The sequence below is a fragment of the Dendrobates tinctorius genome, unplaced genomic scaffold (assembly GCF_039654945.1).
Source record: "Dendrobates tinctorius isolate UK_male_01 unplaced genomic scaffold, ASM3965494v1 ptg000162l, whole genome shotgun sequence".
NCBI classification, from domain to species: Eukaryota; Metazoa; Chordata; class Amphibia; order Anura; family Dendrobatidae; genus Dendrobates; species Dendrobates tinctorius.
Window position 1 is genome coordinate 53,127,382 of NW_027361829.1, and position 144,179 is coordinate 53,271,560.

Here is a 144,179-nt window from a genome sequence, read left to right on the forward strand (position 1 = left end):
AGTATTAGATCAGAGAGACAGATGGATAGCCAACTGAGTGACCTTTTACCTCAGCATCCCTGGTATTATTAGAACAGAAATTCAGCAGAATGAGCAGCCTCTTGTTACTTCAGCACTACTGGTACATTCAATTTTAGATTACACTCATGATATCTCCAGTATGAAATCAGAAAGACTGGGTGGACAGCAGTGAGCCTAAACTCATTTGACCTCAGCAACCCTTTTATTTCCAGTGTTGGATCAGAAAGACATGGTGAACAACCAGGCTTCTCTTATGTTTGCACTACGTTTATCAACTGTATTAAATCAGAAAAAGATAGTGGATAGAAATATGTGCATCTTCTTCTTACCTCAGAACCACTGAGGTATTCTAATCAGTGAAATTGTGCGGATCTCATCACGAAATTTAATTTGCAACAAAGTTATTCGCTGTAAATTGAAGGTTTCAAATTAACCTCTGGTGTCTCTTCAGATCCCTTAGCATACTAAACATAACATGTTAAAAAAGCTAATACCTCATTCTCATCTGCTTTGGCAACCCCGTTAACTCTGGTGCCCGCTGCTCGCCGACTGGTCCTGAGGGACACTTTTTTTCATCTTCACTCTAGAACAGGACTTCTGGTTGCGACAAGGCCTCAAAGTTCACGGCAGCAAAGTTGGCAAAGCAGGTGAGTGGACAGGCGATTATTAGGGTTTATGTTTTTTTTTTAACTTTTGTCAGGTGTAAGCAGTGTGACTACAATGTTCTTACCTTAGCACTTATACCTCCAGTGTTGTTACAATTTCACAGCACAAATGACTTTAATCGATATTTGTATAACATACACATAATGAACAGGACTCTCCTCATGTCCTTATTATAAACCGTCATAATCAGCAATGAATGAATGTGCATCAAACTCCGCTTTGCAATTATCAAGTTGCAAGATAGGCGAGCAAGGATATGAATGCAATTTTTTTTATTTTGTAACCCCTATGTATATTATTCATATGGGGCAAGGACAGACCCCAGAGCATTATGAGGCACATTTGATTTGCATCAAATATGAATCAAATTTCCTTGCCAAATTTGAGTGACCTGCTGAATTTGAATACTGTCATGTTCATTGATCACAAGTTGTCACCCCAATCATTTAACAAGCCTTGCAACAAGACGGAGTATACTAGCCAAATCAAACACCCCTACAGTTACCCATGTATGAGTGCCACCCATACACCCATACCCTTTACGTACAGTTTTGTTCGGGGTACAAGTAGGGAAGGTGACCTGACGAACGGACGGACCTGTCAGTATAGAGAAGGAAAGGTTTGCACAGTTCAGATAGTTGTCAGTTACTACAGTGGGGAAACGGCTAGGAAAGTGTAGTGGACGTGCAGTACCTGGGTTGACCATTAGAGGGCAGGGAAGAGTGTGATCAAAGGACTTGACATCAGCTTAGGGCTTAGGAAACCGTTGGTCATGGGAGGCGGAGTTACAGGGAACCAGGAAAGGTATAAATACTGAGGGAGGGTTCCAGAAAGTTCCAGTCCCCAGGGGGAGCTCAGGTGACAGGAGGACTATGACAGTCTGTGCGCTCTGAGGAGAACCAAACCAGGGGGACTGAGGAGAGAGAATGTCAGGGGGGTGGTCCTGACAGGAAGAACCGCAGTGGAGACGAGACACCGGGTGTGGGACACCGTATTTGACATGACGCCTGATCAGTAAAATTGCTGTTGGTTTACGGGCCTAAGGCGGCCACAGTGACGGACCTGTCAGGAGCGTCAATCAGTGAAGAAGGGATGGTACGTGTATGTATGTCCCTAGTGTAATGTACGGTGTGTGAAGTGGCCCTGGAAACGGTGTGCCGTGAGGTGAAGAGGCGTGCGGTGTACTGCAGAGGCCGTCAGGTGGACGGCGAGTGGAATAAACTTGGACCTGTTGCACCCAGGACCTGCCTCCATCTTGTTTCTGTTTTGCCTCTGCGCAGTCTATTGAGGGACCACCCCCCAGCCCGGTCACCGACCCTACATTTGGCGTAGTCGGCAGGATAAACGCCGCTAATACGTCATCTTCTGCGGCAGACCTGCCTCAAAGAATGGAAAAAGACTTTGTCTACTCTGCTTGGATTACAATCACCTGTGGATTACAAATTACCTACCTGTGGAATACAAATGGGGAGCGCTGTGGCGGATCTGTGTGGCCAGCAGAGGATCCGGGGCGGTACCAGGTACTGTGCAGTATGGCGGTATTGCTTCAGCGTAGAGGAGAGGTCCGGGTGTTCGCAGTTGTTCAGAATGGACTGGGACCCCCTCCAACATACCCCAAAGGAAAGCGATATGTGCCCAGAGACCGACGCTTCCATATATTGGACCCTGACAGGTGGGTGGAGAGGCCTGCCGACGCCCCACCCCACAGAGGGAGTGACACCTAAGAAAAGCTTAGGTGCGGCTGCTTGGCGCCATTCGATTGCTGCCCACCGGACGGTATGAGACGCTGCGGGCGTCGGGGCATCGGCCGCCTGGAGTGGCATTGGCAGTGGGAGACTGAGCTGCGCCAGAAGACGTCATCTTCAGATCCACGGGCAGGAAGCGGAGCCTGTGCGGAGACTGTGCGGAGCCAGAAGGAGCGGCCGCCATTGATACCGGAGGAGAACTTCCCTGCGGAGTCCCAGAGCCTGGAAGCTAGGCCCGCGGGACAACGAGTTGAGGAGCGGAGAATGCGGGAAGAGCCGCGTGGTGACTGAACGGAGGCCATGGCGCCGGGGAAGGTGAGAGTTCCACCAGCCCTGCCGGCGGCTTCACAAGTGGCCCCCACCATTTTGCCGTGGCACACAGCCTCCAGCATATTGGAAGGTCTGGCCTCGGAGGGCCCTATGGTGTATGTGGAGCTGAGCGAGGCCCCTGCCCCGTCCCTGAGTCATCCCGCCCGGAGTCATCAGCGCGGAGCTCGGTTACAGAAGACGCGGCTGTGCTCCCCCGACCGGTAACAGCTTCATTACCAGAACCGGCTGCCACCCCGGCTCTGCTGGAGGTTTTGGATGCGGCCTACCCTGTGGCCGCGGCTATGCTGACGCTAGAACTGGTTGCGGCATGCTTGACAGGCCCTGTGACTCAGTCCTCCGGAAACACGGCTGCTCCCGTCCGCCACCCGGCCCCAGCGGATGCTGGGCCGCAGATATCATTGGCCGCCTCTGCCCCACTCACTTTTTTTGCAAAGTCCCGCTCACCGGACTCTAGAGCCTGCGCTGTACCCTCTGTTTGGGTTGCGGAGGTTATTAAGGGGAAGAAGGCATGGGAGCAAGTGATTTGGAAACAGCTACATGAAAAGGGAGAGGCAGGTATGGCGGCTAAGAGATCGAAGGGGTGGCTGGTGTACACCAACGTTGACAGGGGGTACGGTTTCATCCATGATAAGACTGGCCAGAAGGTGTATGTGAATGTGGCCTCCATACGGCATGGCCAGGCTCTGCAGGAAGGGGACTTAGTTTCCTATTATAAAGAATACTGCCCCCGCGGATATTATGCGGTGGCAGTACTGGCGGAGCCCGAAGATGGCGAACCCATGTAAAGAGGACTGTTGTTGACACTCCCTGCATCCCAGGAGCTCCACAGCGGTGGGGCCCCTTGCTACCGGCCATCAGGAGATGGTCTGGACTGTCAGGATTTCGTTGTACCGTAGTGCAGACCACGAGGACAGTTTTCCGCCCAAGTTACAGAAAATGTTTTTTTAATTTGCAGTTAGTTTGCCTGACGTGGCAGGGATGCGGAAAAAAAAGGGAAGTGTCAATGTCAAAGGAGGGGGGGAAGGAGAACATGTAATGTTGTATTGTTATATGTTGGTTTTAGAAGCAAAAGAAAATGAAAAAAAATATAAAAATGGGTACTTGTGCTATTATAAAGTTGTTTAATGTATAATATGCCAAAGTAAAATGCAACAGGTCCGGGTAAGGGAAGGTCTGAGGGACCAACGGGAAGTGTGAGATCCGAAGAGGGGTCTATGTGTGAAGAGGGTCTGGGTGACCGAGACGCCGACCATGACATGTTATTGAAAGAAAGGTACAAGAGGTGAAAGATGTGAAAAGACAGCCATCCTAGGTCAGGTCCCCGACACCACGGACACCCCTGAAGGAGAGAGATGGACGCCGGCAATGATCTGGTAGGTGTGAGACCTCGATCATGGCGTACCAGACTGGGGAAGGTAACAGAAGGGGAGAGTAGGGGAAGGTACACGCCATAGAGAGAATATGCGTGTACCTAGCCCAGTGTGAAAGACGTTGTCATGTGGCGTGCGCGCTGGTGAGTAGCAGTAGGCTACTCAGAGCATGGTGCTCCCAGTATGGTTCGGCCCCCGCAGGTAGTGGGTTTGGCCCAACAGCTGGTCCGACAACAGAGTGTAGGTGAAGCTTCAGAACGATGAAGGCAGGGATGACGATTGTCGAGGACGACAATGGGCAAAGGAAGGAGGAGTGTAGGTAAGGTGACCTGACGGATGGACGGACCTGTCAGTATAGAGAAGGAAAGGAAGGAACAAAGGAAACAGTTCAGATAGTTGTCAGTTACTACAGTGGGGAAACTGTTGTGAGTTCATTTTCCCCTTTACTACTGAGGCCCGAGGAACTCCCTCTTCTGGTGAAGAAAGGTAGTGAGCCTGATTGTCAAACACCTGGGGCTGATGATGATGACTGGCTGAGTGGAGTTAATGACTGGATATAAGGCTGCCGACGCCCTTCTGGCCTGTGGGTGATTTCTCTGTGGACTTCTAGGAAACCAGTCTGATTCCTGCTCATCTAAAGCTAAGATTTCTGCTTTGCCTTTTTGCATTAGTGTTTTGTTTTCCTTGCTTTTCTGGATTCTGCCATTCCCTGCTGGGGTGAGCTGAATCTCCTTTTGCCTGTTGCTCTGTCTTCAGAATATTCCTGAGTACTGACATAGCTTTTTGAAGCCTAGCATCTTCAGGGCCTTTTTTACTGTCAGTTGGTTGGCTCTTATTTTCATAGGGTTTTTCACGGATTGCAGGCAGCAGCCTTCCTGTCCTTTCCTATCTAAGCTAGCGTGGGCCCCATCTTTGCTCAGTCTATCTTTCTGTCTGTGTTTTGTTCTTTCTTCTTGCTTCACCGTCATTATATGTGGGGGGCTGCCTTTTGCTTTGGGGTCTGCTCTGGGGCAGTTTAGATTTCCCTTTCTGTCTTTAGGCTTTGTAGTCCTTCGGCTGTGATCGAGGGGCCTAGGGCATCGTAGGAGCCCCCCACGGCTACTGCTAGTTGTGTTGATAGGTTCAGGGGTCTGCAATCCGATAGCTGCTAACTTCTCTGGTTTTCTGGACGAAGCTAGCATTTCTATTTTTGCCTCCTACGGTGACTCAATCATAACAGAATCACCTGCCATACCGCAGATTCTAGGGTACTCAATAGCAGGAAAGAATTGCATAAAAAAAAAAAAAAAAAAAGTGTATATTTTTTCCTCTATATCTCTGAGGCCGTAGGGGGAATTTTTTTTTTCTCTCAATGGAGATAAAGCAATTGTCTGATCGTGTGGAGCAGCTCGCTGAGGAAGTGCGGGGAATTTCCTCCTACCTTGCTCATTCACATGCTGCTGAACCAGAGATTCCTACACCTGATGTATTTTTTGGGGATCGGTCTAAATTTTTGAATTTCAAAAATAATTGTAAATTATTTTTTGCCTTGAAGCCTAACTCATCAGGGAGCTCCGCGCAGCAGGTTAAAATTGTCATCTCTTTGATGCGTGGCGCTCCCCAGGATTGGGCGTTTTCTTTGAAACCAGATGATCCTATTCTGACTAATGTGAACGCATTTTTTCAGGCCTTGGGGTTGTTGTATGACGAACCTAATGCCATTGATCAGGCTGAAAAGACCCTGCTGGCATTGAACCAGGGTCGTGATTCTGCAGAATTGTACTGTCAAAAATTCCGAAAGTGGGCAGTACTTACTACCTGGAATGATAATGCCTTGGCTGCTCTCTTTCGGAAGGGGTTGTCAGAAGCCATAAAAGATACTATGGTGGGATTTCCTGTTCCCTCTGGTCTTGATGATTCTATGTCTTTAGCCATTCAGGTTGATCGGCGTTTACGCGAACGCAGAGCTGCACGAGAGGTGTTGCCACCTGTTGAACAGATGTCTGAACCTATGCAATGTGATAGAGTTTTTTCCAGAGAGCAGCATCAGGAGTTCAGAAGGCGTAATAAGTTGTGTTTTTTCTGTGGAGATGCCTCGCATATTATTTCTGTCTGTCCTAAACGCGAGAAACGCTTTGCACACACGTTTTCTGTTGGTGGTGTTCAACCTAAGTTTCTTCTGGCTATTACTCTGATCTGCTCCCTGTCCACATTTTCCGCCAAGGCTTTTGTGGATTCGGGAGCAGCTCTAAACCTAATGGACTTGGATTTTGCTTAACGTTGTGGATTTCCGATGACACCTCTGCAGACGCCTATCCCTTTGAGGGGGATTGATGCTACTCCTTTGGCTAAAAATAAACCTCAGTTTTGGACCCAGGTGGTAATGCGGGTCGCCCCAGAACATCAAGAAAATTGCAGGTTTTTGGTGTTAAATAATCTGCATGATACTATTGTTCTGGGGTTTCCCTGGTTACAAATTCATAATCCAGTTTTGGATTGGAAATCTGTGTCTGTGGTGAGTTGGGGTTGTCGGTGTGCCTTTAGTGAGGCTCCGGTGTTTTCCACCTCTCCTCAGTCGCATGATGTTCCTGATTATTTGGCGGACTTTTATGATGTATTTAGTGAGAATGAGTCTGCGTCTCTGCCTCCTCATAGGAGTTATGACTGTGCTATTGAACTGAGCCCGGGGTGTAAATTTCCCAAGGGTCGGCTCTTCAATTTATCTGTACCCGAGCACGAGGCTATGCGATCCTATATTAAGGAGGCATTGGAGAAGGGTCATATTAGACCATCCTCGTCACCCTTAGGTGCCGGGGTTTTTTTTGTAGCCAAAAAGGATGGATCATTAAGACCTTGTATTGATTATCGTGCTCTCAACAAAATTACTGTTAAATATCAGTATCCGTTACCCCTGATTTCTGATCTATTCTCCAGAGTTAAAGGTGCTTGCTGGTTTACCAAGCTTGACCTTAGGGGGGCGTATAATCTTATTCGCATTAAGCATGGGGATGAATGGAAGACGGCGTTTAATACTCTGGAGGGACATTTTGAGTACCTGGTGATGCCTTTTGGGCTCACTAATGCCCCTTCTGTCTTCCAGTGCTTCATGAACGATATTTTCCGAGATTTTGTCGATAAATTTTTGATTATCTATCTGGATGATATTTTGATCTTCTCCAAGGATTGGGATTCTCATGTGGAACATATTCGGACTGTGTTCCGGATCTTGAGGGAGAATTCCCTGTATGTCAAAGGATCTTAATGCCTTTTTGGAGTACAGAGGATTTCTTTTTTGGGATTTATTTTGTCCCCGTCAAACTATTGAAATGGACCCGGCCAAGGTACAGGCCATTTACGATTGGGTTCAGCCCACTTCTTTGAAGGCCCTCCAGAAGTTTTTGGGTTTTGCTAATTTTTATTGGAAATTTATAGCAAAATTTTCTAGTATTGCCAAGCCATTGACTGATTTGACTAAGAAGGGTGCTGATGTGTTAAATTGGTCTCCGGAGGCTGTTTCTTCCTTTCAGGAGCTGAAGCGAAGATTCACCTCCGCCCCGGTTTTGCGGCAACCTGATGTCTCACTTCCGTTCCAGGTAGAGGTGGATGCTTCTGAGATTGGTGCAGGAGCTGTTTTGTCCCAAAAGGATCCTGTAACATCTAAAATGAATCCCTGTGCTTTCTTTTCCCGAAAGTTCTCTCCATCTGAACGTAACTATGATGTGGGGAATCGGGAACTGTTAGCCATGAAATGGGCATTTGAGGAGTGGAGACATTGGTTGGAGGGAGCTAAGCATCAAGTCGTGGTCCTCACTGACCACAAGAATTTGATTTACCTTGAGTCGGCTAAGCGCTTGAACCCTAGACAGGCTAGGTGGGCCTTGTTTTTTACACGTTTTGATTTTGTGGTTTCTTTTCTTCCTGGAACTAAGAATGTCAAGGCTGACGCCCTCTCTAGGAGCTTCTTTGCCGATTCTCCTGTGGTGACCAAGCCTGCTACCATCTTAGGCGAAGGGGTAGTTCTTTCTGCCATCTCGCCCGATTTGAGACGTGCTCTGGAAGAGTTCCAGGAGGACAAACCTGAGCGTTGTCCCAGTGGAAAGTTGTATGTTTCTGACCAGTGGAAGAAGAGAGTGATGTCTGAAGTTCATTGCTCAGCTTTGGCTGGTCATCCAGGTATTTTTGGTACTAGAGATCTGGTGAGTCGGTCTTTTTAGTGGACCTCCTTGTCTCGTGATGTCATGAACTTAGTGCAGTCCTGTGGGACGTGCTCCCGGTCTAAATCGTATTCTCGCTCTAGTGGGTTGTTGATGACTTTGCCTGTCCCCAAGAGGCCATGGACCCATATTTCAATGGATTTCATCTCTGATATGCCTGTCTCTCAAAGGATGACTGTTATTTGGGTGATTTGTGATAGGTTCTCTAAGATGGTTCATCTTGTACCACTCCCTACGTTGCCGTCTTCTTCTGAATTGGTGCCCCTGTTTTTACAACAGGTGGTTCGCTTGCACGGGATTCCTGAGAACATTGTATCTGACAGAGGAGTCCAGTTTGTGTCTAGATTTTGGAGAACTTTCTGTTCCAAGCTGGGAATTCAGTTGTCCTTCTCCTCTGCTTTTCACCCTCAGACCAATAGGCAGACAGAGAGAACAAACCAGACCTTGGAGTCATATTTGAGATGTTTTTTTTCTGCTGATCAGGATGATTGGGTTTCATTTTTGCCCTTGGCCGAATTTGCTTTAAATAATAGAGCTAGTTCTGCCACTTTGATGTCTCCTTTTTTTTGTAACTTTGGGTTTCATCCTCGATTTTATTAAGTGCAGGTGGAGTCCTCTGCCTGCCCAGGGGTTGAAACTGTGGTGGAGAGAATGCACCAGATCTGGGACCAAGTGGTGGATAAGTTATCTCTCTCCCAGGAAAAGGCCCAGCGGTTTTCCAACCGATATAGGACCATTGGTCCCCAATTTAAGGTTGGTGATATGGTGTGGTTATCATCAAAAAATATTGCTATGAAGGTGGCCTCTCCTAAGTTTAAGCCTAGATTTATTGGACCTTACAAGATTTTGGAGATTATTAATCCGGTCTCTTTTCGTTTGGCTCTTCCTGTCACATTTAAAATCCATAATGTGTTCCATAAATCTTTGTTGAAGAGGTTTGTTGAACCTGTTGTTCCGGGGGTTGCACCTCCAGACCCTGTATTGGTTGAAGGTAACATGGAATATGAGGTAGAAAAAGTACTGGATTCCCGTCTGGCTAGACGGAGACTCCAGTATTTGGTTAAGTGGAAGGGTTATGGTCAGGAGGATAATTCCTGGGTCTCTGCCTCTGATATTCATGCCAAAAGATTGGTGCGTGCCTTTCATCAGGCTCACCCTGATCGCCCTGGTGGCGTGGTTGAGGGTTCGGTGACCCCTCCTCAAGGGGGAGGTACTGTTGTGAGTTCATTTTCCCCTTCACTACTGAGGCCCGAGGAACTCCCTCTTCTGGTGAAGAAAGGTAGTGAGCCTGATTGTCAAACACCTGGGGCTGATGATGATGACTGGCTGAGTGGAGTTAATGACTGGATATAAGGCTGCCGACGCCTTTCTGGCCTGCGGGTGATTTCTCTGTGGACTTCTAGGAAACCAGTCTGATTCCTGCTCATCTAAAGCTAAGATTTCTGCTTTGCTTTTTTGCATTAGTGTTTTGTTTTCCTTGCTTTTCTGGATTCTGCCATTCCCTGCTGGGGTGAGCTGAATCTCCTTTTGCCTGTTGCTCTGTCTTCAGAATATTCCTGAGTACTGGCATAGCTTTTTGAAGCCTAGCATCTTCAGGGCCTTTTTTACTGTCAGTTGGTTGGCTCTTATTTTCATAGGGTTTTTCACGGATTGCAGACAGCAGCCTTCCTGTCCTTTCCTATCTAAGCTAGCGTGGGCCCCATCTTTGCTCAGTCTATCTTTCTGTCTGTGTTTTGTTCTTTCTTCTTGCTTCACCGTCATTATATGTGGGGGGCTGCCTTTTGCTTTTTGGTCTGCTCTGGGGCAGTTTAGATTTCCCTTTCTGTCTTTAGGCTATGTAGTTCTCCGGCTGTGATCGAGGGGCCTAGGGCATCGTAGGAGCCCCCCACAGCTACTGCTAGTTGTGTTGATAGGTTCAGGGGTCTGCAATCCGATAGCTGCCAACTTCTCTGGTTTTCTGGACTTAGCTAGCATTTCTATTTTTGCCTCCTACGGTGACTCAATCATAACACTGATGGTTAAAACAGACACAAGGACTGTACACTGATGGTTAAAACAGACACACGGACCACACACTGATGGTAAAAACAGACACAAGAACGGTACACTGATGGCTAAAACAGACACACGGACCGTACACTGATGGTTAAAACAGACACAAGGACCGTACACTGATGGTAAAAACAGACACAAGGACGGTACACTGATGGTTAAAACAGACACACGGACTGTACACTGATGGTTAAAACAGACACACGGACCGTACACTGATGGTTAAAACAGACACACAGACCACACACTGATCGTAAAAACAAACATACGGCCCGTAAACTGATGGTAAAAACAGACACAAGGACGGTACACTGATGGTTAAAACAGACACACGGACTGTACACTGATGGTTAAAACAGACACACGGACCGTACACTGATGGTTAAAACAGACACACGGACCACACACTGATGGTAAAAACAAACATACGGCCCATAAACTGATGGTAAAAACAGACACAAGGACGGTACACTGATGGTTAAAACAGACACACGGACCGTACACTGATGGTTAAAACAGACACAAGGACCGTACACTGATGGTAAAAACAGACACAAGGACGGTACACTGAAGTGTTGTGAGTTCATTTTCCCCTTCACTACTGAGGCCCGAGGAACTCCCTCTTCTGGTGAAGAAAGGTAGTGAGCCTGATTGTCAAACACCTGGGGCTGATGATGATGACTGGCTGAGTGGAGTTAATGACTGGATATAAGGCTGCCGATGCCCTTCTGGCCTGCGGGTGATTTCTCTGTGGACTTCTAGGAAACCAGTCTGATTCCTGCTCATCTAAAGCTAAGATTTCTGCTTTGCCTTTTTGCATTAGTGTTTTGTTTTCCTTGCTTTTCTGGATTCTGCCATTCCCTGCTGGGGTGAGCTGAATCTCCTTTTGCCTGTTGCTCTGTCTTCAGAATATTCCTGAGTACTGACATAGCTTTTTGAAGCCTAGCGTCTTCAGGGCCTTTTTACTGTCAGTTGGTTGGCTCTTATTTTCATAGGGTTTTTCACAGATTGCAGACAGCAGCCTTCCTGTCCTTTCCTATCTAAGCTAGCGTGGGCCCCATCTTTGCTCAGTCTATCTTTCTGTCTGTGTTTTGTTCTTTCTTCTTGCTTCACCGTCATTATATGTGGGGGGCTGCCTTTTGCTTTGGGGTCTGCTCTGGGGCAGTTTAGATTTCCCTTTCTGTCTTTAGGCTATGTAGTTCTCCGGCTGTGATCGAGGGGCCTAGGGCATCGTAGGATCCCCCCACGGCTACTGCTAGTTGTGTTGATAGGTTCAGGGGTCAGCAATCCGATAGCTGCCAACTTCTCTGGTTTTCTGGACTTAGCTAGCATTTCTATTTTTGCCTCCTATGGTGACTCAATCATAACAGGAAACAGCTAGGAAAGTGTAGTGGACGTGCAGTACCTGGGTTGACCATTAGAGGGCAGGGAGGAGTGTGAGCAAAGGACTTGACATCAGCTTAGGGCTCAGGAAACCGTTGGTCATGGGGGGCAGAGTTACAGGGAACCAGGAAAGGTATAAATACTGAGGGAGGGTTCCAGAAAGTTCCAGTCCCCAGGGGGAGCTCAGGTGGCAGGAGGACAACGACAGTCTGTGCGCTCTGAGGAGAACCGAACCAGGGGGACTGAGGAGAGAGAACGTCAGGGGGGTGGTCCTGACAGGAAGAACCACAGTGGAGACGAGACACCGGGTGTGGGACACCGTATTTGACACGACGCCTGATCAGTAAAATTGCTGTTGGTTTACGGGCCTAAGGCGGCCACAGTGACGGACCTGTCAGGAGCGTCAAACAGTGAAGAACGGACGGTAAGTGTATGTACGTCCCTAGTGTAACTTACGGTGTGTGAAGCAGCCCTGGAAACAGTGTGCCGTGAGGTGAAGAGAAGTGCGGTGTACTGCAGAGGCCGTCAGGTGGACGGCGAGTGGAATAAACTTGGACCTGTTGCACCCAGTACCTGCCTCCATCTTGTCTCTGTTTTGTCTCTGCGCGGTCTATCGAGGGACCAGCCCCCAGCCCAGCCACCGACCCTACATACACATCCCACATTAGTTCAAAGCGGGGTTTGAATGACTGGGTGAGAGACCTTGGTGTAGCTTTGGGGCTTCTGGTGCTCCCTAATAAGACTAGCTGTATATTGAGTCTAATTGTTATTTCTTTACCAAATAAGAGATAACATTTAGAAATAGGTCTTTCTCCATAAATTATTATTTATTATCCAATGTTTTATCTCACATAGTGTATTCTTAAAGTATTCAGTATCAGTTACAGCAAGCATTTATCTATTCTTGAACTGATGGACAGCCCTGACGATGAAGGTCCGATACCTTTTAAACGCGTCAGCGAGTTGGCCTCTCCGAGCTCCCGTCCTTAGATTCCGGTGACGTCACCTAGGCCACGCCCCCTCCAAACTCCGCCACTGCTCGGAGGTGCCTTACACTCGAAGCGCACCCCCAGTTCTGGTATTGTGTTCTGCGGAGGTTGTGAAGGTAACCTCTCCTAGGGGGACGCTTCCCGGGTTTTCTCTTATCCTCATCCTCTGCATCAATCCCGGCCATTAGACCAAACGGGATATTTGAATCTGCATGCCCAACTGCATTTCTGCGGCACCTGTCATACTATACTCCAGACGTGTTCTGCCATGGCCAACTACAAGTAAATCCCTTATTTTATTTACAGCAGTATATGCAATCATTATTTTAGAAGGGGTAGACCCCACAGCCTATGGTTACTATTGCACACTATATACAATTTTTTTTCTTTTTTTTCCGAAGTGCACTTAACATATTATATTACATGTGTTTGGTTCATCTAGGCACTCTGTGTCATTCACTACTTGTTACTTGGTATCTTGGCCTGACTATTGGGACACTTCAATACAGCTACAGCTTTAGCGTGGTGTCTTCTCTCCATTTCTTCCAATTTTACTGTGACACACTCAGCACACAAGCTTAAGCTCATACTGTTTGTTTTTGGAGCGCCAGTGTACGTACAGTGTATTTCATTTATTTATTCTTCCCATTGGTTTAGACCAGATTTTTGAAAGCCAATGATAATGGGGGCAGGGAGGATAATGGTCAAAGTGATCTGATGGCTGTATTGTGCGTGCTTATCACGTACAAGCTGTCCAGACTCCAACATGTGCAAGAGTTAACTAGATAGAAAGAGTCCAAAGTATCTGACCTTTTACCAGTCAAACTCAGATTCATGTTCAGGGCTGCACAATGTAAGTGCTGTTAAACACGGAGCAAGAAAATATCTTCAGAATAAACCGGTAGAACTTTCAACACAGTGCATTTCAGTTCAGTTGGTAAATATTTCCAGGTGCCCAGCTCTAATTTTAGGAAGGTCAGGTTTGTAAAGGTTAAATTGCAGTCAGGATTTCCATAAGTCTCTATCAGTTTGATAAAGGGAATGTAATTAAACTCAACATTCTTCCAGAGATTAACTCAAAGGCCGTGCATTCTCCACTCCATGGTCAGTTTTTCCTTTTTTTTTTTTTTTTTTTTAACATTTTCATAATTGCTGTTGTAATCCACAGCACACGTGGAGGATAAATGTAGTTTTACTCAAAATAGAGCTGCCAGGAAGTTTTAGGCCAAACGTGGAAAATGGAGATGACAAATATTTAAGCTGAGTCAATACAATTTTTTGACCTTTACTATATGTATAATGCATGATAAAAAAAGCTCAATGGTACAAAGAGAACAACCTTTAAAAAGTTATAAATAGAGATGATTTTTTTTAGCGTGGACCATCATAGTATTTGTACTTGTAAGGAATCTTTGTTTCAGCAGATCATGTAAGACTCGTCTTAGTCATCAAAAATGACTTTGACAAGTAAGTTTGTTCAGCTGCCTATAATGCTGCTCTTTTCTACCAATGAAGTTACAATAATCATCTCCCCCCTAATATTAATCATGGTATTTTTGGTTCTGAGTATACAGAATTGCCTCTATTCAAAAATTCTGAGCTCATAATAATGCTTAACACATGTCACATGAAAATTATTACCGATCTATTACAGATATATGACAAATTCTCCTTAGTTTACTGCATGTGAGTAACATTTTCTGATTTTTTTTTTGGCATTGCAGTTCTTGCTATTTACTATGGAAAAAAAAAAATCGAAAAATAAATTATTGTATTGCAGTGTTTTATCATATCATTTATTACATTCATCGTCTTATCTAATAATTATTTTACATTGAGCAGAGAATTTAACCTTAAATATTTGGCGGTTTCCCCATTTATATTTGTTTCTTTCCTGTGTATTTTTTAAATGAACATGTCAACCATTAAAGCTCCTATAGGGGTTGACCTGACTTGCATTGACACTCTGTCTCTCCCTATATCACTACATACTTCAGCAGATTTACCATTCAGGAGTAAGGGAAATAAGAGTCTCAGTGTCAATCCTAATGGGAGCTGTAATGGCAACCATTTCCTGTTGTCACTTTTGGAAAACACAGAGGAAAAAACAGCTACAAGTATGAAACAGCTGAATAGAATATTAAAATACTTTGCACAAGAGAACAATATTGGGATTTATATTGAATCCTTTTTTTTTTTGCTGATTTTCTGCACGTGTTATGGCTATTTTTTTATTTTCTAGAGTATTAATATTATTTTTGCATTTCTTTCAGGGCTTAATTTTATTACAATTTTTACACGCAGTATATGTCTTGTTTGAAAAAAATGGAAAAAAGTTTTTTGAGAATTATATATAATAATATAGTTGTTATTTGTGTTTTATATTTTATAAAGACTATTCTGCTATATTACGTAACTTACTGTACATTTCCTACGTAGCATAGTATTGAAGCTTAGCTCACTGGAAATTTGGAGGTTTTTTTATTTTTGTATATTCTTAATATTATTTATTTGATATTTTCTTTACAATCAAGGTGTTTGGGTCTTGTGTCCATATATTGATATTTATTTTATACTCAATTGTTATCTTTCTCCTTTTATTCTCTTATGTCATAGAACCTACTTAGACCCAATAGGTCTGCTCTTTAAAATCCATGATTTAAGAGTTGTAAAAACACAGCAGGTGTTCATTAATAGCTTAATAATTTGTCTCTATGCTCTTGCTCTCCTGTCTGTCAAAGTTGAGAGTCAGTGGCTTAATCAATGCTGACAAGTGAGGGTAAGCTTGATCCAGCACTTGTAGTGCTTACAGCCTACTGATTATGAAGGAATACCAGACAAAAGTGTTGAAGGAGACCTACAGAGAATGAGAATTCAGAAAGTTCTGGATGACGGCAGATTGTCTTGTGAAAGGACAAGTATGCTTTCAGCCTCCTTACCACTAAATTACAGTATCATTCTCAATATGTCTGAATGAATTGGTCTTTTAAGAGGATCTACAAATTTATTTAAGCTTTTACAAATATGATTGGCCACTATAGTGATATCCAAGTGTGTGACCTCTCATCACTATGCAGTGGATACAAGTGGCAAGGAATCATTGAGACTTGCAGTGCACAATTCATACAGTTATTGGTTAGTTAAAGTTTCTTTTTAGGTCTTCTTAAATTGAGTTATGGGAATGCTGTCTGCTTTATGCTCAATGGTGTTGCAATATAAGTAATGGGCATGACCGTCCATGAAAAGCTCAAATGCCAGTGCACCTCAAAGTCTGGGCTACAGCTTATACATTCAAAAAAGGTAAATTATGCCATAATCTTAAGTTTTTATTTTATCAAAATGAGCTTTATAATAGTAAACTAGAGGCTATTGATCATGGGGAAAAGGCTAAGATTCCTCAGGAACGCTGCCAGAAGTTGATATCTGGCTACTCTTCACATTTGTAGCAGGTCGTAAAAGCCAAAGATGCTTGTCATGAAGGGGTTGAATAATCCTGAGACTACAATAATCAATAAAAGTGGGATTTTGTGCTCAATGTGGAGAAGCCACTTGTTATTTTAGTTGTGTTGAGGTATTTAAATAGTTCTTGTTTGACTGGTTTATTGAAAACTGCTGAAAATTTGTAAATTTTTGCTAATAAACCTAATTTACAATGAAGATTGAATAATTTTAATTGCAACTGGAAACTGTTACATGTAACTGTTTGCTTTGCCAGAAAACAGCAGAAACTGCTTGCTTTGCCAGAAAACAGGTCCGTCACCCGGCACCCACGCCACTTAGTAGTTCTTGGTGTCGGCGGTGGTTGCCAGCTGGAACGGCTTGATTGAAAAGCTGCTCCGTTGTCTGATAGTGGCCGTGGCAAAGTGCTACACATCCACCACCTATTGATTTGAATAGGAGGTGGATGTGTAGTACCCTGCCATGGCTACTATCCGAAGATGAAGCAGCTGCGTAATTGAGCAGTTGCGGCTGGCAGCCACTGACACTGAGATCGGCTGTTTGGTGGGGATGCTGGGTGTTAGGCCCCTACCGATCAGATATTGATGACCTGTCCTGTAAATAGGTCATCAATCAAAAAGCAGTGGGCAGCCTCTTTAAATCCCTGGCCTTCACAGATTGACCTTGCTTAGCTCTTGAAGAGAAATCAAGCCATACACTGACGAGCAAAAGGGTAACAATGTTTTGAACTTTAGACTTTTAGGATCCATATCTCAACATCCACTACTGCTTCGAGTGTGAGACTACCATCATGTTATAGACAATCAACTTGGCTATCTCATACATAAGTATGCTTACTTATGGAGATTCTTGTCATGGTAGTCTTACGTTCGAAACAGTAGTGGATGGAAATCAAAAGTTCAAAACATTGTTACCCTTTTGCTCATCTAATATATAAAGCTCAAAGTGTGCATGTATGTGTGTATGTATGTATGTATGTATGTGTGTTTGTGTGTGTATGTCCGGGATAGGCATCCGCACCGTCGCAGCTACAGCCACAAAATTTGGCACAGTCACACGTCTGGACCCCGAGAGCGTCCTAAGCTATGTTGTGAGGCGAAATTTTAACCCCGCGCGTTCCAATTCACCACACAATTTTGCCCCTGTCTACATAATGGGGAAAAAGTGTGTGCACGTCAAGCCCCTCCCCTCATTATGATGTCATAATGCCCCTATCTACATAATGGGGAAACAGTGTGTGCATATCAAGCCCCGCCGCTCATTATGATGTCATAATGGTTGACTATGGGATGGAGGATGTGTGATGGGTATATGGGCACTGGACTATGGGATGGAGGATATGTATGACGGGTATATGGGCACGGGACTATGGGATGGAGAATATGTATGATGGGTATATGGGCACGGGACTATGGGATGGAGGATGTGTGATGGGTATATGGGCACTGGACTATGGGATGGAGGATATGTATGATGGGTATATGGGCACGGGACTATGGGATGGAGGATATGTATGATGGGTATATGGACATGGGACTATGAGATGAAGGATGTGTGATAGGTATATGGGCACTCGACTATGGGATGGCGAATATGTATGATGGGTATATGGGCATGGGACTATGGGATGGAGGATATGTATGATGGGTATATGGGCACGGGCCTATGGGATGGTGGATATGTATGATGGCTATATGGGCACGGGACTATGGAATGGAGGATAATTATAATTTGTTATAACTAACCACAGTTAGTTACTATGCCCGGGCAGCGCCAGGCTCTTCAGCTAGTAAGTGTATATTATGATGAAAAATAAGAAAATTTGGAATATTTTTTCAGATTTTCTACAATTGAAAAATCACTGGGTTTTGCTTCTTTAATTGATAGAAAAAATAAGCCTATGATTTCCCTTTTAATAAGATATGTGTTTATTATCCATTGTTGTGATGTTGATACAGAAAGAATGTTATTATAGCAATAAAAATAAGAGACCAAAAGAAGCATAGGTTCATTACATTTGGCTCAATAAGGGGCAAAGGAGCTGCAAGAATGAGAGTTGTGACCACCAAGTAGAGGGCTTTTCTACAACAATGATATTGATGACTTACACTTAAAATAACCCGGCACCCCCACAAAGTAGCTCTTTGCAGTTCCAGCAGCTGGTGGATGTGAACAGTGGTGAAGTGAAATGCCAGAACTCATTGATGTAGTGGCAGCTCCCAAGCACTGCAGATCAGGAGGTTAAACTTTTATTGAAGTCACAACAAAGAGTAATATCTATTTTTATATTAGCCACACAGATATACACACAGTAATTTTAGGTTGTGTGAGAATGCAGGAGTAGCCAAACAGAGCCCAAGCAAACATGGAGGGAAAATATAAACTCCATACAGATGTTGTCCTTAATTATTTTGCAAGCGTAATTAGCTTGCAGAATGCTAGCGCTTTCCAAGCAATCTGTAGCATTGTTTGGAGAACTGATTGACAGGTTGGTCACACTCGTCAAACAAAGGCTACTTTCACACTTCAGGTTTTCGGCGTCAGGCGCGATCCGGCGTCGTGCCGGAACGCCGGATCCGGCAAATGTTTAGTAAAACCGGATGTGACGGATCCGGTTTTCTGCCGGATCCGTCTTTTTCTTGACAGACAAAACCGGATCCGTCTCATCCGGTTCATCCGTTTTTCTATCCGTTTTTCGACGGATTACGCCGGATCCGGTTTTTAAAATTGACCCTTGTGGCCTTCCGAACGGGATTGGCTACTGGAAAACTATATATAGCATGTTCCTACAGCCCTTCTTTGACAGGTTGTAGAGGAGAAAGTGCAGGTTGGAGAGAAGAGCAAGTTACTGGCGAAGATGGATGTTGTCATTGGAAATATTTTGAAGAATTTGGCGGATTTTATAGCGGAGGCGAATCGTTTGAGGGTGATTGTTCTGGAGAAGGAGAGAGCGAGACAGCAGCGCATCAGGCATCGTAGACGACGTTTGTGGATCCACCCCATCACAGCCAAGAGAATGACGCGTGGGGTCTATTCTACACTCTGCATGGACCTTCGACGAAACCCGGATAAATTTTTTGGATATGTTAGGATGAAAATGGAGAATTTTGATTACTTGGTGGAGCGCATTGCACACCTCATAAGAAAAGCGGACACCTATTGCCGCTTCTCTGTTTCACCCGCAGAGCGTCTGATGGTGACTTTAAGGTAAGCCACATTTATTGGATGTGATCGCATCAGAGCACACTTTCACTGCAATCTTGTTGGTGGTAGTTTGTATCTCCAAGTGTTATAGCTCAGTTTTGGTATGTAATGCTGTGATTTAAAACTAATTTATTGTTTTTTAATTCCCCACAGATTTCTTGCAACTGGAGAATCCCTTTCGTCACTGCATTTCCAGTACAGACTCGGGATTTCCACCATATCTGGAATAGTGAAGTACACATGCCGTGCACTGTGGGACTCCTTAGCTGAAGAGTTTTTACCAGAGCCCACAACAGAGAGGTGGATTGAAATTGCTGACAAGTTTCAACAGATATGTCAGTTTCCCAACTGCTTGGGCGCTGTGGACGGGAAACATATCCGCATTGTAAAGCCAGCTGGATCCGGATCAGAATATTTCAATTACAAGAAATATTTTTCAATTGTCCTCATGGCCATCGCTGACGCGGAATACAAATTTATTGCGGTTGATATTGGGGCCTATGGCCACTCCAATGACTCAAGTTTTCAAACTGTCTGCCATGGGGCGTAAACTGTATGGAAACACCTTCCAGTTCCCACCACCTAGACCGCTGCCGCAAACATCTGGTCCACCTATGCCATTTGTCTGTGTAGGGGATGAAGCCTTCCAGCTGTCAGAACACCTTTTGAAACCGTACTCTAGCAGAGGATTGACAAGACCAAAACGCATTTTTAATTACCGCCTCACAAGAGCAAGAAGAATGGTTGAATGTACCTTTGGTATTCTGACAGCCAAATGGCGGGTCCTATTGACTGCGATCAACCTCAAGACAGAAACTGTGGACGAGGTGATCAAAGCGTGCGTGGTACTCCACAATTTTGTTATCTGCAAGGAACCCATTTCCATTGAGGACACCTCTGAAGAAACCACCTCGCAAGATTACCATGACATTACCACTAGAAGTTCTGTGACGGTTTCAGTAATGAGGGACAATTTTGCACTATACTTTATGTCACCTCAAGGCAGAGTACACTGGCAGGATGACAGAGTGTGAAAGATTTGTGCCCAACCAAACTTGTGTACCTTCTGTACCAACAGTATATACCTTTGCCAACCAAAGTTGGCTATCTTGTCATGGTCTCTATTTTTAGCTTTAGGCCACAGGTGTGTACCTGGTTGTGTTTTATGCAAAGTATTTCACCTTTTAACAAAAGTTGTGTACATTGTTATGAAATCACCAACAATAAACACAACTTTTTAGGTGAAATACTTTGCTTCAAACACAACCAGGAACACAACTGTGGCAAAAAGGTAAAATTTACCCACAGTTATATACCTAGTTTTGAATACCATTTCACCTTTTAAATACCCTGTATTTAACCTTTTTCGCCGCAAAAAGAAATGACAGACAACCAGTGTAAAATAATTTAACTTTTATTGAAAAATGTTTTTTTAGTAAACTTTTTTAAAATTTTAATAAACTTGTTTAATAAAGCTTTGAAACCATAAAACTGGTCATTTTTATTTAAATACACACATTATAAATCTGTGTAGTGTGTGGTGGAAATACTGCTGGAGGGGCTGCGGGACACTTCGACACTGGGAGTGTGGAGAGAGGACTGGGATTGTGGTGGGGAAGGAACAGTTAGAGGTGAAGGTGTGGAAAAAACTACAGAATGGGTGGACATGTGGGAAGCAGAAGAGGTGGTGGGTGGTGGAGTGGAGGGTTGGGCAGGGACTGTAGGAGCAGATGATGTTGATGGCAAGTTGTATGGAGAAGGAGTTTGGTACGGGGCAGGTTGCTGGAAGTGGGGAGATGTCTGGTACGGGGCAGGTTGCTGGAAGTGGGGAGATGTCTGGTACGGGGCAGGTTGCTGGAAGTGGGGAGATGTCTGGTACGGGGCAGGTTGCTGGAAGTGGGGAGATGTCTGGTACTGGGGAGGTTGCTGGTACTGGGGAGTTTGCAGGTACTGGGGAGGTTGCTGGTACTGGGGAGGTTGCTGGTACTGGGGAGGTTGCTGGTACTGGGGAGGTTGCTGGTGCTGGGGAGGTTGCTGGTGCTGGGGAGGTTGCTGGTGCTGGGGAGGTGGATGGTGCTGGGGAGGTGGATGGTGCTGGGGAGGTGGATGGTGCTGGGGAGGTGGATGGTGCTGGGGAAGTGGATGGTATGTAATAGGAGGGGGAGGATGGAAAGTGGCTGGAGGGGGTGTAGATGTAATAGGAGGGGGAGGATGGAAATTGGCTGGAGGGGGTGCAGGTGGAGGAACTACTGTGGTGGGAGGAGGAGGTTGGGAGGTAACTTGCTGGAGAGCAGCGTGGCAGGAGAGAGCGTTTCCATGCGCTCCACAACAGACCTGAAAAAGGTGTGGTTTGGCGAAGATCTTGCTTCTGAATGCATGGTTTGCAGAAGTGTCTTCACCTCCAGAATGCTGGAGTTGATCTGCTGATAGCCTGCGGAGATTTGCTCTGACAAGACTTTTAGACAGTTCTGGAAAGATGCATTCAGATGCAAGAACTCTGGCGCATAAGTCTTTTCCTGACCCCTCTGCCGCTGCTGCCCAGTACCCGCAGGTGTACTAGAGGTGGCAGGGGCAGAAGGGTGGGGTAAAGGGAAATCGATCTCCTCACCAGCAGCTTCATGTAATGTAGGCGGCCACGATGCTCCTGTGCTGGTGGATGGGACAGATGGGTCGAATGTGTGGGAAGGCTGGGAAGGTGCAGATGTACCGGGGCGGTCGAAGTGTCCCTCGGTGCCGGTCTCCTCAGGGATCGCCTCAGAAGGGTCCAATCGTGCAGGCTCCCGAGTGCTGCTCACCGTGCTGTGGAATAAAGAGAAAAAAAAAACAATTAAAATAGTGACATGGTATGGCCCTGGCTGAAAAAAAAAAGTTACATCGAAACATTTTTTTGTCACATGTGGTGTGTAATATTTACCTTCTGGTGAGCATTGTCTCCCGGAGGAACAACAGGGCTCGTGCGTACTTGTACTTGCTCCTGCGTCCTCCAGATCCACTCGGGGCCCGCATCTCTTTATTGAACTCCTTCTTGAAACGATCCCTCACAGACCGCCACCGCTTCACAATTCTCTCCCCTGAAACGAGAAAGGACAAAGTGGTTAGTATACAACATCAGTGTTTCCCAAACTCCAGTCCTCATGGTCCCCAGGGGTCATGTTTTCAGGATTTCCAAAGTAAATAGAAATCCTGAACACATGATCCGTGGGGACCACGAGGACTGGAGTTCGGGAAACACTGGTTTAAATCAAGCAACCGGTACTGTATATACTTACGCTCTTTAATCTGGGCCCGAGCTTCGAGGTCCTCCCAGCGGTCCACAAGGAGCGAACAGATTTCCTCCCAGAGTGGTCGGGTAACGATCAGGTCAGCGTGGCGTCGGTCAGCCATATTCCAGAGCGGCTCCCTTTCTCTGACGAGATCGATGAGGCGGTCCACATCAATCCCTCCATCCTCACCGTCAGAGTCGGGAGCACGCTGTGAAGGCTGTTAAAGAAAAAGACAAAAATAACATAATTAGCCTCCACAAAAGAAATGAAATAAAAAGTGCAAAAAAAAAAAGCAAAAATATTTATACTTACACGCTGGTGACCGCCGCGTTGCTGTCGCCGACGACCCTGGGAGGCACTGCGAGGACCTCTTGGCCGAGCACCAGATTGGGAAGACTAGAGAAGAAAACAAAAAATGTTATGTCTTTGGATGTAGGCATTTGTTTGCTGTGTGTGGTCTGCAGAACATTGTTTTCTATGTGTTGTGTGTAGTGTGATGTTGTGTTTCTGCGTTTGATGCAAAAAACTTACCAATTGTGAGCCCACTCCAAGTGTCTGTCCACCCCTTCCTTCTTCTTCTGGGAGCTCCTCTTCATCTTGTGATTCCTGTTTTGAAATAAAAGGCAATGAATAGACATATATTACAGAGATGATGGATTTTGGAAATAAAAACTTACCGTCAAACGCTGACGATGCGAGGGAGGGCTCCCAGAAGATGTGCTGTCTTCCTCATGGCCAGACTCCATGGCTGTGGGTGGTGTTTCAGCTGCTGCCATTGCTGCTGCTGCTGCTGCATCTATTGGGCGGCTGTTGAATAAAGAGAAACAAAGGGCCAATGAATATCTTGATATTCCATAGCCCTAGTTTGGAGGAATGGGGGATTTGATAATTACCGTCTCTCATCTGCTGCTGGACTCCCCTCCCGTTGTTCAGCATGCTGCTCCATTTGGGGTGGTGCTGATGGTGCTGCTGCTGCAGATGTCTGCTGCCTTCTCCTGCTCCTGGTTCTTGGCTTGGGTGGCATGTTGGGTGTGGCTGAGGGTCCCATTGTCTTGCTTTTATATATGTCCTGTGGGCAGAGCTACTGAGCATGCTCAGACCAAAGAAACCGGATCCGGCGCATTGCGGCGCTCATAGGCTTTCATTGTATGAAAAAGCCGAACACGCCGGATCCGGCGTGTCCGGCTTTTTCGACGGATACAAAAAATGTTACAGTCTCCGTTTTTTCCAGACGCCGGATCGCGTCACATTGCCGGATCCGGCGAAAATCGGATGAAACGCATGGCCATCCGGCTCGATCCGGCTCTAATGCAAGTCAATGGGGGGGAAACCGGATCCGGCATTGCATTTTGACGGATCCGGTTTTAGTCAAAAGCGCCGGATCGCGCCTGAAGCCGAAAACCTGATGTGTGAAAGAGGCCAAAGTGTTTGACTAGTGTGACCAACTTTTTACTATTGAGGCTGCCTATGCAGCATCAGTAGTAAAAAGATCTAATGTTAAAAATAATAAAAAAAATCGGGTTATATTCACCTTCTAATGTCCCGCGCAGCATCCCCAGGCCTCCGCGATGCTCCAGCAAGTCCCGTTCCCAGTGATGCATTGCGGCAATGACCTTTGATGATGTCGCTGTCTCACGAGATCGCTACAGCATCGCGAGACGCGACGTCAGCAAAGGTCACCGCAATGCATCACTGGGAAAGGGAGCTGCCGCGTGTATCGCTGAAGCCTGGGGACGCTGTGCGGGACATCGGAAGGTGAATATAACCCAATTTTTTAATATTAATTCTATTTTTTACAGGGATATGGTACCCAGAGCCCAGAGGACAGTCTCCTCTCCTCCGGACTTGGGTACCATCCGCAAATGGTCTGCTTACTTTTCGCATGGTGGGCACAGCCACATGCGGAAAGTAAGCAGAACAATGCATTCCTATGTGGGCGGAAAATAATAAGCATGCTGCGGACTTTTCCGTGATGCGATTCAGCCACGGGAAAATCCGCAGCACAGCATTGCGGAATCCCATAGGTTTGCATGGGATGCTTTTTTTTTTGCGTTTTCACAGCAAAATAAAAAATGCCGCGAGAACGCAAAAAAAATGCAATGTGTGAAGGCAGCCTAAAAGTCAGTAATAATAATAATAATAATAATAATAATCTTTATTTATATAGCGCCAACATATTCCGCAGCGCTTTACAGTTGAACAGTTTCAAACACAACAGTCATAAGTAACAACGTTAACAATACAATAATTAAAGCGAAATAAGACGACCCTGCTTGTGGAGCTTACAATCTACAATGAGGTGGGGGAGATACAAAGCATAGGTTTGTATTTACAATGATGTATTTACAATGACGGTCCAGCCATCTTCAGGGGGTGGGGGTTAGATGGAGATAGTGAATGGGCTACACACACACACAAACATAACATGACTTTGATTACTGAATGTGATAGGCCGCTCTGAACAAATGCGTTTTGAGCGAGCGCCTAAAACTATGCAAATTGTGGATGATCCTAATATCTTGGGGTAGAGCATTCCAGAGGATTGGCGCAGCACGGGAGAAGTCTTGGAGTCGGGAGTGGGAGGTACGGATCATTCATGTAAAGTTTCTACAACACGTATAAATAGATATTTAATTACATTAAACTATTTGTTAATTAGTATTTTTGAAACATAAAATTGTATATATTAACTGTGAAATAATGTCTAATTATATAAATGCACAAAGTTATAACAATAAAATGACTTCTATTGCTAGCTTTGTCTGTTTATCATAATGGCTTAAAAAAAATCAGATCACAGTGCAGACTCCAATGCCAAGTCCATTGATTTATATCTCCATGAACAATTAACTAGTGCTCAGTGCTTTACAACTTACACGTTATTTACTTACTGTATTTATTGAAGCAGAGTCATTAGCATCTGTCACCCATAGACATATGTTAAAACCTAAACTCACTAGGTATAATTGTGCTCAATTGACATTTCTTAGCAGGAAGGACCTAGGAATGAACTAGCAAAGAGACTAAATTACCTTCTGCCCTTTGAGAGGATGTTCGTCCAGGTCAGGGTAGAGGTCAATGCTCTGCCTAAGCCTGTAAACAAATACTTCACCTTCTTAGCCATCTACTTGCTGATTGCCACTTTATAAGCACTGCACACATATGTAACAGCAGCTTTAGTTACACATTCACATAAAAAGTGATCATTATGACTTAATATTATAATAAAACCATGACAGCTATGCCAGATGTAAATTTAAATCAGATATTCAGGAATCCCAAGAGACTTTAAAGAAGTTGTCCACTATTTTTTCATTGATGACCTATGCTTAGGATAGGTCATTAATGTCTGATCAGTCAGGGTCCAACACCCGGCATCCCCACCGATCAGATGTTCTCAGTGCTGCCTGCCAGAATTGTTCGATTGCGGAATACTGCACATCCACCTCCTATTGATTTGAATAGAAGGCAGATGTGCAGTACCCAGCCTCGGCCACTACCAGAAGACGCAGCCACTACTCAACCTAGCAGCTTCAGTCGGCGGCCGCCCCTGCTGACACTGAGAATAGCTGATCAGTGGGGGTGCCAGGTGTCGGACCCTGACCGATCAGACATTGATGACATCCTAAGGAAAGTTCATTGATGTAAAAGTAGTGGACAACCTCCTTAATAACTTTAATGTTGTTTATTGGGGCTAAAAAAGCTTTACAAACTGCGTTATTTTTGTAGCCAAGAATGCCAAAAAGGAGGACCAAAATGCCAAAGAGGCTGCTTTTTCTTCTTAATGCAAAATCTGGGTTGCCCAACTATAATGCCTGATGAATACTACTGATGCCTCTTTAGGCATGGAAGGCATTCTGGCCCCGTGATTTCGGGGCACAAGTATATGAGCGCAAGCCTTAGGCCGGGATCACACATGAGAGAAATACGGCCGAGTCTTGCATGTTAATACCGGGCACTGCCGCCGGCACTCGGATCGGAGCGTGCGGCTGCATGTATTGCTATGCGGCAATATATAGTTACTCTCCAAAACAATAGGATTCAAATGAAAACTACTGACGCTAATGATAATCAATAGAAGTAAAAAAAAATAGGATTCATTTGATTGGTTTTGCATAAAATATTTATTTTATTGGTTACTGCTTTGTCCTTACAGGTCAATCATTATTATGCTTTTATTTATTGGTCTGTTGTCAATATTTCCATTCCTTCTAATTTGATCTGGACATGAACGGGTTAAGGATCAAAATATTTTGTCCAATATTCTACTTATCGAAAATAATGAACTTGTGGTATGTCATCTAGCATTAAGAAAAATGGCACCATGCTTAAGAGGTCATTTTTCTTTCATTGCTAGAACTCAACATTTCTAAGAGCTGCTGTTGAAATCAGAGATAACAGGATGACGAGATAAGTAGACTTCACATCTAATGAAAACCCTCATGTGTATTCTGTCAGAGGTGATTAATGCATCTCTAAAGATCTTGCCAGGTCTTCCCAGTATATTTTTATGCCTTTCGTATTTGTGTTAGCACATTTTCTTATGATCTGCCCATCAGCCTCATAGGGGAAAAATCCACTAACGTTTTTTTCTTTTTTCTTAAGATTTCCATTATGCTACTAAACTGTTCAAGTTTCTGTATGGAAATGGCCCTAAGCGAGAATTAAGATGGGACGCTCAGAAAATGTTTTGTTTTTTCGCCCTTACTTTCTGAAGCCAAATGACTTTTTAACCTCTTAGCCTTCTCAAGCTACCTTCACCTTTAGCCCTGTTTATTACTGCAAAGCTGCGTAATAAAATTTAGTTTAACATGCTCAGGGTTTATCTCTGATCCATGTATTCTTCAACTTTTATATGTTTGTTTAGAAATTTTCTGTTTGTTTGTTTTATTAGTAAATCCCATTTTACCACAAGTTTTGTCTACATGGAAACCTTAGAATGATATAAATTCCCGCGCTTGCCTCTTAGTAAAATGCAACTCAATGGAAATGACAACTATGATTTCTGCAATAAATTCGTTTTATTTGTCATATTTTCATTTTTCCTTTTTTTTTTCATCTTAAACAGTTATTTCTGGATGCCTACACCTACTGTTACTAAATAAGTGTAAATCATTGACTGTACTTCACTGTACAGTTTGGAGCGATTCTCATGGACGTACTTTATTTGCTAATCTAGGTTTACTCCAACCCATCAAAACCATGGGGCAAATTTATAAATAATGGCGCACCACCACCACCAAGTGGTATACCGGCATTCATTTGCCATGCAGTGTCCTCTGTCTTTTTCAGCATGATATACTGACACTTTTCTGAGCAGAAACTAATAGGATTTACATGTTAATAAGTTGCACTTTATGCAAATATAAAGAGACAATTTTTTTTTTTTTTCGGAAAAACTGTGCAAGTGCTTAGACAAGATGATGTTCATGGAATTGATAAATATTTTCCACTATCGCTCTAAATTGTTGCTGTAGATGTAATTAGTTAGATGTTTCTTACTGTAGTTTGTTCTCACATTAAACCTGGCCTTATGCCTAAGGCCTCTTTCACACTTCAGTTTTTTTGCATCAGTTCAAATCCGCCAAAAAGTCATACAAGCGGATCCGTTGTTAACTGATGTGAACGGATGGCACAGGATCCTTTTTTAGACGGATCCTGAAAATGCGGAAATTTAAAGGAATTGCTGGCCGGGAAGGAGAGAGAGAGAGAGAGAGAGAGAGAGATTTTTTTTTTTTTTGTCCGGCACCCAGAAAGAATTTCGGGTTAAATGAGTGTCTGGAGGATCCGCCAGAGAAAAAAACGTTACAAGCTCCGTTTTGAAATCTTTGAGGATGGTGACGGACAGCAATTTTTGGCGGATCCTCGGACAGCAATCCGTCACAATCCGCCATTAATGCAAGTCAATGGGGAAAAAAACGGATCCTCAAAAAAAATTTGAGGATCCGTTTTTTTCAAAACCTGGCGGATTGTGACTGATTGTAAAAAACGGAAGTGTGAAAGAGGCCTAAGATGCTTGCTCACTTGAGAGCCATCTTTTTGACTCCCCAATTTGTGAAAGTATAATCTGTGCTTGTAAGAGCATATATCATTTTGGCATAATTGTTGTATTTTTAGTACATTAGTAATTATAATTCATGTATGGGTCCATTACCTTTATTGCTGAGGGCCCAGGACATTCTTTCTCCAGTTCTGATTAGTACATTGAAGAAATCTTATTCTAACATGTCAAACACCTAACAATGAAACATTAATTTAAAGAAGTATTCTATGTAGTAGGTGTAATAATATTAGTAAATACCTCCAATTAGAAATTGAATATAGTTCTTCTGATTCACTGTTGTTTACTCCATGTGCAGGGCATTGCAGCAGCTTTGGCATCCATGATTACGACCACTCATATGGTCACTGTTAGTTAGTTGTTAGTGGTTGTAACCATGGATACCTAAGCTACTTCAATGCCCTGCACATGGGATAAGCGCATAGAAAATCAGTAAAACTATGCTACATTTCTAATTGTAAGTTTTTGCTAATATTATTTTTATTATATCTACTATATATTGGGATAGGATTCTGGAGATGAGAATACCCCTTTAAGCTTAACAGAACATGCAGTTTGTGTAGCTCAGGTAACTAACTATCTGCTCTACAGCCACACTACACAATTTGTGTTTGAATACCTGCAATGTAAATTTTTGACAGAAGATTCATATACAACTGTATAGAAATTGGCCCATTGACAACAAGGTCAATACAAATGAATACAGCTGTGATATACTGATATATATATATAAATATATACACACACACAAATATTTAACCTTTCACCATATATTATGATATCTGTGTTGTCACATTTTTAAATATTCTCTGCTTCTATTTTAAATTATTGTACATTTTTTAATTGTAAACTATAAGCAAGGATTGGACATTGAAGACAACTGAATGGAATGCATCTTAGGGCCTTGGTAAGGAGGCAGTTTTACAGTTCTGTAATAGCAGGTGGCCTTCACTGATGTTTCGGTCAAGGATACGCTATTGTGCCCTTCACATTGGCCAGAATTCCTGATACCTCCCCTTCCAAGACCAAATAAGTGAAGACAATGCAGTCGTACCTTTCCTAGAGATTTTTTGAATTCCCAACTAAGCTTAGCATACTTTAGTAAGTGAATGAGTTATTTAACACAGTCGAACAATGCTGAGGAACCTCTCTAGGGGCTAGGAAGAAACTATTTACAACCAGACACAGTAGGACTTAATAATGAACTGAGGAAGGGGACAGCAGGAGCTGTTTGCGTAATGAAGAATGTGAGAGACCATGTAGGTTATTTTGTAGGCTTGGATGTGATGACTGCTGAATGCCGCTATAAGGTATTGTATTTGGTAAAATATTGATTAAACTGCCATGCCATCCAATATATAATAAATGACGATTAGAAAGTTATGGAAATACATGTATTATACTAATTTATTCTATTTTAACTAGCTTTGTCCACTGCATACAATATGACTGGCTTAACATTATTTATTGACATACTAAACAAAATAATATTACAACATAGTAATAACCAGTATATAATGAAAAGGTGGAAAACTCTTGTCAACATCTTTCAGTGTTTTTTGGTAAAATTGATAGGAAAGTAATTATGAATATACTAGTGTGAACTGTCAGCTATAGACATCTGATTACAGTGCCAAGCAAGAATGTAACTATAGGTGGTAATAGAGTGAGGTCAAAACTTGGCCCTGGGGTCTAAGTGGTCTCAAGAATGAACAAAAGTACTACAAATAACTCAGTATTATTGGAGGGCAATGTTACACATTTTGCGTGGTACCATTGGTGCGCAACAACATTTGTAGAAGCCATCAGCTAAGTAGCGACATGCTATGGGCAAAACAACATGTCGCTGAGAGTCCAGCTATGGCATGGTTGAGCTTTATGACTAAATGCTGTGTCTCACCTGGTGAGGTGGATCTTCAAAGTCTTGACCCCAAATGAGCAGCAATTGTGCCACATGAACAGGAGACATTGGTGCAGCAGGATGGTCCAGATGGAACAATGGAAGCTAGAACCACAGGATTCAATGAAGCAGAGCTAGTAGAACAGTAGAGTAGACTCAACAGTGTGGCAGAGCTGACTTTGTCAGCAAGTTCAGTGCTGAAATGAGACATAGCTGACTCAGCAGTGTAGCAGAACTGAGAATTTCAGATTCTAATACAGAACTGGAAAACCATAAAATACAGCACAATAATCTATCAGTGCCAGATATGCTACAAAATCTAGCAAGGCCAAACATATAGCCAGTGCAGCCACAAGGGGCCCGGAGGTGTATCTGGGCCCTTGCAGGGTGGCTAATAATGAGGGCAATCTGGCCTGTCACTTGGAGACTGAGGCTCCTGGGGGTCCATGGCCAGATTGCTCTCATCATGTGCGGCATATGCTGGGCAGGGAGCAATGCTGCAGCTCCACTGCCTACAAGGGAAAATGGCAGCGTAGCTGCAGGATCCTGTCCTCAGCTTCTTTACCAACATTCTCTTGGCGACACAAGTGTGCGCGGCGTGATGACGTCAGCATGCAGCACACGCCTGTGTCATTTAGAAAGTTGCCTGTGAAGAAGAAAGAATCGATGCTGCAGGGGAACCAATACACTGGTGAGAGGACAATGATGGAAGTGGGCAGAGGGCAATGATGGGACTGGGGAGAGGACAGTGATGTGTGTGGAGAGAGTACAATAATGGGAGTGGGAAGAGAACAGTGATGGGAGTGGGGGGAGGGCAATGATGAGAGTGTGGGGAAGATAATGATGGGAGTGAGGAGAGGACAAAGGGGGGCGGGAATACAATGAGGGAGGTGGGAGATTGAGATGGAGAAAAGGGGACTTATAGTGAACAGGGGGAACCCCCAAATTCAATGCTATCAAAAACTATCAATGAATAGGGGTACACAGGACAGAGACTAATGCTATGTGCACACGTTCAAGATTTGTAGCAGAACATTCTGCTTCATGTCCTAGTGTGTAGCAGGAAGAAAGCTGGGCAAAATAATTTTTTTGCCAAGTTTTTGACATGCTTTTTTTTTGCATATTTTCCCCCACTCATTAGTATGGGTGAAATATGCTGCAAAAATTGACATTATGCAGATTTTTATCTGCTGGAAATCTGCAAGAAAATAATAAGAAATGTGAGCATAACACTTCAGGGAGCTCATTCACTTTGCTTGTACTGTACAACTTTACATATTTCCCGCAAAAGAAAAACGTAGCTTGTGCACATAGATTTCAAGTTAATTGGGGAGAGTCACAGAGACTGAATAATTTATGTTTACTGGGTGGCAGAGATTATAGTTAATGGGGGGCACAATGCTGCTTATCACTTTATATTTTGATTGGTGCGTGGCTAATAGTATATAAATGGTTGGGTATATACCTGTATTAAAGGACGCAGTGTGGGGGAGAACATGTATGTATACAATATATGTGACCTTGTTATTTTTAAGGCTGTGGTGATCATTGAGAAAAGAGGAGTCATTTCTGGGAGATGTTGACATGAAGGTCTGACCACATGGAGAAGAAATAAAACAAAGCGCTCTAATCAGACGAGATGTCAGCTGTAAGTACCTGGATGTAAATATTATTCTGTATCTGCACTGTGTGATGTGGAATGACAATGAAATCTGTAAAATCCCTTAGGCCACAATCTCACATTTATGTAAAATGTCTGTGTGTTGCCCAATTTTTTTTATCAGACAGGACACGGACTCGTAGTTTTATAGGTCTATTCACACATCTGTGAAAATCACGGATCTGAGAATGAGAATCACGGATCTGAGAATGAGTTCCATGAGGGTCAGAGAATGTACTGTTCTATTCCAATTTTGCCATATTTTCATTTTTTGTGCAAAAGTTCCCCATAGACTTGCATTAAGTGTGGAAATTCCACAGGTAAAAAGACACATATGCATATTTAGTGCATTTTCATGGTGGAAACACATCAAAAACGCATATAATCTGCACATAGGTATGTGAATACATTTTTGCCAAATACCAGGAAATATAAAAAAACACTGCAGCTTTATTTAAAGCATGACAAACCAAAAATGCTTTAAAAACGCATATTAAAAAAAGCACATAAAAACGCAATTAAAAATGCAAGCAGCATAATTTACATAATATTTGAAGAAATCGTGGCAAAATTGTACAGCGTCAAAAACGCACCAAAAGCTCATTGTGGGAATGCACCCTTATTGTGACTGAGGAAAAAAAATCATATCCATAGAGTCTATCCTGGCTCCTAGAGAGTGAAGGGAAATATCCCTCTGTAGGGTTCGAGCAGGCTCACAGGATGCAGTGACGAGACACGAGACTGAATGTGGGGTGAAATAAACTTTTATAAGTTTTAAAGCCGCAAGGGCTAAAACTGCTTAAATCAGACAAAAGGGGAAACACTTATTTGTCCTCGCAGGGACTCGTAAAACAACATTAAAAAAAGCAAAAAGGGTCCTTATTTTCCCTATAATACACTTAGCCTTCCGGGCGTCGCTCGAGTTCACGACCACTCAGGGGTTGCAGATGTGGCTGCCTTGTAATCCACGACTTCCCGGAAGGACTTGTGTTTGTCCAGCCCCGAAGAGACCAGAACGATGGGGCGCAGCAGGCCCTTAAGAAACTGGACGATGGGGCGCAACGGGCCCTGTAGTAACCGGAACGATGGGGCACAACAGGCCCTGAAGAAACCGGAACGATGGGGCGCAACAGGCCCTGAAGAAATGGGGTCGGTGGGGCACAACGGGCCCTGAAGAAGCTGGCACGGTGGGGCACAACAGGCCCTGAAGAAATGGGGTCGGTGGGGCACAACGGGCCCTGAAGAAGCTGGCACGGTGGGGCACAACAGGCCCTGAAGAAACTGTTCAGGGGGTCAATCTCCCAGGCGTCCGTTTAGACGCGCTCGTTCCCCAGCCAAGTCATGACGCAGTTTAAAAAAAAAACATAAACGTTAACAAATTCTGCTCAGTGTCCCCTCAGTAACCGGGACGGGGCTCTGCGGCCGCCTATAGCGAGGTGACGTCCCCTGAGGTCGGTGATGACGGGGCCGCAGCTGTGGGAGAAGACAGGGGGCAGTATCCTGGCCACTGTACCGGATTGCTGTGTCGTCGCAGCCGTCGCCTGAGATCCCGGTCCTGTCACACCACGGAGGGAATCAGCGGCCGTCACTTTATCTGAATCTTTGCGGGGGGAAACTCCCGGGGAGAGTCTCTTACGCGTCAACCTTCGGTCAGTCTCAAATTTCCCTTTTTCAGTCTCCTGCCTGTCTCTCTTTTCCACACCGTCAGTTGCCACAGTCCTCTCTCTGCCGCACGGCTCTCTCCTTCCTGTCAGGCTCTCCTTCAACTGCCACCTCAGCGCGTCCCCTGCTCCTTTTACCCTCGCCCCGCCCCCTGTTGCCCTGACAACTTCAGTCGCATGTCTCCCTTTGTAATCCCCCTGATGTGGTTTCTTCAACAACCCTGATGGCGGTCCCCCTGGTTCCAGCCCAATCACTGTATGGGGGTCCCCCTCCCACATTCCCCCACCCTGTAAGCTCGCCAGTCCTCGGGCGAGGGTGTTAGTCTATTGAGATTGGTCTGTAAAGGTGTCAATATTTGTTGCCATACGAACTGGTCTTGTTCATACCGTTCGGGGGGTTTGCCGGCTGTTGTCCGCTCGGAGCGTCTAAGTTCGACTGGGGTGGAATCTTCTGGGGTGGTGGACGTCGGTGAGCTGCAAGATGCCAGTGGGTTAATTGTGTCAACTGGCTCATTATTGGGTGGAGGGCCCTTGGGAACTGGAGGGAAATCCTCGTCGTCTGAGTCCCAGCATATGGACTCCGGTTCGGATGTCTTCGGGACGGGTTCCAGTTGCTTCGGGTCGGAAGAAATACACAGGCGTAACATATTACGATGTACAATGCGAGTGGGCAGTGTTTCATCCTGCTCGGGCTGTATTTCGTACACAGGTCCTTCTGAATGGATACGGCGTAGTACCCGATAAGGACTCTCTTCCCAACGTGACTCCAGTTTATTCTGGGGGCGTTGATCTAGTACAAGCACACGGTCCCCGCTTTGGAGATGGGGAGGGGAGGTTGTATTCTTCCCGGGGTGTTCCCAGTCTTGAAGTTTGGTATGTACAATTCGGTGAAGAGTTTGCAACCTGTGGCGATGATTTCGGACCCAAGACGACACTCCGGTCCAGGGCCGAGGCTCTTCGGGGTCCAACTCTACCTCCGTGATCCCTTTACCCTCTCGTCCGAACAGCAGGAAATAAGGAGTATAGCCCGTTACTCGATGTACCCGATTATTATAAACCCACACTAATTCAGAAACATATTCAGGCCAACGAGCTTTCTTGTCACTCTCCAGAGTGCGTAGCATTTGAATCAATGTCCGATTAAATCGCTCACAAGCCCCATTCCCTTGCGGGTGATATGGTGTGGTCCGGGATTTATCAATCCCATAAAGATGATGTAGTTCCTCCATAACTTTTCCCAAAAAACATGCTCCCTGGTCGGAATGTATGCGTTGAGGACAGCCGTACACTTGTATAAAATTTCTGCAAATTGCGGAGGCGGCTGACTCCGCGGTCTGGTCTCGAGTAGGGGTGACCACAGCGAATTTAGTGAAATGATCCACCATGACGAGGCAGTGTTCGTATCCCTGGAATGCGGGACCAATGTGCAGATAATCCACCGTCAGGAGCTCCAAGGGTTCTGAAGTCACAATCGTCTGTGTTGCGGCCCTCTGAGCAGGCGGTTTGGCCAATTCACATAAGCGGCAAGTACGGCAAACTTCGTCCACAACAGCCGACAAGCGTGGGTGATAAACTTTCTGTTGTAACCATTGCAAAGTCTTTTTGACTCCAAAGTGGGCCCCTTTTTCGTGAGCCTCTCGAGCCAGTTCGTGTAGTTGAGCTCCGGGCGTAACCACCTGCCAAACAGTCGTTGAGGTTGTTTGCGAAGTGATCTTACGGTACAGTAATCCCCTTCGGATAATCAGTCTCTCCCATTGTCGCAGCATCAGTGACAGGTCTTGGGTCAAAGCTTGTCGTTGAGTATCAGTGGGTAATTGACCAGCGGCGACCCATGTCCGGAGAAGTCCAACTTCTTCATCTTCTTGTTGCTGTTGTATCCACTTATTACGAGATTGTTCCAGGATGCCCCTGTGGGCCTCTGGGGAAGATACTTTTGCATCAACATTGGTGAGCACGGCAGCGGTAAGAGCGAACGGTATTTCCTCTCCTTCTAATTCTTCGTCTCGATTCTGTCCAGGAGTTGTATGTCGAATCCTAGAGAGAGCATCTGCATGAACATTCTCGGCCCCTCTTTTGTAAATAATCTTGTAATTGTACTTCGCCATTCGGGCCACCCATCGCTGCTCCAAAGCCCCCAACTTGGCGTTTTCCAAATGAGCCAGTGGGTTATTGTCAGTTCGCACTACCACCTCGGAGCCCGCCAGGTACTCTGCGAATCTCTCAGTCATAGCCCACACCACTGCGAGGAGCTCGAGCTTAAAAGAGCTGTAATTGTCAGGGTTACGCTCGGAGTCATGGAGTGAACGGCTTCCATATGCGATCACCCTTTCCCGGCCATCCTGAACTTGTGACAACACAGCTCCTAGCCCGTGAAGACTCCCGTCAGTGTGCAGGATGAATGGCTGAGAAAAATCCGCATAAGCCAACACTGGGGCATCTGAGAGTGCAGCCTTGAGATCTCGGAAGGCCTCTTCCTGAGGGTGTTGCCACTGGATTTTTCGCCCATTGGCCCCAGCGGGAGCCCCCTTCAGCAGGTCATGCAGGGCTCGAGCTCGACATGCAAAATTCTTTACGAAACGACGGTAATATCCAGCTAACCCCAGAAAAGCCTGCACGTCTTTCACCGTCTCAGGGGTAGGCCATTCCTGGATAGCAGCAATCTTCTCCCGGGATGGCCTCACACCTTCTGCCGAAACGACATGACCCAGATACTCAATCTGAGAGCGAAATAGGTGACATTTCTGAGGCTTCACCTTCAACCCGTACTTTTGCAGCCGGCTGAGTACCTGTCCCAACCGCTTCAGGTGGTCCTCGAAGGAGGCGGCATAGATGATGATGTCGTCCAGGTAGATCAACGTGGCCTCAAAATTGAGATCCCCTAGACATCGCTCCATCAATCGCTGAAATGTCCCGGGGGCGTTGGCCAGCCCGAATGGCATTCGATTAAACTCAAACAGTCCCATGGGCACTATGAACGCCATCTTAGCTCTGTCCTCTTCTGACATAGGCACCTGCCAGTACCCACTGGCCAAGTCCAGGGTCGAAAAATATGTTGCTTTACCCAATGCAGACAGAGATTCTTCTATGCGGGGCAGTGGGTATGAGTCTTTAATAGTGCAAGCATTCACTTTACGATAATCCACACAGAATCGTAGTGTACCATCTTTCTTCTGGACCAACACGATGGAGGCCGCCCAAGGGCTTTGACTTTCCCGTATCACCCCTTTTTGTAGCATCTGAGCCAGCAAAGTTTTCACCTCCTGATAGAGTTGTGGCGGGATCTGTCGATATCGTTCTCGGATAGGGGCCGCTCCTGCTGTGGGGATCTCATGAGTGATGGCGGTGGTACACCCAAAGTCGTCCTCATGACTAGCAAATACTTCATGGTACTGTCCCAGCAATGCTTTTACTTGTGAAAGTTGGGCCGCAGTTAGTCCAGAAAGCTCGGCCCGCATCTGCTCCAAAATATTTCGGCCCTTCTCTTGTGTCGAGACTTCGTGGGCCTGTAGGGTTCGTATTGTTACCTCCCCAGGATCCTCGGGGTGTACTCGTAATTGAACCGCAGCAGCGGGCAGCACTTCTTCTAGAGGCTTTACTAGTTTGGCCAGTACAGTCCGTGCTTTCAGAATGATATCTCGGTCTTCAAGGTTAACGCAGCGGACCAGGGTGGTTCCTTTTCGCACCGTAGCGAGGGAACGGGCCACCAGTATGCCAGGAGGTAAGTGCTCTGAGTGACACGGCTCCACCTGCACCTCTACGCCTTCCAAAGGTATCGGGGCCCGAATTGGCAGGGCCACCACTGTCTGTCCAGGAGGCAGCACAAGCAGGGGTGCCGCTGTCGCGATGACCTTGCCCAGAGCCTCACCCTCCTGGCAGTCCCGATGCACCCGCGCACCTCGCACCAGCTGCTGGAATACCTGTCCCTGAGCTGTGCGAGAACCCCACTGCTTCAGTGTCCTTTGTGTGGGATCATTAAGCAACAGGTTACCAAACTCTTTTAAAATATTCATGCCTAGGGTGACGGGGTGTCGTTGATCAGCTTCTCCTTGAGTCAGCACCACCCCTCTGCGGCCGAGGGGTTTACCGCACAACGTCACCTGCACCCACACTACCCCGGCAACCGGAACCGGCAGTTGGTTGGCGGCTACTAGTCTAATCATGGGCCCCCACTGAGGCCTTGCTGCCTCCGGAAAGTTTTGTTGAAAGTACGCTGCGGGCATAGTGGTTACTTGTGACCCCGTGTCCACCAGACACCGGACGGCCCGGCCCTCTACTTCTGCCCAAACTTCAGGACACTTTGCTACCAAATCTTCGGGACTTCCACCACCCCTAGTTGTGGTTTTCGGCTCCGAGCGGCGTCCCCCCAGCCCGGAGCCCTTTAGTTTAATGGCCGCCGGGGTGGGTATCTCCCACGCCGCGGACACTCTCGGGCGAAGTGGCCTGGTTCTCCACACTCATAACACCGGGCCGGTAGAGCGTGACCCCCAGGGACCGGGATTAGCACTGGGTCGTCCAGTCTCCGGTTCGGTTCTTCTCTTTACTTCAGCCAACTCGCTCTTTATATTTTTCAATTCACGCTTCATCTCCTCCACCCATTGAGGTTCCTCAACTGTGTTCGAGGAGGCCTCCACACCTCGGACCTTCCCCACGGGGACCGCCATCCCCTGCTCTTGCTCCTGAACCCGTGCCTGACTTCCCACTTCTGAAAAGTCGATTTGGGGATTCATTCTGATCCGTTCCCTTAAAGCCTGCTTTATCAGTGGATCTCGCAGTCCAGTCACCAGTAGGTCACGTAGGGTTATGTCAACAGGTCCTACCCCTACCCCATCTTTTCTTTCAATAGCCGTATGCAACTCTTGGAGTACATTCATATACTGAGTAATCGTCTCCCCCTCTGCCTGCATCCGGCTAAACAGTCGGGTCCTTAACTCTCCCACATTAGTGGGATCCCCTTGGGTCTGTTCCACTATCTGCAACACCTTTTCAAAAGTGTTGCGGTGCCCCGGAGGTTTCAACATCACTGACCTCCGCACCTCCCCGTCTAGGGCCATGAGTGCCACTTCAGCTTCCAGGTCAGGGGTCATTGGGTGCATCCGAAAAAGCCCCCTCATCCGCTCTGTCCAGCTCCATAGCATAGTATTTGAGCCAGAGAATCTAGGCAGGTTGTTCAACATGGCCCCCAATGAAATGCTGGTACGGGGACCCTCATTATTTACAGAGCTTACAGCTCCCCCATGTTCGGGGCCACCACTGTCCGCGCTCGGAGACTGCATCCTGCTGACTACGCCAAGTGTAGGGTTCGAGCAGGCTCACAGGATACAGTGACGAGACACGAGACTGAATGTGGGGTGAAATAAACTTTTATAAGTTTTAAAGTCGCAAGGGCTAAAACTGCTTAAATCAGACAAAAGGGGAAACACTTATTTGTCCTCGCAGGGACTCGTAAAACAACATTAAAAAAAGCAAAAAGGGTCCTTATTTTCCCTATAATACACTTAGCCTTCCGGGCGTCGCTCGAGTTCACGACCACTCAGGGGTTGCAGATGTGGCTGCCTTGTAATCCACGACTTCCCGGAAGGACTTGTGTTTGTCCAGCCCCGAAGAGACCAGAACGATGGGGCGCAGCAGGCCCTTAAGAAACTGGACGATGGGGCGCAACGGGCCCTGTAGTAACCGGAACGATGGGGCACAACAGGCCCTGAAGAAACCGGAACGATGGGGCGCAACAGGCCCTGAAGAAATGGGGTCGGTGGGGCACAACGGGCCCTGAAGAAGCTGGCACGGTGGGGCACAACAGGCCCTGAAGAAATGGGGTCGGTGGGGCACAACGGGCCCTGAAGAAGCTGGCACGGTGGGGCACAACAGGCCCTGAAGAAACTGTTCAGGGGGTCAATCTCCCAGGCATCCGTTTAGAGGCGCTCGTTCCCCAGCCAAGTCATGACGCAGTTTAAAAAAAAAACATAAACGTTAACAAATTCTGCTCAGTGTCCCCTCAGTAACCGGGACGGGGCTCTGCGGCCGCCTATAGCGAGGTGACGTCCCCTGAGGTCGGTGATGACGGGGCCGCAGCTGTGGGAGAAGACAGGGGGCAGTATCCTGGCCACTGTACCGGATTGCTGTGTCGTCGCAGCCGTCGCCTGAGATCCCGGTCCTGTCACACCACGGAGGGAATCAGCGGCCGTCACTTTATCTGAATCTTTGCGGGGGGAAACTCCCGGGGAGAGTCTCTTACGCGTCAACCTTCGGTCAGTCTCAAATTTCCCTTTTTCAGTCTCTCTTTTCCACACCGTCAGTTGCCACAGTCCTCTCTCTGCCGCACGGCTCTCTCCTTCCTGTCAGTCTCTCCTTCAACTGCCACCTCAGCGCGTCCCCTGCTCCTTTTACCCTCGCCCCGCCCCCTGTTGCCCTGACAACTTCAGTCGCATGTCTCCCTTTGTAATCCCCCTGATGTGGTTTCTTCAACAACCCTGATGGCGGTCCCCCTGGTTCCAGCCCAATCACTGTATGGGGGTCCTCCTCCCCACACCTCCACAAATCCATTGGTCTTAATAGGAGATATGAACAGAGAATGCTATCCTAAGACAACCGGTTTAAAAGAAAACTTTTCTAACTGAGGAAAACTTAGAAAAGCAGTCAATACAAGAGAAAATAGTATTCTGCTACAGATGGATCTGGATAAGTTGGAAACTTGAGCCGAAAGGTGGCAGATGCAGTTTAACAATGATAAATGTAAGGTTATACACATTGGAAGAAGGAATCAATATCACCAGTACACACTGAATGGTAAACCACTGGGTGAATCTGACATGGAGAAGGACTTGGGGATCATAGTTAATGATAAACTTACCTGGAGAAGCCAGTGCCAGGCAGCGGCTGCCAAGGCAAACAGGAACATGGGGTGCATTAAAAGAGGTCTGGATACACATGATGAGAGCATCATACTGCCTCTGTACAAATCCCTGTTTAGACCGCACATGGAGTACTGTGTACAGTTTTGGGCATCGGTGCTCAGGAAGGATATAATGGAACTAGAGCGAGTACAAAGGAGGGCAACAAAATTAATAAAGGGGATGGGGGAACTATAATACCCAGAGAGAGATTAGCAAAATTAGGATTATTTAGCCCAGAAAAAAGACAACTGAGGGGCGATCTAATAACCATGTATAAGTATATAAGGGGACAATACAAATATGTATTCAAGGATCTGTTTATACCAAGGAAGGTGACGGTCACAAGGGTGCATTCTCTGTGTCTGGAGGAGAGAAGGTTCTTCCACCAACATAGAAGAGGATTCTTTACTGTTAGGGCAGTGACAATCTGGAATTCCTTGCCTGAGGAGGTGGTGATGGCGAACTCAGTCGAGGGGTTCAAGAGAGGCCTGGATGTCTTCCTGGATCATAAAAATATTGTGCCTTACAGTTATTAGGCTCTTTACAAGCTCTGAGGATTTATTCTGATGGAATATAGGCTGATCTGGATGGACAAATGTCTTTTTTGGCCTAGCTAACTATGTTACTATGTTACTATGAATTCTGATGAATACACACTATTGAGGCATTTTAACCGTGCTACAAATTTGACCAGCCTACCTCCAGTAATAATTACACCAGGATATAGTTATGGGAGTTGTAGAACATTTAATTAGTATAATAAATAAGAAACATAAAATCAATTCTTCTCACTACCTCAGAAGAATATAGCAAATGCCCTGGATTTCAGCCCTTCCTCCTTTCATTCTCATGTTAGACAGGAGCATTTCTAACCTTGCTTGAACATAATCGCCTAACTCTGCTTCTAGCATTTTCATCTAATTAAAACATGATCCTTGTGCTTGGATTGCGTGAATTATATCTGAAGGGGATAGAATTCTTTAAACTGGATCTTTGACCGGTTTTCACCATACAAAACAGCATAAATTATTAAATAGACCTCTTAAACCTGATGAGGCAGGTGTACTTAGGCCTTATTCAAACCTCTGTTTTTCACATACGTGTTTCACCTATGATCATGTACCCATTATGATCAATGGAGTTAATCACATGTCCATGTTTCTTGCGTCTCGAAAAAAATTACTTAGACGTACGTTTTGGAGCTGAGTCACGGATGAAAAGCTATGGGTCAGTGAGAATCACCGAGTGCACTGATGATATCCTTGTGCTGTTTTTAACATGGAATCGGTTGGGGATACTTTGCAGTTTCTACTCTTTTTTTTCAGACGTGATGAAACATTGATGGTAAAAACTGACACTGTGCCCATGTTTTAGCGTACGATAAAATCATGGATGTCTGAATGAGACTTTACCTCCATTATCCATGTCAGGCTGGCTGAATAATCCTGATATTAAAAAAAATAATTTGGGGGGCTTATAAAAAATTAAGCAACAAAAGTTTTAAAAAGTATTGTACAGCCTTTCTGACATCAATACTCAGAGTACATAAGAGCTATATTTAATATGGTAACTTTTGCAGTTTATATAGTGAAAAACCTGTGTTACAAAAGTGCACCACCTCGCACATCAGGTGGACATCATGACTTGGTTTTATTCTCCTGCACATCTCGGTTAAGTAAGTGGTCACCTGGAAGTGAGAGCTGGAGAGAAATAGCTCTCTCTCGGGTGAATGGGTTCCATTATTACATTCGTTAGAAAAAGCAACAATGCGAAAAAAAAAGTGTGTCGATGTAATATTGGACCTGCTGAAATGTCCTCCGTCACTGAGCTAGTACTAAATGTGTACTTAATGGCATGAAATGATGTTAAAATTCTGCTTTCTGGACGTCTTGAGATGAATTGTTGGCTTAAATATCCTCTCTGGTCACGTACCACATAAAATTGTCAGCACTCACTTCTTCACTCTCTATCAATAACCTGACTCGGAGTCCCTCACTTGACATCCCACTGGTGGATACAGTACGTAGCATTTGAGGGTAGTCACACAGATTCACACATAAAGGTTGATGTTTGTATAACTGTGTGGTAGGAAAATGTAGAAGAATCTGCCGAGCTTACACTGTGAGAGCAAAACTCCAGCAGATGCTCCACAGGATGTGTCTCAGACTATTTTGGCATTGAATGCCTATAGCACATTGACACTAATAATCGATTATATGAATCTGGAGGGCTCGGAGGAGATGGAAAGTTTAGTGCATGCCAGTCAGACAGGGAGACTGGGCACTGGGGAGTCTGTTTTCTTCCACACAGCATATATCATTGTTTTTCATGCTCATGAGCCATTAGCTACGGGGATCAGGATCATATTAAGTTTAAGCAGGATTGGAAGCTCCCACTTAGTGAAGTTAATAAGTGTGTTTTGTGCGATTTTATAGTCGATCCTAAGACATAGCATCGAGTTCTTGGGTTCATCCACAATTCTTGGCAAAGTAAAGATTTCCTAGCAATTTACATACTGGGCAGAAAGCCTCTCGGGGGCTTTCAAATGCGTCAAAAATATTTACTTACCAAGCATCTCGGAATAGAAATCCCAAGATAGCAGCTTAGGAGCACGTTAAGCTTTTAATTGTCCTTAAGCAGATATAAATCACACCGATATTTCATGTAATAACGGATACAGATATACGCTTCTAACATAAGGCCTCTTCTCCTTACGTTAGCTCCACAGCGTCGTCATTATTTAGTATTGCTACATTTGGATACCCATATATATATATATATATATATATATATATATATACACCATTTTGCAGACCTTTCAATTTTAGTAATCCAGTTCTCAAGTCTTGAGACATTTCCAATGTGTGACAGTAAAAATGTAATCCTAGGAAAAGTCTGAAATCATAGGCCCAGGTCTTCCGAAATCGTAAAACATTTCAGATGGGCACACGAGTTGATTCCTGTCTATTTTGCTGCCTCGATCAATTCCTCTACATAGCGTATACAGTGGAAGATGTACCGTAATCAAATGCAATAAATGCAGAACATTTTTTTAGCCTCTCTCTTGCCCGTTCGAAAAAATATTTTGCACATTGTGAATTTGTGCACGTCTGATATGTTTCATTGGTAGGGAAAAAGCAATCACTTTATAAACTCCTTTAACCCCTTAGTGACCTGAATGAGCTTTTAATGCTATTAATAACTGTATACTTCTTTTTGCTTAATTTTACCTCTTCTCTTTTCAGCATTTTTTTTGTCTACTCACATGCCTGTATAAGGCTTTCTATTACACAGGATGAATTGCAATACTTTTCAGTGCTGGTTTGTGGTACAAATAAATTACTATGTACTTTTTTTTTATAATTTTTTGTTTGCATAAATATGGAAAAAAATACATTTTTTTTGTGTACAATTGTATCTGTTTCTATCAAAAAAACAATTGGATGAATTCTCTAGCTTATTGCATTAGTGTTGATACACAATACACATAGTTTATTTTTTTGCCTTTTTTGTGCAACAAAATGCATTTTATATACTTTTTTGTCATGGGGACATTTTATCCTGTATTACTTTTTTCTCTCTCTCTTTTTTTTTGCAGATGTTTTACATATATTTTTTTCCATAATTTGCCCACCAAGAGATCATTAAAGATTTCTGGGTAACTTTTTCTTTAATTATTCATTTTTTTCCCCACTGTAACACGGCAGCCCAATTAAAGGGGAAAACTGCTTCCTGCTTTGCCAAGGAGGGCTCAGCAGGACCCAGCAGCTCTGCTATGCTGGCAGAGACCAATTGATTATGTGATTGCTAGGTCCTACAGAAGGAGCGACATCACAGATGCTTCTGTTCTCCACATAGCACTTATGTAGCACTTACTAAGCACTATGTAGCCGGCAAAAGAGTACACAGAGGTGGTAATAAACCGCTTCTGTCTTCTCTCCCTCTGTCTGACAACTTGAAACAGGACCTGTTCTTGCTAGATTACAGAAGCAGGATCATTAACCTCTCGACGTAAATTTACAATGTTGCTGGGTTTAAACATGAGACAAAGCATTGTAAACATATGGTGTTGGTCATTATCTGGTTAAAATTGAATTTAACTAGGTCAAACTGCACCAATCAGCCATAAGAAATAAAACCCACTGACGGGCAAAGTTAATCATATTGATTTATCTGTTATGTTTGCACCTGTAAAGGGAAGGAATACATTAGGCATCTATTTCATGTGTAAAAAATGGGAAACAAAAGGATCTAAGCAACCTTAACAAGAGAAAAATTGGGATGTCAAGATAACCCAAGGATCTCTGGAACAGCCGGCAATGTGGAGTGCTCTCAGTAGGCAGTGGTTAGTGCCTCCCAAAAAGTGGTCCAAAGAAGTATGACATTTGTCACGGGAGTCCTTGGCTCATTGATGCTTATGAGAATCAGAGGCCAGTCTGGTCCAATCAAATAGAAAAGGTAGTGTAAGGTACCTTGCTGAAAACAATGGGTGCCAGATCGTACCGGAAGTCTTGTAAAGTCCATGTTGTATTGGAAGATTGAGCGAAACTGTTATATAAAATGTTAGACAATAATATAACAGATCAGTGTGAAAAGTATAGATATTTATCTATATCCAGCTCATTTATTAAAGGGGTTGTCTAGGACTATGATGTTGATGGCCTAACCTTACAGTGGATCCTCAATATCAGATTGGTGGGAGTCCTACCACTGATCCGCTATAAGCAAGTCCTACAGCTGCCCAATGTACAGAAGAGCGCAGCTTCATACACTTTACAACGCAATAAGGGTAGGTCATCGATATTGTACTCCTGAAATGCCCCTTTAGTTTATTCATTGAGGTTGAGAAATAGAAGCTGACTTCTGGAAGATTGACTTATAGGGAGATCTATGGACAATTCTTTAATTAATAGAAGATTTCATGTTTTTTTAACTATTGTGCAATGAAGTATTTGTCCCAATTGATAACCTCCTTTCCATATTTTCCTCGTTATGGATGTTGTAGAGCAGGTTCCCATCCATTATATTAGGTAAGGTAGAAAGCAATTGAGAAGATCTTTGGCATGGAAAACAGAAACTTTAGGGACTGAGCAACAAATCAACTCTTCCCCCTGTAAGCTGCATGAACAGCCACAGCTTTCCCTAGAAATATTAAAAGATCATCAGCCAGACTAGGGCTAGATTTCGGTCCAATTACTATTGAGAGGGGGATAATCTGGCAATGGGTAGGTATGGAGATTCATCTTTCTTTCTTTCTTTCTTTCTTTCTTTCTTTTCCATGCAGTGTTTTAGTATTTGATGTTTTATACCATAAAATACTTTTAGTTGATGAATATAAATGTAAATTAGTATATTATCCTAACTTATGCAACAGATTACTAATAGCTATTCCTCATAATGTACTTTGCCATGATGCTGAAAAAGAGGAAGCTGTATGAAGACAAAAGTATGCTTTCCACAGTTGTTGAGCACCCTCTACTGGACAAAAATGGAGTTACCTAACCACATTCTTTGACTCTAAATTGCAGGCATCCGAGAAAGTCACGAAGAGGAGATAAACATTTGTGTGTATATTTAATGTATATCCTGCGATCTGATCAACATGACCGCCATTGCTTTGGTTATAAACCACTTGTGTAAATAGGATGTATTTAGTTATGTGTTTTTTTTGCTTAGTTGTGCTAAAGTTTAAGCGTTTTCCTTTTAAAAGCACTGATTAATTTGTTTTCTAGCAACAATTTTCAGGTGAAACAAACACGTAAGGGATTTCAGTAAAAATTGCTGTTTACTAATTGGATCATTTATTTGGCACTGCAGGTTAATGTTCTTCCTTCCTGATTTGCTGTTCCTTTCAGTGTCAGGGTGTGGCGTCTGAACCGGCAAACCAGATGTGTGTACTACATACGGTCAAGCTAAGAGAAATCCTCCGCTACAATCCAACCTGTTAGATTTTATAAAAGAGCCATATTTCTATACTCGTCGCCTTCTAACCTTTTCTCAGTAGCACAAATATTCAGACACATTTATAAAGGAGGACTTAGTGTATACTCTGCATTAATGTACTGTAGATGTACCTAAAATATAGTGCATGATATTGCGCCTTATTTATAATACATGCTTAGAATTAAACCAACATGATTTTGTGATACTCTGCCACGAGATTTCTATTCTGTATGTTGGGTATGTGTTGCCATCCAGTGGTTGTGATGAGGATTGCAGCCTGTCAGGCATTTTGATAGCTTGCTGAGATTTAATTTGTATAATCAGAAGCTGGAATGCTTAACCAAAATTCATGAAGAAGGTAAAGTTCAACACATTATAACTGCAAATGTTTAAATCTCCTGCAGCGCCACCAGACAGGTTACACTGAGCATTTAGAGAGATGGCTAATTGATATAATTACAGCATTAAATAGGGACCTGCATTAAACTCTACATGTTCTCGCAAGGTCTTGAAAAATGGATGTAGACCAGGTCAAAAGTTGCATTTTTGTCTCTTATTTCATTTTCTCTTATGCTTTATTTTATATTTTTTAAAGCCACCATACAGTTCCAGAGATGGCCATTTTATATAGTGATGATTTTATGGTTTTTACTAAGGGGTTGTGGCTCATGTGATTCTCAGGGGGTGTCCTTAGACCGTTCTGCATTATTACCATGTGAGCATTGACCTCTTGGTAAGGTCCATAAAAATGAACACTAAGTAAAAAGTCCCATATCTCTGAAATTGCATGGCAAATTTAAAACAAAAAATAAAGGAATACTCAGTGGGAATAAAATAAGAGCAAAAATTTGCCACTTTTGAACAGGTGACAGGTCCTCTTTAGTTATGCTGCATGCAGCACAATAATTGACCACATCAATGTGATTTTCTCAAACTTACTAGTTCTCAAGTTTGAAAGCAGTAGAATTTTCTGCTAGTATTAGGATTTTCAATTGTGGGCATACAATCATACATTGGAAAATTAGAACGGGAAAATCAAAGAATTGCTCAAAGGGTTTGTCTGGTCTTAAAGTACAAGTCTTCAGTCACTCTATTTGACTGTAGACTTGTCACACAAACTGCTCGCTGTGAGTTTTCTCCCATATCGGTGGCGGCAGCAGGCAGTCATATGACCGCAAGTGTGTGATATGCATACTCCCAGCCACACCCCCCTAGATTGGCACAGCATCATTCAATGCCATTGCATGTTTGTGGAAAAATTTGCTTCCCTTAACACTTTAATTCGGCTGAGTGCAGCAAGGGAACAATCGCTTACTGTTGGTGGGTCGCCCTCCCAGGGCTGTGGGGTACTCGGTAGCGGGCCGGTGTCAGGGGAATGTGTCACAGCGGCGGTGACCAGGTCCGTGGTCCTGGGCGCCCAAGTAATCAAAGGGAGTTTATAATGTAATGGAATAGTTTGTGACGCCACCTGTGGTGTTTGGCAAGTGAGATGTTAGGCCGACGCTGCAGGCGGATCCTCTGGGGCTGGTGATGTGTTGCAGCATAGATGGTGTAGCTCCCCACAGGTGAAGCTGTAGCCCCAGGGCCATGTAGTTGCAATCAATGAGGAGAGGCGCAGGCAGTGTAAAGGATGGTACCCCAGATGTAGCAGTGCTAAGCGGGTTGGCTCAAGAATGAATGGAGGACACTGGGGCTTGTAGTTCCAAAGCTTTACTCACAGTCTGTGGTACACAATGGTTCCTGCCTCCGGGACGTGTCCTCTGGGTCAGAGACTCAGCCAACCTCCAGGCAAGATGGAAAGCTCCTCTCCAACACCCCACCAACATGTACCTTTCCTGAACGACTCCTCTATTGCGCTCTAAAGTGTGAAGATCTCCAGAACCATGGTACACTGGAGTTCCTCTTTACAGATGTTCCCAAGAACTCTACTTGTACGGCAGACAGCTGTAGCCTACTTCAGGGACTCCCTACTCCTGAGTCCCGGCTCTCTATCTGATTGCTGTTGTGCCCCAAGTCTTAGATGGGAGTAGTGCATTTACAGCCCACCACTCCACTGGTGTCTGCTGCAGAATCATAAGTGTCCATACAACCACGTGGACCGGGCCCCGGCCTTGCGCTAAGAACCTATAGGCAGGGTTCCTCTTCCAACCCACGTCCTCTCTGTTCTCCTACTCCTTCATTCCGTTCCTGTCTTTCTCTCCTATGGAAGCTTAGGTTTCAGTTCTACGTCTTTCTCCTTCTTTCCCTTTCCCGTGCCAGCTGGCTCAGATCACTGAGGCAGCTGCAGCACTCCTTCCTCCATCCCTTCTTCCAGGGATCCTCACTCCTGTCTGAGTGACCTTTTACCCGCCTGACCTTCTGCCAGACTGAACCTTTCATCCTACACTTTCCCACTCTTTTATGTATCTAAACTCCACCCACCTCCCAGCACATCCAGTGTTCCAAGCAGGGAACCACCAAAGGTGCTCTGCTACTCTCTAAGCACTGAGCCGCAATGTGGTTGTGCAGAACTACCCTGTTGTGTGGGGTGCGAGTGTTGGAGCGTGGAAAGGAGTTCCTACCTTACCTGGATGGTGGGGCACTACACCTTAGGAGAAGGTGCAGTACCTCTGTGGCGACTGAGCCTCAGGGGCGCCACATAGCCACCATAATTATTTAGCAGTGTAGATCTACTGCACAATAAGAAATCCATTAAAGTAAGGGAGCATGTGCCCATACATATTTGATTGCAAGATAAACATGTATACCATGCTAAAAATAAATCAAATGTTTGCCCCACGGCTCTGCCGTTAGAAAGGACAAGTAGCATTTGATGCTTTCTGTGTTTGCAATACGGACACATGAGGATAAAATTGTCCCCATTTGATATGAAACCAAATTGACGCTGAAAAAACTGGCAATGATAAGGATTTCAAGATGAAACCTAATTATGCCCAAAGTGGTGAGGAACAGACAGAAATCAGGGACATTTACAAGGGCAGGCATCATCAATGCCCCTGCCCATGGAACATTGTGTGTGAAATCTAAAGATTCTACAAAAAGACCTATGGTTGAAAACCCATAAGTAGCAGCATGTACCTCACAGGTACTTACTGGGAGTCTTGTCAACATTGATTGACAAGCATTGATACCTAAAGATCTGGCGCCAGTATGTATCGTCATACTGGATGCTAGAGTTGAGCGACTTTAGTCAGATCGGGTTTCATGAAACAAAATTTGTTTCAGATGAAACTGGTCCGACTAGGGCAAAAAAAGTCGGAGTTTCATCCGAAACCCGACCCCAATGCAAGTCAATGGGGAATAAAAGTCGGCATTGAGTGGATGAATGTCATCCGCTCAATGCCGACTTTTATTTCCCATTGACTTGCATTGGTGTCGGGTTTCGGACGAAACTCCAACTTTTTTTGCCCTAGTCGGACCAATTTCATCTGAAACAAATTTTATTTCATGAAACCTGATCCGACCAAAGTCGCTCAACTCCACTGGATGCTTCTGGGAAACCCTACATAAAGGCCAGAATCAAAGATAAAGACAAGCAAATTATGGTTGACACTGGGGTGGAAATCTCCATTACTAATGTCAAGCATGATTTACATCCCCACAGACCTCAGCATGTGGTGATCAGATTTGATCACCAACAAAGCGGTTGAGGACCCACAGAATCAGCGAAGTTATCGTCCAGATTGCCAAATCCATAACCCTCAGGATCCCAATGTGATGTTACCCTAGTTCTGACAACATTACCAGAATTGATATAATGACCCAAAGGGATGGATTCTAGATTTGGTAAACTGCATTGTGTGGAAAGGATCCAGACAATCCAAGGTGTGTGGCATACAAGGACAGTGTTTGGGACAACCCCTGCCAACAATGGAAAGTTCGGCAGATGCACTCGAACACAAATGACCAGAGGTCTCACAAAAAATAGACCTCTAACCCATTGTGATCTGTGGGCCCCGAATAAAATTAATGACTGCAGCAGATTGATTATTGTTCAGATGGACATACAAGAGCCAGATCCACCCCCTTAATGTCAGTACTGCTTCCCACCAGAAGCGATTCAGTCGATTCACAGCACTGTCCTAGAATTGGAGACAAGAGGTGTGATCATAGAGGGAAATTCAAAGTGCAACAACCCTACATGGCTGATGAAGAGGAAAACTAAACATCAAAATCCTTTTTAGTATCAGTGATTTTTTTTGATGTTTAGTGGTAGGACTCGCAAGTGTAAGGACTAGAGTTGAGCGATACCGTCCGATACTTCAAAGTATCGTATCGGATGGTATCGGCCGATCTTTAAAAAAAGTATCGGTATCGCCGATTCCGATACCGGAAGTCCCATTCAAGTCTATGGGACTTCCGGTATCGGAATAAGAAAAACCCTTTCCTGCCCTTGTACAGCCTCTCTGGGGTCTGTACGGGCCTTTCGGGGGGCTGTGCCGGCCTGCCAGGGGGTCTGTGCAGGCTCCGGTGGTCTGTGCCGGCCTGCCGGTGGTCTTTGCAGGCTCCGGGGGGCTGTGCCGGCCTGCCGGGGGGCTGTGCCGGCCTGCCGGGGGGCTGTGCAGGCTCCGGGGGGCTGTGCCGGCCTGCCGGTGGTCTGTGCAGGCTCCGGGGGTCTGTGCAGGCATCGTCCGATGGGACTACAAGTCCCATCGGGCGATGCCTGCTACCATGACAGTGATTGACACATTAGCCAATGATGGGACAGTAGTAGTCCCATCATCCGGCTAATGTGTTAAATGTAAAAAAAAAAAAAAAAAATTACATGCTACATACATACAACATGCATACTACATACATGCTACATTCATACTACATACTACATACATGCTACATTCATACTACATAAATACTACATGCAACATACATACTACATATATACTACATGCATGCTACATACATACTGCATGCTACATACATACCACATATATGTCATCCATGTGTCATCCATGTGCACCTGTGTGGGACATTTTGCAGCCAGTGCTGCTCTTAAGAAAACAGATGTGTCAGCATATTTTGCCCAGGGACACACTGACATGGGCACAGACCCATTCACTTGAATGGGTCTAAGTGTGTAAGTGTCTCCGATAAGTGTGAACACTGTCACCACATGTACCAGAGATACTGACATCTGAAAGAGCCCTTAGTGACAATCTGTTGCTCTTCTAGTAAGAGTGTAGTTATCTATAGTCGCTTCCATCTACTAACGAGGTACTGAAATAAATGCAAAAACACTTCATACAATCGTAAACAAAATTATTCAACCCCCATTGCAAATTACATGCATTAACAAAGTGTACAAACTTTATGCTTTTTGAAAAGAAAACAAAACAAGAACATTTTACATAACTCAAGATACCTAATATAAAATGTGGTTCTCCAAATTGAATATAACATGTGACTTTTAATGACTACTACAGTACCAGAATTATTCTACTCTCTGAATGGAGTCAATCATAGGAGCACACATTCGCAATTCATGTTTTTTCTCAATTAGACCTGGTGGAACTAAATAATAACGTTATAATTTTCATCAAGTGTGGTTGAGGTAAAATCCATCAAATTTGTGGACTGGCCAGAGGTTTGTTTGTTTGCAGTGTTAGAAATTTGTCAAAGTCAAGAGACTGGTCCTACAAGTTAAGAAAAAAAGAACATTGCATTGCAGACACAAGCAGAAGGATACAAAAAGATAGCAAAGGCACTGAATGTTTCTAGAGATACAGATACCTGGAGATGGCAAAAACAGGAAGTCACTAGATTTCTAAGTAAGCAGTTTTTTAAAAAACCTTCAAGTGACTGCAAAAGACCAGTAGCAAGAACTGGTGGCAGTATGTATATGCATATGTATATGCACTGACCCAAAAGAAAAAAAAAGTCAGAACCAGTATGCTCTAAACCACATAAATAAGCCACAGAAGTTTTGAAACTCTGTTCTGTGGAGCCATAAAACAAAAACTTTTGGGGCCAATGTCTTAAAGAGCAAGAAAGAAAAATAGGCTAGAAAGAACACCCTGCTTACAGTAAAGTATGGTGGTGGCTTGGTGATTTCTACAGTGAAATATGGTAGTGGCTCCGTGATGGTCTGAGGTTGCTTTGCTACTTCTGGCACTGGCAAACTTACAACACATGAGAGTAAAATACAGTCATGGCCAAAAGTATTGACACCCCTGCAATTCTGTCAGATAATACTCAGTTTCTTCCTGAAAATGATTGCAAACACAAATTCTTTGGTATTATTATCTTCATTTAATTTGTCTTAAATGAAAAAACACAAAAATAATTGTCCTAAAGCCAAATTGGATATAATTCCACACCAAACATAACAAAGAGGGTGGACAAAAGTATTGGCACTGTTCGAAAAATCATGTGATGCTTCTCTAATTTGTGTAATTAACAGCACCTGTAACTTACCTGTGGCACCTAACAGGTGTTGGCAATAACTAAATCACACTTGCAGCCAGTTGACTTGGATTAAAGTTGACTCAACCTCTGTCCTGTGTCCTTGTGTGTACCACATTAAGCATGGAGAAAAGAAAGAAGACCAAAGAACTGTCTGAGGACTTGAGAAACCAAATTGTGAGGAAGCATGAGCAATATCAAGGCTACAAGTCCATCTCCAAAGACCTGAATGTTCCTGTGTCTACCGTGCGCAGTGTCATCAAGAAGTTTAAAGCCCATGGCACTGTGGCTAACCTCTCTAGATGTGGCCGGAAAAGAAAAATTGACAAGAGATTTCAATGCAAGATTGTGCGGATGTTGGATAAAGAACCTCCACTAACATCCAAACAAGTTCAAGCTGCCCTGCAGTCCAAGGTTACAACGGTGTCAACCCGTACTATCCGTCGGCATCTGAATGAAAAGGGACTGTATGGTAGGAGACCCTGGAAGACTCCACTTCTTACCCCGAGACATAAAAAAGCCAGGCTGGAGTTTGCCAAAACTTACCTGAAAAAGCCTAAAACATTTTGGAAGAATGTTCTCTGGTCAAATGAGACAAAAGTAGAGCTTTTAGGGCAAAAGCATCAACATAGAGTTTACAGGAGAAAAAAGAGGCATTCAAAGAAAAGTACACGGTCCCTACAGTCAAACATGGCGGAGGTTCCCTGATGTTTTGGGGTTGCTTTGCTGCCTCTGGCACTGGACTGCTTGACCGTGTGCTTAGCATTATGAAGTCAGAAGACTACCAACAAATTTTGCAGCATAATATAGGGCCCAGTGTGAGAAAGCTGGGTCTACCTCAGAGGTCATGGGTCTTCCAGCAGGACAATAACCCAAAACACACTTCAAAAAGCACTAGAAAATGGTTTGAAAGAAAGCACTGGAGACTTCTAAGGTGGCCAGCAATGAGTCCAGACCTGAATCCCATAGAACACCTGTGGAGAGATCTAAAAATGGCAGTTTGGAGAAGGCACCCTTCAAATATCAGGGACCTGGAGTAGTTTGCCAAAGAAGAATGGTCTAAAATTCCAGCAGAGCATTGTAAGAAACTCATTGATGGTTACCGGAAGCAGTTGGTCGCAGTTATTTTGGCTAAAGGTTGTGCAACCAAGTATTAGGCTGAGGGTGCTAATACTTTTGTCCGGCCCATTTTTGAAGTTTTGTGTGAAATGATCAATGTTTTGCTTTTTGCTTCATTCTCTTTTGTGTTTTTTCATTTAAGACAAATTAAATGAAGATAATAATACCAAAGAATTTGTGTTTGCAATCATTTTCAGGAAGAAACTGAATATTATCTGACAGAATTGCAGGGGTGTCAATACTTTTGGCCATGACTGTAGATTCATTCAAGAATCATGAAATTCTACTACTAAACCTCATGCCTTCTGTGAGGAAGTTAAAATATGGGTATCTTTAGACATTTCAACGGGACAATGATTCCAATCATACCTCAAAGTCCGCCAAGGCTTGGGTGAAGTCCCGGAAGATTACAATTCCCTTACTTGACTTTTGTACAAAATCGTTAGTGGGATTTGAAGATGATAGTTGCAGCATTCAAACCCAAAATTATTAGTGAACTGGAGCCCATTGTCCTTGAGGAATGGTCTAAGGTTTCTCAGGATACTGTCAGAAAATGTCTGGCTATGTAATATGTTTTGATCAAGTCATACCAGCCTAAGGGATCCACTAACTACTAGAGAAATTTGTTATGAAGGGGTTGAAGAATTCTGAGACTTCAGTAGTTATTCAAGGTGTCCTTTTGCGTTGAATTAGAAGAAAACACTTGCATTAATTGTGTTGAGCTTTTTAAATTGTTCTTGTTTCGTTTATTGCAAACAGCAGAAATTGTGTAAATTTTAATAGTAAACCTAATTTACAATGGGGAAGAATAATTTTGATTGCATCTGTTACGTAATGCGGTGCATTTTACTTTTCGAGTGCTATGTTTATGTAAGGTTCTCTATTGGAGCTCTTTGTTCTTCACTCTTACTTTATACTACTTAGAGCTGTTGAGCCATGTGCATGTACAGTAGTTTTCAGTAAATTACTTGCAGTCTTGTTTTCCCTTGCTTTAAATACATCAGGGTGGTCGTACTTTGTGTGAAAGTATATATTACGGTCCACATATTGTAAAAATAAAACACATCTGGGATTTAGAGGACAACTTTCATGTATATATATTCAAGTACCATAGTTTTATCTTTCTTTTCATAAAGTGTATGGGCCCGATTCCTTATTGTGGCTTGGTCTTTTTGTCTAGTTTTTGGTGTTTTCGACTGTTTTTCATTTGCACTCTATTCATCTTTTAATTTGTGCCATTTTAAGTTTATTTTATATGGGTTTGCCAGGTTTTTTTTTACGTTCACAATTGAGGGCAAGGTTTGGAGTTTCAAGTTTCTGGGTGATTCATCAATTGTGACTTTCTAAAATGTCACGTTTTTTTTTTTTTGCTAATGTACTCGAGATCTTAGACTGTCCAAACCTTATAACACTTTTCCTTCCCATTCTTCCCGGCGCAAAGAAACACTCTTTGAAACCAGATTAGAGAAAAAAAAAACACCTTTTATTGGAGAGTAACCATTTAACAACCACTTTCTTCTTTTAAATGACACCCATTGTTGGAGGGGTATGGTCGCAGCTTTCATATTAACAATCGGAAGATTGTGGGGTTATGTCACCGGACTCCCGGCACATGTTACCCAGTCTTGCTCTTCCGCCGATGCTGCGACTTTCAACTTTTTCAACACATAACCATTCAAACCAATCCCTCAAGTACCAAACAAAGGGAGGGAGGGTGGGCCGCTCTTGGAAACCTGAGTCAAAGAGGCTGAAAGACCTCCGACCCCACAATTTATAACCGCTCTGGGCCCGCCCACAGTACCGGAAGGAGTTGCCAGCCAATGAAAACACCCGACCCTTTCAAGTAAGAACCTGTTAACCCTTTTTGTTTGCCCCAGGAAAAACTAGAAGGAAAAGACCATAAGCTTCACCTAGTTGCCCAGTCAATGGCCCCCCCGCATATAATGCCAGGTTCCTTCACTTTATTCCTGGAGTGATTTTATATATGGCAACATATTAGGGCAGGTTAGGACAGGTTATGGGTTGAACTAGATGGACTTAAAGTCTCCCTTCAACCTTAATAACTATGTTACTATGTTAAATTTGCAGCAATTTACTGAGACATTCAACTTTTGGATACAAAAAGAAGCAAAAAAATTGAAAGACAAAAATGAAGGGCATTTTCGATTTTGCACAAAATTCATGAATCATCTTTGACTTATTTGAAGAATTTGGTGCTAAGACATCAATAAATTACAGACTAATAAAAGAAAAGTGTCTAAAAATGCAAATGATGCATCAGGCTCAATGTGATCTATGTAAACATGATAAGCAGGGAGAATTTGACTGAGTATTTTTCTATTTTTTTACAATACATTTAGTTCAACACAATTCTTTAAATTGGAAATTTAAAAAAAATTCAAAAAATTCTGACCTTTGCACACTACTTTTGCCATATGGGATTACTTCAAGAGATATTTTATTTAGGGTCAATTCACACTGAAAATGTATAAACAAAAAAAACCCACACAATTATTTAAGCAGGTTTTTTTAAACAAAAATGGAAGTGGATCCAACCAAAATAAAAATTATTTCACTTGTGTTTTTGTATTCTTTTTGAATCCTCTGCCTTTTTTGGTACAAAAAAATTTGGGTTTTCCCATGTGACATCAACCTAGGGGTATGTTTAGAAAATATTCTATGGATCATTGAGCGTATTACAGCATCAATACAGTGGATGAGATATTATCCCCTTAACAACCAGAGGTTTTGCACCCCGTCTTCTTTTGCTCCCCTTCTTCTTAGAGCCATAACTTTTTTATTTTTCTGTCAAAATGGCCATGGGAGGGCTTGTTTTTTTGTAGGACAAGTTTTACTTTTGAACTAGACCATTGGTTTTAACATATCATGTACTGGAAGACAGGAAAAAAAATTCCAATTTCGGTAAAATTGCAAAAAAAAGTACAATTCCACACTAAATGCTAAAATTGACCTGCCTTTATGATTCTCCACGTCATTACAAGTTCATAGACACCAAACATGTCTAGATGCTTTTATGTTTAAGTGGTGAAAAAAAATTTGAATTAAAAAAAAAAAAATGGCACCATTTTCCAAGACATGTAACGTCTCCATTGTTTGTGATCTTGTGTTGGGCGAGGGCTTATTGTTTGCGCTGAGATGATGTTTTTATTTGTATAATTTTGGTGTAGATATGATCTTTTGATCACCCATTATTATTATAAATATGTGTATATTTGATTTTTTTATTGCTTTATTTTGAATGGGGTGAAAAGGGGGGGTGATTTGAACGTTTATGTACGCATTTTATATTTTTTAAAAAATATATATATGTTTTATGTTTCAATAGTCTCCATGGCAAACTAGAAGCTGCAGTACTATGATCACCTGTGTGTAGCAGAAATGCTCACTTGCTATGAGCGCCAACCACTGAGTGGCGCTCATAGCAATCTGGCAATCTTGAGCCCGCACCAAACAGGGGAAGTCCGGCATCGGCGTGCTATTACGCACAATGTCGGAAAGGGCATTAGAAAATGTCATTCACATGTGGCAGAGAAAACAAAATCTGCATCATAATTTTTATAAACTAAGATCATGTGATGAGGCCTTCTCCCATGTAACCGCTACATGGTAGCACAGTTTTTATTTTATCCTTAGATTACATTCCTATGATGAGCTATTGGTGCGGTTTTTTACGCTGCATGCTTTTGCTGCTTGGAAAATCTCATACCCATTGTGTTTTTATTGTACTCAGAGTAAACTGACCTCCGGTGCATGTATCAACTCCACAGAATGTCAATTTCTCTTGCAGGTATGTTGAATTGTCTGTGCAGATTTTCCGCATAGGCCGGGGTCACACTAGAGAAGAATACAGACGAGTGAGAGGCGTTAAAAGCACTCATTACACATGGACAAATGATTCTCTATGGGGCAGCTCCAAACAGCCGTATATTTCTCGTCCGTATTCTATGGTCCGTGCCAATCACAGCATGCCAATGAAAGTCTATGGGTGCGCTAAAAATACGCATTACACATGGACCACACATGTGACTTGCGAGAAATACGCATCCGGTGTCTTTTAGAAAAGCCGGCAATTCAGTGCGCTATACAGTAAACTCACACTGACAGGTTTAATAAAGAAACAAAAGAATAGATATATACACATAGAATACACATATACAGTCATATGTTAAAGTTTGGGCACCCCTATTAATGTTAACCTTTTTTCTTTATAACAATTTTGGTTTTTGCAACAGCTATTTCAGTTTCATATATCTAATAACTGATGGACTCAGTTATATTTCTGGATTCAAATGAGGTTTATTGTACTAACAGAAAATGTGCAATCTGCATTTTAACAAAATTTGACCAGTGCAAAAGTATGGGCACCTCAACATAAAAGTGACATTAATATTTCGCAGATCCTCCTTTTGCAAAAATAACAGCCTCTAGTCGCTTCCTGTAGCTATTAATGAGTTCCTTGATCCTGGATGAAGGTATTTGTGACCATTCCTGTTTACAAAACAATTCCAGTTCAGTTAAGTTTGATGGTCGCCGAGCATGGACAGCCCACTTCAAATCATCCCACAGATGTTCAATGATATTCAGGTCTGGGGACTGGGATGGCCATTCCAGAACATTGTAATTGTTCCTCTGCATGAATGCCTGAGTAGATTTGGAGCGGTGTTTTGGATCATTGTCTTGCTGAAATAGCCATCCCCTGCGTAACTTCAACTTCGTCACTGATTCTTGCACATTATTGTCAAGAATGTGCTGATACTGAGTTGAATCCATGTGACCCTCAACTTAAACAAGATTCCCGGTGCCGGCATTGGCCACACAGCCCCAAAGCATGATGGAACCTCCACCAAATTTTACTGTGGGTAGCAAGTGTTTTTCTTGGAATGCTGTGTTTTTTAGCCTCCATACATAACGCCTTTTTGTATGACCAAACAACTCAATCTTTGTTTCATCAGTCCACAGGACCTTCTTCCAAAATGTAACTGGCTTGTCCAAATGTGCTTTTGCATACCTCAGGCGACTCTGTTTGTGGCGTGCTTGCAGAAACGGCTTCTTTCGGATCACTCTCCCATACAGCTTCTCCTTGTGCAAAGTGCGCTGTATTGTTGACCGATGCACAGTGACACCATCTGCAGCAAGATGATGCTGCAGGTCTTTGGAGGTGGTCTGTGGATTGTCCTTGACTGTTCTCACCATTCTTCTTCTCTGCCTTTCTGATATTTTTCTTGGCCTGCCACTTCTGGGCTTAACAAGAACTGTACCTGTGTTCTTCCATTTCCTTACTATGTTTCTCACAGTGGAAACTGACAGGTTAAATCTCTGAGACAACTTTTTGTATCCTTCCCCTGAAAAGCTATGTTGAATAATCTTTGTTTTCAGATCATTTGAGAGTTGTTTTGAGGAGCCCATGATGCCACTCTTCATAGGAGAATCAAATAGGAGAACTACTTGCAAGTGGCCACCTTAAATACCTTTTCTCATGATTTGATACACCTGGCTATGAAGTTCAAAGCTCAATGAGGTTGCAAAACCAATTTAGTGCTTCAGGAATTCAGTAAAAAGTAGTTAGGAGTGTTCAAATCAAGAAAATGATAAGGGTGCCCATACTTTTGCATCGGTCAAATTTTGTTTAAATGCAGATTGCACATTTTCTGTTAGTATAATAAACCTCATTTGAATCCAGAAATATAACTGAGTCAATCAGTTATTAGATAAATGAAACTGAAATAGCTGTTGCAAAAACCAAAATTGTTATAAAGAAAAAAGGTTAACATTAATAGGGGTGCCCAAACTTTAACATATGACTGTATATATATATATATATATATATATATATATATATGTATATATATATTTATATGCAGTGTGGTCCAAATGTAGGTGGACAGAAAATAATATTTATTTTGATTTATATATAAAATTATATTTACTAACGCAAGCATAACATTGACAATTAAATTTTATTCTGAAAAATAATACAAAAGCCCTTAAATTTTATCAACGCAGGTGCTCAAACTGTTTTCCATCACAATTTGTACAGCTTTGAAGTCTGCCTCTTACGCTTTGACAAACATTTTTGCTCAAGTCTCTTTGGATATTAATTTCTTGAAATGCATCTCTTTTATTTTTTCAAATCACTGACACTTTTTGGTTTCCGACTATAAACTTTGTCCTTGAGTACTCCCCAACAGAAAAAATCCAATGGGGCCAAACAAGTGGGCCTCTTCAGAGAATCCATTTATTAGGAAATGTTTCATCAAGATACTCGAGGACTACTCTTGAATAATGTGGAGGGGCCCCATCTTGTTGGAGATATAGGTCATTTGAATTAGGCTGTTCCTGTAGCTGGGGAACAACTTGATTCATTAGAATTTTGAGATACTTATCTCCTGTGACTATTCCATAAAAAAAAAATGGTCCAAAACACCAAAACTTGAAATACCACCCCAAACATTGACACCAGGCTCATTTAGTTGTTGCTCTAATGTTAAATGCATGTTCTCATTATACCAGTAAATACAATTAAGTCTGTTAATATGGCCAGATAATTTGAAAGAAGCTTCATCACTCCACATAATGTTATCTAAAATTACTGGATATTCTTCAATTTCGTTAAGCATGATCACACTAAATTGCAGCCGCCTGTCTGGATCATCCTCCAATAAACCATGAATTAGACAAGGACAATAAGCTTTCCACCCAATATATTTCAGGATTCGCATGATGGAAGCTCGTGAAATTCCCAATTCTAAAGAGACTCTTCTGGTGGACTTTTTTGGACTCTGAACAAATGTTTCAGCAACTAGTTGTTTATTAGTTTCTATACAGGCTGTTTTGGGTCAACCGGTTTTTGGAGCATTAAGGATTGAGCCAGAGGCATCGAATTTGTCACGAATGCAGTAAATGGTTTGTCTCTTTGGGGCTTGAGTATCAAATTTTTCAACCCAATTTGCTCTAACTGTTTCAGCATTTTGAGATTTCCAATACTCTTTTAAAATCCATTTTCTGTGATCTGTATTTAAATTATTTGCCGTTATGGGTTATCTGAAATATCTGAAAAGAAAAGAATTTTGGGGGAGATTTATCTGTGAAAACTGGATCTGTGAAACTGACTCAGTTGCCCTTAGCAACCAATCAGATTCCACCTTTCATTTTCCAAAGAGTCTGTGAAGAATGAAAAGTGGAATCTGATTGGTTGCTAAGGGCAACTGAGTTAAGTTATATCCCAATCCTTAAACAAAAATGCAACATATTCCAAAATACTGGAAAATTAGTACATAGTATTAAATTGTACTCTTGGTTTGCAATTGCATTGTATCAAGATAAAAAAATAAAGTTACTGCAGCATATCACCGGTCTATGAATTCATTTTCTTACTCTGTAGGTAGAACACCTCCACATCTCATTTGAATCTTTGGGTTATTATTCACAAAATGACTGTCACTCCCATTTTCAATGTGCTTCAACACTAGTGGAGTGATACAACACAATGCAACTTTGACCTTTTTTCTCCCTATGTAGAATGAGCTGTGCATTCTGACCCTACACTGTAAGTGGCGCTGCTCGGCTGGCCATCATCTTTTATGCTGGCTGCGCTAGTCCCCCTTCATTGGCTGCGATAAACCATGCAATATGATATCTGCAGAGCATTATCAGAAGGCCTACCTGACCATGCCCACTCTTTGACTCTAGGATTGTGTGAAGTGGTGCAGCGCATTTTTTTGTCTGATCGTCACAAATTGAATCGCAAACTGTTTGTGTTTGGGACCTGCGAAAATCAGAAAATTTGACTCAAAGCTGATTCTCAAATTATTAATTTGATCATAACTAAGACAGTATTATTAGATTAAATCAAGTTTTGTGGGTGCTAGACTCAATTTTAGCTTGGTATTTGATTTTTGATGTTTAGTAAAGCAAGGTACATTGTGCTTTTCTACAGTCTGTACTACATCTGACCAAAACAATCTAATGCACTACAAAGCTTTACCACATTTTCTGTGTTATTTTCAAAAATGATATATATGATATTCTGTATATGATTTCTATTTCTAAGTCTTGCAATACTTAAAAAATAATACTAACTAATTACTGATAATATATACTTCTATATATTGTGTAATTACAGTATATGTGTTTGTATAATTTTTCTTTAGCTAAGATAGAATATTCAAATTTAAGAGAGTTAAAACAGCATCTAACACAGAATGCAATGGTAATGCTCATTTAGAATATAGAGATGTGATTGACATGGAATGATTTAGGTGTTTGCTAACCGCAACTCCTGTGGGTATAATCCAGCTTAACAGTGGCTTCCTTATTTGAAAGGATTGCGCTCCCCCTCCCTCTGCTGAGCAGTCACTGGATCTTAATCTCCATGGATCCCTGATTGTCTATACAATGCTAGTAGCTTATATAGCAGCAGTATCAATGCTTACATAGATTGTGAGCACAACTGGATTCTCTTACTATAGAACCTAAAAGGCCATCTACAAGTGGTAGGTCATATTTACAGTAGTACAAAGAGAAGACGATCTCCAAACAAATGTAATGAAAAAACAAATATTTTTAATCATTAATGCACACAAAAGAAATACTAAAGACCAATAAAAAACAATGGAGTTTGTGAAATGAAAGGCAATGAAAGAACAGTAAACTGGATGAATATTGACACTGTAGACAATGTCCAACAAAGTATGTATGCTTATATACACATACACTAGTGTATACATTGCTAATAAACATTCATAAATTTTACATCTTTCATAAGATTATGTCAGATAACACAGAATCACTCGTGGTGACGATTCCTTACGGTAATATTAACCCTTTAGTGAACGAGCCAATTTTGACCTTAATGATCAAGCCAATTTTTACAATTCTGACCAATGTCAATTTATGAGGTTATCGTTTTGGAACGCTTCAGCAGATTCCGATGATTCGGAGACGGTTTTTTTCATGACATATTGTACTTCATGTTAGTGGTAAAATTTATTCAATATGACTTGTGTTTATTTATGAAAAAATGGAAATTTGGCAAAAATGATGAAAATTTTGCAATTTTAAATTTTTTTATTTTTGTGCTCTTAAAGCAAAGAGTAGTGTCACACAAAATAATTAATAACTAACATTTCCCACATGTCAACTTTACATCAGCCCAATTTTGGAAACATAATTTTTTTGTTAGGACATTATAAGGGTTTAAATTTAACCAGCGATATCTCATTTTTCCAACAAAATTTACAAAACTATGACCACTTAACATTTGAAGTGAATTTGGGGGTCAATATGACAGAAAATACCCAACAGTTACACCAATCTAAATAGTGCACTATAGTAAATAGTGAACTAAAGCAATGTGGAAGGAAAAAATTTACATTCTACTTTTTTTCCAAAAATATTACGTTAGACCCAAACTTTTTTATTTTCACAAGGGTATCAGGAAAAAAATGGACCACAAAATTGGTTGTGCAATTTTTCCTGAGTACGCCAATACCCCGTATGTGGGGGAAAGCCATAGTTTGGGTGCATGGCAGGGCTCAGAAGCGATGGAGCACCATTTGACTTTTTGAATGCAAAATTGTCTGGAATCAGTGGCGGATGCCATGTTGCGTTTGGAGATCCCCTGATGTTCCTAAACAGTGGAAACCCTCCAATTCTAACTCCATACCAAGCATAGCCCTAACCCCAACACACCCCCAACCCTAATCCCAACCCTAACTGTAATCCCAACCCTAACCACAAATAAACCCTAATCATAACCCTAACACCATCACAACCCTAAACCGACACAAACCTAACCCCCAACCTTAAAACCAGCCCTAGCTCCAATCCTAACCCTATCTCCAACCATAACCCTATCCCCAACCCTCACCCTAGCCCCCCCAATTCTAACCCTAGCCCCAATTCTAACCCTAGCCCCAACCCTAACCCTAGTACAACCTTAACCCTAGCCCAACCCTAACCCTATCTCTAACACTAGCAACAACTCTAACCCTAGCCCAACCCTAACCCTAGCTCTAACTCCAACCCTAACCATAGCCCCAACTCTAACCCTAGGACAACCCTAATCCTAGCTCTAACCCCAACCCTAACACTAGCCTCAACTGTAAACCTTGCCCAAACTCTATCCCTAGCCAAACCCTAACCCTAGCCCCAACCCTAACCCTAATGGAAAAAATGGAAAAAATAGATTTTTTTACATTTTATTATTTTTACCTAACTAAGGGGGTGATAAAGGGGGTTTAAATCACTATATTTTTATTTTTATTGTGCTGTGATAGACCCTATCACAGTGATCAAAATGAACCAATAGGAAAAATCTTCTACTGTTGCCAGGTTCTGACCAGCAGATCCCAGTGGGTGCACTGCCCATGCGCTTACCATTTTCTTCTGGAAAGATGACGTAGAGGGCTGGGTGATGGATCCGGAGGCAAATGTACTGGGGGGCTTGGGGGAGCCCATTTCTCTATCCTCTGCTATGCTAAGTTATATCAGAGAGAAGGCTGGTAGTGCAATAAGAGACTGCGCTGCTGTGGTAGAATTCAAGGTATCTTTATTGCCAATGCGTTTCCTGAGCCAGTCCCAGCTCACTTCATCAGAGCATGTTACAGAAGTTCATTACAGGGGTATATATACACATAAAAAAAAAATAAAAAAAGGGGGAGGCACCAAAAATAGTGAGGTGACACGTCAGCATGGATACATATACATGAATCATACAAAACAATAAAACTTTATTGCAACCATATTAAAAACGATGTTTAAAATGCCATAAGAAGAGTGTTGGTATAAAAAACGTGATTAAAAAAATAAAAAGACACGGGGGGGATCACGAGGTAAAAGATAAAAAAAATGGCTCTCGAGTCGTGGGGTGGATTAGAACTTGCTTCAGAGGATATAACTCATGGTATCAGTCCACTATGCTACATGTGAAACTGGAAAGTAAGGAGAAAATGGTTAAAATCATGTGTAAATAGCCAAAACTAGTCTCAAATATCTTTTTTCTAGGTGGAGAAAAGAGAAGAACAACAAGAAGAAACTCTCTGGAATAGGTGATATAAAAATGGTTAAAAATTGAGTGTTAAGACATAAAAAAAAAAAAGCCATAAAATTTCTTTTTTTTTTTTCCCTTCTTTAAAAAACGAAGATGATGATATAAAGGAATTGAAAGGATAAGATATTAAAACACAGGGTCAAAATAAAATCAATAAAAACATCATTGATGATATTAAGACCATTGGGCTCAATAGATTTGAGTTTGTAGATCCAAAAAACTTCCTTTCTGCATAGTGATTGAAACCTATTGGGGATGTGGTCTGGTATGTGATCAATGGGATAAATGGTGGATTTACTGAAATCTCTGGAATGTGTGGTGTCAAAGTGTCGTGAAAGTCCATGTTTTTGGAAGCCTATTTTGATATTGTGACGGTGTGAATTCATGCGACAATGTAGTGCTTGTGTAGTGCGACCTACATACAATCTGGGACAAGGACAGGAAATGACATATATAACATGAGAGGAATGACAAGTGAGGTGGAATTTGAGGGGAAATTTTTCAAGTGCAATGGGGTGGACAAACACAGACGTGCAGTGTGAAATGGTATGACAGCAAGCACAATTAGGATGGTGACACTTATAAATCCCTGGTGATGAAATGGTATGGGTAGTAGGCTTCTGGGGTAGAAGTCTACTTGGAGCCAGAATATTCTTTAATGACCTGGCCTTTCGGAAGGTGATAGCAGGTTTGTCTGGAAGGACCCCATTAAGTATCGGGTCCTTCTTAATGATGGGCCATAAATTATTTAGAACATCTCTTATCCTGTTCTGTTGTGAACTGAATGTTGTAATAAAATTTGTTCTAAAGAGTTCAGCATCATCTTTCTTTTGTTTAGCCAGAGATTTGCTGAGGAGAATATTCTGGCTAAAATTTTTAAAAACATTATCACATGTAGTACTAATGAGTTTTTTGGGATACCTCTGAGCAAGGAACCTTTCCCTCAGGACCTCGGATTGTGTGTTAAAATCCTCATCATTAGTGCAATTCTTTCTTATCCTTTGGAACTGATTGTGAGGAATATTAAAAAGCCATTTTGTAGTGTCCATTCTTAAAATGTACATAACTGTTAGAATCCACCTCTTTAAAAAATGTTTTACTGCAAATCTTGGAATCCCTGATGAAAAATGTGATGTCTAAAAAATCCATGGACTGATTATTAACATGTGGGGTAAAAGTCAAGCCCCATGTGTTGTGAGTTCATTTTCCCCTTCGTCACTGGGGTCTGGTGAACTCCCTATTCTGGTAAAGGAAGGTAATGAGCCTGATTATCAGGCACCTGAGTCTAATGAGGATGACTGGCTGAGTGGAGTTACGGACTGGATATAAAGCTGCCGACGCCCTTCTGCCCTGCGGGTGATTTCTCTGTGGACTTCTAGGACACCAGTCTGATTCCTGCTCCTCTAAAGCTAAGTTTCTGTTTTGCCTGTTAGCTTTTTGTTTTGTTTTTTGTTTTCCTTGCTTTTCAGTATTCTGCCATTCCCTGCTGGGGTGAGCTGAATCTCCTTTTGCCTGTAGCTCTGTCTTCAGTATATTCCTGAGTGCTGACATAGCTTTTTGAAGCCTAGCGTCTTCAGGGCCTTTTTCACTGTCAGTCTGTTGGCTCTTATTTTCATAGGGTTTTTCATGGATTGCAGACAGCAGCCTTCCTGTCCTTTTCTATTTAGTTAGCTTGGGCCCCTCTTTGCTCAGTCTATCTTTGTGTCTGTGTTGGTATTTTCATCTTGCTTCACCGTCATTATATGTATTATATGTTGGGGGCTGCCTATTGCTTTGGGGTCTGCTCTGGGGCAGTTTAGATTTCCCCTTTCTTTCTTTAGGCCTATTTAATTCTCCGGCTGTGATTGAGGGGTTTAGGGCATCGTAGGAACCCCCCACGGCTACTGCTAGTTGTGTTGATAGGTTCAGGGGTCTGCAATCCGATAGCTGCCAACTTCTCTGGTTTTCTGAACTTGGCTAGCATTTCTGTTTTTGCCTCCTACGGTGACTCAATCCTAACAGAATCACCCGCCATACCGCAGATCCTAGGGTACTCAACAGCAGGAAAGAATTGTGTTTAAAAAAAAAAAAAAAAAAGGTGTTTGTATATTCTTTCCTCTATATCTCTGAGGCCGTAGGGGGAATTTTTTTTTTTTTTTCTCTCTCAATGGAGATAAAGCAAGTGTCTGATCGTGTGGAGCAGCTCGCTGCGGAAGTGCGGGGAATTTCCGCCTACCTTGCTCGTTCGCATGCTGTTGAACCAAAGATCCCTACACCTGATGTATTTTTTGGGGATCGATCTAAATTTTTGAGTTTCAAAAATAATTGTAAATTATTTTTTGCCTTGAAGCCTAACTCGTCAGGGAGCTCCGCGCAGCAGGTTAAAATTGTCATCTCTTTGCTGCGTGGCGATCCCCAGGATTGGGCGTTTTCTTTGAAACCAGATGATCCTATTCTGACTAATGTGAACGCATTCTTTCAAGCTTTGGGGTTGTTGTATGACGAACCTAATGCTATTGATCAGGCTGAAAAGACCCTGTTGGCATTGAACCAGGGTCGAGATTCTGCAGAGTTGTACTGTCCAAAGTTCCGAAAGTGGGCGGTCCTTACTACCTGGAATGATAATGCCTTGGCTGCTCTCTTTCGGAAGGGTTTGTCAGAAGCCGTAAAAGATACTATAGTGGGATTTCCTGTTCCCTCTGGTCTGGACGATTCTATGTCATTAGCCATTCAGGTTGATCGGCGTTTACGTGAACGCAGGATTGCACGAGAGGTGTTCCACCGGTTGAACAGACGTCTGAACCTATGCAATGTGATAGAGTTTTGTCTAAGGCGCAACGTCAGGAGTTCAGAAGGCGTAATAAGCTGTGTTTTTTCTGTGGAGATGCCTCGCATATTATTTCTGTTTGTCCTAAACGAGAGAGACGCTTTTCACACACGTTTTCTGTTGGTGGTGTTCAACCTAAGTTTCTTCTGGCAATTACTCTGATCTGCTCCCTGTCCACATTTTCCGCCAAGGCTTTTGTGGATTCGGGAGCAGCGCTAAACCTAATGGACTTGGATTTTGCTAAACGTTGTGGATGTCCGATGACACCTCTGCAGATGCCTATCCCTTTGAGGGGGATTGATGCTACTCCTTTGGCTAAAAATAAACGTCAGTTTTGGACCCTGGTGGTCATGCGGGTCGCCCCAGACCATCAAGAAAATTGCAGATTTTTGGTATTGCATGGTCTGCATGATGCCGTTGTTCTGGGGTTTCCCTGGTTGCAAATTCATAATCCAGTTTTGGATTGGAAATCTGTGTCTGTGGTGAGTTGGGGTTGTCGGTGTGCCTTTAGTGAGGCTCCGGTTTTTTCCACCTCTCCTCAGTCGCATGATGTTCCTGACTATTTGGCGGACTTTTATGATGTATTTAGTGAGAATGAGACTGCGTCCTTGCCTCCTCATAGAAGTTATGACTATGCAATTGAACTAAGCTTGGGGTGTAAATTTCCCAAGGGTCGGCTCTTCAATTTATCTGTACCCGAGCACGAGGCTATGCGGTCCTATATTAAGGAGGCGTTGGAGAAGGGTCATATTAGACCATCCTCTTCACCCTTAGGTGCCGGGTTTTTTTTTGTGGCCAAAAAGGATGGTTCTTTAAGGCCTTGTATTGATTATCGTGCCCTCAATAAAATTACTATTAAATATCAGTATCCGTTACCCCTGATTTCGGATCTATTCTCTAGAGTTAGAGGTGCTTGCTGGTTTACCAAGCTTGACCTCAGGGGGCGTATAATCTTATCCGCATTAAGCAGGGGGATGAATGGAAGACGGCGTTTAATACTCCGGAGGGACATTTTGAGTACCTGGTGATGCCTTTTGGGCTCACTAATGCCCCTTCTGTCTTCCAGTGCTTCATGAACGATATTTTCCGAGACTTTGTCGATAAATTTTTGATTATCTATCTGGATGATATTTTGATCTTCTCCAAGGATTGGGATTCTCATGTGGAACATATTCGGACTGTGTTCCGGATCTTGAGGGAGAATTCCCTGTATGTCAAAGGATCGAAATGCCTTTTTGGAGTACAGAGGATTTCATTTTTGGGATTTATTTTGTCCCCGTCAACTATTGAAATGGACCCGGCCAAGGTACAGGCCATTTACGATTGGGTTCAGCCCACTTCTTTGAAGGCCCTTCAGAAGTTTTTGGGTTTTGCTAATTTTTATCGGAAATTTATAGCAAAATTTTCTAGTATTGCCAAGTCATTGACTGATCTGACTAAGAAGGGTGCTGATGTGTTGAATTGGTCTCCTGAGGCTGTTGCTTCCTTTCAGGTGTTGAAGCGAAGATTTACCTCCGCTCCGGTTTTGCGGCAACCTGATGTCTCACTCCCGTTCCAGGTAGACGTGGATGCTTCTGAGATTGGTGCAGGAGCTGTTTTGTCCCAAAAGGATCCTGTAACATCTAAAATGAATCCCTGTGCTTTCTTTTCCCGAAAGTTCTCTCCATCTGAACGTAACTATGATGTGGGGAATCGGGAACTGTTGGCCATGAAATGGGCATTTGAGGAGTGGAGACATTGGTTGGAGGGAGCTAAACATCAAGTTGTGGTCCTCACTGACCACAAGAATTTGATTTACCTAGAGTCGGCTAAACGCTTGAACCCTAGACAGGCTAGGTGGGCCTTGTTTTTTACACGTTTTGATTTTGTGGTCTCTTTTCTTCCTGGAACTAAGAATGTCAAGGCAGACGCCCTCTCTAGGAGTTTCTTTGCTTATTCTCCTGTGGTGACCAAGCCTGCTACCATCTTAGGCGAAGGGGTAGTTCTTTCTGCCATCTCGCCCGATTTGAGACTTGCTCTGCAAGAGTTCCAGGAGGACAAACCTGAGCGTTGTCCCAGTGGAAAGTTGTATGTTCCTGACCAGTGGAAGAAGAGAGTGATGTCTGAAGTTCATTGCTCTGCATTGGCTGGTCATCCAGGTATTTTTGGTACTAGAGATCTGGTGAGTCGCTCTTTTTGGTGGCCCACCTTGTCTCATGCTGTCAGGAATTTTGTGCAGTTCTGTGGGACTTGCTCCCGGTCTAAATCTTGTTCTCGCTCTAGTGGGTTGTTGATGCCTTTGCCGGTCCCCAGGAGGCCATGGACCCATATTTCAATGGATTTCATCTCTGATATGCCGGTCTCTCAAAGAATGACTGTTATTTGGGTGATTTGTGATAGGTTCTCTAAGATGGTTCATCTTGTACCACTCCCTAAGTTGCCATCTTCCTCTGAGTTGGTGCCCCTGTTTTTGCAACAGGTGGTTCGCTTACACGGGATTCCTGAGAACATTGTGTCTGACAGAGGAGTTCAGTTTGTGTCTAGATTTTGGAGGACTTTCTGTTCCAAGCTGGGAATTCAGTTGTCCTTCTACTCTGCTTTTCACCCTCAGACCAATGGGCAGACAGAGAGAACAAACCAGACCTTGGAGTCGTATTTGAGATGTTTTATTTCCGCTGATCAGGATGATTGGGTTTCGTTTTTGCCCTTGGCCGAATTTGCTTTAAATAATAGAGCTAGTTCTGCCACTTTGATGTCACCTTTTTTTTGTAACTTTGGGTTTCATCCTCGATTTTCTTCAGGGCAGGTGGAGCCTTCTGCCTGCCCAGGTGTTGACACTGTGGTGGAGAGAATTCACCTGATCTGGGACCAAGTGGCGGATAAGTTATCTCTCTCCCAGGTAAAGACCCAGCGGTTTTCCAATCGACATAGGACTATTGGTCACCAGTTTAAGATTGGTGATATGGTGTGGTTATCATCAAAAAATATTGCTATGAAGGTGGCTTCTCCTAAGTTTAAGCCTAGATTTATTGGACCTTACAAGATTTTGGAGATTATTAATCTGGTCTCTTTTCGTATGGCTCTTCCTGTCACATTTAAAATCCATAATGTGTTCCATAAGTCCTTGTTGAAGAGGTTTGTTGAACCAGTTGTTCCTGGGGTGTCACCTCCAGACCCTGTATTGGTTGAAGGTAACATGGAATATGAGGTAGAGAAAATACTGGATTCCCGTCTGGCTAGACGGAGACTCCAGTATTTGGTTAAGTGGAAGGGTTATGGTCAGGAGGATAATTCCTGGGTCTCTGCCTCTGATATTCATGCCAAAAGATTGGTGTGTGCCTTTCATCGGGCTCACCCTGATCGCCCTGGTGGCGTGGTTGAGGGTTCAGTGACCCCTCCTCAAGGGGGAGGTACTGTTGTGAGTTCATTTTCCCCTTCGTCACTGGGGTCTGGTGAACTCCCTATTCTGGTAAAGGAAGGTAATGAGCCTGATTATCAGGCACCTGAGTCTAATGAGGATGACTGGCTGAGTGGAGTCACGGACTGGATATAAGGCTGCCGACGCCCTTCTGCCCTGCGGGTGATTTCTCTGTGGACTTCTAGGACACCAGTCTGATTCCTGCTCCTCTAAAGCTAAGTTTCTGTTTTGCCTGTTAGCTTTTTGTTTTGTTTTTTGTTTTCCTTGCTCTTCAGTATTCTGCCATTCCCTGCTGGGGTGAGCTGAATCTCCTTTTGCTTGTAACTCTGTCTTCAGTATATTCCTGAGTGCTGACATAGCTTTTTGAAGCCTAGCGTCTTCAGGGCCTTTTTCACTGTCAGTCTGTTGGCTCTTATTTTCATAGGGTTTTTCATGGATTGCAGACAGCAGCCTTCCTGTCCTTTTCTATTTAGTTAGCTTGGGCCCCTCTTTGCTCAGTCTATCTTTCTGTCTGTGTTGGTATTTTCATCTTGCTTCACCGTCATTATATGTTGGGGGCTGCCTATTGCTTTGGGGTCTGCTCTGGGGCAGTTTAGATTTCCCCTTTCTTTCTTGAGGCCTATTTAATTCTCCGGCTGTGATCGAGGGGTCTAGGGCATCGTAGGAACCCCCCACGGCTACTGCTAGTTGTGTTGATAGGTTCAGGGGTCTGCAATCCGATAGCTGCCAACTTCTCTGGTTTTCTGAACTTAGTTAGCATTTCTGTTTTTGCCTCCTACGGTGACTCAATCATAACACCCATGGATTATTCTGGATGGAACAAATAAGAGTATCCACATAAAACGTCATTGTCCCAGATTAAGAACAGGTCATCAATGTATCTTCTGTATAAAATGATGCCTTTATTAAAAGTCTCATTGGTGATAAAATTTTGTTGAAAGACCCCCATAAAAAGATTTGCATACGTAGGTGCTACTCGTGATCCCATAGCGGTCCCACGTGTCTGGTGATAAAATTCCCCCAGAAAAGTAAAAAAGTTATTATGCAAAATAAAATCCATCCCTTTGTAGATAAAAGCTTTTTGTGCAACAAATAAACGAATGTCTGATAAAAGGAACCTGTTAAAACATTCAAGACCCAACTCATGTTCAATGTTTGTATATAAAGCAGATACATCAAATGAAATAAAATAATAAGAGTCTTTCCATAATACATCATGAACCAGATTAATCAATTCAGTGGAGTCCTTCAGGTGGCTGGGTAACAAGAGAACATGATGTTGCATTATTCGGTCAATAAAAAAGGACAAGTTACTTGTAAGGGACCCTATGCCAGAAATTATGGGTCTACCTGGGGGGTTGGTTGTAGATTTATGTATTTTAGGAAGATGATAAATGAAGGGAGTGGATGGATTTTTATTGACCAGAAATTTCTTCTCTTGATCATTGATGGTTCCTTCAGTAAAAGCTTCATTGATTAAAAGGTTATAAGCAATGGTGGCAGAAGGGATGGGATTGTGGGGAAGTTTTTCATAAAAATTGGTGTCAGATAAAATCCTGTAGGATTCCTGTACATAGTCTTTCCTGTCCTGTATTACAATACCACCACCTTTATCAGCAGAATTGATGATAATATTGCAGTTTTTCTCAAGCTTAGTCAATGCTGCCTGCTCCCTATTAGTAAGATTTTTGTTGATAGAGGTATGCTCCTTATCTAGATCTTTCAACTGGTCTAGAAGTAGATCAGAGAAAGTTTCTAGATGGTGGCCTTTACTTTCCACAGGGTAAAAGGTGGATTTGCCTTTCACATCCAAGTGGAAGGAGGAATCAGTAGAATTAACCCCATTAGTGGGAGGAAGAGATTTTTTTTTATCTCAAAGTGTCTGAGGAGTGTGATTTTCCTGATAAATCTTTGGGTGTCCAAAAACAAATCAAATCCATCACTCCTGGACGTGGGGCAAAAAGACAAACCTTTATTCAGTAGACTGATTTCTTCAGAGGAAAGAACATGGGAGGAAAGGTTGAAGATATTTGATTTAGATTGTGTTAATGATCGTTTTTGCCTTTTTTTCTCAATTCCCTTTCCTCTGCATCCTCTAAAGGATTTTTTCGTTTTTGTTGGACCTTTTGAAAAAAATGGGTTATGTTGTTCTTTTTGGGTGTTTTCTGTGCAGGATTCAGTGCTGCAGGTAAAAAAGAGACAGCAACTGAAGATCCTGCAGTGGAGTTGTCTATTACAATTTTTTCAGGAATGGTAGAAGGTAAGGTCTCATCAGTGGGATGGATAGAGAGATCCAAGAGGTCTGGAGTGTCAGGAAAAACTTCAGGTTCCTGACAATCAAGGACTGTTAGAGCAGATGTGGTAGGGGTAGAAGAGGAACAGGGAGAATTAAAGAAGGGGAGTGGGAAGGAAGCAGATTTCCTTCTATCATTGATAAGGTTCACCACTTCAGTAGTGCTGGTTAGATCCATAGTTGGGAAAAAAACATTATTAGAGGCAGTTTCTTGAAAGGAACTAATATTTGCGCTCATTAATTCAGATAGAGTGGGTTTGGATTTGGGAGCAGGTTTGGCATTTTGATTTAGTAGTGCAGGGGGTTCTCTGGATCTGTTCCTATGCTGAGGAACATTCCTCCCTCTGTTACTATTAGTGAATACCCTCCCAGAGCCTCTATCAGAGGGTCCCCTGTGTGAGGTGGGGTAGGAGTTTGGTTTTCTAAGCTGTCTTGGAGCTTGGGGATCCTCAGGATCTTCAGGTGGAGAGCAGGGATCCTCCCTGTCCCTATTGAGTTTTTTTAGATTTCTTCAAAATAAGTTCATGTTCTAGTTTTAGAGCAGATGTAGAGATGCTAGAGTTGATCTTCCTGAATAAGGGATGACTGTCAAAATTCTGGAGTTGAGAATTTATTTCCAAAACATTCTGGGCAGCAGCCTCAGCTAAGAGAGCTCTTTTTTGCATAAGCAGGCTAAAAGTCTCTGCATACAGTCTTTTTGTATGTTGTTCCAGGTTACTGAAAATTCAGGATCTTTTGGGAAAGGGGTCTGCAGAGAAATCCTTAAACCCTGAGGGCATAATTGTTCCTCTAGGTATATATTAAGAAACCTAGCATGTAAGCTATGTACAATTTCGTCCTTGATATGGTTCTCAAGGGTATGGAACAGACCTTTCATTGTCTCCGTTTCTTCCTCTGTTTAAGAACAGAAAATGGGATCCACATGGCTGGATGATGCTGGAATTTGGCCAACGGTTTGAAGAATCAATCTCTCCCGAGATAATAATCTGTGTTGGAAGTAATCCATGATGGACAAACGCCTGGAGCTGCACCTGTAAGTGGATCACCAACTGCTGTACCCCCGCCAAGGGGTCCGAGTGAGCTGTGAAAAGAAAAGGGGGAGACAGGGCGCTTCCAATGCGTAGGTCTGTATGGAAAGTAGATGAGTGCACAGCAAGTGTTAGGCTCACCTGATAGGGTTGTGAGAGTCACAACACCTATAATCGCATAAAACAGCTGCAGCAGTCAGCACGAGGTCCAAGGACTTGGTACAAAGAGAAGGCTGGTAGTGCAATAAGATACTGCGCTGCTGTGGTAGAATTCAAGGTATCTTTATTGCCAATGCGTTTCCTGAGCCAGTCCCAGCTCACTTCATCAGGGCATGTTACAGAAGTTCATTGCAGGGGTATATATACACATAAAAAAAAAAAAAAAAGGGGAGGCGCCAAAAATAGTGAGGTGACACGTCAGCATGGATACATATACATGAATCATACAAAACAATAAAACTTTATTACAACCAAATTAAAAACGATGTTTAAAATGCCATAAAAAGAGTGTTGGTATAAAAAAACGTGATTAAAAAATAAAAAGACACGGGGGGATCATGAGGTAAAAAGAGGCTCTCGAGTCCTGGGGTGGATTAGAACTTGCTTCAGAGGATATACAGTGGGGAAAAAAAGTATTTAGTCAGTCAGCAATAGTGCAAGTTCCACCACTTAAAAAGATGAGAGGCGTCTGTAATTTACATCATAGGTAGACCTCAACTATGGGAGACAAACTGAGAAAAAAAAATCCAGAAAAACACATTGTCTGTTTTTTTTTCATTTTATTTGCATATTATGGTGGAAAATAAGTATTTGGTCAGAAACAAGCAATCAAGATTTCTGGCTCTCACAGACCTGTAACTTCTTCTTTAAGAGTCTCCTCTTTCCTCCACTCATTACCTGTAGCAATGGCACCTGTTTAAACTTGTTATCAGTATAAAAAGACACCTGTGCACACTCTCAAACAGTCTGACTCCAAACTCCACTATGGTGAAGACCAAAGAGCTGTCAAAGGACACCAGAAGCAAAATTGTAGCCCTGCACCAGGCTGGGAAGACTGAATCTGCAATAGCCAACCAGCTTGGAGTGAAGAAATCAACTGTGGGAGCAATAATTAGAAAATGGAAGACATACAAGACCACTGATAATCTCCCTCGATCTGGTGCTCCACGCAAAATCCCACCCCGTGGGGTCAGAATGATCACAAGAACGGTGAGCAAAAATCCCAGAACCATGCGGGGGGACCTAGTGAATGAACGGCAGAGAGCTGGGACCAATGTAACAAGGCCTACCATAAGTAACACACTACGCCACCATGGACTCAGATCCTGCAGTGCCAGACGTGTCCCACTGCTTAAGCCTGTACATGTCTGGGCCCGTCTGAAGTTTGCTAGAGAGCATTTGGATGATCCAGAGGAGTTTTGGGAGAATGTCCTATGGTCTGATGAAACCAAACTGGAACTGTTTGGTAGAAACACAACTTGTCGTGTTTGGAGGAAAAAGAATACTGAGTTGCATCCATCAAACACCATACCTACTGTAAAGCATGGTGGTGGAAACATCATGCTTTGGGGCTGTTTCTCTGCAAAGGGGCCAGGACGACTGATCCGGGTACATGAAAGAATGAATGGGGCCATGTATCGTGAGATTTTGAGTGCAAACCTCCTTCCATCAGCAAGGGCATTGAAGATGAAACGTGGCTGGGTCTTTCAACATGACAATGATCCAAAGCACACCGCCAGGGCAACGAAGGAGTGGCTTCGTAAGAAGCATTTCAAGGTCCTGGAGTGGCCTAGCCAGTCTCCAGATCTCAACCCTATAGAAAACCTTTTGAGGGAGTTGAAAGTCCATGTTGCCAAGCGAAAAGCCAAAAACATCACTGCTCTAGAGGAGATCTGCATGGAGGAATGGGCCAACATACCAACAACAGTGTGTGGCAACCTTGTGAAGACTTACAGAAAACGTTTGACCTCTGTCATTGCCAACAAAGGATATATCACAAAGTATTGAGATGAAATTTTGTTTCTGACCAAATACTTATTTTCCACCATAATATGCAAATAAAATGAAAAAAAAAAACAGACAATGTGATTTTCTGGATTTTTTTTTCTCAGTTTGCCTCCCATAGATGAGGTCTACCTATGATGTAAATTACAGACGCCTCTCATCTTTTTAAGTGGTGGAACGTGCACTATTGCTGACTGACTAAATACTTTTTTTCCCCACTGTAACTCATGGTATTAGTCCACTATGCTACATGTGATACTGGAAAGTAAGGAGAAAATGGTTAAAATCATGTGTAAATAGCTAAAACTAGTCTCAAATACCTTTTTTCTAGGTGGAGAAAAGAGAAGAACAACAAGAAGAAACTCTGGAATAGGTGATATAAAAATGGTTAAAAATTGAGTGTTAAGACATAATAAAAATTTTTTTTAAAAAAAATCTTTAAAAAAAAAAAAAATTCATGGGTGAAAAAAAAAATCCATAAAATTTCTTTTTTTTTTTTTCCCTTCTTTAAAAAACGAAGATGATGATATAAAGGAATTGAAAGGATAAGATATTAAAACACAGGGTCAAAATAAAATCAATAAAAAACATCATTGATGATATTAAGTTATTAAGTTATAATCGGAGGAGCGAGAAATGAATGGGAAATCAGAATTTTTTTACAATCATAAGACTGGAGACAGTAAAAATTATGTTCTCTGGGTTCTCAGCTACCCTCGTAGCCAATATCCTGGAGATTTTCTGATACTGGGGGTTGCTATACCCTTATTTCTCACTTACATTAAAAATTTTCTAGTACACGATATATCAAAACCAATGGTGTCGTTTAAAATTCCAACATGCCCTGCAGAAAACAAGCACTCACATTGCCATATTGACCAAAAAATAAAAAAAGTTATGGCTCTGGGAAGAAAGGAAGCAAAAAACAGAAATTCAAAACCTGAAATACCCCTGGTCATTAAGGGGTTAAACTTCAGCTTTTTTTTACAGATGGTGTTATGTTTGCATCAAGAATTTGTTGAATTGCATTGAATCTATTGTTATATCTACCCATGCAATTTCCCCTGTGCCATTGACTGCAACACAACCCCAAAGCATGACTGATCCACCCCCATGCTTAATGGTTGGTGAGATGTATTTTGCTGAATTTCTGTGCCCTTTTCTCTCCACACACACGTTTGCGGTCTTTCTAAAGTTAGCCGGGCCAGCGGATGATAGCACCCACTGACCCTAGTATCTTCACAGCACTCCTGCCTTCTAAGCCCTGACGCATGGCCTAACAGTAGTTTCTGATGACATTTGGTGTATCACAACAGTCAAAGAAATTGCACAATAAATTGTCATGTCCACCCAGATGAAGCAAGGGTGAAAAGTACATTGGGGGACCAAGACCACATGTCACACCAGTCTGATGAACATGTCAGTTTTTTCTTTCTTCTAACATATAAGGCATACCGATCTGTTTAGACATGTCAGAAAATTTAATTTTTATACAGTATATATTTTGCCATTAAGGCTACTTTCACACATCAGGTTTTCGGCGTCAGGCGCGATCTGGCGTCGTGCCGGAACACCGGATCCGGCAAATGTTTCGTAAAACCGGATGTGACGGATCCGGTTTTCTGCCGGATCCGTCTTTTTCTTGACAGACAAAACCGGATCCGTCTCATCCGGTTCATCCGTTTTTCTATCCGTTTTTCGACGGATTACGCCGGATCCGGTTTTTAAAATTGGCCCTTGTGGCCTTCCGAACGGGATTGGCTACTGGAAAACTATATATAGCATGTTCCTACAGCCCTTCTTTGACAGGTTGTAGAGGAGAAAGTGCAGGTTGGAGAGAAGAGCAAGTTACTGGCGAAGATGGATGTTGTCATTGGAAATATTTTGAAGAATTTGGCGGATTTTATAGCGGAGGCGAATCGTTTGAGGGTGATTGTTCTGGAGAAGGAGAGAGCGAGACAGCAGCGCATCAGGCATCGTAGACGACGTTTGTGGATCCACCCCATCACAGCCAAGAGAATGACGCGTGGGGTCTATTCTACACTCTGCATGGACCTTCGACGAAACCCGGATAAATTTTTTGGATATGTTAGGATGAAAATGGAGAATTTTGATTACTTGGTGGAGCGCATTGCACACCTCATAAGAAAAACGGACACCTATTGCCGCTTCTCTGTTTCACCCGCAGAGCGTCTGATGGTGACTTTAAGGTAAGCCACATTTATTGGATATGCTCGCAACAGAGCACACTTTCACTGCAATCTTGTTGGTGGTAGTTTGTATCTCCAAGTGTTATAGGTCAGTTTTGGTATGTAATGCTGTGATTTAAAACTAATTTATTGTTTTTTAATTCCCCACAGATTTCTTGCAACTGGAGAATCCCTTTCGTCACTGCATTTCCAGTACAGACTCAGGATTTCCACCATATCTGGAATTGTGAAGTACACATGCCGAGCACTGTGGGACTCCTTAGCTGAAGAGTTTTTACCAGAGCCCACAACAGAGAGGTAGATTGAAATTGCTGACAAGTTTCAACAGATATGTCAGTTTCCAAACTGCTTGGGCGCTGTGGACGGGAAACATATCCGCATTGTAAAGCCAGCTGGATCGGGATCGGAATATTTCAATTACAAGAAATATTTTTCAATTGTCCTCATGGCCATCGCTGATGCGGAATACAAATTTATTGCAGTTGATATTGGGGCCTATGGCCGCTCCAATGACTCTCAAGTTTTCAAACTGTCTGCCATGGGGCGTAAACTGTATGGAAACACCTTCCAGTTCCCACCACCTAGACCGCTGCCGCAAACATCTGGTCCACCTATGCCATTTGTCTGTGTAGGGGATGAAGCCTTCCAGCTGTCAGAACACCTTTTGAAACCGTACTCTAGCAGAGGATTGACAAGACCAAAACGCATTTTTAATTACCGCCTCACAAGAGCAAGAAGAATGGTTGAATGTACCTTTGGTATTCTGACAGCCAAATGGCGGGTCCTATTGACTGCGATCAACCTCAAGACAGAAACTGTGGACGAGGTGATCAAAGCGTGCGTGGTACTCCACAATTTTGTTATCTGCAAGGAACCCATTTCCATTGAGGACACCTCTGAAGAAACCACCTTGCAAGATTACCATGTCATTACCACTAGAAGTTCTGTGACGGTTTCAGTAATGAGGGACAATTTTGCACTATACTTTATGTCACCTCAAGGCAGAGTACACTGGCAGGATGACAGAGTGTGAAAGATTTGTGCCCTAACCAAACTTGTGTACCTTCTGGACCAACAGTATATACCTTTGCCAACCAAAGTTGGCTATCTTGTCATGGTCTTACTATTTTTAGCTTTAGGCCACAGGTGTGTGCCTGGTTGTGTTTTATGCAAAGTATTTCACCTTTTAACAAAAGTTGTGTACATTGTTAGGAAATCACCAACAATAAACACAACTTTTTAGGTGAAATACTTTGCTTCAAACACAACCAGGAACACAACTGTGGCAAAAAGCTAAAATTTACCCACAGTTATATACCTAGTTTTGAATACCATTTCGCCTTTTAAATACCCTGTATTTAACCTTTTTCGCCGCAGAAAGAAATGACAGACAACCAGTGTAAAATAATTTAACTTTTATTGAAAAATGTTTTTTTTAGTAAACTTTTTTAAAATTTTAATAAACTTGTTTAATAAAGCTTTGAAACCATAAAACTGGTCATTTTTATTTAAATACACACATTATAAATCTGTGTAGTGTGTGGTGGAAATACTGCTGGAGGGGCTGCGGGACACTTCGACACTGGGAGTGTGGAGAGAGGACTGGGATCGTGGTGGGGAAGGAACAGTTAGAGGTGAAGGTGTGGAAAAAACTACAGAATGGGTGGACATGTGGGAAGCAGAAGAGGTGGTGGGTGGTGGAGTGGAGGGTTGGGCAGGGACTGTAGGAGCAGATGATGTTGATGGCAAGTTGTATGGGGAAGGAGTTTGGTACGGGGCAGGTTGCTGGAAGTGGGGAGATGTCTGGTACGGGGCAGGTTGCTGGAAGTGGGGAGATGTCTGGTACGGGGCAGGTTGCTGGAAGTGGGGAGATGTCTGGTACTGGGGAGGTTGCTGGTACTGGGGAGTTTGCAGGTACTGGGGAGGTTGCTGGTACTGGGGAGGTTGTTGGTACTGGGGAGGTTGCTGGTACTGGGGAGGTTGCTGGTACTGGGGAGGTTGCTGGTACTGGGGAGGTTGCTGGTACTGGGGAGGTTGCTGGTGCTGGGGAGGTTGCTGGTGCTGGGGAGGTGGATGGTGCTGGGGAGGTGGATGGTGCTGGGGAGGTGGATGGTATGTAATAGGAGGGGGAGGATGGAAAGTGGCTGGAGGGGGTGTAGATGTAATAGGAGGGGGAGGATGGAAAGTGGCTGGAGGGGGTGTAGATGTAATAGGAGGGGGAGGATGGAAAGTGGCTGGAGGGGGTGCAGGTGGAGGAACTACTGTGGTGGGAGGAGGAGGTTGGGAGGTAACTTGCTGGAGAGCAGCGTGGCATGAATGCATTACATGCATCTGCTGGGCAGGAGAGAGCGTTTCCATGCGCTCCACAACAGACCTGAAAAAGGTGTGGTTTGGCGAAGATCTTGCTTCTGAATGCATGGTTTGCAGAAGTGTCTTCACCTCCAGAATGCTGGAGTTGATCTGCTGATAGCCTGCGGAGATTTGCTCTGACAAGACTTTTAGACAGTTCTGGAAAGATGCATTCAGATGCAAGAACTCTGGCGCATAAGTCTTTTCCTGACCCCTCTGCCGCTGCCGCCCAGTACCCGCAGGTGTACTAGAGGTGGCAGGGGCAGAAGGGTGGGGTAAAGGGAAAGCGATCTCCTCACCAGCAGCTTCATGTAATGTAGGCGGCCACGATGCTCCTGTGCTGGTGGATGGGACAGATGGGTCGAATGTGTGGGAAGGCTGGGAAGGTGCAGATGTACCGGGGCGGTCGAAGTGTCCCTCGGTGCCGGTCTCCTCAGGGATCGCCTCAGAAGGGTCCAATCGTGCAGGCTCCCGAGTGCTGCTCACCGTGCTGTGGAATAAAGAGAAAAAAAAACAATTAAAATACTGACATGGTATGGCCCTGGCTGAAAAAAAAATTTACATCTAACATTTTTTTTCACATGTGGTGTGTAATATTTACCTTCTAGTGACCATTGTTTCCCGGAGGAACGACAGGGCTTCTGCGTACTTGTACTTGCTCCTGCGTCCTCCAGATCCACTCGGGGCCCGCATCTCTTTATTGAACTCCTTCTTGAAACGATCCCTCACAGACCGCCACCGATTCACAATTCTGTTCCCTGAAACGAGAAAGGACAAAGTGGTTAGTATACAACATCAGTGTTTCCCAAACTCCAGTCCTCATGGTCCCCAGGGGTCATGTTTTCAGGATTTCCATAGTAAATAGAAATCCTGAACACATGATCCGTGGGGACCACGAGGACTGGAGTTCGGGAAACACTGGTTTACATCAAGCAACCGGTACTGTATATACTTACGCTCTTTAATCTGGGCCCGAACATCGAGGTCCTCCCAGCGGCCCACAAGGAGCGAACAGATTTCCTCCCAGAGTCGTCGGGTAACGATAAGGTCAGCGTGGCGGCGGTCAGCCATATTCCAGAGCGGCTCCCTTTCTCTGACGAGATCGATGAGGTGGTCCACATCGAGTCCTCCATCCTCACCGTCAGAGTCGGGAGCACGCTGTGAAGGCTGTTAAAGAAAAAGACAAAAATAACATAATTAGCCTCCACAAAAGAAATGAAATAAAAAGTGCAAAAAAACAAAGCAAAAATATTTATACTTACACGCTGGTGACCGCCGCGTTGCTGTCGCCGACGACCCTGGGAGGCACTGCGAGGACCTCTTGGCCGAGCACCAGATTGGGAAGACTAGAGAAGAAAACAAAAAATGTTATGTCTTTGGATGTAGGGATTTGTTTGCTGTGTGTGGTCTGCAGAACATTGTTTTCTATGTGTTGTGTGTAGTGTGATGTTGTGTTTCTGCGTTTGATGCAAAAAACTTACCAATTGTGAGCCCACTCCAAGTGTCTGTCCACCCCTTCCTTCTTCTTCTGGGAGCTCCTCTTCATCTTGTGAATCCTGTTTTGAAATAAAAGGCAATGAATAGACATATATTACAGAGATGATGGATTTTGGAAATAAAAACTTACCGTCAAACGCTGACGATGCGAGGGAGGGCTCCCAGAAGATGATGTGCTGTCTTCCTGGTGGACACACTCCATGCCTGTGGGTGGTGTTCCACCTGCTGCCATTGCTGCTGCTGCTGCTGCATCTATTGGGCGGCTGTTGAATAAAGAGAAACAAAGGGCCAATGAATATCTTGATATTCAATAGCCCTAGTTTGGAGGAATGGGGGATTTGATAATTACCGTCTCTCATCTGCTGCTGGCCTCCCCTCCTCAGCATGTTCCATTTGCTGCTCCATTTGGGGTGGTGGTGGTGCTGATGGTGCTGCAGTGGTCTCCTGCCTTCTCCTGCTGCGCTTGGTTGCTTTCTTGGGTGGCATGTTGGGTGTGGCTGTGGGTCCCACTGTCTTGCTTTTATATATGTCTTGTGGGCAGAGCTACTGAGCATGCTCAGACCCAAAAAACCGGATCCGGCCACCGGATCTGGCTTTCGCCGGATCAGGCGCATTGCGGCGCTCATAGGCTTTCATTGTGTGAAAAAGCCGGACGCGCCGGATCCGGCGTGTCCGGCTTTTACGCCGGAGACAAAAAACGTTACAGTAGCTGTTTTTTCCAGACGCCGGATCGCGACACATTGCCGGATCCGGCGAAAACCGGATGAAACGCATGGCCATCCGGCGCGATCCGGCGCAAATGCAAGTCAATGGGGGGGAAACCGGATCCGGCATTGCATTTCGCCGGATCCGGTTTCTGTCAAAAGCTCCGGATCGCGCCTGACGGCGAAAACCTGATGTGTGAAAGAGGCCTAAGGCTTCGATTTGGGTGCCTTCAATTAATAGCTTTAAACAAATACTCAGACTATCAATAATTAGAGATGAGCAAGCACTGAAGTGCTTGGATGCTATTTACACGAACAGAGGAATTCCTAATGCTCAGATGCTCATTTTGAGTAATGAGTATAATGGGAGTTAATGGAAAATCCAAACATTTTTCCTCCATACCCTACAAGGTGATCTGGTTGACAGTGAAAATGTTGCAATGGATGGAAAAAGTGCTGAATGGAAGAATAACAGCATGGGGAAGACCCCTGGAAGCATCTCCAACTTCCAGATCGCTGCTGAGAACAATGGTGTCACACTTTTGCTCCAATTTAAGGACTGACAATAAAACATTCAAAATTGAGGAGAAATTGGAGTTTACAGGAAAAAAAATTCAGAAACTTTTAAAAGTATAAAAGGCAAAATGTAAGAAGGATTTAAAAAATTATAATTTAAGTAAACCAAAGTAAGTTTATTATTAAAAAATTGGACATTTCAGTGTAGATTATGAAGGAAGCAAGAAGTACCAAAAACTAGAGACTCAGGGACTCAGATACACTCTGTATAAGACATAAAATAAGGCATAATACACATTCTATTCAAACTATAATGTAGTGGTACTCCTAGATTCAAAGGTTGTGCAAGAAGTATAAATCCTGCCAAAAATAGCAAGTAGGGTCATCCATACTCCCTCGAAGGCACCAACTTTAGTGCCTCATTCAAATATTGTGAACAAAGTGTGGTTGTGTTACTTCTACACTCAAAAGATCTGCACACAGTGCAAAGCCTGCCTTGAAAGCAGCAACTGGATTGCCACATAAAAAATTAAGAAAGCGTAGTTCTGGTACTTCTACACTCAAAAAGGCTATGTACAAAGTACAAAGCTCAGAAAATAATAGACTTAGGGTCATCCAGTCATCCATAGACCCAAGAAGGCATCAGCTGGCAGGCCTCATTCAAATACAGAACATATAAAACACTTTATGTGCTGCTGTCACCTGGTGGTGTGGAAAAGTCGGGTGTAATCCAGGCCTTATTCATTATTATCAGAGTGAGCCTGTCAGAACTTTCTGTTGACAGGTGAAAATGCCCTTGCGTTATGACCCCCCAGCGGCACTAAAAACCCGATCAAAAAAGACGCTAGTGGCAGAGCAGAACAATAACTCCAATTCATAGAGTGACAGCTTATGCCAGGCATCCAGCTTTGAGACTCAATAGCTGAAGGTCGCAGAGGAATTAGGGAGTGCGCTGGTTTGGTTAGCCAGGTATTGCTTGACCATCTTTAAAAACTTTTCCCTCCTTGTCAAAAATACCCACTGATCAGTCTACTCTGTTAAGGGCATGTCACACTAAGAGATATCGCTAGCAATATCGCTATAACTAGTGACTTTATAGTGATATTGCTAGCAATATCGCTGTGTCTGATACTTACCTACGACCGGCTCCCCCGCTGGTTATCGCTGATCGCGCGAGAACGTCCAGGACTGTTTCTCGTCGTCTGCTTCCTGCGGCGCTTCCTGCTGTGACGACGAGCGACGCGTGGAGCCGGACGGGAGGACGCAGGATCGCCTGGAGTGACAGGTAAGTAGCGACCCCCATCCCCAGCGATGTCGCTAGTGAGATCTGCCTGTGTGGCAGCTCACTAGCGACCACTTAGTGATGTACCAGCGTACTAGCAACATCTATGGTGTTACGGGTCAATTTTGACCCATATCTAACTACTTTATGAAAAAGGCAAAAAACAGATTTTTTTTATAGAACTTTAATCCAAATAAAATATGAAAATTATATTAACATTAATAGCAATAATAATAAAAAGTAGCTTTTCTAGTTCAAACAAACAAACAACAATCAATCAAGCAAATCAAATCAACAGAAATCAAGTACTAGTTTTTAGATCCATTAGTATTTAGATGCATGTGTGGCAAAAAGTGACACTTTGCGTGTTCTTTGCAGAGGTATTTTTTGCAGGCAAAGCACGATGTGTTTGTCTTTCTGTCCTTATTGCTAGGGCAGACCTGACACCTCTTTCTTTTAGAATCATGTGGTCTCACTGGGGTTGTGGCTGTTGTGGTTGATGTTGAGGCAGGCCTGGTTGAGGAGGATGCTGGTGATGATGCTCTTTGTGTTGCTGTGGGTGTGGACGAAGCACTTGTTGAGCTCTGGAGTTGTCGGACCAAGGCTGCAGCGGCTGGGTCTCGGGGCACTCGTTCCCTTTGGTCAATATGGGCCTTGACAAGGGATCTTCCTAGTTCCTCAAGAAACATCCCCCGCTTGTTTTTTTTCTTTGAATTCCATCCTTGGTGAATGTGGGTCCACAACACAAATGAATTGCATGCGGACACATCAAGGATGTTGTAAAATACAACCATTGGCCATCTCCTAGTCATTCGCTGGCAAGTGTAGGTGGCAGTCAGCTTGTCCAGGTTGTCCACTCCTCCTTTGTTTTTGTTATAGTCCAGGATGATTCTGGGCTTTTTTGTCACTTCCTGATGACACAGCTGCATCTTTGTGAAGTGTGGACATCAGTACCATATTCCGTCATTTTTTGGGGCAGTATGAAACAGCAGTGGTGGTGTCTGTAAAAACAAACTTTGAGGAAAGTGGAGCCCTGTCCTTCATCTGCAACAATTCAGCGGGAAGCTCAGGTTTGTTTTTTTCACTGTGCCCACCATGGTGATTTTCCTCCTGAGAAGTTCTTGTCCAAGGTCATAGCTGGTAAAAAAATTGTCACAAGTAATGTTGTGACCCTGCAGTCCAGAAGTCATATCGAGGACTACACGTTTTCCTTGTTTTTTTTCAGGGATGTCGCTTGCAGACTTGCCTGTGTAAATCTGTAGATTCCATGCATAGCTAGTTTTTGCATCACAGGCTGCCCAGATTTTTATGCCGTATTTGCCTGGCTTACTTGGCATGTATTGTCGGAAGGGGTATTTTCCGCGGAAAGGGAGAAAACGTTCGTCTACTGTCACCTCTGGCCCTGGGTTGAACATCAGTGGAAGGAGCTGCACCCATTTCTCCCAAACATCCCTAATGGGAGCAAGTTTGTCAGATTTTGTTCTGGTGTCTCTATTGTCAAATCTGAGGACTCTTAATATCATTTGAAACGACATTGTTGCCCGGAAAATATTCCTGCCTGTCGATGCGTCCCAGAGACTATCAGTGGCCTCATTGCAGGATTTGTACACTCCAGCAAGGAGAAGAACACCAATGTAGGCATCCAGGATATCATCATGAAGGTCATTCCACATGTTGGACTTTTTTTCCTTCAAGGCTTGTCATAGCACTAATGACTTTTTTTTATTGACAATGGCATAAACAGATCAAAACATGTCTTGATGTCACTTACTCTTGTCACAGCAAACCTTGTGATCCCAGGGGTCATTTTTTATGACATTTGCAGCATCTGCCCTGCCATGTACATCTGGAGGTACTGAGCTCCAACTGATCTTGCCAATTTTGGATTTGAATCTTTCAGCGGGAGCAGCTTCAGCACCAGTGACCTCATCAGACTGATCAGAACTGTCTGTGTCTTCCGGTTGATACTCCACATCATCTTCCTCCTCAGAAACCTGTTCATCTGTATCAGTTTGCTGCTGTGTGTCCTCTGATTCATTATCATCTAAGATATAATCCAGAATTTGGCTTACATCAAATCTTCTCCTCATTGTTGCATGTGTAAACTGGAGATGTATACTCTGCAAAGTACCAACTCTAAGCTGATTTGGCCATACATGCCTGGACATGTCCCTAACTCAAGTTGTTGAAGGTAGATCTGGCTGTGGGCTGTTGGTTTATATTGTGTTTATGAGTTCAGTTTTGGGACTTATTATTGTTTTTTTACTCTTATATTAGACCTGGGTCGAAATTGACCCCAACAACACAAATGTTATAATTTTAATAAGAGCATTTTACAATTTAGTAAAATATTTTTATTTTATTGTATTTTGTTTAAAAATAAGTTCCTGAAAAAGTCAAAAAGTCTTGATGCAATAAACAAATGTATATAGAATTTGTACGCATTTAAAACCTAAAACGGGTCGGTCACGACCCTAACACTAGAGGAAGGCTAGGGTAGGTGCAAATGAATGCTGCACTGGGAGAAGGACATTATTGCTGATGATGGTTTCAGAATGGGAGGCATCTTCACCTACATTATGTACAGAGGATTGGCATGCATGTAGAAAAGAGGAAAAGACAGTAGTGTCACCTGCAATTTTTTTGGACCCTGCCATTCAGCCCAAGCAGTTGCGTGCTTTGCTTGCATGCACCTAAACATGCTGGTGGTGGTCAGGCTGGTAGTTGTGCTGCCCCTGTGGATGCTGGGTGGGCAGATGTTGCAAATTGCTTTTTTTGGTTAACTGAATGGTGTTTAAAAAAGTGCCAGATTCGTGAACACCAAAACCTTAGCTTAACAAGAACTTCTCTTGTGTTGGTGCTCTGGGGAACAGTTGCCTGCCTTGTGTCTCTGGCCACCCCACTGCCTCAAAGTGGGACAGGAAGCTTGATAGACATGATGTGTGTGTTTGTTGTGCTCCCGTGGCAGGTACAGTTTCAACTTGCCCATGGCCACGGCCTCTGGACTCACCATCAGCATCACGTCCACTTCCATGTCCCTTACCACGCACCTTGCCCATTTTAAATTCTGTATGATAAATCCTTGTTGAGAAAGTGTTGCAGACAGTATTAAAATGTCAGAAAATTTTTCCCACTTCAGATGGACGTATAAGACTGCAGTATCAATATAGCAATGCTATTTGTAACCAAATCAATTTTTTGGGGTGGGGGGGCTTGAGGCCCAACTATAGCACAATAAATACCATAGAAAATTTCACTACAGGAAAAATAATTGCAGTATTACAAATAAAACTGCAGTATCAATATAACAATGCTATTTGTAGCTAAATAATTTTTTGAGGTGGGTTTTGAGACCTGTCTCTAGCACGATAAATGCTAAATAAAATGTCACTTCAGATGGACATATAAGCCTGCAGTAGCAATATAGAAATGTGATTTTTCTAACAACCAATTTTTTGGGGGCGGGCTTGAGGCCAAACTGTAGCACAATAAATGCTGTATAAAATTTCAACGCTAAAAAAATGCTGTATTACAATGTCAGGCAAATTTGCACACCTCAGATAGACGTATGAGACTGCAGCATAAATATAGCAATGCAATTATTTTAATGCAGTTTTTTTGGGGGGATGTTTGGAGGCCCAAATGTAGAATGATAAATTCTGCATAAAATTTCACAGCTCAAAAAAAATGTTGCATTACAATGCCAGGCAAATTTGCACACCTTAGATGTACGTATAATTAGACTGCAGTATCAATATAGCAATGCTATTGAGATCCAAAAAAGTCTGGTTGTATGCTTTTGACACACAGCTGCTACAGTAAAAATGGTGTATAATATTTCCATGCTCAGAACAATTTGCACGATTAAGAGAAAAAAGAATATTATTAGTCGTGAGAAGGGGTCTTCGTATCAATTGCAGACTGCTGGATAAAGAACATGCAATTCACCCTGTGTTGTCCTACACAATCCCTTCAGCAAAATCGAGTTTCCATAATGGTTTTTTAGTACTTTGGTTAGGATAGTGGTCCTGTATGATGAGTGGGTGGAATGTGTTTGATGAGGGGAAGGGGTGGAGAGAGGTTAGAGGAGCACTGGACTGTTATTATTTTTTTAAAAATTTTTTTGATGTGTGAAGATACTGGCTGCCAATCAGGGTGCAGAAATAATCCACAACGTCCAGACACAAGGGCTTGTGGCATTGGCTGCTGAAACACCTCTCCATATAAAAAGTGGACATGTGACTTTGGGGTCGTTTTGTGACTGTAACAGCTTATTGAGGCTGTTGATGCAAGTATTCAGATAGTTAGTTAGGCAGTTTATTCTTAACTAGTTCAGATAGATAGGATCCTATGTCAAATCAACCTTCCAGCATATCAATCTAGAGTGCTAATTTAGGCTAGTTTCACATTAGCGTTTTTTTGCGCAGCGCATCGGGCGCATAAAAAAAAAAGAGAAAAACGCAAAACAAATGCGCGTTTTTTTAACGTCATGCGCACGCTGATGTGTAAAAAAAACGCAGCGTTGTTTGCGTTTTACATGCGTTTTTTGCATGCGTTGGCGTTTTTTATGCGCATGCGTTTTTAAGTGTGACGTTTTTTCCATTGTCTAGAGAACATTCTAGACTTGTTTAACTCAAAAACGCATGCGCAAAAAAACGCAAGCGTGCGCAAGACCATGCGCACGCATGCGTTCCCATAGGCTCCAATGTGGTGTTTTTGCGCATTCCGTGCGCAAGCGTGCGCATGCGTTTTTTTGACGAGACAGGGCGGAACCAAAAATGCAACATGTTGCGTCTGGCGCGCCTGGCGCAAAAGACAAAAAAACGCATGCGCACGAAAACGCAAGTATGCGCAAGACCATGCGCACGTCATGTTAAGTATAGGTGCGCAGTGCGCATGCGCACGGGTGCGCACGATGCGCTGCGCACAAAAGCGCTAATGTGAAACCAGCCTTAGTAGTGCAGTCACAACTCGCAACTTCTTCATATAAATCCTTTTTGCTGATTGTGTGATCCAGCCACCAGTCCACATTTTACCATATACAGTAAATCTTTTGTGCTAATTCTGTGGTCCCGATGCCAGTCCACATGTCAGCATATAAATCATTTGTGCTAATTCTATGGTCCAGCCACCAGTCCACATTTCAACATCTAAATATTTTGTTCTAATTGTATGGTCCAGCCAGCAGTGCACATTTTAGCAGCTAAATCCTCTATGCTAATTGTGTGGTCCACTTTTATATTTAGCCCTTATTTCTTTCGTTTTGTTCTTTTATCCCTTTTAAATATCTCCCACTTTTTATGTTACTTTTTCCTCAGTTTATTTCATATTCTTTGTCGGTTCTATTTAGCGCTGTTCCCCACTGTGGCGCATGTGCACTTAATCACCTTTTTCATCTCTCTTCTATCGGGCACACAGAGTTCATGTACGCATGTGCCACACTCATCCTGCAGTTCAGGTTTTGCCGTGAGAGGCTCAAGATTCCCGGGAGTGACGTGGCACCTTCAATATATTTAAAGGGAACCTGTCACTTCTTTTAGCTGCTATAAAATGTGGCCACTGTCTTTCAGGGCTTATCTGCAGCATTCTATAATGCTGTAGATAAGCCTCCGGTCCGACCTGAAAGATAAGAAAAATAAGTTTCAAATCACATACCATAGAAGAAAAAAAGCAGGACAAAGGCACAGCTGTATGACCTCGGGTTAATGAAGCTGCACACACATCAGGGAACACGGGTGTCACTTCCAAGGAAAATAGTCTATATATCCATAGAGCAGAAAGTGGATAGGCACAATTCGTCCCGTGCAAAAATATCCTTTATTGTGGCATCAAGTTACGAACAGCAGGCAGATAAAACCATAGAGTAAGTACAGACGACATCGTTTCGCGCTTCAACAGGTCCTGCACAAAATGATCGTCGGGACTGATTGTGCTTATCCACTTTCTTTTCTATGGAGAAAAATAAGTTTTAGTATATTCACCGGGAGGCGGTCCTTTCCGATGGGTGTCGCAGATCCAGATCTGGCGCCTCCTATCTTCTTGTGACGCCGCCCTTCTGCTTGCTTCATTGCTCCCGGCATCGTGCTTCTGCGCATGCATACTTCTCTGCCCTGTTGAGGGCAGAGCAAAGTACTGCATTGCGCGCGCAGGTGCTTGGCCTCTCTTACCTTTCCCTCTGCCTGCACACTGCAGTATTTTACTCTGCCCTAACAGGGCAGAGAATTGCGCCTGCGCAGGAGCGTGATGCCGAGGACCATGAAGCAAGCAGAAGGGCGGCGATCATAAGAAGATGGGAGACACCAGATCCGGACCTGCAACACCCATCAGCGTGGATTGCAGTGAACCGTCGCCCCGGGTGGGTATAATAATAAGCAAATTTCTTGTTTTTCCCCCTTTTTTCCATTTTTTCCTTTTTTTCCTCCTCCTTTTCCATTTTTCTCATTGTTTCTCCATAATTTTTTTTTCTTTTAATTTTTTTCATGTTTCTCATATTTTTCTCATTTTCTCTTTTTTTTCATTTTTTTTAAATTTTTCATTTTTTTCTATTTTTCTTATATTTTTTCTATTTTTTTTTCACTTTATTTTCCTTCTTTTCTTTGTTCTGTTTTCTGTTACTTACCTGACTGTGTATACTGGGACCTCATAGATTAGGATAAGAATAAAAATAATAAAAAACTTTTTTATTACTCAATTTCCGGTTTTATCTTTTATTCTTTTATTCTTGGTGCGATGTCTCTACACTGTGGTGCTTGCTGGTACTCCAAATTTAAGGTTATCAGTATTTCATTACTTTATCCTTCCTCTTTGCTTTTTCTTTCATCATCATAAGCTAGTCAGTTTCATTCAGATATTTTGTGAAGAACATGTTTAGGCTGTTCTCCATTTTTCTGTTTGCTTCAAATTTAAATATACAGACGGCCATTTTCCATATATGATTACTTTTCCTTCTTTTTGTATGGAAAGACATAATTATCTTTGTTGCTTTTTTATTATGATGATGTTAATCGTGTCTCTAATATTTTGCTAACATATGTATAGATATCCTTGATAAAGGCAATGACGCTGAAACGTTGGATGGACCGTTGTCTGTATACGCTATTATGTCGGCTGTTAATCAAAATCTAGTAAAATTGGAAATCATCTTGGAATATAACTTCTGTGTAATTCATTGAGTGCTGAAGGTCACCATTCTACAATATTATTTCATTTTCCTTTGAAAACCATCTCTACATTTAGAGTGCCCCACTCTTGATCGACTTAATTTAATAAATTTTTTTGAATGGATTGTACCACATTTACCAACGATGTCTTTCAACACTCTATCTTGTGGCCAGGCAGAGGCTGAAGAAATAGTTGCTCGTGTCAGTATTCCAGGAGAATTTCTGCACACCCCAGTGGATGAGATCCGATCCAGAGACTAGGAGCGGGAACTCAGGAGGAAGACGGCATTGGAGTTGCATTATGTCACCTTGGCAGAATACCACAAGGTTAAACGTATACCCCGTGGACTACGAGTCTCTTTGCGTCCCACCTTGTTTCAAGAGAAACCTGACTTTTGCCAGAAATTCGAAGGAATCCTTAACAAATGTTTCATGGATATTATCATATTGACTATAGAATATTTGCAGAAGGAGATTTCTGATATGGATAAACAAATTGAGACAATTCAACAACAAATGTGCAGTACACTGTCTACTGAAAAATTTGATAGTTTGAAACAAAAAACAGACAAAATTATTTATGACTTTAAAAAGCAATTACAGGAGGAAAAAACAATTCAAATTTTTACGTGATACAGATTATCATCGGAATTCAGTGTACAAGTGGCCAGACACCAATCCTCTGAGGGACAGACGTACATATAGGCAAGACTATTCAATTGCCTCATCCATCTCAGATAATAATTCTAAGCCACGTACCACCTTTCCTTTTTTAGACCAAAGGCGAGGTTGGTCAAACAGAGGCCTATGAGGAAAGGTTCCAGATCATGTACCAGACGACAATACCCGCATCAGAGCACCATCTGAGGTAGGGACAACCAGATTGTGTACAATATCTCCTCATACAACATTTCACCATCTGAGTTAAATATATTACAAAAAAGGCTCTCGTTTTGCCCTACACCTTCTTTCAACAGGTTTCAGTTAGATCAGGAACTTCACCGATTCTGCAGAAACCTGAGGTTAAGAATACACTTTATGACAAAAGATGTAGATGATCCTTTGTGCTAATTGCATTGTCCCACCATCCGTCCACATTTCAGAATATAAATACTTTGTGCTATCTTTGTCTCCATCTGGTGGGTTGTCTGTAGTGGAAGGGGTCTCAGAACCCATTTATACTATTTCTACTCTGGGTAAATTGATGCCACTTTAGTGGTGTGTGCAAATATTTTTTTTGAAATGTGTAGACTCCAGGTTGGGTCTCCATTTGGTAGGTTGCCTGTAGTGGAAGGAGTCTCAGAGCACCAGGCCTATACCTGTCACTCATCCACCTCTTACGGATCAATTTGTAAGCTAGAAATTCTGAACAGGCCCTGTCTGATTCATCCATGCTGCACCATTATAAAACTTGTACTGTGGGTCAATTGGTGCCACTTTTCCTGGCATCTACCCCTAATTTTTGGAAATATTTTGACTCCAAGTTGGGTCTCCTTCATGTGTGGTGTCTGAATTTGTTAGAGCTCTCAAAGCACAAGGCCAACACCTGTCACTCATCCACTTGTTACTAATCAATATTTAATCTAGAAATGCTGGTCATAGCCCTGTCCCATGCATCCTTGCTGCGCAATTATACTTTTTGTATTCTGGGTCAATTGATGCCACTTTTTTTTTACTCTGCCCCTAGTTTTGAGATGTTTTGGCAACGTTTTGGTCCCCCTGAAGGTGTTGTCTTTGTGTTTGGTTTTGCCCCCCATTAAACCCAATGGGGTTGTGATACTATACATTCGGCGAACATCGGGAAGTTTGCCGATCCTAACCGAACCTTAAAAGGTTCGCTAATCTCTGCTACTAATAGCAGCATTACTATTTATTATAATTAGCTCTAAGAATAGCTGTTGTTGTACTGAAAATAAATATAAATATGATTGAATCCCTGGCTAATACACAGCTTCTATACTGTCCCTCTCCCACCAGCACCTCTCCGTACTCTGCTTGTTTCCAGGATACAGTGTGCCGAGCATGGCGTCACAGGTCTTATACAGTAATGCCATAACCAAGATGGCTACAGCATTCCAGTGACTGGCAGGCAATCCCCACATGTTCATTGGTTATCTAGACATGCGGGCTGGGGCAGGTATTCGAGCTCCCGATTGAGCATGAAAAATATGCTTGCTGAGTAACAAGCATCCTGAGCACACTAATGTTCGAGCAAGTAACGAGTAGTGACGAGCACTCTCACTCATCCCTAGTGGTTATTTGTGGGAGCTGACCCAAGTACCGATGGACATGTTAGAGCTGGTATTCCACAACTTGCCTCTGCTGCTCACAAAGCCTTGCCAGCACATGCAGTGTATAGATTCAGCATGTGGTCATGTTGCACACCAGTCAGTGAGCTTGCACTTGCATGTGCTGCTGCAGCATTACCAGAGATGAGGCAGCTGAAGTTGAGTTGCAGAAATGGGTGTTGATGTGGTGTAACTGTACCAGAAGCTCTGGAAAATCTGAGTAGGTTTTCAAAATCTGCTGCACTACCAATTTGAGCACATGGGCCAAGCATGGTACCTGTGTGAGCTTGCCAAGCTTCACAGCCACCACCAAATTACTCCCATTATTACTCACGACCATGCCTTGTTAAATGTTCAGCTGCAAGAGCAGAGCCTGTTGCCGCTTCGCTGAGGCATTGCTGCAGAGATTCCAGCTTTTGGCTGACGTGCTCTGAGATAATATATCAGAGATGAAGGATGAGGAGGACAGGAGGGTGTTCAGGAACTGGTTTAGGAGGTGGTTTAGGAGGTGGACGAAACCCTGATAGAAGTAGGGCCAGCAATCCTCGGTGTTGTGAGTTCATTTTCCCCTTCACCATTGAGGTCTGATGAACTCCCTCTTCTGGTGAAGGAAGGTAGTGAGGCTGATTACAAAGCACCTGAGCAAAATGATGATGACTGGGTGACTGGAGTTACTGACTGGATATAAGGCAGCCGACGCCCTTCTGCCTTGCGGGTGATTTCTATGGGGAATTCTTGGAGACCAGTCTGATTCCTGCTCCTCAAAAGCTAAGTTTTTCTGCTCTGCTTTTTGCATTTGTATTTTGGTTTTGTTTTGCCTTGTATTTCTGATTTCTGCCTTTCCCTGCTGGGTGAGCTGAATTCCTTTTTGCTCTGTCTCCAGAAAATACCTGAGTACTGATATAGTCTTTTTGAAGCCTAGCGTCTTCAGGGCTTTTTTCCCTATCAGTCTGTTGGCTCTTGTTTTTGAGAGGATTTTGGCGGATTGCAGACAGCAGCTTTTCTATCCTGTCCTATATAGTTAGCTTGGGCCCCATCATTTGCTCAGCCTATCTTTCTATCTGTGTGAGTGTTTTTTCATCTTGCTTCACCGTCATTATATGTTGGGGGCTGCCTATTGCTTTGGGGTCTGCTCTGGGGCAGTTTAGATTTCCCTTTCTGTCTTTAGGCTATGTAGTTCTCCGGCTGTGATCGAGGGGTCTAGGGCACCGTAGGAACCCCCCACTGCTACTGCTAGTTGTTGTTGTTAGGTTCAGGGGTCTGCAATCCGATAGCTGCCAACTTCTCTGGTTTTCTGGACTTAGCTAGTATTTCTGTTTTTGCCTCCTACGGTGACTCATTCATAACAACTCAGCATCGATAGCACATGTGCTTTGCCAGGGTGGGATGCGACCCCTCCCTCCACAATGTTCACCAAGTGTGTCATCAGGGAGATGTTCCATCCCTGGCCAAAAGCACTTGCCAACATATCAGTCATTAAGTGAACAATCCCAGTTACCACGTTGCTAAGGTCACGGGTGCTGTTCCTGGACATGTGCTTGTACAAGACAGGATGCCACAATGGGAAAATAGTGGAGGCTGGCGACTGAATACCAAGGGACCAAATTTGTACACCTGCAGCAGGACAATTTTTGTTTTTTATTTCAAAGCAACGAAATTTCACACAAACCATGTTCAACAGTATACTGTATACTACAATAGTAATTTCTAGAACAACCAAATTCCCACACCTGTAGCAGGCCAATTTTGTTTTTTATTTTAAACCAACAAAATATCATTCAAACCAAGTTCTAGAATACACATGACATTCAGCAATGCTTGAGCAACCAAATTTCTACACCTGTAGCCGGTCAATTTAGGGTATGTGCACACTTTGCGGTTTCTGCTGCGTTTCCGCAGCGTTTTTGGCTCTGCAGAAACGCAGCAGATTCTGCTGAGTTGTACAGTACCTTTATTTCCTATGGAAATAAAAAAAAGCTGTGCACATGCTGCGTTTTTTTCCGCGTGGTTTTGCTGCGGTTTTCAAAACGCAGCATGTCAATTGTTTGGTGCAGAAACGCTGCAGTTTTACACCTCATCCATTATGAGGTGTAAACCGCAGGGCAAAACCGCAGAAAAAACGCAGATAAACCGCAGAAAAACCGCAGCACTTTGTCCTGGGGATTTCCTGCAGTTTTCTCTACAAAATCTGCAGAGACAAAAAACTATGTGTGCACATACCCTTAGGTTTTTATTTCAAACCAACGAAATTTCACGCAAATCAAGTTCTACAGTATATAGGACAACAGTCAATTTTGCAACAACCACATTTCTACACCTGTAGCATGACAATTTTTGGTTTTATTTCAAACCAACTAAATTTCACACAAAGCAGGTTCTACAGTATATATGACACTAGACAATTTTTTGTAATTAAAATATCTTGTGAACTGCACCAGGTCAAGCGGTTTTTAAAAATTTTAACCCACCGTAATTTTACACAAATCAAGTGAATCTGTATGGATGACTAATTGAATCAAGAAACAAAACTTGAACGTTACTTTTTTTGCATTTTAGTTATCACCATATTGTAATAATAACTGCGTCTCAAAAAAAATTGAACGTAAATATTTTGAAAGTGTAATAGATGTACTCCTACACTCATAAAAACTTTGCAAAGTGCAAAGTCAGGAAAAAATTATAAGCTAGGCAATACAATAATGCTCTTCAGGTTCCCATTCTTTTTTCCTCCTTCCTCGGGAGGTTGGAGGTACCTTCCTGTGTCACCTGCATCATAGACTGCTCCCACATAGTGGATGGGGAAGCCTCCGGACAGTATGATCTCTAGGGGTGGTAGCCCCATCTAAAGCTACCTCGAGGAGCCTCCCCAGGGCATTCATTTCCAAGAAGGGTTCATCCTGCTCCCTTCCTTCTCGGACATCCACCTCATGCCAGCAATGTTGAACCTCTATTTTGAGGAACACGACCTTGGTTCCAGCCATCAGCTCTTGCAGCCTTCGAACCATGTGTTCCATCTCTACTGCTCTCTAGTTGAACGATATGTAATGTTGGGTCCCAAACTCTTCTATGGACTCCCTTTCCACTCCTGGTCATATGTAATGACCTCTCCCCAGGCTGCCAACTGTAGGCACCTAGTGGCTAGTGAGACCATTAGCATTTATTTTGCCCTGCTTCTGGCTCACCTCTGTCTCTCTTCTGACTAGCTTAGGCCATGCAGACAGCTCACTAGTAGCTGGATCCTGGCTCTCCCATTTGCAGTCTGCAATAATCTCAGTGGTGAAGGCTGCAGCCTGGGTTTGGTCCTTGGTGATTCTGGGAAAGTGGACGGTTCTGTACCACAATATACTGCCACCTCCACTGTTGCGCCAGCTTAGTCTGGCTCCGATATTCCTCCGGTCTTCCTCTGTAGTCTCACGGGATTCTTACATCTTTGTTGTCCACTAAGCATGTTATACTGAATTGATTATATGGATAAAAAATTCAATCCAGAACATTTTTTGAACATTTTTTGGGAGTGTAATAAACAGAAATATTCCCCAGAGCAAATAATAATCTATAGATGAGTAATTGAATGCAGAAAATTTTTAGAACTCTTTTTTGGAGTGTTATATAACACTGAATGTACCCCAGAGCAGGTAATACTGTATGGATGAGTAATCTTATACCAACTTTTTTTTTAAGAAAAAATAAATATTTTAGTCAGCTCACCATCCTTGTCTCACTCCAGGGATCCGTCTGTCAGCCAGGGTCACGGCTCAGCAGCCGCAGCAACAAAACATTTTTTAATGCTTTTTTGAAGTGTAATATACCACAAAAATATACCCCAGAGCACATAATACTCTATGAATACAGAAGCATTTTTTAACACTTTTTATGGGGTGTTATAAACTACTGAAAAGTACCCCAGAGTACGTAATACTCTATGGATGACAAATTGTATACTGACAAATTTTTCAATGCTTTTTTGGAATCTTATATACCACCTCAAATTAACAGAAAGCACTTTAAACTGTATGGATGAGAAATTGAATCCAGACAAATTGTTAAGCGCTTTTTTGGAGTCTTATGCACCACTGAAATGTAACAGAGAGCACCTAATACTCTCTGGATAAATAATCGAATACAGACAAATTTTTCAACTTTTTTTTGGAGTCTTATACCTCCAAAATGTCACAGAAAACACCAAATACCCTATGGATGAATTTAGACAAATTTTTCAACTCTTTTTTTTGGACTGTCATATAACACTGAAATGTACCACATAGCATGCAATAGAATATGGATGAGCAATTGAATACAGAAAAAAATTTGTAATGCTTTTTAAGAATATTTATAACACTACAATGCCCCACAGGCCATGTAATAGTATATGAATGATTAATTGAGTACATAAAAATGTTTCAACGCTTTTTGGGAGTCTTATATAACACCAAAATGTACCACAGATCATGTAATAATATTTGGATAAGCAACTGAACACAGAAAAAAAATTCAATTTTTTTTGGACTGTTATATAACACAAATGTACCACAAAGCACCTGATGACAAAATAGTCAATTTGTTCATCCAATAAATAAAAATGTGGTCAATTACCACAGCTATATATTTAGCAACAGACTGCACGGCCCTAATTCCATCCTAGAGATTGCAATTGGCCATTCTCCCTGCTCTTGCAACTCTCTCTCCTCCCTAGGCTAAATACAGATTGTATCTGAAACGAACAGCAAAGCCCAAAATTAGCCATTACAAGGACTGTTAATGTGATAGTTTAACTTGAGCATCAGTATCAACATTACAGGACTCTGATTTGTTAAACTGGGCAAACACACACCTGAACAAGCACTCTCTACCTCCAATAACAATTGTGACAGAGATTTTTAATGGGGTCAGTGTGCTGAGCCTGGCGGCACCTGTCCTTTTATAACCTCTGATAATGTCACACAGCCAGCCAATCACAGTAATTCCACTACCAAGAAGGGGTACAGCATTAGAGTGACTAGCAGGCAATCCCTGCATGGTTAAAGGTTGTGTAACAGGCACCAAACATGCGGGGCGTGCATTGGAGTTTGAAATTGAGCAATTGGCTAATGCTCGCCGAGTGCCAAACACATCCGAGCACCCAGATACTCGAGTTATAAGTTCGTTCATCCCTAGTAATGATTTAATCCTAATGATATTAGGTATAACTATATAAATGCATTATGGGTCCTCCATTGTGTTACTCTGTTGACTGTACATTGTTTTTAATTTGTTGAATTCAATAAAGTCTATACATATTAGAAGTTATACGCCTGTTGATGTTTTTGGTGGTGTTCTAAAAGCCAATTAGTGCTCCTTCCTATCCGATCCCTGTTGTGTTCTTAAACAGTAGTGTACAACCACATATGGGGTACTGCGATGTTCAGTAAGACTGCATAACAACCTATGGGGTCTACTCCTTGTAGAAATTATAAATTTGGTGCACAAATAGTATTTTAGTAGAAAAAATGTAATTTTTGTTTTTCAGATCTTAAGGTTATAAAGTTATGTGAATCACCTGTAGGTTAAAAATGTTCAGTATACCTCTAGATGAATTCCTTGAGGAGTCCACTATTCTAAATGGAGTCACATGTTGGGGGTTTATATTTCTTTAGCATGTTAGGAGCTCTGCAAATATTCCATGGCATTCTTCACATTCTATTTCAGACAAATTAATTATTAACTTTGGACTTTTTATACATATGTAAAGAGTGGGGAAAAACATTTAGTCAGCCACCAATTGTGCAAATTCTCCCACTTAAAAAGATGAAAGAAGGCTGTAATTGACATCATAGGTAGGCCACAACTATGAGAGTCAAAATGAGAAATCAAATCCAGAAAATCAACTTGTCTGATTGGCAAGATTTATTTTGCACATTATGGTGGAAAATAAGTATTTGGTCACCTAAAAACATGCAAGATTTCTGGCTCTCATAACTTCTTCTTTAAGATGTTCCTTTGTCCTCCATTCATTACCTGTAGCAATGGCACCTGTTTGAACTTATCAGTATAAAAGACACCTGTCCACAACCTCAAACAGTCACACTTTAAACTCCACTATGGTGAAGACCAAAGAGCTGTTGATGGACACCAGAAACAAAATTGTAGCCCTGCACCAAGCTGGGAAGACTGAATCTGCAATAGGCAAGTAGCTTGGTGTGATGAAATCAACTGTGGGAGCAATAATAAGAAAATGTAAGACATACAAAACCACTGATAATCTACCTCGATATGGGGTAAATGCAAGATCTCACCCCGTGGTGTCAAAATGATCACAAGAACGGTGAGCAAAAATCCCAGAATCACACGGGGGAACTAAGGAATGATTTTCATAGAGCTGGGACCACCATTAGAAAGGCTACCATCATTAACACACTATGCCACCAGATACTCATATCCTGCAGTGTCAGACGTGTCCCCCTGCTTAAGCCAGTACATGTCCAGGCCCATCAGAAGTTTGCTAGAGAGCATTTGGATTATTCAGAAGAGTATTGGGAGAATGTCATATGGTCTGATAAAACCAAAGTAGAACTGTTCGGTAGAAACAAAACTCATCATGTTTGGAGGAGACAGAATGCTGAGTTGCTTTTAATGAACACCATACCTACTGTAATGCATGGGGGTGGCAACATCATGCCTTGGGGCTGTTTCTCTGCCAAGGGACAGGGACAACTGATCCATGTACATGAAAGAATGAATGGGGCCATGTATCGTAAGATTTTGAGTGCAAACCTCCTTCCATCAGCAAGGGCATTTAAGATGAAGCATGGATCAGTCTTTCAGCATGATAATGATCCCAAGCACACCACCAGGGCAACGATTGATAGGCTTCCTAAGAAGAATATGAAGGTCCTGGAGTAAACCTTTGGAGGGATTTGAAAGTCCGTGTTGCCCAGCGACAGGCCCAAAACATCACTGCTCTAGAGAACATTTGCATGGAGGAATGGGCCAACATACCATTAACAGTCTGTGCCAACCTTGTGAAGACTTACAGAAAATGTTTGACCTCTTTCATCGCCAACAAAGGATATATAGCAAAATATTGAACTTTTGTTAATGACCAAATACTTATTTTCCACCATTATTTGCAAAATAAAATATTGCCAAATCAGGTAATTTTCTGGATTTGTTTTTTCATTTTCACTCTCATAGTTGTGGTCTACCTATGATGTCAATTACAGGCCTCTCTCATCTTTTTAAGTGGGAGAACTTGCACAATTGGTGACTGACTAATTATTTTTTCCCCCACTGTATATGTATATATACATTTTGGGGCATTTCCCTTCTAGAGCGCTGTTTCCTTTCTGAGTCCTGCCATATGCCCAAACAGCCATTTTTGACGTTTTTTGAGTATCTTCATGTGCAGAAGAAATTGCATAGCAAATTATGGGATCTGTCTTTCCTGTTATCCATTGTTAAAATTACAAATTTGGGGCTAAAACAATATTTTAGCAGAAAAAAACATAATTTCATTTTGCATCCACATTTTAAAAGGTTCTGTGAAGCACCTGTGGGTTTAACAAGCTATACACCATTCTAGATGGTGTTTAGTTTCTAAAATGGTGTCAATTGGGGGTGTTTTTGCTGTTTTGGTACCACAGGTTATCTGTAAATGAGAAATGGTGTCTGATCTATGCCAACCAAATTTACATTCCAAATACCAAATGTTGACTATTTCCTTCCAAGCCCTGCCATGTGTCCAAGCATAGCTTTTTGACTAAATTTGATGTATAGCCACACTCATAGGAAAGTTGGTAAAAAAAAAAAACTTTGCTGTCCACTTTTTCATGTTTCCTTTTTTAAAAATGAAAATTTTAGGGCTAAAGCAACATTTTTGTGAAAAAAATGAAAATTTCAATATATTGACCTAGTATTATCCAGTTCTGTGTAGTATATGTGAGTTCAAAATGCTCACAATACCCCTGGATAAAATCCTTGAGTGGTGGAGCTTCCAAAATGGGGTCAGTTGTGGGAATTTTCTGCTGTTTGGGCACCTTAGAGGCCATGCAATTTCAACATGGCACCCTCAATCTATTTCATCCAAATTTGTGCTCTAAAATACAAACGGTGCTCCTTGACTTCTGAACCCTGCTGTTTGTCCAAACAGTTGTTTCTGACCACATGTGGGGCATCAGCATGCTCAGGAAAACGTAGGTAACAAATTGTGGGGTCCATTTTTTTCGTGCTATTCTTTGTAAAAATGAAAAAAATGGGGCTAAAGCAACTTTTTGGAGCAAAAATTGCTTATAATTTTGTTCATTTAACTTTACATTAATTCTTGTGTAGCACTTGAAGGATTAGAAATTTTCCAGAAACCCTCTATTATGGCTGAATTACAACCATTCTGCAAAGATGAGTGGGTCAAAATTCCTCTAGAGCATTGTAAAAGGCTCCTTGCCAGTTATCGTAAACGCTTGATTGCAGTTGTTAATATTAAAGGTGGCCCAATCAGTTATTAGGCTTAGGGGGCAATAACTTTTTCACATGGGGCCTGTAGTTTTAGATTTTTTTCCATTAATAATAAAGACCTTTATTTAAACACTGCATTTTGTGTTTACTTTTGCTATCTTTGTCTAATATTTAAGTTTGTTTGGTGATTATGTGACAAACATGCAAAAGAATAAGAAATCAGGAAGTGGCAAACAATTTTTCACACAAATGTATACACACAACAATCAGCAGGAGGCGTTCCTTCCCAAATATTTATTGCACAATTAGAAAGTCATTATCATGCTATTTAAAAGAGAAAAAGTATCAAAATTCAAAAAAACACACAAACAAATGACAAAAAAATCAAAGGATTAAATGGTTAGTAGCGCAAGATCAAATTTTGTCTTATTCTTGTGGATAGCGAGTTTCTGACATGAATATCCAAAACTATTCTCTATTTAGTACCTTACATTTATAGTCTCCTTCATGTATAGGTCTATACACCTTTTCAATTTCTAAAAACCTGAGACCTGTTACATCCCCTTTTTGTACCCTAGAGAAATTATTTGAAATCAGATTTTTTTAATAGGCCAGTGGTAAAGCCCGATTCAATATGTGGGCTACAGCACAGGCCCATTAAAAACACTCATAAGGAGACACTTATCTGAAGCGATTACCGTAATCTCTTAACCACAAACATATCTGCAGTTTCAAAACATTTCCCTACGGTGCACAAAGGGGATGTAACAGTTCCCTGGAAGTCCTTACCAATATCCGGGAGCTCCGGTGTAAATCTGAGAGAGGGAGATTGAAGTTTGGGTACTGTTCTGGTACCCGAAGCAAACTTTGAAATAAAATTTGGGTCGGGTAACAGAACCCAAACTTCCACCTGTCCACCCATTCCTTTTCAAGAATAACAGAGTACTTCTCAAGCTTTCTAGCTCTCTTATTTTCTTTAGCCTCCACTGCAATGGGTACCTTATTTTCCTTTGTGGTTGAAATAGGACTTCTAGACCTCCAGAACAGATTCATATGATGCCTTTCTGTAGCCCAATACTTCTAGCTGCCTAGTAGAATTCAGATTCTCTCAGCTCTTTTTATAGCTATGGCTAGTGCATGCTGATTGTAAAAGGAACATTCTTGATTGTACAATCTCTGGACTCTGGCCGTACAGGTCAGAGGTCTCAAACATGCGGCCCACGGGCCGCATGCGGCCCCTGAGGCAGTCATCTACGGCCCGCAGTGCACCACATGTCTCACTCCCTGAGGCAGGTAGAAGGGGGAAGGCGTGCATTCAGGAGCGCGAGATGGCTGTTCTGTGTGCACAGGACCTGTGATGAGATCACAGGAGGGGAGGAGTCAGGGATTACATGATCAGGGACCTCAGTGTATGCAGGACTCTGCTGTGCTGGTTGCCATGGTGCTGGATGTGGGTATGTTTATTTGGAGGGTCAGGAGGGGTTTACAGGGTGGATGTAGCAGAGCCGTGTGTGTACGAGGTGTGCAGAGAGGAGTCGTGTTTGTACACGGTGTACGGAGCGTAGAGTACGAGGTGTACTGAGCGGGGACGCGTGTGTACAAGATGTACGGAGCGGAGCCGTGTGTGTACGAGGTGTACAGAGCAGAGCTGCGTGTGTACGGGGTGTACGGAGCAGAGCCGTGTGTGTACGGGGTGTACGGAGCAGAGCCGTGTGTGTACGAGGTGTACGGAGCAGAGCCGCGTGTGTACGAGGTGTACGGAGCAGAGCTGCATGTGTACGAGGTGTAAGGAGCGGAGCCGTGTGTGTACGAGGTGTATGGAGCAGAGCGGTGTGTGTACGAGGTGTACGGATCGGAGCCATGTGTGTACGAGGACCGAGGTGTAGGGAGCGGAGCCGCATGTGTATGAGGTGTAAGGAGCGGAGCCGTGTGTGTACGAGGTGTAGGGAGTGGAGCTGTGTGTGTACGAGGTGTACAGAGCAGAGCTGGGTGTGTACGGGGTGTACGGAGCAGAGCCGCGTGTGTACGAGGTGTACGGAGCGGAGCCGTGTGTGTACGAGGTGTACGGAGCGGAGCCACATGTGTACGAGGTGTACGGAGCGGAGTCACATGTGTACGAGGTGTAAGGAGCGGAGCCGTGTGTGTACGAAGTGTATAGAGCGGAGCGGTGTGTGTACGAGGTGTACGGATCGGAGCCATGTGTGTACGAGGACCGAGGTGTAGGGAGCAGAGCCGCATGTGTATGAGGTGTAAGGAGCGGAGCCGTGTGTGAACGAGGTGTAGGGAGTGGAGCTGTGTGTGTATGAGGTGTACGGAGTGGAGCCGTGTGTGTATGAAGTGTATGGAGGGGAGCTGTGTGTGTACGAGGTGTACGGAGCGGAGACGCATGTGTACAAGGTGTACGGAGCAGAGCCATGTGTGTATGAGGACCGAGGTGTAGGGAGCGGAGCCATGTGTGTACGAGGTGTACGGAGCGGAGCCGTGTGTGTATGAAGTGTACGGAGTGGAGCTGCGTGTGTACGAGGTGTACGGAGCGGAGTCGTATGTGTATGAAGTGTATGGAGCGGAGCCGCATGTGTACGAGGTGTATGGATTGGTGCCGTGTGTGTACAAGGTGTACGGAGCGGATGTCATGATCTGCTTAGTTCGTGGGATTAGGTGGTTCAGGGGTTAATCTTGACAGCCTCACTCTGAGATTCTGGGAGGCTTTTTATAGCCTCATTGTGGGCTCATTCCTCGTCGTTTATACTCAGACCCTTGGCCAAGTGTGTGTGACCTTGGTGTGCTTTGTGACTGTGATACTTTATGCTTGTTTGGTTCTGATCCGGTTTTGTTCCTGTGACAAGTTTTGCCTGTCCCTCTTGTACTGCGCTACCCTCTCTGTGTATGACTCATTGCCTGTGACCTGACTATTCTATGATTCACCCCTCTTGTACTGTGCAGCTATCTCCGTGTATGACTCAATGCTTACGTTCTGACTACTCTCTGCTCGTCCCTCTGGTACCGTGCTGCCCTCTCCGTGTACGACCTCTGCATGTCTGACCTGAATTTCCCTCTCCTCTACTACAGAATCCCTGTAGTAAGTATCCTACAATCATCTCCAGCAGTAGGATGCTAAGCCTTGCCCCTGCGGTCACATGATCGTAGGTCCTTGTACTTTTTACTACCTTCACCATCGCAGGTCCCGTCTGCCTGAACTTTCCCTGCAGTATCGGACCCTGGGCCCTCCCACAGTGTGGGTGAGTCACCCTGCTCAGCCGTGGCAGTTTGCCGGTGCTGACAGGATCCTGAAAGCGGAGCCGGGTGTGTACGAGGTGGACGGAGAGGAGCCGTGTGTGTACGAGGTGTGTGGAGCAGAGCCGTGTGTGTGTCAAGTGTACGGAGCGGAGCTGCGTATGTACGAGGTGCACAGAGAGGAGCCGCGTGTGTACGAGATGTGCGGAGTGGAGATGTACATGTACGAGGTGTGCTGAGCGGAGATGTACATGTATTTTGGCATGGGGGGCCCCATTTGAAAGTTCGCACCAGGGCCCATAACTTTGTAGTTACGCCACTGCTCATGCTAGAAGAGAGGAGGAGTGCGCCGCTCCGTAGTGGCTGTGGCCCTACGTGATGACATCCCTCTGGCGCTGTGTGATGACATCACGCCAGTGCGTAGACAGCGGAGGCGTGACTTTCCCCCCATTGCTGGATTTTGCAGGTGACTGGGCTGTGCATGTACAGCGAGATGATAGCGCCGGCTCACATGCAGAACCGACACCATCATCCTCTGATATAATCTGTACATCGCAGCTGACAACCTATTTGAATGGCCACGATCAGTATTAGCACCGATCACGGCTGTTTAACCCCTTAGATACCGCTATCAATTGTGGCTGTATTAAGTTTGAAAGGAATGTGGCCCGCCAGCTTAAATTTTTTTATGTGCGGCCCATTTACTCTGCTGAGTTTGAGACCCCTGGTATAGGTAATCAGTTACTGCAGAACTTGCAATCCTTAGGTGTTTTGTTATTGAACACACTTCCCACTTGTGGCCTTTCCATCTTAATCAATAAAGCTTCTTATCCCTTCAATAGCTATTCATCAACTGTATAACAAACAGGAACCAAGTTCCTTCATGCCCATTTAACTCCTCCCAACCTGGGCTGTACTAACTATTAACCCTGCCAAGGCTAACGAAACTGTTGCAGAACACAAAAGATTTAAATTTACATCTAAAATAGTTCAATATATTATTTTCAATACACATGTTTTTTCAGCAGATTTTCAGAAGGGGTGCCAACACTACTTACACTCCTTTATAGATACTTAATTATAGTATATACAGTATGTTCTTACCACTACAGATTCCTTAGTATTTATTTTGCATCAGACTCATAACCTATTAAAATGCATATGTTATCTTCATTTTATAATGTAGCCCCAACTCTTTGTGACTTATTTTTAATTGCTTTTTAATTCTGTATACAAATAAAGATAGATTTTTACATACTTATTTGTGGCTACTTGTAGAATTATTTTGAAAAAGCGAATGCTAATGAATGCTGACCTAACACATGGTAAAACTCTGTTGGCATCTGCTAGGTAGATGTGGACCTATGAATAATGCATTGAACATAAAGATGATCAAGTGTCTTGAGATTTGAATAAAAAGATCAATTCACTGATTGATGTCTTGATGTCTCCTAGGACTGTCATAGAATGGTAGCGTTGGAAGGGATCTCCTGGGGCATATGGTCCAACCCCCTGCTCAAAATAGGATTCACTAAATCATCTCAGACAGATGTCTGTCCAGCCTCTGTTTGAAGACTTCCATGGAAGGAGAACTCACCACCTCTCATGGCATCCTGTTCCACTCATTGATCACCCTAACTGTCAAAAAGTTTTTTCTAATGTCTCCTCCCATTCAGTTTCATCCCATTGCTTCTAGTCTTTCATTGTGCAAATGAGAATAAAGATGATCCTTCTACAATGTGACAGCCCTTGGGATATTTGTAGACAGCTATTAAGTCTCTTCTCAGTCTTCTTTTTTGCAAGCTAAACATTCCCAAATCCTGTAACCATTCCCCATAGGATATGGTTTGCAGACCGGTCACCATTTTGGTCGCTCTTCTCTGAACTTGCTCCAGTTTGTTGATGTCTTTTTTAAAATGTGGGGCCCAAACTGGACACAGTATTCCAGATAAGGTCTGACCAAAGAGAGTAGAGGGTATAATGAGTTCACGTGATCTAGACTGTATGCTCCTGTTAATACATCCAAGAATTGTATTTACCTTTTTTGCTGCTGCATCACACTGTTGACTCATGTTCTGTTTATAATCTATTAGTATACCCAAGTCTTTATCACATGTGCTGTTGCTTAGCCCTATTCCTCCCAATCTGTATATGCTTTTTTCATTTTTATTGCCCAGATGTAGTACTTTGCATTTTTCCCTATTAAAAACCATTCTGTTAGTTGCTGCCCACTGCTCCAGTTTATTTATATCTTTTTGAATCCTCTCTCGCTCTTCTCTATCTAGTTAGCTATCCCTCTTAACTTTGTGTCATCAGCAAATTTAATCAGTGTACCCTCAATTCCTTCATCTAAAACCAGGGGAAGAGTCTAGAGGAGATCATTTGCATATTCCCAGTGCCTTCTGGGATAAGTGAAGAGTCTCCGCGAGCTCAACGATCACTGGGTTTTGGCCGTTGCAGCTGAAAAGAGGAAATCGGAAAACCAGGGGAAGAGTCTTGAGGAGATCATTTGCATATTCCCAGTGCCTTCTGGGATAAGTGAAGAGTCTCCGCGAGCTCAACGATCACTGGGTTTTGGCCGTTGCAGCTGAAAAGAGGAAATCGGAAAACCAGGGGAAGAGTCTTGAGGAGATCATTTGCATATTCCCAGTGCCTTCTGGGATAAGTGAAGAGTCTCCGCGAGCTCAACGATCACTGGGTTTTGGCCATTGCAGCTGAAAAGAGGAAATCGGAAAAACCGCACGCCTATCGGCACGCGAATTTTGCCTCATCTTTCATCGTTTTTAAGAAATCTCAAGATGGAAGAGGCCAGGAGCCATTTGGTGAGCTGCATTTCTTGCTACATGTTCACAGATTTACCAGTGGAAAAGCCAAACTTCACATGCCACAAATGTAAGCTTGTGACCCTGTTGGAGGAAAAGTTGCAAAATCTCGAAGAGAGGTTAGCTACGTTGAAGATCATTAAGGAAGGTGAAAAGTTCTTGGACAGAGCAGAATTATCTCTTCATGTTACAGAAAGAGAAGAAATTCAAAGTGCACCTGAAGAAACAGAGGAATGGAGACATGTGACCCAGAGAAGCAGGAGGATCAGGAGGCAGTCAGCACCCATACTGCTCAGAAACCAGTACCAGGCTCTCACGCAGGAAAACGATGAAGAAATACATCAGGATAAGACTTTGCCAACAAACAGCAACCTTATACGCCTTCAGAGTCCTCCTGGATGGAGAAAGAAAAATGTTGTGAAGAAGAAACGGAGAGTGGTGGTCATGGGGGATTCCCTGTTGAGAGGAACAGAGGCCGCTATCTGCAGACCAGATATAACTTCAAGAGAAATGTGCTGTCTTCCAGGTGCAAAAATTAAAGATGTGTCTGACAGGATATCAGGACTCTTCAGACCTACAGATGACTACCCATTCCTGCTACTACATGTGGGGACAAATGACACCGCAAGAAACGAACTGGAAACCATCTGCAGAGACTTTGAAGACTTAGGCAAGAAAGTGAAAGAACTGGGAGCGCAGGTGGTCTTCTCTTCCATCCTCCCAGTGGATGGCCATGGAACAAGGAGGTGGAATAAGATTCTGCAGGTGAACAACTGGCTACGTCGATGGTGCCGTCAGCAACGATTTGGATTTCTGGATCACGGAGTGAACTACTTATACGATGGACTACTTGCTAGAGATGGGGTGCACCTTACGAAGACTGGAAAGCATGTATTTGGAAGTCGCCTTGCTACACTTGTAAGGAGAGCTTTAAACTAGAACAACATGGGAAGGGAAGCAAAAGACCAGAAAAAGCCTTACACCTGACAAATGCTATTGAGAACTCTGCTATTAGAAGTGGAAAGGAAGAACAAAGACGAAAGAATCTAATTAATAAAAATATTGGAGAAAGAGAAACCAGTCACAAACTAAAATGTTTCTATACTAATGCACAAAGCATGGGCAACAAACAAGGAGAATTGGAACTACTAACACAGGAAAAGAAATATGATGTCATTGGAATCACTGAAACTTGGTGGGACAATACACATGATTGGAATACAAGACTAGAAGGATACAACTTATTTTCAAGAAACAGATTTGATAAACGAGGAGGGGGTGTCGCATTGTATGTTAGAAACGCGTATATTTGCACAGAGATTGAAGCTTCAGAGACTGGGAGTTCTGTGGAAACTGTTTGGGTAAGAATACAAGGACAGAACAATGGAAAGGACACCATTGTAGGCATTTACTACAGGCCGCCTGTGCAAGCTGAAGATATGGATGAACTCTTTATGCATCAAATGGCCAAGTTCTCCAAAAAATATGACATGGTTGTCATGGGAGATTTCAACTATCCAGACATTTGTTGGGAATCTCTCTCAGGCAAAACTAACAGGTCAAGGAAATTCTTATCCTCTCTTGCTGACAACTTTATCTTCCAAAAGGTAGGGGAGAAAACAAGGGGAACTGCTACCTTAGATCTAATCCTTACAAACAGGGAGGAAATGGTTGAGGAGGTAAAAGTGGCTGGGACCCTAGGAGGTAGCGACCATGCTATTTTAGAATTTTGGATAACTAGAGGCGGAAGACCTGTGAAGACTCAGACGTCAAGGTTAGATTTCAGAAAGGCAGATTTTAAGGGATTCAGAAAGAGAATTGGAAGGATCCAATGGCTGGATATCCTTAAAGACAAAAATGTCCAGGAAGGATGGGAAATCTTGAAAAATGAAATTCTCAAAGCACAGTTGTTAACAATTCCGAAAAGAGGGAAGAATAGGAAGCATTTAAGGAAACCAGGATGGATGAACACAGAACTTAAGCACATGCTAAAAAGGAAGAAAAAAATGTTTATAAAATGGAAAGAGGGAGGCATATCTAAAGAAGAATATAATGCTGTCTGCAGAACCTGCAGGGCACAAATCAGATTATCTAAAGCTGACAATGAATTGAGGCTTGCAAGAGATGTCAAAAGCAATAATAAAGGATTTTGGGGATATGTCAAAAGTAAAAGAAAAGTCAAAGATGCTATAGGATTTTTACAGGATGAAAATGATGAAATGGTAAGACAGGATGTTGAGAAGGCTGAACTTTTAAATTCCTATTTTGCATCTGTTTTCTCTCAGAAAGGAAATGTAACATCAACTGTTATTCACTGTCCTATTAAGGGAATAGAAGAATCCAGGATATCTATAAACAGAAAGATAGTGAGGAAACACTTAGCTAACCTAAATGAATTCAAGTCTCCAGGTCCAGATGAATTACACCCCAGAGTACTGAAGGAGATAGCAGAAGAAATTTTTGAACCCCTCTCCATAATCTTTGAAAATTCTTGGAGAACAGGAGAAGTGCCAGAAGACTGGAGAAGAGCAAATGTTGTTCCTATCTTCAAAAAGGGGAAGAAGGTGGACCCAGGCAACTATAGGCCAGTGAGTCTGACTTCTATACCAGGAAAGATCTTTGAACAAATTATTAAACAACATGTATGTCAATACCTGGATAAGAATGAAGTGATTAAACAGAGTCAGCATGGGTTTGTAACTAATAAGTCATGTCAGACTAACTTAATTTCCTTCTATGACGGTATCACTGATTGGGTGGATCAAGGAAATGCTGTAGATATAGTATATCTTGACTTCAGCAAAGCATTTGACAAAGTCTCTCATACAATCCTTATTGAAAAAATGACTAAGTATGGAATGGACAAGGCAACTGTTAGGTGGATTCATAACTGGCTTAGTGATCGGACCCAAAGAGTGGTCGTAAATGGCTGCACATCCAGTTGGAAGAATGTCTCAAGTGGGGTACCAAAGGGCTCTGTCCTGGGCCCTGTATTGTTCAACATCTTTATCAACGATTTAGATGAAGGAATTGAGGGTAAACTGATTAAATTTGCTGATGACACAAAGCTAGGAGGGATAGCTAATACTAGAGAAGAGAGAGAGAGGATTCAAAAAGATTTAAATAAACTGGAGAAGTGGGCAGCAACTAACAGAATGGTTTTTAACAGGGAGAAATGCAAAGTACTACATCTGGGCAATAAAAATGAAAAAAGCATATATAGAATGGGAGGAATAGGGCTAAGTGACAGCACATGTGAAAAAGACTTGGGTATACTAATAGATCACAGACTGAATATGAGTCAACAGTGTGATGCAGCAGCAAAAAAGGCAAATGCAATTCTAGGATGTATTAACAGAAGCATACAGTCTAGATCACGTGAAGTCATTATTTCCCTCTACTCCTCTTTGGTCAGACCTCATCTGGAATATTGTGTCCAGTTTTGGGCACCACATTTTAAAAAAGACATCAACAAACTGGAGCAAGTTCAGAAAAGAGCGACCAGAATGGTGACCGGTCTGCAAACCCTGTCTTATGAGGAAAGGTTGCAGGATTTGGGAATGTTTAGTTTGCAAAAGAGAAGACTGCGAGGAGACTTAATAGCTGTCTACAAATATCTAAAGGGCTGTCACATTGTAGAAGGATCAACTTTATTCTCATTTGCACAAGGAAAGACTAGAAGCAATGGGATGAAACTGAATGGGAGGAGACACAGATTAGATATTAGAAAAAACTTTTTGACAGTTAGAGTGATCAATGAGTGGAACAGGCTGCCACGAGAAGTGGTGAGTTCTCCTTCAATGGAAGTCTTCAAACAGAGGCTGGACAGACATCTGTCTGGGATGATTTAGCGAATCCTGCTTTGAGCAGGGGGTTGGACCAGATGGCCCAGGAGGTCCCTTCCAACTCTACGATTCTATGATTCTATGATCATTGATAAAGATGTTGAACATTACAGGGCCCAGAACAGAGCCCTGTGGTACCTCACTTGAAACATTCTTCCAAATGGATGTGCAGTCATTTGCGACCACTCTTTTGGTCCGATCACTATGTTAGTTATGAATCCACGTAACAGTTGCCTTGTCCATTCCATACTTAGTCATTTTTTCAATAAGGATGTGTGAGATACTTTGTCAAATGCTTTGCTGAAGTCAAGATATACTCTATCTACAGCATTTCCCTGATCCACCCAATCAGTGATTCTGTCATAGAAGGAAATTAAGTTAGTCTAACATGAATAATTAGTTACAAACCCATGCTGACTCTGGTTAATCACTTCATTCTTAGCCAGGTACGTACATGCATGTTGTTTAATAATGTGTTCAAAGATCTTTACTGGTATAGAAGTCAGACTCACCGGCCTATAGTTCTCTGGGTCCACCTTCTTCCCCTTTTTGAAGATAGGAACAACATATTCTCTTCTCCAGTCTTCTGGGACTTCTCCTGATTTCCAAGAATTTTCAAAGATATGGAGAGTGGTTCAAAAATTTCTTCTGCTATCTCCTTCAGTACTCTGGGGTGTAATTCACCTGGACCTGGAGACTTGAATTAATTTATGTTAGATATGTATTCCCTTACTATCTTTCTAATTATAGATATCCTGGATTCATCTATTCCTTTAATAGGATAGCCAAGATCAGTTGATATTACATTTCGTTTCTGAGAGAAACAGATGCAAAATAGGAATTTAAAAGTTCGGCCTTCTCAACATCCTTTCTTACCATTTCAGCATTTTCATCTTGTAAAAATCCTATAGCATCTTTTACTTTTATATTACTTTTGACATATCCCCCAAATCCTTTTTTATTGCTTTTGATGTCTCTTGCATACTTTAATTTATTGTCATCTTTAGCTAATCTGATGCATCCTCTGCAGGTTCTGTAGACAGCATTATAATCTTCTATAGATATGCCGCCTTCTTTCCATTTGATAAACATTTATTTCTTCTTTTTTAGCATGTGCTTAATTTCTGTGTTCATCCATCCTGGTTTCCTTAAATGCTTCCTATCCTTCCCTCTTTTCGGAATTGTTAACAATTGTATTTTTCAAAATTTCCCATCCTTCCTGGACATTTTTGTCCTTAAGGATATCCAGCCATTGGATCCCTCCGATTCGCTTTCTGAGTCCCTTAAATTCTGCCTTTCTGAAATCTAACCTTGAAGTTTGAGTCTTCACAGGTCTTCCTCCTCTAGTTATCTAAAATTCTAAAATAGCATGATCACTAACCTCCTAGGGTCCCAGCCACTCTTACCTCCTCAACCATTTTCTCCCTATTTATAAGGATTAGATCCAATGTAGCATATCCCCTTGGTTTCTCCCCTACCTTTTGAAAGATAAAGTTGGTAGCAAGATAGGATAAGAATTTGCTTGACCTGTTAGTTTTGCCTGAGAGAGAATCACAAAAATGTCTGGATAGTTGAAATCTCCCATGACCACTATGTCATATTTTTTGGAGAACTTGGCCATTTGATGCATAAAGAGTTCATCCATATCTTCAGCTTGCACAGGCGGCCTGTAGTAAATGCCTACAATGGTGTCCTTTACGTGTATTCTTACCCAGTTTCCACAGAACTCCCAGTCTCTGCAGCTTGGATCTCTGTGCAGAGATACACTTTTCTAACATACAATGTGACACCTCCTCCTTGCTTATCAAGTCTGTTTCTCAAAAATAAGTTGTATCCTTCTAGCCTTGTATTCCAATCAAGTGTATCGTCCCACCAAGTTTCAGTGATTCCAATGACACCATATTTCTTTTCCTGTGTTAGTAGTTCCAGTTCTCCTTGTTTGTTGCCCATGCTTTGTGCATTTGTATAGAAACATTTTAGCTTGTGATTGGTTTCTCTAATATTTTTATTATTTAGATTTTTTTGTCTTTGTTCTTCCTTTCCACTTCTAAAAGCAGAGTTCTCAATAGTATTTGTCAGGTGTATGGCTTTTTCTGACCTTTTGCTTCCCTTCCCACATTGTTCTAGTTTAAAGCTCTCCTGATGAGTATAGCAAGGCGACTTCCAAATACATGTTTTCCATTCTTCGTACGGTGCACCCCATCTTAAACAAGTAGTCCGTCATATAGGTAATTCAGCCCGTGATCCAGAAATCCAAATCCTTGTTGACAGCACCATCGACGTAGCCAGTTGTTCACCTGGTGAATCTTATTTCACCTCCTTGTTCCATGGCCATCCACAAGGAGGATAGATGAGAAGACCATCTGCGCTCCCAGTTCTTTCACTTTCTTACAAAAGTTTTCAAAGTCACTGCAGATTGTCTCCAGGTCATTTCTTGTGGTGTCATTTGTCCCCACATGTATTAGCAGGAATGGGTAGTTAACTGGAGGTCTGAAGAGTTCTGATATCTTGTCAGGCATCTTTAATTTTTGCACCTGGAAGACCGCACATTTCTCTTGAGGTTATATCTGGTTTGCAGATAGCAGCCTCTGTTCCTCTCAACAGGGAATCCCCCATGACCACAACTCTTTGTTTCTTCTTCACAACATTTTTCTTTCTCCATCCAGGAGGACTCTCAGAGCGTACAAGGTTGTTCTTTGTCGGCAAAGACCAACTGTATCCATTACCTGTGAAGCGCTTAAATACAATCAATCACAGCTGTAGTAATGTCAATCTGACCTCCACAAATATGGCTATGGATGAATGAATGGTAACTCTTCTCCACTACTGTTTTTTCACACAATATTTCTATTGCTAAGTTTTGAGCTGTTCCATCCTCTCATTAAACAGATTCACTCCAAAATAGTTGCTGTGCACGATTCCCTGCCTGGCTTTTACACTGGCTGATACACTGTGCGATACTATGTGATGTTCTATACTATTCAATAGCTGTGCTGTACTATATGATGTGATAACTGCAAGGAATTATAGGGAAGCCCACCCAATGAAGCCCGAGGTCATGTGAGCCTTTTTTGTCTGATGTAATCTTCTAAATAATGAAAAATAGCAGTGGTTATTTTTGACGATTTGCACCAAATTTGTTTGAATTTACAAAAATTTTACCCGAATGTAATTCATATTAAATCTGTTTGTTTGTTCAAGTTGAAAAGAATGGAAAAAGGAGATGTGAGCAGAGCCTTATTTCTTTTTTATTGTACCTTGTTTTGAATAATAATTGAGCCTTGACAAATTTTCCCCCAAAATTTGATTTGCGCAAATAAATTTGTGTGAATCTCAGTACTGGAAAGCTTGGAATTGCTCAGAAAATGCACATGTGAACTGTGAATTGAATCACGAAAAGTTTGAATCTACGTGAAACTGCAAATTTCAGGAAATTTGACTCAAATTCGATGTTTTGCAGTTTGATCCTCTCATATCTGCTTTTTTTATGCAATTTTCTTGATAGGGTATATCTGTACACCTATTGATGAAACTATGAAGAGGACATTGAGAATAAATATATATCCTTTGCGATAGCTGCAAAAGCAACCTTTTTTGTCCTTATAGAACTTTTAGAATGTGAAATTAAGAATAGGAAGAAAAACAGCAAAACAAATCACAGAGAAAAACATCGCTCCTACAACCTCATTGGAACATTTTGATAGCACTGATTTCATGAATCAAACCCATATGAGGGCTACTCTCAACAAAGGAATATGGACACCTTCTGTTTGGCTATGTTTCCTAAAATCATTACATATCAGCAATACATCATTTCCTTTGTTATCAAGTACTTTTCTATTGAAAACCTAAATCAAAATCTATAAAATAATGAAAAAGACATGGAAATAATGCTCCTTTAAATAATAAAAATGGCAACAATAGTGGATAAATTGCATGTTTTATTCATCAAATTGACCTTCTCTTCATTAGTGTGCAGGTCCTATAGAGAATGTTGTAAAGACATTTTATCTGGAATGCATTAACTATCGTTGTAGTGTTGTGATTGTATCCATTATAAACACCCACATTTAGCGTCATCAGTTGGATTGGTGCATGTTTGTGTAAATGAACATTCGTAAAGAGGAAGAAAAAAGGAAAGGAACAACAGATGTTTACAAAATTCTTGTGGTAGCAAATTTCAAACGTTCAGAATAATAGATGACATGAACATTTAAGTTAAAATAGTGCATCAAAGCTTCGGAGTAATTGGTCTTTTAAGCTGGTATTTAAGAACATACCACTATGTTTATTTATAAAAACAATTCTCTAGATTGAATGGTTCCATCATGGTCACTATGGCCTACATCTTGCTGTGTCAATATGATGAACGTGTTATTAATTAGCCATCTTTAATATATTTTCTAATTTAAGAATTCCCAAAGTATTTTGTTGTTGTACAGTTTAAATGTAACATAATTTAGAATACGTTAACCTCTGAAGTCTAGTAGTTTTTTGCTTGATCGAAAAAGAGTAGCTTCAAAATAACCATAAGGGCTTGATGCAAAGTATTTTTCCACCAATACTTTCCGATATTCAATAATATTTTATCAGTATTTTACAAACATTATTGCTCATCGCTATTACGTATGTACTGTAAGTCGTACAGCTATGAAACCCTGCCAAATTTATCTGACTTCTATGTCAAGAAAAAATGGAACAGAAACCCCATAAATATGACTCCATAAATACATTATACATGCACAAGACAATAAATGCTTTGATAATTATACTCCAGACAGCTCAAAACCACAAAGTGAAGCTCAGTACATATTAAATTATGTTGCTAGCGTTGAACTAAATTACAAAGGTAAAAAATCTTCAGACACTTACAGAAGATCCTCTAAGTGATGGCTGCAAGAAAATACTAAAATGTTATAGTTATATGGTTTGAAGGCAGAAGGAAATTAGACCTGGGTCTCATCTTACTAGGGGTCCCAAAGCAAAGGTATTGTCTACATCTATGATAGTAACACTCCATCAGTCTTTTCATGCACCACTGCAGGAAAACCATATTTCATACACTTTAGCGACACATTTCCTTTACGTAAACTGAGGAGAATCGCAACTTGGCACTATTCTAATTAAATCTCAAGACCCATTTCATCTCTGAGAAGCTACTAAAGCCCCCGTCACACACAGCGATCTCACTAATGATATCGCTGCTGAGTCACAAGTTTTGTGACGCAATAGCGTTCTCACCATCGAGATCTCTGTGTGTGACACCTATCAGCGACCGGCCCCCCTGCCGGGTATCGCTGATCGTGCTCGAATGCCCTGGACTTTTTTTGATCGCTGGTCTCCCGCTGGCCAGCACGCATCGCTGCGTGTGGCAGGCGGGAGAGCAGCAATCAGCAAGCTCCCAGCTCATATCCAAGGTAAACAGCGGGTTTTTCAGGAAATTCCACCACTGGTTTTGAGCTGTCAACTGCTCGTCAGTAATCCAGAAGACATTACTACTGTCAATAGCAGAGAGCTTTGGGAAGCACCCAGAGTACTAAGCTGACCCTGCAGATGGGACTGTGATGATTCTAGCCTGTGGTGATCCCTGGCCAGATCCTAAACCATCTGGGTCAGATTCATCACCTGATCACAGAGTGCATGAACTGGATCCATTGGTCAGGAAATAAACGTATATGGCCAAATGTAATGTGATGCTAGTCACTACTCAAGGACAGACCATGAGGCAGAAGAGTCCAATGTTTTGGAGTCAATATCAAGAGAGCACATAGATAACCAAGGCAAAAGACAAAGGCATAAGTCAGGTCATAGTCCAGGGTCAATAAAAAGAGATAGTGGATCAAAGCCAAAGGACAAGACAAAGGGAGAGTCAGAAAAGGGTCAGGCAGCAGAAGATCAGAACTCAGAACAACAGAATCAGGCTAACACTCACTAGGAAGCACAAAATATGTCTGGCAGAGATCAGGGGCAGACAGCTCAGTAAAATAGCTTGGGCAATCTGCATAACACCGAAAACCTGGAAAAAGTCCCGCACCTCCCAGTCACAGATTGGACAGCTGAACTGTCAATCAAAACACCAACAACTCAGGAAGCCCATCACAGAATTAGACAGCCAATCTATCAATCAAAACACTGACACTTTAGCAAGACACAGCTTCAATAGGACTGTATAGCAATCATTTATGTCCTGGAAATGGGGTAGATGAGAACTGTCACCCCTTGGAAGTTGGGCCATGTGAACCTAGACATCTCTCGGGCTAGCGTTCTGCAGCCTGTAGGAACTCTAGAATAAGCTGCAGTCGCATACTGGCATCACATTATCCCAGCTGTTATAAGGCCATTTGCAAAGAAAAGTCCATGCTCACCTAGGAACTGGCATTGTTGGTATCTCCAGAAGTTATTTCTAGGGCAAAGTTCATTGATAGGCTCCTCTGAGTTTAGGGTACTTCACACATAGCGAGATCGTTAGCGAGATCGCTGAAACGTCACAGGTTTTGTGACGCAGCAGCGACCTCGCCAATGATCTCGCTTCGTGTGACACATAGCGGCGACCGGCCCCCCACTGCGATATCGCTGATCATGCTCGAATGTCCTAGGCCATTTTTTGATCGTTGGTGTCCCGCTGGCCAGCATGCATCACTGTGTTTGACGCCATAACCACGTTGGTGACTCAGAACTCAGGGACACAGGCATGATTTTGCTTTGTCTTTTCAATGCCCCCTCAGCTCTGATTGGTGGCCACTACTGCGCTATCATTCTCTGATTGGGCGACCTCTTCATAAAAGAAGACAACATAGTAGTGCTTCCATCCTTTGTTCCTGAGCGCTGTGAATTGTATTATACTGTTTTCAGACAGGGACGCTGAAGCAAACCATGTAGTGAAATCCACGAATAATAACGCACTAGTGACCCCGTGTCAGTGACTGTGGATCCATGAATAAATAGCGCACTAGCGACTCAGATAGGGACGCTGAAGCAAACCGCGTAGTGATAGCGCAGTAGTGGCCACCAATTGGAGCAGAGGGGCTTGGAAAATGCAACGCTGAAGCACGCCTATCGAGGTCTGAGTCATCAGAATAGCTGCTGTGTGACAAGGTCCCAACGACCGCTGAGGTCGTTATATGGATCGTTGCTGCGTCTTTGACTAGATCTGCCTGTTTGACAGCTTACTAGCGACCATGTAGCAACGTACCAGCGATTCTTACCAGGTCTTATTGTTGTCGGGATCGCTGGAGCGTTGCTATGTGTAACGGGACCCTTAGACTTTTTGTTTGTTCAGCTGCCAATAGTCTGCTGTCTCAATTGTCTGTTCCTATCAGGTTCCTGACAGTGCCGGCATGCAGCCTCCGCTGAGCAGGGACTCACCCGTGCTGTAGGGGTCCCGGGAACAGTAACAGCTGGAGAGTACAGACGCACAGGACCTGCGGACACTGAAGCTAGCAAGCTGGCACAGGACCTATGGTCAGGTGACTGCAAGGGGGCGGGGCTTAGCATCCTGCTTACTGATATGAAAGAACACCATACAACAACTCAGAGTCAGGCAAAACGGAGGTCACAACAGTACGGGCAAATGAGGCACAGGAGGGACAACCAGACGGGTAGTCAGACAAAGCCAAAGGTCATACACAAGAGGGCGACGTGGTACCAAGGGGACGAGCAGAGAGAAGTCGGGTCACAAGCAGAGAGTCATACACAAGAGGTAGAGCAGTACAAGAGGGACAGGCAGAACTCGTAACAGGGACAGAACCGGATCAAAACCACACAAGCAATAAAGATATCAGGCACAAGGCACACGTACGCACAAGGTCAACTAACTCAGCCGAGGGCAGGAGTATAACTTACACCGGATATAGGTCCAGTGATCATTAAATAGCCTCCTTCTGCCAGAGAGAGGCAGCACAATTATCCCATAGTCTAACCAGGACGGGCCAAAGCGAAATCCCGTCCTGGATCATGACAGTTCCTCTCTGCTGACAGAGGTTAATCACAGCCTCTTTACTCTGCATTTTTATACATGGCTGTCATATCGGTAAACAACCTTCACCAAATTAAAGATAGAAAAGAAAAATGGGAAGGGGAAACTGCAAGTATGTTTAAAGAAGCACTGAGTTGAACCTTGTAGAACTGGTGAACTCCTTTCAAGGATACCAATTCTTTAGTTCAGGAAATAATTGCTTAAACAAAGCATTAATGCTCTAATAGAAGTAAAAAACTCTATCCCAATGCTTGCTATCAAGTAGTCACATGCACACTTCTCAGCATGTGACGCAGGGTTAATAAATTTCCTCTCACTCAATCCAGCACTCAATCCTTGTTTTAGGCTATCAAATGAGCATAAATCACACCCCAACACATTCAACACACCCCGATTTCTTAATGCCCTGCCACCACTCATCAAACACACAGAATGACGAGTCCCCAAAATGTTACTTTCAGACAATCAAAAGGTCACACACTCTCTGAAAGGCTATCGATTCTTTAGAGCATACAAGGATCAAAGTTATTAAAGATTTTAAGCCTGATATAAAAGTTATAAAATGATAAAAATAAAACGACTCGCAAATATGCAAAACCGTTATAAAATAAAAAGGTATAAATAACAGAAATACCTATTGTTGCTCTGTTTCCTTGGTGGGAGGATAAAATGAAGTATTCACACTTCCAGCATGAACCTCTTTGTGTTTGCAATACTGGTATAACAAGTTTCACCCTTTTGTTAGCTAAATGTAACTCTACTGCTGTTGTGCTTTTCCCTTATTGATTTAAATATCTCCTTCACAGATGTTGTACTATTGAATAAGTTATTAACTATTAATAGAATCCCAAAAATTAGGCTTTGTAAAGCCTCATCTGAATGGAGCTGATGTTGAGCATGAACACCATTGCTTCATTTAATGTCTTGGCAATGTTGGAAATTACAGAACACATTATTTTGCTATCTCTGGCAGTCCCATAAAGAATGGATGGAGCAGAGGTGTGCAGCCTAGACCTCTGCTCAACTCAGAGCCCTATTTTTGGAATAGGTGAGGGTCTCAGTGGTCAGACCCCCAGGAATCAGTAGGATACCCTCTATCTTACCAATAGGGGGTAACATGTACAACCCCTTTAAGCTACAATCAGATCACCATTTTTGTAGCAGACAAGGTCATGCATGTTCTCATTCATTTGAAGCATTTACTTTGCCCAGTTACTCATCGTGATTATCACTACAGACATTGTCCTGACAGGTTCTAGTAATATGGAAACCCTGATTTAGGCAGCTGATGTTACAATGCAATTCCTGTATGTCACTCCATTGGAATGAAGGTGTTAAAGCTAACTGCAGCAGAAGTGTCGTGAATATGTTGTTGCATGTGTTATGTGGCCTGTCTTACAGACAACAGCCAGCATTTCTAAATAACTATAAACTAATTTACTATCAAAATCATCAGTTTCTGTTCACTGTAAATAAATATGAGCACTTTGAAATAAACATAAAATGATGGCCTATAAACAACTAAAGGCCATAATTGTGTTCCTGGACAATGATCATTGCAAAATTAAGCTTCAGAATTTACTATACGGAATAAGTAGTCACCACACATTCTTTCCATGAATGGATTCAAATAGCACATTTCCCGTTAAAGGATATCTGCAATATTACTCAAGATGAAAATATATTTTCAACAAAAGCCATTAAACACCTGGAATTAAAATAAATCACTAGAATTGCAAAGAACATCATGTACTGTACATGATGCCGTTACCTTTAAATGGATATTACTATATACACGTAAGTATGTATATTTATTTGTATATCTTAATATCCATTATGAAGCAAAATTTTTAGGCAGGTGTTTAAAAAGCACTGCAAAATAAGAATGTGTTGAAAAATAGAAGTGTTAATCATTTATTTTGCACAATTAACAAAATGCAAAGTGAATTTGTAGGGAGGTAGAAGTGTTGCTCACGTTCTCCCTTTAACAGATGGGTGTTGTTACAATGTATTTGGATGTATAATATGTTTAGTGATATGCGCTATTAGTTGTTTTCTGCCCAGCCACAGGTAGTTAAGGACAGGTAATGGTTGGGACTAGCCCATAGTGGGATGGGCTAAATTGAAGGGACAGGGAGTTTCCTGTTAGGATACTGACTGCTGAGCTGTGTATCTAATCCTATCCTGTGTGATACTGACTGCTGAGCTGTGTATCTAATCCTATCCTGTGTGATATTGATTGCTGAGCTGTGTATCTAATCCTATCCTGTGTGATACTGACTGCTGAGCCGTGTATATAATCCTATCCTGTGTGATGCTGACTGTTGAGCAGTGTATTTAATCCCATCCTGTGTGATACCGTCTACTGAGCTGTGTATCTAACATTATCCTGTGTGATACTGACTGCTGAGCCGTGTACCTAATCCTATCATGTGTGTTACTGACTGCTCAGCCGTGTATCTAATCCTATCCTGTGTGATACTGACTGCTGAGCCATGTATCTAATCCTATCCTGTGTGATACTGTCTGCTGAGCCGTGTATCTAATACTATTCTGTGTGATACAGTGTGCTGAGCTGTGTATCTAATCCTATCCTGTGTGATACTGACTGCTGAGCCATGTATCTATTCCTATCCTGTGTGATACTGACTGCTGAGCTGTGTATCTAATCATATCCTGTGTGATACTGACTGCTGAGCTGTGTATCTAATCATATCCTGTGTGATACTGACTGCTGAGCTGTGTATCTAATCATATCCTGTGTGATACTGACTGCTGAGATGTGTACCTAATCCTATCCTGTGTGATACTGACTGGTGAGCTGTGTATCTAATCCTATCCTGTGTGATACTGTTTGCTGAGCTGTGTATCTAATCCTATCCTGTGTGATACTGACTGCTGAGCTGTGTATCTAATCCTATCCTGTGTGATACTGACTGCTGAGCTGTGTATCTAATCCTATCCTGTGTGATACTGACTGCTGAGCTGTGTATCTAATCCTACCCTGTGTGATACTGGGCTCCCCCTGCAGTCTGTGTCAGAGGGTGGTCTGTGTTGGCATGGTAATAAATTGTGTTATTTCCAGCTTTACAGAAGGACGATAACACCATAGAAATGCTAAGACTAATAGGCCAAATTGTTTGGTGAATTGGAATGTGCGGGGTTAAAATTTTGCCTCACAACATAGCCTATGACGGGGTCCAGACGTGTGACTGTGCAAAATTTTGTGGCTGTATAACCAGTGAAAACCTATTAATAGAATTTTCCTTTTTTCTTTTCTGAGCCGTGTGATCTCTAATAGGGTGACTGTGTCAAGAGATTCCATATAGAATGAATGGGCTCATGGCGGTGGCATCCGGACACAATATATTAATATAGACAGCTTTATGGAAGAGGAAAAGAATGTTAGTAAAGTAGTCATGATAAAGTTTTCCAACAGAGAATTCTAAATACATTCAGCGTATTACATGACGATAATGATAACAAAGAACTACAGGTTCACAAAATTGCTAAGTGTTAAATATATGGTAGAGGTATTTTTGATACATGCTGAGAATATCACAGGACCTGAGAGGTAGTCATCATAACAAAATCCCTACTAATAGATGTTCTGTGTGAAAATATTCACTTTGCTGATATTTCGTATTCCCTGTTAAGGCCCTTCGGGCTCATTGTCTCCAATGTGTGAATCCAAAACGCTTCACATTTTTTAAGTTCAGGATCCTGTTACCACCATGGCGTGGAGGTAATACCTGTTTGATCACCTGAAATCTTAATTGGGAGATATTGTGACCCAGAGTGATGATGAAATGGTGGGAAATTGGAAGAAGATTTTTGCAGTTGTCGACTTGTGCTTTGAGATTCTGTCACGCATTGGTTGCGATGTCTCCCCTACGTTTAAGAGGCCGCAGGGGCACTTTATCAGGTAGATCATGTATGCAGAATCGCATGTAAAAAAATTCTGGATTTTGAATTCTTTGCCCGAATGAGGATGTATGAATTTATCCCACTTGAGGACGTTATTACACTGTACACAGAGTAGGCACGGAAAGGTCCCCATCTTGGGTCTCTGAAGAAACTGTTGTTTCTGCGTAATGTATTTGGGGCCAATATCAGCTTTAACGAGAGAATCTTTCAAATTTGGTGCTCGCTTAAAGCACAGAAGGAATGATTCTTTGAATTCTGGTACATCTGGATGGGCTGTAGATAATAGGTGGCAATTTTTCTGCATAAATTTATGGATAATGAAGTCAAAAGGATGAAAAGTGTGCACAAATCGTAGAGTTTTTCTCTGTGGCCGAATAGAAGAATCTCTTGATTCATTTAGTAGGGAAGTTGGATAACCCCTTTCTATAAATTTATTAGTCGTTTTGTTGAGACGTTGGTCTCTGATATTGGTATTTGTAACAATACGTCTCACTCTCTGATATTGCGATTTAGGGATTGCCCGTTTTATGGAGGGCGAGTGTAGGCTGTGGAAATGAAGGAGGCTGTAGCGGTCCGTCTCTTTTGTGTAAAGGTCAGTGGACAGTGTACCTTTGGTAGTCTTAATGACAATGGTATCCAGAAAGTTCAAACACCAGGGATCATGACCCATGGTGAATTGGATACCAGGCCAAGAGGAATTCAGGGAATTGAAGAACAGAAGCAAGGACTCCAAAGAGCCCCCCCATATGCAGAAAATATTTATATAGCGTTTCCACATAATAACATGATTATGAAATGAATCGCTCTTTTAGATGATGCTTAGGGGGGGCGCTACATTGGAGCCCATTGCGGTCCCGTGTATCTGGAGATAAAAGTCATCTTGAAAGAGAAAAAAATTGGAGGCAAGTACCAATTTGAGAAGGTCCATACACAGTGATATTTGGTCACTATCCATATTTGTGGAAGATAGAAGGTGGGATGTTGAGTTGATACCCCTCCGAATGGGGAATAGAAGTGTACAGATCTTTTATGTCTAATGTCACTAAGGGTGGTTTCACATTAGCGGTTCAGGGTGCAGCGATGGCCTGCGCACGGCCGCCGCTAAGCCCTGCCCCGCCTCCTCCGGTAGCTCCGCCTACGGGCGCATCACGCTGCATGCGTCCTGCGTCCCCTATCTTTATCACTGGGGATGCAGGCCATGCGCAGTATGCGTTTGGCGGCGCATGCGTCCTTTTGTGCATCCTGTTGTATAGTCTGCAGTTGTTGGATGTGGGTGAGAAAAGCTCCTGTATCTAAGGAGTAGTGCTGCTGTTGGAGACTAGGGAAGCTCCTGAAGTGTTGAGCTGAATTGTAGTGAAGCTAGAGAGAGAGGTTATCTTACAGAGTGAGTGGAGCAAACTCAGGAAGGAATGGAATGTAAATGAAAATGTCATGTTCTAAAGGAAACATCTACAAAGTTTTTTACCTGCTATCTACATACTTCTCTCTACTTTATTGCTAAGTAAAAGATCCAAAGTGACCGGTATGATGCAATCTGCAAGGTCTTACCACCCCTATAGCTAAAGTCCACACACCCAGCCAGGGTCCTCATTTACATGTAGCGTGACTGGGCGTGGAAGACTAGTACCTCACCCATGGCTACTGTCTCTGTCCTGCACCATGTTACAAATGAACAAAAGAAAAACCTAAATCAACTCAATACTTGGTGATACCACCCTTTTGCTTTCAAAACAGCATCAATTATTCTAGGTACACTTATATGAAGTCATGGATTTTATGAGATCATAGCCATGTGTATGAGTAACCAATTATGCCAAATATGTTAATGGGCATTCTTTTTCATATGTAGATTGAAAAACATTTATTAATTGAAAATAACATCTGAGTAGGAGGCTTAGAACTGGCAAACTCTGCTACGAAGATGGAATTGTGGAAGACAGCTTCATGTCACAAGTCAAACAACAGGGCAAGACTGAGTGGAGCATCAAGACACACGGGACTTATACTGCATTCATTAGGTCTCCTACAGACAGGGGCGTAACTACCACGGTTGCAGCAGTCGCCACTGCGACTGTGCCGGGGGGGGGTCAGGTGCCTGGCAGGTCAGAGGCATGCCAACACCAGCGAAAAGTTAAAATCTGTTGCCGTGCAGGAGATTTCTCCCGCACGGCAACAGACAGACCTGCCCTCCTCCTGACCTGCCGGGCGCACACAATTCAGCACAGCAGCTGACACCTGAACTAAGGAAGAGCTAAAGGACCTGTGGTGATATCATCATTATCATAGGTCCTTCACCATTTATCAGCTCCGCCTCCTGATCACATGACGATGATGTCACCACAGGTCCTTCAGCTCTCAGAGCAGCAGCTCCGTCCTCGTTGTGTGCAGCTCGTGTTCTCTGGTATCAGCCTGCAGCAGATTTCTGGTTCCTGCCATTCCGGTGAGATTACAGGAGGGTTTGGTGGAATTTTTTTGGTGCTTGTGGTAAATCTGTGAGAGGAGAGTTAGGGGTGAGATCAGAGCCATCCCTGTGGAGGCTCCTGCTCCATGTGACTGCGGCTCTGCAGTGTTTTGGACGTGTAGCATTGTATGGGACTGCACATGATGAAGTGGGGGAAGTGGCAGATGGGGTAGAATGTGGAGTCAGATGGGGCAGGATGTGGAGGCAGATGGGGCAGAATGTGGATTTTGATGGGCAGGATGTGGAGACAGATGGGGCAGGATCATGGGGCAGGATATGGAGATAGATGGGGAAGGATCATGGGGCAGGATGTGGAGACAGATGGTGCAGGATCATGGGGCAGGATGTGGAGATAGATGGGGAAGGATCGTGGGGCAGGATGTGGAGATAGATGGGGAAGGATCATGGGGCAGGATGTGGAGACAGGTGGTGCAGGATCATGGGGCAGGATGTGGAGACAGATGGGGCAGGATCATGGGGCAGGATGTGGAGACAAATGGGGCAGGATCATGGGGCAGGATGTGGAGACAGATGGAGTAGGATCATGGGGTAGAATGTGGAGTCAGATCATTATACTATATATGACTATGGGGTGCATAATACTTTATAGGAGGACTATGAGGTGCATTTTACTACTATGAAGTACTATGGGGTGCATTATACTTTATCGAGGACTATGGGCTGTGCATTATACTTTATGGATGACTATGGAGGTGCATTTGATTATACTACATGGATGATGAACTGTGCAGTTGTGCAGTAAATAATAAAAAGGACCATGTGGTGCATTATATTATATGGAGGACTATACAGGGGAATATTATACTTCTTAAATGGATCCCCATGAGTTCTATGTAAGCCCCTGATGAGTATAATGGTTTATTTTCTTTTATACATTACAGAACAACGGCAGAACGGGGGACAAATATATACCGGGATGGGCCACCGGATAGTTATGCCACTGAGGTCAGACTATACAGCATTGCAACAAATTAGTAACAATCGGACACAACTGAAGAAAATTTAAAGTGCACAGTTATTTATATCAAAATACAAATTTAAGAAAACTAATTGTGCACCAATTCTAATTTTAAAATATGATACAGATGTGTCCCTAATTGAATGGCAGACCACTCAGTTAACCTAGTAAAACAACCACTTTGTTGGAGACTTATAAGAAAAACCGGGATGGCTCATAAAACAGCCTTTATTTCAATCAATTGGCAAAAACAAGTAATGTGCAACACAAAGAAAAAAGTGCCTATGTGGTACACCAATTTATTAAAATCAATTGCAAATATGCAAGGGAACTGTCAAATCATTTGCATATATATTTAACCCCTTAATGTCCAATGACGGACACAGTCCGTCATCAGACATCTCCCCTGCTTTGATGAAGGCTCCGGCGCTGACCCCGCATCAAAGCCGGGACATGTCAGCTGTTATGAACAGCTGACATGTACCCGCAATAGGCGCGAGCGGAATCGCCGTCCGCCCACGCCTATTAACTATTTAAATCCTGCTGTCAAAGCTGACAGCGGGCATTTAAATAGCATTTCCGGCCGCCGGGCCGGAAATGACGTCATCACCGACCCCCGTCACGTGATCGGGGGTCGGTGTCATGTTGCCTGGACAAGCAGAGGTCTCTATGAGACCTCTATGGTTGTTCCAGGCATATGGCTTTCAGCGCCACCCGGTGGTCGGTGCTGAAAGCACAGCAGTAAATCTGCTACATATGGGTGATCTGCTCATTGCCCATATGTAGCAGAGTCGATCGGGTTGCGCATACTTCTAGCCTTCTATGGAGGCTACTGAAGCATGCCAAAAGTAAAAAAAAAAAATCCCACATACACATATTAGGTATCTCCTGCATTCAGAACCACCCAAGCTATCAATAAAAAAAAGTATTAACCCGATCGCTAAACGGCGAAAAAAAAATTCAAAACGCCAGAATTACGTTTTTTGGGTCGCCAAGACATTGCATTAAAATGAACGTATCTGCACAAACGTGGTATAGTTGAAAACATCAGCCTGGCACGGAAAAAATAAGCCCTTACCCGACCCCAGATCATGAAAAATGGAGACGCTACGGGTCTCGGAAAATTGCGCAATTTTTTTTTTTTTTTTTTTTTTTTTAAGCAAACTTTGGAATTTTTTTTCACCACTTAGATAAAAGAGGACATAGACATGTTTGGTGTCTATGAACTCGTAGTGACCTGGAGAATCATAGTAGCAGGTCAGATTTAGCATCTAGTGAACCTAGCAAAAAATCCAAGCAAAAAACTAGTGTGGGATTGCACTTTTTTGGAAACTTCACCGCACTTGGAATTTTTTTCCTGTTTTTGAGTACACGACATGGTAAAACCAATGGTGTCATTTAACAGTACAACTCATCCCGCAAAAAATAAGCCCTCACATGGCCATATAGACGGAAAAATAAAAAAGTTATTGCTCTGGAAAGAAGGGGAGGGAAAAATGAAAATGCAAAACCAAAAACCAAAAATACCCCTGGTCGTTAAGGGGTTAAATAATTTCTACTATAATATGCCGTATATACTCGTGTATAAGCCTACCCATGTATAAGGCGACCCCCCTAATTTTGTCACAAAAAAGTGGGAAAACTTATTGACTCGCGTATAAGCCTAGGGTGGAAAATGCCGAAGCTACTGCCCTTATAATGCTGCACAGTGAGCGGCCCCTTACAATGATGCACAGTTATTAGTGGCTGCTTATAATGCTGCACAGTGAGCGGCCCTTTACAATGATGCACAGTTATTAGTGGCTGCTTATAATGCTGCACAGTGAGCGGCCCTTTACAATGATGCACAGTTATTAGTGGCCCCTTATAATGCTGCACAGTGAGCGGCCCCTTACAATGATGCACAGTTATTAGTGGCCCCTTATAATGCTGCACAGTGAGCGGCCCCTTACAATGATGCACAGTTATTAGTGGCCCCTTATAATGCTGCACAGTGAGCGGCCCTTTACAATGATGCACAGTGATTAGTGGCCCCTTATAATGCTGCACAGTGAGCGGCCTCTTACAATGATGCAGTTATTAGTGGCCCCTTATAATGCTGCACAGTGAGCGGCCCCTTACAATGATGCACAGTTATTAGTGGCCCCTTATAATGCTGCACAGTGAGCGTCCCTTTACAATGATGCACAGTTATTAGTGGCCCCTTGTAATGCTGCACAGTGAGCGGCCTCTTACAATGATGCACAGTTATTAGTGGCCCCTTATAATGCTGCACAGGGAACGGCCCTTTACAATGATGCACAGTTATTAGTGGCCCCTTATAATGCTGCACAGTGAGCGGCCCCTTACAATGATGCACAGTTATTAGTGGCCCCCTATAATGCTGCTGCTGCTGCCTCAATTAAAAAAACAAAAGCCTATATACTCACTTGTCCCTGGTGCTGCAGCTGCTGCTCCTCAGCGTTGCCGACTCTGCACAGTGACTGCACAGGCAGAGGGCGCCTGCTAACTATATCATGGCGCCCTCTGACCTGAACGTCACTGCCAGAGGAAGCAAGACAGCAGAGCGACGCGCAGCGGTGGAACGGGGACAGGTGAATATGGCTCCCTCCGCTATACTCACCTCTCTTAGCATGTGTCTTGCAGCTCCCTTGCTTATTCCACCTTCTCAGTGCTGTTCTCCCTGCTTTCAGCAGTCACGTGGTGCCATTCATTACATATGTGCATATGTAATGAGCGGCACCACGTGACCGCTGAAAGCAGGAAGAACAGCGCAGAGAAGATGGAATAAGCATGGGGGCTGCAAGAGACATGCCAGGAGAGGTGAGTATGATCTCCTACACCCCCGCCTGGCCAACCCCCGGTATATGACTCGCGTATAAGCCGAGAAGGGGGACTTTCAGCCCCCAAAAATGGGCTGAATATCTCGGCTTATACGCGAGTATATACGGTATATATATATGCAATGTATATCATAGGTACTATACCGAAAAAAATAAAAACATAAAAAAATATATAATCAAATTCTATATAGTGAAATTTTTATAATTGTGCAGTGCAAAATAGTGTTGAGCGATACCTTCCGATATCGGGAAATATCGGATCGGATTGGATTGGACCGATACCCCAAAAATATCAGATATCGCCGATTCCGATACCGGAAACCAATGCAAGTCAATGGGACACAAATATCGGAATGAAAATAAACCCTTACTTTCCTTGTATTTTAATTCTACATGAAGGAAAACAACTAAGAATAATGTAGAATGTATTGGGGGAGGTGGAGGAGACATTAAAGGCTTAGAGGTTTAGCCCAATCAAATGGAATAGCAGGAATTAATATTTTTTGTTAAGACTTTCAGAGTTACAAAGATATTGACTATGTTAAGCTTTATTATATTTAGTCAGATATGTATGTTTCACTACTTCCATGCTCTTCACCTTCTTTTTTACTTCTCCCACACTTTCTCCTTCATCATCCTCTTCAGGGTCATCTTCTTGGTCTTCTTCAAGGTGGTCTTCAGGGTTGTCGTCTCCAGGGTCGTCGTTTTCGGGGTCGTCGTCTTCTTCGGGGTGGTCTTCAGGGTCGTCGTCAGGGAGATCCAGAGGGATTACCAAAAATCATTTCAAAAAGCTTGAACTTGGAAATGTAGCAGAAGGTACAAGAAGGCTGAGGAACTGCTGAGAACCAGCTGATGGTACTGGAACCTGGATGGGTAGCCGAAGGTACAAGAGCCAATGGAACTACCGAGGACTAGCTGATGGTACTGGAACCTGGTTACTAAGCAGGAGGTACCTGTGCCAGAAAGCACTACCAAGGACCAGCAGATGTTGGTGGAACTCGGATACTGAGAAGGAGGCACCTAAGCCAAAGGCTCTGCCTGGAACCAGCTGATGTTACTGGAACCCAGGGGAACATATTCAAGATTGACTTCCAGACAACCAGCCAATGGTACTGGAACTCAGATAGGCAGCAGAACGTACACATGAAAAAAAAAGTTGCACGGCCGTGAGCCGGCTGGAGTTACCGAAACCCACAGTCCTACAGGGGGAGCTTGTCCTGTTGGCACTACGGAACCAGCCTTCATTGCCAGATCCCACAGCCCACATAGGAAGCACCTAAACTGCAGGCATCATAGAGTCGGCTAACCTGACCACAACATGACAGTACAACGTATTGGAGGCAAAGTGACGTTGACACTACCCGGAAACAGTTGGCGCGCTGGAACCAGCCTGGGCAGGAGGGACTACCCGTGCCAAAGACACTTCTGAGCAGCAACTGGTGGTGTTGGAGCCCAGGGATTACAGTAGAAACAGAGTGTAGCCAGAGGTCTAGTTGGAGCAAGTTTAATATCTGTAGTAGTGTGAATGTGGACAGAGCAGGAGAAATTGCCAGACACACAGCAGAGGATCAGCTGACGTTACTGAACTCCAATAACACTGGAGCATGTGTTGACTGTGCAGTTGGCACTTCTGAGCAGCAACTGGCAGTGTTGGAGCCCAGGGTAAATAATAGAAACAGAGTGGAGGCAGAGGCCTAATTGGAGCAAGTTTAATATCTGTAGTAGTGTGAATGTGGACAGAGCAGGAAAAATTGCCGGACACACAGCAGGGGATCAGATGACGTTTCTGAACCCCAATAACACTGGAGCATGTGTTGACTGTGCAGATGGCACTTCTGAGCAGCAACTGGCGGTGTTGGAGCCCAGGGATTACAGTTCAGGTGGTAGAAACATGAACACAACAGGAGACCTGGATACTGTTGCCAACCAATTATTTAATCTGGAAGAGGACTGGCAAATTCCTGAGAGATCCAGGCATAGTTCATTTTCACAAAAGTAAGCCGGTCAACTTTAACGGGGGATAGTCGCATGCGACGGTCTGTTAGTACACCACCTGCGGCACTAAAGACGCGTTCCGATAATACACTAGCAGCAGGGCAAGCCAGCACCTCCAATGCATACTGGCTAAGCTCTGGCCATGTGTCCAGCTTAGAGACCCAAAACTTGAAGGGGGAGAACACTGAGAGGGCAAGACATGTAGTCTGTCACCATCTGACGGAAATGTTGCCTCCTGCTGACTGGAGCCATCTGTGATGGTGTAGACATTTGTGGCGGGGACACAAAACTTTGCCACATTTCGGCCATACTGGTCTTGCCTTGTGCTGAGGCGTTGCTTCTGCTCCGTCTTTGTGCAGAGCTTCCTCCACTGCCTCGATGCACTGAGCTGCTTTGTAAAGCACTAACAGCACTGCTCTCGGGTGGAATGGAGAACATGATGGAATGCACCAGTGTGTCTTGGTACTCCTGCATTTTATGCTCCCCGTTCAATGGTGTTATGAGGCTTTGCAAGTTGTCCCAGTAGCGAGGATCTAGGAGGGTGTACACCCAATAATCAGTCGTGTTGAGAATGTGGGTGATGCGGCGGTCGTTTCTCAGGCACTGCAGCATGAAATCAACCATGTGCTGCAGACTGCCAACTGGCCAAGAAACGCTGTCCCCTGCTTGAGGCGTTATCTCTGCCTGCTCTGCATCACCCCACCCTCACTCTACATACTGACTACTAGAGCATTGTGTACGTCCCTCCTCTGGACAGATGTCTTCCTCCTCCATTGACTCCTCATCATCCTCCTCACAAAGAGTCCCCTGCCTAGGCCTTTGTGAGGAACCACGTTGCGCAGACTGTCCAGAAGCAGATGGCATTTGTGACTCCTCATCCTCCACCTCTTCCACAACCTCCTCCCTTAGTGCTTGCAGTGTTTTTTCAAGCAGGCGGACAATTGGGACAGTCATGCTGACTAGTGCATCATCTGCACTCGCCATCTGCGTGGAAACATCAAAGACACGCAAAAACGTGGCAGATGTCCTTTATAGTGGCCCACTCAGTGGTGGTGAAGTGTGAACAGCGCGCAGTGTGACTTGTTTGCGCCTGAAGCAGCTGGTACTCCATTACTGCTGCCTGCTGCTCACACAACCGCTCCAACATATGTAACGTTGAATTCCACCTGGTGGGTAGGTCACATATGATGCAATGTTCCTGAAGGCGGAATCGGCGCTGCAGAGCGATCTTGCCATGCTGGAACGCCGCAAGTGAGAGCACTCTATGCGGACCTTGTGCAGCAGTGCATCAAGATCTGGATAGTCCCTCAAAAAACTCTGCATGACCAAGTTGAGCACATGTGCCAGACATGAGATGTGAGTGAGGTTGCCTAGGCCCAGAGCTGCCACCAGATTTCGGCCATTGTCACACACTACCATGCCTGGCTGAAGATTCGCTGGCACAAACCACACGTCGCTCTCCTGCTTGATGGCATTCCAGAGCTCCTGCTCTGTGTGGCTTTGATTCCCCAAAGAAATTAGATTCAATATGGCCTGTTGACATTTGGCCATGGTTGTGCTCATATCGGTCGTAACAGGTAAGCGTTCACGGGTCCATGTGGAGGTAGACTGTGACGGCTCCTGCAGCGCTGATTCAGAGGAACTGGAGTATGAGGAGGAGTCAATGTGTACAGACTGTATTCCTGCAATCCTTGGAGTTGGCAGAACACGTACAGCGCCACTCTCAAGATCTGTACCCGGCTCCACAACATTTACCCAATGGGCAGTGAGGGAAAGATATCGTCCCTGTCCATGGTTACTGGTCCACGCATCGGTGGTCAGGTGGACCTTGCTACTAACGGCGTTTAGTTGCGCATGTTTAATTTTTCCCTCCACATGCTTTTGCAGGGCAGGGACGGCTTGCCTGCTGAAATAAAAGCGGCTGGGCATGTTGTATTGTGGGACTGCCAATGCCATGAAGTTATGGAAGGTGTCAGTCTCCACCAGCCTGAATGAGAGCATTTCAAGGGACAGTAGTTTTGCAATGCCAGCATTCAGAGCCTGTGCTCGGGGGTGGTTTGCCGAGTATGGGCGCCTTTTCTCCCATGCCTGTGCTACTGATGGCTGTATACTGGCCTAGGAGTGTGAGGATGACAGGGAACGTGGTGCTGAGGGTGGAATGACATTGTGTCTCTGTACAACAGTGCCAGAGGTTCTTCCATGGCGATCCTGTGAGGAAGCCGAACCAGCTGTGTGAGAGCTGGAGGAAGAGGCTACAACACGAGCTGAAGAGGTGGTAGGTGGCGCTATAGGTTGGCCTAGGTCTTCAGTGTGTCTTTGTAACTCCACCACGTGCTTGGTCCGCACATGTTTCCACATATTTGTGGTATTGAGGTTGCTGAGACTTTTCCCTCTTTTCACTTTCTGATTACACAGCTTGCATTTGAAAAAGCAAATATCATCTGCAACTGTGTCAAAAAAGGACCAGGCACTGCAAGTCTTGGGAGCACCCGTTTTGAGTTCTGGAAGAGGCATGCTCCTAATGGGTGCCGAAGTGGAGGCTACAGGCAACCGAGTCTGCCCCCTCCCTCTCCCTCCTTTTTTGGCCGTTCGGGGAATCTCTTCCTCAGAGCTGCTCCCACCACCTTCCTGTACCTCACGCTATGATGGGTCAAGGACCTCATCATCTATACTACCCTCTTCAAACGACTGCTTCTCCTGGGTAGTCTCGACAGCACAGTATGCACCAGAAAGTGGCACCTGAGTCTCATCATCAGATGCGTACTGAGGTGTGCTGACCATAGGCACTGGCCCACCCGCCTCTTCAGATTCAGAAAGACAAAGCTGTTGCGCATCACTGCATACTACCTCTTCTTCAAATTCTCGAATGCTGCTTGGCTGGCCCCCTCTTTCCAAGCCAACAGATTCAGAGAACAGAAGTAGAGATGGCTCCTGTCCAGGGCTCTCTGACTGCCTGGGCAATTTGGCAGGTGGTGAAGAGACAGATGGGTGCTCTTCAGTGTTCTGGACCTGAGAGGATCTGGAACTAATTGAAGTCGATGCTTCAGCTGCCATCCATCTGACAACGGCTTCAATTTGTTCGTCCCGCAGCAGTGGGGTAGGGCAAGCTCCTACAAAGCTGCGCTTAAAGGACTGTTCTCTGGTAAAACTGGGGGATGCTGAGTCACTGGTGCCCGCAGCAGGCACAGAATCCCCACGTCCTCTCCCTGCAGAAACTCCACGACCACGTGCCTTATTCCCTGCCTTCTTCATCTTGGTAGACTGATAAAGATAGGTAGAAAAGTACTAAGGGCTTAGTGTGCTTATTCCTGAACAGCTGCTAACAGGTATAAGAAACACTAATTTTATAAAGTGTGGACTAGACTTTAATATGAGCTAATGTGGCCTACACAACTGTAAAGTGGAGTGTTTGGTGAACTTTATTAACTTTTTTTCACAAAAAGACACTGGATGTGCCCAAAGATGTAAAACCGATAGTATCACAAACTTTTTGTAGCTATTACAATGCAGGAAGGTAACCTACAATGCAATAGATGAGGCTCCAAAAAAGAGGCTAATACTAATCTGGCTGGGGCTGCAGGGCACAAGCCAGCAGAAAGGCTCCTCTATCTACTCCTATACAGTGTTTGGAAATATTCTAGCTGGATACGGATGGAACCACACTAATAGGAGAAATCAGGAAAAATGAGCAGCACTAATGCAAAAAGGACAATGTATGAGGCAGTGACACACGCAGAGCGGACTACAACCGGAGGTGGTGCAGAACACACTACAGCGTGAGCTGCACTCACATACAGAGACCTCGCAGACAGCCGTGAACAACGCTGCAAAGCTGCAGAAAAGCTCCTCTATCTACTCCTATATAGTGTTTTCAAGCAATCTAGCTGGATACGGATGGAACCACACTAATAGGAGAAATCAGGAAAAATGAGCTGCACTAATGCAAAAAAGGACAATGTATGAGGCAGTGACGCACGCTGAGTGGACTACAACCGGAGGTGGCTGGCTGCAGAACACACTACAGCGTGAGCTGCACTCACACACAGAGACCTCGCAGACAGCCGTGAACAGCGCTGCAAGGCAAAAGAAAGCTACAGCGGTTGATAAAGTAGCCTGGGTAAAGCACAATATAGCAAATCGCTAGGTCACACTGTCCCTCAGAACAGCAGCATGCTATCCCTAACTGAATTCACAGCAGAGTGAACCCAAAATTGCGGCGGCGGCTTTTATAGTGCATCATGACATCATTTCAGCAGCCAATCACAGCCATGCCAGTAGTTACATGCCTAACATGCTCTAACAGGATGTGCCCACACTTCTTAGGATCCTCATTGGCTGAATAAAATCAAACTGGCTCATTGCATTATGGGAACTTCCGATTCTGGTATTCGATATACTAAAAGTATCGGAACTCAGTATCGGAATTCCGATATCGCGAATATCGGCCGATACCCGATATTGCAGTTTCGGAATGCTCAACACTAGTGCAGAAATGTAAGTACCCCGATCTATCAAGAAAAATTGATTAAATGACCAATATAATGCACGATTTAAAATAAATCGTGTATTAAAATAAATAATATATATAAGTAGATAAATGCAAAAAATATCCAATATATTATATTAAAAATATATATGTTCCAATATCACCGATATTAAAAACCAAAACTGCATATAAATATAACTCCACTAAGCATAGATGTGTAACTTCACTGTGTAAAGGAATTGCCTCCACTGAGCATCTATGTGTAGCTCTATGGTGGACAATGATAGTGAACCAACTGCACAAAAAATAATCATATACAAATATATTACTTACCAACGGTATAGTGACAGTCCTGTGTGGTGGTGCCCGGCACTCCCCGACGCGCGTTTTGGAACCAGCGTCCTTCAGGACTGCACACGCTGTGATCCTGTACTCTGTCTTATGCTCAGTTGTGCCTCCTGGCACACACTCTGTTCCTGTACTCTGTTACACCTCCTGGCACACCTGCTGCCCAACTCAGTACTCTGACGTGCTCCTTTGCACGTGTCCTGCTTTGCTCACACCCGGTTGTACTAGTCGCTGCACGCCATACGTGCTCGCGTGTACCCGTCTTGCACTATCCTGTATCTAGCGCACTCCCGTGTACACGCCTTGTGTTCCCGAGTACACCCTGTACCGTCCTGTACACCACGTGTCCCTGTGTCCACGCTTTACACGTTCCTGCAGACACACTCATTCGTGTCTCCTGTGAGCCGGCCACCTGGTGCCAGCAGTCATGGTACCTTACCCCCTTGGGCTTGCCCCTGACACTCCCTGTATAGGGGTGGTCCTCACTAGGTCAGCTCGCCCTGGGAGGGTTGGTTCCATGAGCCAGAGGGTCCACTCCCGGAGTCGTCACACCATCCACGCTGAGCAGACGGTATGACAGTTGTTCTTGTAGTACCGTCTATAGCGCATGAACGTACAGTAGCTCCTGTTCTTCCTCCTCCTCTTCCTCTTTGTCAACTAATCCATGTTGGGATGACATGAGGCTGGGCTGTGTTTAATCACCCTGTATAGTTCCCTGCTCCATCTCATCGTGCTCTGCCTGCAATGCATCCTCTTTCATTGTAAGCAGAGAGCTTTGCAGAATGCAGAGAAGTGAGGTGGTGATGCTAATTATGTCATCATCACTGCTCACCATCTTGGTGGAATACTCAAAGTTTTGTAGGATGGTACATATATGTCTGACATCCATGTCCACTCCTGAGGTCTTATGTGTGGATGATAACAGGAATCCCATATAAACTGTCGCAATGCCCGAGGATGGAAACAAAAACAATTTGTCCACCTCAGGTGAGGGCCACATCAGCTCCAACGATTAATTGTAAACCGGAGAAGAAAGGAGCAAACGATGTTTTGCAAAATATGTCAAAAAATTTTATTAAATATCATATAAAGTGCATAACATCATGTAAAGTGCCAATTAAATTGCAGATGAGAGCACACACACACAAAGCAGTCCACACCCCTAACCAAGATGGGAAAAAAACATCCACCAATATATGGTAAGTCCCATAAAATATTATTTATACAGTGGGGCAAAAAAGTATTTAGTCAGTCAGCAATAGTGCAAGTTCCACCACTTAAAAAGATGAGAGGCGTCTGTAATTTACATCATAGGTAGACCTCAACTATGGGAGACAAACTGAGAAAAAAAAATCCAGAAAATCACATTGTCTGTTTTTTTTTCATTTTATTTGCATATTATGGTGGAAAATAAGTATTTGGTCAGAAACAAGCAATCAAGATTTCTGGCTCTCACAGACCTGTAACTTCTTCTTTAAGAGTCTCCTCTTTCCTCCACTCATTACCTGTAGTAATGGCACCTGTTTAAACTTGTTATCAGTATAAAAAGACACCTGTGCACACCCTCAAACAGTCTGACTCCAAACTCCACTATGGTGAAGACCAAAGAGCTGTCAAAGGACACCAGAAACAAAATTGTAGCCCTGCACCAGGCTGGGAAGACTGAATCTGCAATAGCCAACCAGCTTGCAGTGAAGAAATCAACTGTGGGAGCAATAATTAGAAAATGGAAGACATATAAGACCACTGATAATCTCCCTCGATCTGGTGCTCCACACAAAATCCCACCCCGTGGGGTCAGAATGATCACAAGAACGGTGAGCAAAAATCCCAGAACCACGCGGGGGGACCTAGTGAATGAACTGCAGAGAGCTGGGACCAATGTAACAAGGCCTACCATAAGTAACACACTACACCACCATGGACTCAGATCCTGCAGTGCCAGACGTGTGCCACTGCTTAAGCCTGTACATGTCCGGGCCCATCTGAAGTTTGCTAGAGAGCATTTGGATGATCCAGAGGAGTTTTGGGAGAATGTCCTATGGTCTGATGAAACCAAACTGGAACTGTTTGGTAGAAACACAACTTGTCGTGTTTGGAGGAAAAAGAATACTGAGTTGCATCCACCAAACACCATACCTACTGTAAAGCATGGTGGTGGAAACATCATGCTTTGGGGCTGTTTCTCTGCAAAGGGGCCAGGACGACTGATCCGGGTACATGAAAGAATGAATGGGGCCATGTATCGTGAGATTTTGAGTGCAAACCTCCTTCCATCAGCAAGGGCATTGAAGATGAAACTTGGCTGGGTCTTTCAACATGACAATGATCCAAAGCACACCGCCAGGGCAACGAAGGAGTGGCTTCGTAAGAAGCATTTCAAGGTCCTGGAGTGGCCTAGCCAGTCTCCAGATCTCAACCCTATAGAAAACCTTTGGAGGGAGTTGAAAGTCCGTGTTGCCAAGCGAAAAGCCAAAAACATCACTGCTCTAGAGGATATCTGCATGGAGGAATGGGCCAACATACCAACAACAGTGTGTGGCAACCTTGTGAAGACTTACAGAAAACGTTTGACCTCTGTCTTTGCCAACAAAGGATATGTCACAAAGTATTGAGATGAAGTTTTGTTTCTGACCAAATACTTATTTTCCACCATAATATGCAAATAAAATGAAAAAAAAACAGACAATGTGATTTTCTGGATTTTTTTTTCTCAGTTTGTCTCCCATAGTTGAGGTCTACCTATGATGTAAATTACAGACGCCTCTCATCTTTTTAAGTGGTGGAACTTGCACTATTGCTGACTGACTAAATACTTTTTTGCCCCACTGTATATGCTCATTGAATGTCTGCCCTATTAGAATGTAGCACCAAGTAGACACTTACACCATGTAATTCCCAAGAGTAAACAGCAGAGTAAGAGGAGACCTACTCAGTAATCTAGGGAAACCAAGTTACGCATATGTAAAATAATGGGGCCAGCAATGAGTCAAAATGATAGTCCACAATGTAAGGACTTACCAGAGGGAACGGAGGGAGGGTGGGTGTCTGGCAGGCAACCCCCAGAAATCTGAAATAAATATCGATGGCCTTGTTGATGCTGGTAGTCAACAACTGCCCTTTTCTGCTCACAAATCCTTTCCAACATCTGCAGTGTAGAGTTCCTACCCTTGGGGACATCACACACCAGTCGGTGAGCCGGAAGCTGCAAACGCTCACTGTTGAAGCACAGCAAGGGTGGATGAAGCTGTAGCTGACTTACTAAAATGGGCACACAGGCGGCATACTTTTTCAAGCAGATCCGGCAGCTCTGGGTTGCTTTTGAGAAATTGTTGAACAGCAAAGTTAAGCACATGGGCCAGACATGGTACATGTGTGAGCTCACCTCAGAGCCACCACCAGGTTCCGGCCATTGTCACACACAACCTTTCCTGGCTGTAGGTTCAGCGGTGTCAGCCACAGATCTGACTGCTCTTTCAGAGCTGACAACAACTCTTCAGAATTTTGTGGTTTGTTTCCTAAGCATATTAGCTTCAGCACAGCCAGTTGCCGCTTTGCTGTGGCAGTGCTGCAGTGCTTCTAGCTTGTGACTGATGTGCTCATTTTGGAGATGGAGGCTGAAGAGGAGGAGGGGGTGCTGGAGCTGTAGACTGTGGGAGTAACCCTAATTGACATAGGGCCCTCAATCCTTGGCATCGGGAGGACGTGTTCCATCCCAAGGTCCAACTGGGTCCGAGTTTCCACTATGTTAACCCAGTGTGCCATCAGAGAGATGTACCATCCTTGCCCATAAGCACTTGTCCACCTGTCCATGGTTAGATGGACTTTGCCAGTAACAGCATTGTTGAGAGAATGGGTAATGTTGTGGGACACATGCTTGTGTAATGCTGGGACAGCATAACAGGAGAAATAGTGGTGGCTGGGGACCGAGTACCTTGGGACGGCCGCCGCCATCAGGTTAGGGAAAGCTTCCGTCTCCACAAGCCTAAAATGTAACAATTTTAGCGCAAGCAGAGGAGAAATGTGTGAATCTAGCACTGTGGCCTGTGGGGCGTTGGCTGCGTATTTAAGCTTGCATTCCAATGACTTGGGTATGGACAACTGAAGGCTGTGCTGGGACAAGGACATGGACTTGCTTGATGATGGTGGTAGTTGAGTGAGGACAATGACAGGTGCAGGGCAGGAGGCATCTTCGCATGCACCATGGACAGGGGACTGGCTTGTATGAAAACAGTGGAAGAAGAAGTGGTGCCAACCGCAGACACTGTTCCTGGACCCTGGAGTTCGGCCCACAAAGTCGGGTGCTTTGCTGCCATGTGCCTGATCATGCTGGTGGTGGTCAGGCTGCTAGTTTTGCTACCCCTGCTGATGCGGGCATGGAAGGTGGTGAAAATGGCCTGTTTGGGGCTACCAGCAGATTCTTTAAAAAACAACCAGACTTGGGAAGACCTAACAGTTGGACTGTCAACTTCCGTCATGTTGCTGTTACGGGGAACAGTTGCCCGCCTCTGTCTGCGGCCACCACACTGCATCTTCCTGCCTGTTGAGATGCTACTCCTCCCTCCCCCTGTGCACTGCTGTCCCCACTCTGCATGTCCTCCTGCCATGTTTAGTCAGGTACTAAATCATCCAACACCTCGTCTTCCACTTCTGCACCTTGGTCCTCCTCCTGACTTTTTGGCAATTGTGTCTTATCATCGTCCACCTCGTGACATGTACCAACTGTCGCCTTCGTGTGTCCATGCCTGCTCAAATATTTGGGCATCGCTACATGCGGTCTCATCTTGCCCCACTTCAAGTGGACCAGGTGAGAGGCCCGAATCTATAAATGGAAAATTGAACACAAATGCGACAATTTTTAGCCCACAGATAGAAGAGGCATCTGACAGAGAAACTTCAATAAGTGGCCTGTATGTTTGAATTTTTACAGCAAAATAGTGTATAGAAATAGGGTAAGACACATCTAAACCAGTTGAATGGAGCCCTCAAATACCACAATTTTTAGCCCACAGATCAGATAGAAGAGGCGTCTGACGGAGATACCACACTGTTAAATATGTAGCTTGCATTTTTTTTTTTACTGCAAATTAGTTTATAGAACTATGGTAAGACACAGCAAAAAAAAAAAAAGGTGAATGTACGCCTGAAATGCCTCAATTTGTAGCACACAGATAGATGAGGCGTCTGACAGAGATACCACACTGTTCCATTATGTCGCCGGTATGTTTCAGTTTTTTCACAGCAAAATAGTGTATAGAAATAGGGTAAGACACAGCAATAACAATGGAGCTCTCAAATGCCACAATTTTTAGCCCACAGATAGATGAGGCATCTGATGGAGTTAGCCCACTTTCAAATATCTGCCCTGTATTTTTTTTTTTTTTTTTGGCCAGCAAAATTGTGTCAATAAGTAGGCTATGACACAACAAAAAAATTCTATGGAGGCCTGAAATGGCACAATTTTGAGCGCAATGATATGCGATCCGTGTGGCAGACAAAACCCAGTGTAAAATATCTGCCCTGTAGCTAAATATTTTTTTGGCAGCTAAATATTGTTTTGGTCAAAACATTGTATAAGACACTCCAAAAATATTCTACAGTACCACAAAAAATGGCAGATTTTTCTTCGCACTCAGATGTGATGGCTGGGACGGGCATACCTGTTTAAAATTGCTGGATTTTCATGCTGTACTATGAAAAGTAACTGGCAGTAGTCTGCAGTGTCAACAAGCAAATGGAGAAAAAAGGGGGTTCTGGATTGCTTTGGAATAAAATGATCAGGATTAAGATGCAAAAAAATTTTTTCTTAGCTACTGATACCTGAGGTTAGGTATATAAAGGCAATATCTGTAATAGGCAGTAGCAGCAGACAGTGATGGAATGGACCCTCTTGATGTGTGCAATGATATCTATATACCCACATA